Below are 144,179 nucleotides of genomic sequence, written 5' to 3' on the forward strand. Positions count from 1 at the left end.
AATGTCTTTAAGTTATTTAACCAGAGATGCTCAAAATTTTTCACTACAGAACTTTTCCCTTGAACTACCTCATAACATGGTTCATTCTGCTCTCTGGAGGAGATTCTACATAACTCTTCCCAATGTCTTCTCTCAAGCATGATGGTATTTCCTTTTAATTATGTCTCTCTCTCCCTCTTTTTTTTTTTTTTTTTTTCTTTATGTGATGTGATTGACCTTTAGGACGAGGGCTAGGACCAACTGATCGTGTTGTCGGCACACCTCAGCCAGGGCTCAGTAAATGACTGCCAGAGACACACAAATGACCAATTAGGATATGAAAAAGTGCTGAACACCACTGATCATCAGGGAAGTGCAAGTTAAAACCACAATGAGATATTGTCTTACGCAAGTTAGAATGGCTATTATCAAAAAAGCAAGAAATAAATGCTAACAAGAATGTGCCCATTGGTGGGCATGTAGATAGCACAGCCAATTATAGAGAATAGTATAGAGATTCCTCAAAAACCTGAAAATAGAACTACTAGATAACCTAACAATTTCACTCCTGAGTATATATCCACAAGGAAAGGAAACCAGCATATCAAAGACACACCTGTACACCTTTGTTTACTGCAGTACTATTTCTAGTATCCAAGATATGAAATCAACTGAGGTGTTCATCCGCAGAGGAGTGGATAAAGAAAATGTGATATATATATATATATACATATATATATATAATGGAATATTATTCATCCATAAAAAGGAATGAAATCCTGTCATTTGCAGCAAAATGAGTGAAATTGGAGGAAATTACCTTAAGTGAAATAAACCAGACACAAAGACAAATATCGCATGTTCTCACTTATATGCAGAAGCTAAAAATATTGATCTCAGTTTGGCGTGGTGGCACATGCCTGTAATCCCAGTGACTCAGAAGGCCAAGAGAGAAGAATTGGAAGTTCAAGGGCAGCCTCAGGTAGTAAGCAAGACTCTAAGTAACTCAGAGAGACTCCTTCAAAATAAAATATAAGAAGGACTGGGGATGTGGCTCAGTGGATGAGTGCCCCTGGTTTCAATCTCTAGTACCAAAAAACAAGAACAAAACAAAAAAATATATCAAGTAGTAGAATATTGATTACTAGAGACTAGGAAGGGGAGGAGGGAGTGGGTATAGAGGGAGACTGGTTAACAGGTATCAAAATACAGATAGATGTAATAAACTCTAATTTCTACAGCACAGTAGGGTGACTGTAGTTTATCAGAATCTATGTATTTTTATGAAAAACTGGAAAAGAGGAGTATGAAGTTCTTGACAAAGAGATGCTAAGGAGATGGAAATGCTAATTATCCTGATTTATTCAGTACACATTACATACAGGTATTGAGTTATCATACTATACCCCATAAATTATAATTATTATATGTCAATTAAAAAGAAAAATTAAGAAAAAAAATGCCAAGGAAATGGAGCTGAGCCTTGGATGCTAAGGTTGTGAATGGGGTTTTCCTTTCCATCTGCTAAACTTTCAGGTATCTGTCAAACAGTAGAAACCACACAATTTCCTTGTAGCTAGACTATTTGAGGAGATCATCTGATGGGATGGGACACTTCTGCTCTGGGAATTCCCTTCTGGTTGGGATAGAGTTGTCCATCAACAGGGAGAATTGGGTTATCTTTTGAGCCCTGTGTTTCAGGGTTCAATCTCCTATTTTTGGTGAATGGAAATTGAGTTGGAAGTCAGCTGTGGGGCAAGAAGCATGGTGTGGCTGCCAGTTAAAAATCAGGCCAAGATAGTGACTGGGTTCTTCTTCTTTTCTTACTAGAGCTTTGGAGTTACACATAGTAGTTGGGTTCATCCCAACAAACTCATATGTGCATGGAAATCTATTTCAGTTCATAAAACTTCTGTTCTTCTTTCCCCCTTTTCCCTCCAGTCCTCCCTCTCCTCTCCCTTTCTCCTTCCTCAACTTTACTAGACTTCCCTTTGCTCATCTATAAATTCGTATTTGATTGATTCTTTGTGTAATCTTGTCCTATTGTTCCCCTTTCCTTTAATTTACTCTAGCTTCCACATATGACAGAAAATATTCAAACTTAATTTCTAAGTTTGGCTAATTTTACTTAGTTTGATATTCTCCATTTCCATCCATTTACCAGAAAATGTCACAATTTCAGTATTTTTAATGGCTGAGTAGACTTCCAGTGTGTGTGTGTGTGTGTGTGTGTGTGTAACAATTTCTTAATCCATTTATCTATTGATGGGCATTAGGGTTGATTCCATAATTTAACTATTGTGAATTGTGCTGCTAAAAACATTGAGGTGGCTGTATTGCTGTAGTAATGCCAATTTTAGATCTTTTGGGAAAATACCCAGGAGTGGGATAGCTATGTCATTTGGAGGTTCCCTCCCTAGTTTTTTGAGGAATCTCCATTCTGCTTTCCAGAGATATTGTACTAGTGACTAGGTTCTTCTAAACGTATTTCTGAAAAATTTAAGTAATAAAATATGGTATATGATAACAGCATGAGAATTAGATTTAGTTTTCCTACATTTTCTGATTCAACAGAAAATCATTAAGGGTACATGTAAGCTTATAGAAAATGTTTTTACAAAACTGTTGGAAAAGTATTACTCCTTACTTTCTCCCCCCCTCCCCGCCCCCCGCAACTCTTAGAATTGAGAGCTTTAATTTTTACTCAGGCCTGTCCATGTCCTGAGAAAATCCTAACCAATCCTACACCTGTAGGGACAGGCTCTTCGCCAGTTGGCTAAATCTGGAATCAGTCTGCAGCAGAGTCTGATGTGTAGATCCTGAGCAGTATGTGAACAGGTGGGGAGAAAAGCCCTAACTCTGTGCACCTGTGTCAGTGTTTTCTGGTATCCACACCCAGAAAAGGAAGGGCTAGACCCAGAGGGAAGGGCTGCCACAAACCACTTAAGAGGATGGTCAGCCATCAATCAAATTTCACATTTAGCAGGGTCTTGGAGAATCAGGTTTGTATGAAGTTCAGCATAACCATCAGAAGAAGGGGCTGAGAATAGGAGGGGTTTGTTAGTGCTGTTCCACCAGGCCTGGGAGAGTGACTCCTTTTACTTTCTCGTTGTTATTGGGGTGAGCTTCTTCCTGCCTCTACCCTACAGTGATAAATTTGGTGTTTCTTGCACTTCTTCCTGCCCTTACCATCTTCCAGTCTCAAAGGGTAAAGAGACTGGTCTACTCAGAGCATTTTACCAGAATGGCTCCTACCTTTTCCATAAAATTCACTAAGGTCTTTGTTATAAAAAGGAAAATTCTTGGACCTTATCCCTATCATTTCTGATGCTGGGTGTTGCCCTGGGATTTGTATTTTTAACCAGCCCTGTAGGCAAGCTGCACACAGGGCTCCATATAGAGGTACCATCTTCCCGTTGTTCACTCTTATTGACTCATTCCCTAGTCTGTAAATACACTCAAACCTTCTCCATAAAAGAGAACCCTCTCAACCCCTGTTCTCTGTATTCCTTTATAGACAAGATCTCCTGAAAAAATAAACCTTGCTTGTTGTTTGTGTCTTCACCCATTTCCTCTTCTCTTCTCTGCAATTCAGTGTTTGTTCCAACAGTCCACATATACTCTTATTGCCCTTAAAACAAACAAAGTTCATCAATCAACCCAAACCCAAACTAACAAAGCCCGCCCACCCTTGCATGACAGCGGGCCACCTGTTCATGTATGGCTCTGTTCTGCTCCCCACCGTTTGCTGCCTTATAGTCCCGGCTTTCTTATAGTTTCTGGACTTGTAGAGTTCTTTTTCTGCCTCAGGGCTTTTGTAGTGCTGCTGTCTGTAGCCCAGTGTCATAACACTGCTTCCACCCCACAAGTTGTTATTTCACATTCTTAAGGTTTCAGTATCCATACTAGAGAAAAATCTTGCCTGCCTGCCTAATTTGAGAAAAAGCCCCCTATTGGTCTCCCTTTTATATCTCCTATTATTTTCCTTCAGAGCATATTTTCTAATTTATGCATTTTTTACTTGCTTATCTCACTAATGAATTTCAAAAGGCTGGTGACTTTATTAGTGTAGTTTGTCATCAAACCAACCTCAGTTTCTGGAATACACTGGATGGTTTATATGTAGAAGAAGTGAATCAAAGAAGCTGTTTTGTCAGAGATCACCCACGACCCCCTGACTTCCGGATTCTGCACCCAAAGGCATAACTGGGTGGGTGAGTAATCTCAACAAGGACAAGGTCAGCAGAAAGTCTGTGACTCAGCATTTGCCCCAGGTATCCTCAGATCCCTCAGGAACAAAACCAAACACCCAGCACCTCCATGACTGTGGCTGATCCTGATGCTAGAGGGGCCTTAGGGAGTTTTGTTTTTTTATGATTTTTCTCTTAAAAAAAAAAATCAAAAGCCTAGTGTTTTCCTCTGTGCAGAAAGATGTTACTGCTGATGTTACTGTGTGATTACAGGATAATCTCAATAAATCTCCTGAGACCTTTCCTTTGTTGGTTTTTGCAGAGCGAATGAAATAAAGGGAGGGCTAAGTCATCCACTTCCTGTGTAGCACTGTGATATTCAGGGTTCCCTTAGAAACGAAGGTTTCCAGGGCTTTGCCTCTCAGCATCTCTGCATGCACCCTCCTGACTCCTGAGTGCAGTGCCCATAATGTTCCCATCTAAGCCACATTTTACTCTCCTTCTTTGGAGACGTAAATCTGCTAGCAATAAAAATATCCAACCGGGTAATATGTATGCAGTGTACATTGCTAGTGTTCCTAATTGCCGTTAAATGGTGATGGGACCTAACTGGTGTTTCGAAAAGAGCCCTTAAAAAGGCTTTTTCCCCGCTAAAGCTGGTGCCTGCTCAAAAGCCTAAAGCATGCTCTTAGGCATGCACCCTTGGTGAAAACTTCAACGGATCCTTAGATCCCCTTCAAGATGTTTTCTTAGCAGATGAGACACTCTGGGCAGAGAGTCTGCACATTTTATCATTTCTTTGGTTATTTAAGAATGTCTTTCTGGGCTGGGGATATAGCTCAGTTGGTAGAGTGCTTGCCTCACAAGCACAAGGCCCTGGGTTCTAATCCCTAGCACCACAAAAAAAAAAAAAAAAAAAAAAAAAAAAGACTGTCTTTCTAAAAATTAATAATGCTATTTATTCAGAATATGCAGGGGATACATGGATCTGCAAGATCATATTTTAATCACTTTGCTGTTTTACAGTGATAACATATTAATAACTCAGCATTGAATCAGTGTTACACTTGGGGTGGTTGATACAAGGGTTATAGAGCACAGGGAATAGCAGATATATTTGTGCAGTAACATAGAAAACTCCCAGAAAGGAGGATTCAGATTCCCTGAATCTTGAGGGAATGGGGAGAAGTGAGAGAAGAGGTAAAGAAGGTATCTCTGCTAGGGAAAGCGGGTGGGGAGACAATGCCCTGGAGGAGGGGTTGCAGACTGGAGAACAACAGCAGCCAGACAGTCTGTTCTTCTTCACGCAGGAATGAAGCAGAGCTGGTATGAGGGCGGCAGAGATTGAATTCTGTTAGCAATTGGGGTGGTCTCAAGGTTGTTGGGGTCAACCAGAGATTTAAGATGAAAGTACTTTAAAATGGTGGTCAGAAATAAAAATAGCTCCATGCAGGCCAGGCCCTCTCTCACACACATCTGTTTTTCTGATGATAAAGGCATGGAGTAGTCACTTTTTCTTAAAGTTGCTGCTCTCATCCATAAAGTGTCCTGGGTTCATCGTCTCTGTGTTGGGGAATTCATTGTTATCACATAGCACTGATGTCAGTGATATCAACATGGCTATTTCCACATGGTTGGGTTAGTCACAGCAATGACCCCACTTCTCAGTCTAAGAATGTCTAGAAATGAAACCAAAATAAGAAATAAAATTATTGCAAAGGAGGAAAGCAAAAGACCACTATTCTTTAATAGAAAGGCTAGAAAACCAATGAGAATCACTTCTCCGCATACAGAGAAGAGATAGCGATAAAAGAAGTACTTAAAAATCTAATTCTGGTTATTCACTATATGCTTACTTGAATGTGCTTATTCATAGCATCCTGTGATGCTGAAGAGATGAAACAGCTTCAGGTTTATGCAAGTTGACTCTTATTATATTGTTGCTGCTTCTTAGAATTTCCAGCATCATTGCCAACTTTATGTAGCTTCTTCATATAACTTAACTGATTATTTGAAGTGAATATTTCTTGATGTTATGACTTAATAGATCAGGTAATTAGGATAGGGAGGATGAAGAAGTCATTCATAAGTGTACTAAGCATCTACTACTCTGTATTAGGCTTTGCGTTAGATGCTCAAGTTCAAATGATGAAGACCCAGTGGCACCTCAAGGGACATCCCAGGAAGTGTGTGCTGATATTCCCAGGTTTGGCAGTAGGAACAGAAAGAGGATCCACAGAGAAGAGCAGATTTGGGAAGGAAGTGTTGAGTTCAGGCTTGGATACTAAGGACTTGAATTTTCAAATAACTATCCACATGGCAATGTCCCATAAACAACCAAAATAAAGAAATGGAGCAGAGGCAGAGGCAGAGACAGAAGCTAGAGTCTATGTCAGGGACTCAGAAGTGAGGTCTAACGTGGTCCCTGAAGTTCTACAAATTGAGGAGTTTGCTAAGGAAATTCAAAGGGAAAGGAAATTACTGAGACTAGGAGCAAGGAGAGAATGCATAAATTGGAATCTGTAGGAAGAAATAAAGTAATTGAGGATATGGAACTAAAGTCATTAGAAAAGCTAGAAAGCCAGGAAATGTCCAAGAAACAAGGCCAGGGAGAATTCCTCAAAGTGGATAGGCACAGTGACAAGTGTAGTAGCAGCTTAGGCAGAAAGGCCAGAAAATGGTTTTGATATGTGAGAGATGCTGGGGACAATTGTTCGTCAGAGCAATGGAGGTTACCTGCCAAGGACTAAGGAGTCAAGAGTGTGAGAGGGATGGAGGATGGCTGTCTGGAGGACACTGTTCCGGAGGCATTGGATGGTGGACATAAGGGGAGAAGATGGGAGAAAGTGAGAGGTTGGTCCTGTTGGGATACAAATGGAGATTGGATTCCCGAACAAAGTAACAGGAGATAAGAGGGGGGAATGGTAAGACAAGAGATGAGACGCAGAGAAGGGAAAGTGGAGGAAGCTTTCCTTGAATGTCTTTGATTAACAAAACTGGGAAGCTGGGAGAGGGTGACACATGTTTGGAACCATCCCTTCAGACGATGCCCAAGAAAATCAAGAAGAGAAGAACAAAGCCGAGTACTGTGCAGTTGCTCTGAGGGCCAAATTGCACTTTGCATGAATTTTGAGAATTAAAATAGCAAAATTTCTCCAGAAATTCTTGGACAAGAAAAGGCGGTAGGTTGGAAAGCCTTCAATGGAGATTCTGATTGCAGGTGGAAGAAGGCCCGCCCATTTCAAGGGTGCACAGTATGCCCCATTGCCCTTATCTGCTTGGCTGCTTTGCTTGTGGGCAGGCAGGGTTGGTAACCAGAGTCATCTGAGAGAAGGCCAGACTCCTGGTGGTGGTTTCCTTGGAATGCCTAGGTTTCTCTTGCTCTATACCAATATCCACACTGCAGAGAAGGGTGTTGCCCTAATTATGGGATAAGAATTGAGTAAACCATACCCATAATATCTGTCAATGCTAATAAACCACCAAATGTATAAAGGTGATTAATGATCACAATACTACCCCACTGATGATCTAGTCTTGCACCATAATTATACATAAAAAGCCGCCAGTCTAACCTGTTTAGACTCCTGAAGAATTTAAATGACCCAAGGGGAGAGCTGTGCTTTTTTCATGTCCTGGAAGTCATATACACCCCTCCTGTCCACTGTTCAATTATAATTAATCATAAAGATGTGACTGAATGCTCAGAGTTTTTCCTTCTGTTTCTTCCTGCTGCCAGGGAAAGAGTCAGTGGCCTCTAAAAGACCTGTAAGAGCAGCTCTGTTGCCTTTGCTGTGTGTAGCATCAGCTTCAAATCCTTATTACTCAATCCTGCTTTCCTGCAGCCTTGGCTTTCCTTCATCTGTTCTTTCCTTTTTCTTTTGGCTTGCCAAATTTGGGCTTAGTCAGTGCCGTGGTGTTAACGCTGCAGCTCATAATGAGCCAACTCACGCTGACTCAGAACCACAGAGCCGGATCAGCACTGTATCAAGAACCAGAGACAAAAGCAGGGGCGGAGACAGGGGCCAGGTAGCTTCCTGGAGTGCTGCTCTTTGTTCAAACATCTTACAGATGCCTGAGGAGAGAGGGCAGAGACAATCTGAGAGGTGATGAACTCCCAGGAGAAAAATATTGTTTCAATAAAGAGGGAAGAGTGCAAGCTGTGTGTGTGTGTGTGTGTGTGTGTGTGTGTGTGTGTGTGTGTTCATATGCATGCATTTTTAAACAACTCTGAATGGACAAATTATTTTAATTGAAATTTTAATCAATATAATTATAGATTCACATGCAATTATAAGCACTAATACAAAGAACTCATATGTGCTTTCCCAGTTTTCTTCAATGGTGATATTTTGTAAACCTATAATATCACACCAAGATACTGATATTGATACTATTCACCATCTATTTCAGATTTCCCCAATCTGTGTGTTTGTGTATGTGTGTATTTGTGTGAGCATTTAATTATGAACAGTCTTATCACATGTAGAGTTGAATTTCCTCCACTACAATCAAGATACTACTTCATCACCACTAGAATTCCTGTGTTGCCCAGTTGTAACCACATTCATCTCTTCTCCATCCCACTGCCACCTGGAAAATGTTCTCCATTTCTAGGGTTTTGTCATTTCAAAAATATTATGTAAATTCAATCATATATTAACATTTGTGATTTCTTTCATTCAGCATAATTCTCTTGATACCCATCCAAGTCATTTTGTATATCAATAATCCATTCCTTTTAATAGCTAAGTAGTATTCCACAGCATGGATGACCCAGTTCATTTAATTACTCATCCTTTCAACCTACCTATATTGTTGTTTGGAGTGAGCTTCTTCTAGATCGCATATCAAGGAGGGTAATGTTATTCTTATCCACTCTGACAATCTCTCTTTTTATTGCTATCTTTAAACCATTTACATTGAAGATAAATATTTCTATATTGGTGTGGTAGGAGTCCTCTTCAAACAAATACAAGATGTTACAGTGTGGCTAGTATCTATGCATGGGTGACTCTGTTTGACAACGTGAGGCCTTCAGACAAAAGAAAGGTGACATGGCACACTGCACACATGTGCAACTCTGCTGACACTCAGCGAGCATGCGCCACCCTGCTGGAAAAGGCCCCCCAACCCCCCAGGTGCCTGCACAGCTCTGTTGTAAATTCCTAAAGATTTTATAGTATAGAAAGCCCACGTGAAATGTATTTTGCCATATAGGGGAGACAAAGGGGCCAATATGTAAGGAGTGAGGACTAGCAGAGGCTATATAAGGCAAAGCCCCACTGTGTTCTGGGCTTGGCATTTGGATGAGAATCTGCCAAGTGTGTGCTGGCACAAAATAAACACTAATTCCTGTTGAACACCCTGGTACCCTGTCTCTCTGTGTGCAAATCCCACAGCGTAGGTGTTTGAGTCTGCCTTTTTAATTGTTTTTGTTTTCTATTTGTTACCTGAGCAATTTTTATTTCATCTCAATTTATTTATAGTGTTTTGGAGTATACTTCTTTAAAGTTAGTGTTTGCTCTGGGTATTATAAATATGACTCATCACAGTCTACTAGCACGGACATAAATATCTTAAATATATGACTTACACAGTCTACTAGCATCAACAACTGTTATTATGTTGTACAGAGTCTCATTACCATCTATGTCTCTTTCCCTTCCCTTTTAAAAATTTCATTGCCTTGACAATCAGATAGTACTAATATTTTTTTGCCTCACTGATTTATAAATCCCCTGAAGAGGAGGGTCTATTGCATGCACCAATATTTCCGTTATTTCCCTTGTTATTCCTTTCTGATGCTTAGGCTTTCCCCTTTTTTCAGTAGCTTTTTCTTTAACAAATTACTGCAGCCAGTCTTTAATGGTATTTGCTAGGGACAAATTCTTTTAGTTTTCTTTCATCTGAGAAGGTCTTTATTTTCCTTTCATTTCTGGAGGATTGTGTTCCCAGACATAAAATTCAAGATTGAATTTTTTCCTTTCAAATACTTGAAAAATGTTGTGCTATTTTCTCCTGGTTCCCATTGTTTCAGATGAGCAATCTACTGCCATTTGAAACATTTTACTCCTACAGGTAATGTGTCATTTACCTCTACTTTCTTTCAAGGTTTTATCTTTTCGTCAACTTTCACTGGATTTCTTTGAGTTTATCCTATTCCAGTTTTACTCAGCTTTATAAAATCTGTAGACTTTTGTGTTTCATAAGAGTTTGGGGAGTTTTGAGAAGTTTACTTCTTCATGTACTCTTTCAGCCCCACTCTTCTTCTTCTGGGGTTTTAATAATAGAAACTTTATATCTTTCATCCAGTCCCATTGGTCCCCGAGACTGTTTATTTTTAGAGTCTATTTTCTCTTCATTGTTTCAACTGGTCGTTCCAATTGGACAAATTATATCATCAAATTCAGTGATTCTATCTCCTGTCATCTCCATTCTACTATTGAACCCATCCAGAGGATTGTTTCTAAAATTTCTGCCATAGTATTTTTTAGTTCTCTGATTTCCTTTGGTTCCTTTTTAGTTCTATAATTTCCTTTGGTAAATAATTTCCATTGCTTGATAATATTTTGTAAATATTTTTTATTTTTTTATTTGTTTTAAGAGAATTTGTAATTGTTGAAGCATTTATTTGACAGCTATTTAAAATCCATATCTGATAATTCCAACACTTTATTCATGTCACTGTTGATGTCAGTTGATTACCTTTTCTCACCTAAGTTGTGGTTTTCTTTAGTTTTGGCATGATGAATAATTTTTATTGTATCCTGGGCATTTTGTCTGAATTTTATTTAAATCTTTTATTTTAGCAGGCAGCCACTGTGTTTAAATTTAGTACTCAGGTCTTAGTTGACTTCTGTGGACTGTAGCTCCAAATCAGTTATATTTTGGGGCCTTTGGATTTCTTGTTTTACCTACAGGTTCTGGGGCTCCCGATCTCTGCTACTGCTGAGGGTTTGAACAGTTCTCCCCAGGTTGGGCCACCAGATATCTCTTGGAGTATGAGAGGTATCTCAGGTCAGTGGAGACAGAGGGGCTACCTGGGCTGGGTCACTTGTCTTAGTAGCATCTCTTTGCTGGTTCTATCTACCAAGAATGTGGAGGAGTCTCACCATAGTCTCCACATCTCTAGTTTGTATTTTCCCTAGATATAGATCTGTGGTTACCCAGTTTGCTATTACTGCAATAAATCCCTGAGATAAATCAACTTATAAGGAGAAAAGATCTCCTGGTCATTCATTCTGACTCAAAGTTTTAGAGGCTTCAGTCCAGGAAGAGGTGACCCTACTGCTTTGAGTCTGTGATGAGGCAGCACATCATGGTGGGGACCACATGGTGAACAAAGCTACTTACCTCATGGTTGAGGACATGGGGGAAAAAAAAAAAAGACCAGGGTCCTCAAATCCCATTCAAGGGCACACCCCAAGTCCTCCCACTAGGACCCACCTCTTAAAGTTCCACCACCTCCCAACATAGCCGTGGGCTGGCACTAAGTCTTTAACACATGGGCTTTGGGGGGACATTCCAGATACAAACTACAGCAAAACATATGTAGGTAAAACTAAGTCTAGCTATACTTGTGCAGCTGTAGCTCCAGGGCACAGCACAGAATGTATAACAGGGTGCATGTAGCAGCCCTGCTTGCTATTATTCTCCAATACCCAGAGCCCTTTGAAAACAGATTATCTGTGTGACTCATCTGGCTAATGAAATGCAAGCAAAAATGATGAGTGTCACTTACAGGTGGCAAGTTTGAGAGCCAGGAGGACCTCGCTTTGTACTCTTACCTCTGTCATTATCACTGACAATGTTTCAGACAGTAGCTGTTCAGTCAGCCCACATTCCAGAGTGAAAATGATGACATTTCAGAGCACAGCCCCTGTAGATCTTGGAGGACACATTATGTGAGTGGGCAGGAACTTTGTATGGGAATTGTGGAGATCTGGGGTATTGTTTGTTACTACAGTGTCACCTAATTTACCTACCTTGCAGTGAATTTTGCTTAAAGAATTGAGTGCAGAGGCAAATTCTGATGTCCCTAGAGGGTACTAGAAATGCATAAAAACATTTTTCTTAAAAATTACATTCGTTAAGGACTGGGGATGTAACTCAGTGGCAGAGTGCTTACCTAGCTTGTACAAGACCCCAGATTTGATCCCCAGAACTGCAAAATAAAAATAAAAAAGTTGTATTCTTTAAGCATTTGATTGTGTTTCCTAGTCATACATAACAACTGAGAGTTTTACTCTAGGGAAATAAGATACCACACATCTGGTTCAACAGCACCCATCTATGAAGACATTCGTGGTAGAAGTGCTTTTTGTTTTAGGAGAATTGTGGGGTTGGGGATATTTTCAGTCGTTAGAGAAAACTTCCCTTCTGTCTCTACCCCCAGGATAGATTCTAGCTCTAAAAATTATTGACTTGGTCACTCTGTATGTATCCACAAATTGTTGCTGCTTACTGCATGTGTGCTTCTTTGTGCATTCTTCTGGGAAATTTCTGTCTCTATCTTATAGCCTTGTATCTGCATGGTCCATTAATGGGATCAGCTTAACTTGAACCAAAGGACAAGCACAGCTTCTGGGTACCAAGAAGACCACAGGCAGGGAAACTGGGTGCCATTCTAGAGGAAGGAAAGCAGGTTTCCTCTGAGAATGCTTAGGTAAACCCACAGCATTTGTATTATTGCTTATTATTGCTAGATGGTGTTTCTTAGATTAAGCCGGCTTTGGCACTTCCTCCCTTGATCTGAATGTAATTTATTATTAAGGAAAAGATCTCCTGGTTACTTTTAAATTGTGAAGAAGGGATCTGTGTACTTTTTTAAAACCATATTGAATTGGTGAAAGTGAAATCATTTTAAAATGAAATGAAAATAGCACATGCATCCCTGAGTCAGAGAACCACAGGAACCTCTGTCCAGTTAAACCCCTGGGACGAATTTTCCTTCCCCCTGGCTATTTTCTGTTGAAGACCCTGGTAGTATCTGGTCTGTTATCCTTTCTCTTTTTCTAGCTGTATTCTGCAGCTATCTGCTTTCTATTACTATCTACTTTCTATTCTTGAGTATTTCATCTCCCCTAAGTCTAGAAATGGAATCAATTCCTTCCTATGCATCTACTGGTCCTTTTCTGATGTTCTGATCAAGGGATACTGTAGACTTTTTTATGTTAAGAATTTTACTATAGCATGGATGTTCTTCAAAACTACTGCACAGAAAGACAAAGGGAGAGGGGATCAGACCACTGCCATTAAATACTATGTTCTTACTTAGTTTCAACAGTTGTTCTTAAATAAACCCTCCTCAGATTACTATGAGATTTTGGTTAATTTCAAGATTTTTTAAATAATTGATGGTAACAATTTTTTGCCAGCATGCTTGTTGCTGTGATTGAGATGTGAATTTATAGAGTTCATTGGTCTACCATTTCAGTAGTAAATTTTTAATAAAAATTATAAAGGAACATAATCACAAAAACAATGCATTTTATTTAACAAACATTTGTTGAATGGCTAGTATTTCATAGGCACTTGGCTAGGTACTGACAATCCAAGTGGAAAGAAATACAACTTGCTTTCCAAAAGTTCAGCATTCGCAACAGAGGTGGACATGTACATGGTATGGGTGAGCAGAAGGAGGAACCAAGGTTTTCTGTCAAGAATAAAGAAAGGCTAAGTATCCGGGGAATAGAGATAAGGGGCTGAAATATCCACTTCTATTTACATTTGCATTTTGACAAAGACAGAGAATAAGAACTGTTAGAACACTGTGGGAAAACTTACGTATTGAACTTTATCTCAATTTTTAAATTTTCCATTTATTTATCTTTATTTCAGTCTAGAAGATAATAGAAGGAGCAAAGGGAAATCATAGAGAAAAATTTACCAAAAATGAAATGAAAAATTACTTAGAGGGATTTAACAACAAATTTGACTGATAGGAGAAAGAATTAATGAACTTGAAAATACGAGATTATCCCAGTCTGAGAAACAGAAAGATAAAAGAAGGAGGAAAAATAAACAGAATCATAAAGACCTGTGGGACACCATTAAGCATACCAACCTGCCCATAATGGAAGTCTAAGAATGAGAGGAGAAAAAAGGGTAGAAAAGAATATTCAAAGAAATAATGGCCAAACATATTCCAATTTTGATAAAAAGAATTTATGTACATATCTAAGGATATCAAATTAGATAAACTGAAGTAAATCTACAAATCTGTATATAGTAGCCAAGCTGTTGAAAGATAAACAGAGATCTTGAAGAGAGAGAAAAATGATTCCTCACATACAAGTGATCCTCAATAAGATTAACAGCCAACTTTCCACAAGAAACCATGGAGATGACAAGGCAGCAAAAGGACATATTTAGAGTGATGAAAGCAAAACAATATTAATCAAGAATTCTAAGTGCAACAAAGTTATCCTTTAAATATGAAGGATAAATTAATGCATCCGTAGATTAAAGTCTAAGCCCTGAAGACCTACCCTCCAAGAGATATTAAAGGAAAACGTTTAAGCTGAAATTAAGAGACACTTGGTGATAATTCAAATCCACATTAATTTATAATACTTTATCTAGTTTAAAATACAACTTTATAATGTAATAATTGTAAAACTATGCTAATGAGCTTATAGTGTATAAACATGTAAGCTGTATGATAAGAATACACAAAGAAAGGGAGAATGAAGCTATTTTGGAATAAAGCTTCTGCACACTATTGAAATTAAGTTGATTTAATCTGAATTAGATTGTTTTATCATATTATTAACCACTCAAAAATATGCTGTAAAGGGAATAACAAAGAAATAAAAATGGCATGCTGGAAAATGTGTGCTTATAAAGGCAGATATTAATGTAAAAGTAGAAAAACAAAAAAAAACCATAAAATGCATAGAAAATAAATAGCAAAATGGCAGACATAAATCTTACTTTATCAGTAATTGCATTAAATGTAAATGAGTTAAGCACACCAAGAAAAAATTAGAGACCGGTTGAAGAAATAAAAAAAAAATCCACTTCTGTCTATAAGAGACACTCTGGATTAAGACCTAATGGGTTGAAAGTAAAGGGATGGGAAAAAATGCAATGCAAACATTTGTCAAAATAGAGCTGGAACCTGCCTAGTGGCACATGGTCATCTCAGCTACTTGGGAGTCTGAGAAAGGAGGATTCCTAGGACCAGTCAGGACAACTTAGTAAGACCCTGTCTCAAAATTAAAAATAAAAGGATTGGGGATGTATATCAGTGGTACAGTGCCCTGGTTCTAATCCTTAGTACCATTAAATAAATAAACAAAAGAACTTGATTGTCTATACTAGCATCAGGAAGAACAGACTCTAAGATAAAACTTGTTACTATAGACAAAGGATAATGCCAAAGTGGCAATCCCTCAGGAAGACCCAACAATCACAAGTATATATGTACCTTAAAAGGAAACCTAAAAATGCATGAAGAAAAAAATTTATAAAGAAAGAAGTAGATAATTAAGCAATAGCTGGAGACTTAATATTCAACTTTCAGTAATGGAGCAACTAGGACAAATATTGATAAGGAAATAGAACATTTCAACAACACTATGAAACAAATAAACTTAATCGATAAACCATTAGTGAGACTGAGAGAGAAATAAATTCTTAAGTTTTAATGTTAGAAACTAACTCACAGAAATAAATATTAAGAAACTTCTATAACAACTGCTAAGACAACAAATTAGATAACCTAGATAAAATGAACTAATCCTTAGAAGATAAAAATTGCCAAAACTGACTTAGAAACAGAAAATGTGTATAGATCCACTAAAACTAAATAAATTGAATTAATCATTTAAAAATCCCAGGCAGATGGTTTTATTGGCAAATACTACCAAATATGGAAGGAATATCAATCTTTCACATACTCTTCCAAAAAATACAAGAGAAGGGAACGTCCCCACTCAATCTACAAGGACAGTATTTTTATCTTGATATTAAAGCCAAACAAAAGTATCTTAAGGAAACTATAGACCAATATCCATTACAAATATTGACACAAAAATTCTGGGTAAAATACTAGCATTTCAGATCCAGAGCATATACAAAGGATGACCTATTGTGACCAATTGGGATTTTGCCAAGGATGTAATGTTTTAACATTCAAAAATCAACCAAAACAATGTAGCATTCTAATAAAGGACACACACACACACACACACACACACACACACACACACATACGCATGCAAGTGCAAGTGCCTGCACAATAATTTGTATTGATACTGAGAAAGCATTTGACAAAATTCAAGAGCCTTTTTTTGAAAACAAAACAAAATCAAAAGGCACTCAAAAACAAGAAATAGAACGCAAGTTCCTGTCCCTAAAAGGGGATCCATAAAAAATTCACAGATATCATATTTAGTGGTGAAAGACTGAATGTTTTCCACCGAAGAGCATGAATGAAATAGGAATATTTACTCTATTTCTAATTATTTATTTATTTTGTGGTGGTACTGGGGATTGAACACAGGGCCTCGTGCATGCTAGGCAAGTGCTCAACCCGAGTTACATCCCCAGCTTTCTCACTATTTCTATTCATCATTGTATTGGAGGTCTTAGCTTGGGAAAATAGGTAAGAAAAAGAAAAGTGCACCCAGAGTATTCAGGAAGAAATAAAACCACTTCTATTTAAGATGACATGAAAATCCTTAGAAATATAGAAAAGGAACAAAAACTATTAGAACTATCCAGCAACTTCGCAGGATACCAAGTCAATCAATTGTATGTCTAGGCACTAGCAATGAAGAAAGTGAGAATGAGATTAAGAAAACAAAAGAATAGTTAGGAATATATTTAGCCAAAGAAGTTTGCAAGTTCAAGACTTGTATACTAAAAAGTTACAAAACATCATTGAAAGAATTAAAGGATTAAATAAATAAATAAAGAAATACCCATGTTCATGGATTGGAAGACTCAACATTGCTAAGACAGCAGCATTCCCAAATTGATCCAAAGATTCAATGCAACCTCTTATCAAAATCCTAACAGCTTTTGTTTTTACTGCAGAAATAAATAAGCTTTTATTAAATTCATATGAAAATCCAAAGGACTTAGAATGACCAGAACAATTTTGAAAAAGAAAAAAAAGTCAAAAACTTAAACTTCCTAATTTCAAAATGTTCTACAAAGCTAAGTAATCAAGACAGTGTGACATTGGCTATAAAGATAGACATACAAATTAATGGAATAGAATTGAGAGTCCAGAAATAAACCCTTATATTCATGGTCAATTACTTTTTAACAAGCATGCCAAGACAATTAAAAGGTGAAAGAAAAGTCTTTAAGCAAATTGTGCAGGAACAACTGGATATGTACATGCAAAATAAAGTTGAACTCCCACAATATACCATGCACGAAATTAGCTAAAACATGGTTCCTAGAACTAAATGAAAGGACTAATAATAACCAGAAGAATTATAGGCACAAATATTCATGACCTTGATAATGGTTTCCTTTTTTTTTTCCCTTTCTTTTTTTTTTTTTTTTCCAGCCTCAGTTTGTTCTCAGAGCAACAAGCATGGCATGGGGTTTGGGGGCTTCAGCCTTGGAGACAAGGCAGGGTTGCAGGTCTGTCTTCTTGGCCTGGGAATATTTGGGATCCCCCAGCTGGGCCATCCAGATTATTTTTCTGGAATCACCAGCTCTCTCCTCTCTCCTCAGTGGACAGGAGAGTGGGTGGGAGGGCAGCTTCACCCAGCAGGAGACACCATCTCTTCTCCATGGGACACCCAGCCCTTCTCCTGGGCAGGACCCCCAGGGCCACACAGGCATGTCTAGAACTTCATGTCCACAGGGCGAATGTTGCCCGTTTTGTGCTCTCTGACCCACAGCTCTGTTTTTGGCTGGGTCCATTTTCGAAGCAGTTGGTCCATAGGCTCAACTGTGCTTTGGTTGAACATGTCCGTCTCGTGCCGCAGCTGTGTGTACTGGCACAAATGTTGCCAGATCATCTCCACCCTCTCCACTTCCAGTCGCTCCAGCTCCAAAGTGGTAGTCACCATCTCTTCAAACCACTTAGACTGGGCCTGATTGTAGAGGTCCACACAGTACATGAGGTCATCACCAGCCTGTGTGGACTTCCTCCATGCCTTCTTGATATCCTCCTTCGTCTTATTGCTCAGCTTGATCTCCAGCTGCTGGGTCTTCATCTCCAGGTCTCTCTGCTGCTCTGTGAGGGCTTTCTGGGCCTTCTCCATTGACACATAGTGGCTGGTGAGTTGCTTGTGGAGGTCAGCGATATGGTGGTCACACCTTTTCATGTCTTTCTTGAAGTTCTCTTGAAAGTTTATTAGGGGCTTCTCTACCTCGCTCTGAAGCTTGGCAGAGAACTTGAGATGAACTTCTGCTTCATCTGCAGATGAAGGCTCTTCTTCACCTGAGCCCATGCTTCTCCCAGGGAGTCTTCCTCCTGTGCAACCAAGGAGTTCTGAGAGAGCTTAGCCAAGTTCTTTGCATATTCTTCTTCAATCAACTCCCTTGGACGAATTCAGACATTTCTTTCTGCATTTGTTTGTCCTTCAGTTGCTTTTGGAGCAGCAGTTCGAACCCCACCACGGTGCCATTGCCTTGAGGGTCTTTCTTTTTCTTTTCTTTTCTTTTTTTTTCTTTGAGGGTCTTTCTTATCAGCCCAGAAGTAGTCACAGTAGCTCCACTCAGTTGGCTTCAGCAGCTGCTGTTCAGGCATTGTGTCTGGGTGAGGGAACGTCACGCAATTTATTATCTTCTCTGTGTGGTCTCCTTTATTTTCAAAATTATATGTTTTGTCTTCATTGCCTGAAGTTCTGTCTTCCAAGTGGTCTCTTTCTATTGAATTTTTATTTTGATTTATTGATTCCTTCATTTCAAAGGTTTCTTCTAGATTTCTTCTCAGGATCTTTATCTCTTTATTTAAGTTATCTTCCTTCTCCCAAAACATAGCTCTGATTTCACTCTTTATATCCTCCTTAAAGTCGTGAAGGAGTCTTTTTTTAATTTATTTTTATTTATTTTTCTTATTTTTTATTTTTTTACTTTTATTTATTTATTTATTTTTTATTGTAAACAAATGGGATACATGTTGTTTCTCTGTACATGGAGTCAAGGCATACCATTTGTGTAATCATAAATTTACATAGGGTAATGTTGTTTGATTCATTCTGTTATTTTTTTCCCTTCCCCCCCACCCCCACCCCACTTTTCCCTCTATACAGTCCTTCCTTCCTCCATTCTTGTCATCCTCCTTAACCCTAACCCTAAACCTAAACTTAACCCTAACACTAACCCCTCCCACCCCCCATTATATGTCCTCATCCGCTTATCAGCGAGATCATTCATCCTTTGGTTTTTTGAGATTGGCTTATCTCACTTAGCATGATATTCTCCAATTTCATCCATTTGCCTGCAAATGCCATAATTTTATCATTCTTTATGGCGAGTAATATTCCATTGTGTATATATATATATATATATGTATATATATATATATATATATATATATCACAGTTTCTTTATCCATTCATCAATGAAACGACATCTAGGTTGGTTCCACAATCTGGCTATGGTGAATTGAGCAGCAATGAACATTGATATGGCTGCATCTCTGTAGTATGTTGATTTTAAGTCCTTTGGGTACAGGCCAAGGAGTGGGATAGCTGGGTCAAATGGTGGTTCCATTCCAAGCTTTCTGAAGAATCTCCATACTGCTTTCCAGAGTGGCTGCACTAATTTGCAACCCCACCAGCAATGTAGGAGTGTACCTTTTTCCCCACATCCTCCCCAACACGTATTGTTGCTTGTATTCTTGATAATCGCCATTCTAATTGGGGTGAGATGGAATCTTAGGGTAGTTTTGATTTGCATTTCTCTTATTACTAGAGATGTTGAACATTTTTTCATATATCTGTTGATTGCTTGTAGATCTTCTTCTGTGAAGTGTCTGTTCATTTCCTTAGCCCATTTGTTGATTGGATTATTTGTATTCTTCGTGTAGAGTTTTTTGAGTTCTTTATAGATTCTGGAAATTAGTGCTCTATCTGAAGTATGAGTGGCAAAGATATTCTCCCACTCTGTAGGCTCTCTCTTCGCATTACTGATAGTTTCCTTTACTGAGAGAAAGCTTTTTAGTTTGAATCTATCCCAGTTGTTGATTCTTGCTTTTATTTCTTGTGCTATGGGAGTCCTGTTAAGGAAGTCTGATCCTAAGCCAACAAGTTGAAGATTTGGACCTACTTTTTCTTCTATAAGATGCAGGGTCTCTGGTCTGATTCCGAGGTCCTTGATCCATTTTGAGTTGAGTTTTGTGCAGGGTGAGAGATAGGGGTTTAATTTCATTCTGTTGCATATGGATTTCCAGTTTTCCCAGCACTGTTTGTTAATGAGGCTATCTTTTCTCCATTGCATATTTTTGGCCCCTTTGTCTAGTATGAGAAAATTGTATTTATTTGGGTTTATGTCCATGTCCTCTATTCTGTACCATTGATCTACCTGTCTATTTTGGTACCAATACCATGCCAGTTTTTGTTACTATTGCTTTGTAGTAGAGTTGAAGATCTGGTTTTGTGATACCCCCTGCTTCGCTCTTTCTGCTGAGGATTGCTTTAGCTATTCTGGGTTTCTTATTCTTCCAGATGAATTTCATAATTGGTTGCTCTATTTCTGTAAGGTACATCATTGGGATTTTAATTGGAATTGCATTGAATCTGTATAGCACTTTTGGTAGTATGACCATTTTGACAATATTAATTCTTCCTATTCAAGAACATGGGAGATCTTTCCATCTTCTAAGGTTTTCTTTAATTTCTTTCTTTAGTGTTCTGTAGTTCTCATTGTAGAGGTGTTTCACCTCTTTCGTGAGATTGATTCCCAATTATTTTATTTTTTTCGATGCTATTGTGAATGGGGTAGTTTTCCTAACTTCTCCTTTCTGAAGATTCATCACTTATGTATAAAAATGCATTGGATTTATGAGCATTGATCTTGTAACCTGCTACTTAACTGAATTCACTTATGAGTTGTAAAAGTTTTCTGGTGGAATTTCCAGGTTCCTCTAAATATATAATCATGTCATCAGCAAACAGGGATAGTTTGAGTTCTTCTTTTCCTATTCGTATCCCTTTAATTTCTTTGGTTTGTCTAATTGCTCTGGCTAAATTTTCAAGGACTATGTTGAATAGAACTGGTGAAAGAGGGCATCCCTGCCTTGTTCCAGTTTTTAGGGCGAATGCTTTCAGGTTTTCACCATTCAAAATGATATTGGCCATGGGCTTAGTGTAGATGGCCTTTACAATGTTAAGGAATGTTCCCACTATCCCTATTTTTTCTAGTATTTTGAGCATGAAGGGATGCTGTATTTTATCGAATGCTTTTTCTACATCTATCGAAATAATCATGTGATTCTTAACTTTAAGTCTGTTGATATGGTGAATGACATTTATTGATTTCCGGATGTTGAACCAACCTTGCATCTCTGGGATAAAACCCACTTGATCGTGGTGCACTATCTTTTTAATATATTTTTGTATGCAATTTGCTAAAATTTTGTTGAGAATTTTTGCGTCGATGTTCATTAAGGATGTTGGTCTGAAATTTTCTTTCCTCGATGTGTCTCTGTCTGGTTTAGGTATCAGGGTAATATTGGCTTCATAGAATGAGTTGGGGAGGGTTCCCTCCTCTTCTGTTTCATGGAATACTTTGAGGAGTATTGGAATGAGCTCGTGAAGGAGTCTTACTAAGTAAATTCTGAACTCCTCTTCTTACATTTCTTCTACTGGTTTGTCAATGGAGTCTATAATTGGATCATCCTTGTTTGTTTGGAATGCTTTATTCCCCCTTTTTTTTTTTTTTCCATTTTGTTAGTGTGTCTTCCCATCTAGCTGTGGGGATCTGAGGCAGTACAGTTTCTACCCGTAGGCTTATAGTGTCCCTGAAGGTTTCCAGTACCTCATAAATCTGGGTTTCAATTTCCATAGCTGTGCCACACTCCAGTACCAAGAAGACTCCTGGATTGCAGACGATGGATAAACTCCTGATAATGGTTTCTTAGGTGTAACAACAAAAGCACAAACAGCCAAAAAATCTAAATTGGACTTGAACAAAGTAAAAACTTACCTAGTAAGAAACTTGTGTCCAGAACATACATAAGGAAACTTATGACTCAACAAGAAAACAAATAACCAATTTTTAAAAAATGGGGAACAGATTTGCATACACATTTATTCAAAGAAGATGTACAAATTACCAATAAGCACATTAAATGATTCTTGATGTTATTAGTCATTATAAGGATATGCAAATCAAATCCACAATGAGAAAACTCTGCCCCCACTTGTTTGGCTAAAATTTTTAAAAAGTAAACATTAACAAGTATTGAAAAGGAAATTGGAATCCTCAATGAATAAAATGTAGTCCAGATGATGGAATATTAATTAGTGCTAAAACAAAATGAGCTATCAAGCCATGAAAAGATATGAAGGAAACTTAAATGCATACTACGAAGTGAAAGCAGATTATCTAAAAGTCTTCATATTTTATGATTCTAAGTATATGGCATTCTAGAAAAAGGAAGACTACAGATATAGTAAAAAGGAGACTGGATGGGAGAGAGGGATGAGTAAGTGGAGCACAGAGGATACCTAGGGCAGTGAAAGTATTCTGTATGATATTATGTTGGTATACACATATCATTACAGGTCTATCAAAACTCATAGAATGTACAGCAGAAAGAGAGTTCTACATCATCTGTGGACTTCAGGTGATAGTAATGTGTCAATATAGGTTAATAGATTATAACAAAGGTAGCACTCTGTGGGGGTCGGGGAGGCTGCTGATAGAAAGGGAGGCTGTGCATGTGTAGGGACAGAAGGTATATGAGAACTCTCTGTACTTTCCTCCTGATTTTGATCTGAACATGAAACTGCTCTAAAAAAAGTTTATTAACTAAAAGATAAAGAAAATCTAAATAGAGAGAAAGGCTGAGAACATGGTGCCTTCTTGCTTCCTTTCGTATGCTACATATAAAGATGGCTTAGCGTGTTCCATTCCTGTGCCATCCATAGCCTTTACAACTGGCTACTATGGGAGTAAGATGATAATGACTGTATGAACACTCCACTCTCCCATTAATTCTTCAATCAACCAGTAGTCATTGAGCATCCATTAACGTGCCCGTGATGCCTTGAAGCTACGGAATGGAAAATAAGTGCTCTTTACAGTTCCTTTCTTGCCTGACTCACAAGAACTTGACCAGCTTGAGGTCACTTTGCAGCTATTAGTGAATATTTTTTATTATTTCTACAGCTGTTATGTTTTGGATCTGGAACATCCCACCAGATCTCATGTGCCAAAAGCATAATCCCCAATGCCATGAGGTTCAGAGGTAGGGTTTTTAGGCAACAGTGGGATCACAAGGTTCTGACTTCACCAGTGGGTTAATCCAGCAAATGGATAAAACTTGTTTGATAACTGAATGAACTACGAGGAGGTACGAGCTAGGTGGAGGAAGTTTATCTTCTCCCCAGCTTCTGTCTCTGTCTCTCCTCCTCCTCCTCCTCCTCCTCCTCCTCCTCCTCCTCTCCTCTTCCTCTTCCTCCTCCTCCTTCTCTTTGCTGCCAAGAGCTAACAGTTTCCTTCTGCCATGATGTTCTGCCTCATCTCAGGCCCACAGTAATGGAGCTGCGCAACTTTGGACTGAATCCTTTGAAACCATGAGCCAAAATAAATCTTTCCTACTTTAAGTTGTTTTGGTCAGGTATTTTGATCACAGAAAAGAAAAGCTAACTAACCCAGAAATTAACTCAACAATCAAGTGAAATTAGAATGATACTTGATGAACTAGTAATTATTTGGCATAGACAATACGTGTGAAAAGGTTTGGTGCAGGAGGAAAGATAGATTTGATGTTTACCAAGTGATGAATGGACATATTGTAGTATATCCACACTTTAGAACATTACTTAATACCAAGGAATAAGCTATTAACTCACACAACAGATGAATCTCAAAAAAAAAAAAAAAGCTGAACCAAAGAAACCAGACATGAAAGACTATTTGACTAATATTTCATGTGTACAACATTCCATGTAGGCAAACCTAATCAACAATGACAGAACAATCAAGGGTGCCTGAGAGATGATGGGGGTCAACTGCAAAGGGTGATGATGGATATAATCTATATCTTGATTGAAGGGTAGTTACACTGGAATATCCATTTACCAAAACTATTCAAACTGTCTATATAAAGTGGGTGTTTATTTTATATAAATTGTACCCCCATAAGTCGACTTCAAAAGCTCACTAATACAGTTATGAAGATCATAGTCTAAGAAACAAAATGGTTGTGTTAAAAATAAAAGTTAAAAAGAAAAAAATTTTTCTTTTGCTGAGAAGTTTTTTAGTTTGAGTCCATCCCATTTATTGATACTTGATTTAACTTCTTGCGCTTTCGGGGTCTTGTTAAGGAAGTTAGATACTAGGCAGACGTGGTAAAGATTTGGGCCTACTTTTACTTCTGGTAGTTTCAGGGTCTCTGTTCTAGTGTCTAAGTCTTTGATCCAGTTTGAGTTGGGTTTTGTGCAAGGTGAGAGGTAAAGGTTTAATTTCATTTTGTTACACGTGACTTTCCATTTTTCCCAGCACCATTTGTTGAAGAGGCTATCTTTTCTCTAGTGAATGTTTTTGCCACCTTTGTCTAGTATGAGATAATTGTATGTGGGTTTGTCTCTGTGTCTTCTATTCTGTACCATTGATCCACGTGTCTGTTTTGGTGCCAATATCATGGTGGTTTTATTACATAGTTTTGTAGTATAGTTTGAGGTCTGGTACTGTGATGCCTCCTGCTTCCCTTTTCTTGCTAAGGATTGTTTTGGCTATTCTGAGTCTCTTATTTTTCCAAATGAATTTCAGGATTGCTTTTTCTAGTTCTATGAAGAATGTCATTTGGATTCTAATAGGAATTGCATTAAATTTGTATAACGTTTTTGGTAGTATAGCCATTTTGACAATATTAATTCTACCTATCCAGGAGCATGGGAGGTCTTTCCATCTTCTAAGGTCTTCTTCAATTTCTTTCTTTAGTGTTCCATAGTTTTCATTGTACAGGTCTTTCACCTTTCGTTAGATTGATTCCCAAGTATTTTTTTTAATCTTTCATTGGATTCATTTCTAATGTGTAGGAATGAGTTTGGATTTATGAGTATTGATTTTATATCCTGGTACTATGCTGAGTTCATTTATTAGTTCTAAAAGTTTTCTGGTGGAATTTTTTTGGATCTTCTAAATATAGAATCATGTCATCAGCAAATAGTGATAATTAACAATCAATAATGTGAAGAGAGAGCCTTCAGATTGGGAGAAAATCTTTACCACATACACCTCAGATAAAATATTAATCTCTAGGATATATAAAGAACTCAAACAACACCACAAAAACAAATAACTCAATCAATAAATAAAATGGGCTAAGAAACTGAACAGACACTTCACAGAAGAAGAAATACAATCAATCAACAAATATATGAAAAAATGTTCAACATCTTTAGCAATTAGAGAAATACAAATCAAAACTATTCTAAGATTTCATCTCAATCTAATCAGAATGGCAATTATCAAGAATACAAGCAACAATAAATGTTGGTGAGGATGTGGAGGAAAAGGTACACTCATACATTGCTGTTGAGACTGCAAATTGGTGCAAACACTCTGGAAAGCAGTATGGAGATTCCTCAGAAAACTTGGAATGGAGTCACCATTTGACCCAGTTATCCCACTCCTCAGTTTATACCCAAAGGACTTAAAATCAGCATACTACAGTGACACAGCCACATCAATATTTATAGCAGCTCCACTCACAATAGCTAAACTATGGAACCAGCCTAGGTGCCTTTCAACAGATGAGTGGATAAAGAAAATGTGATATATACATATACACACGTGCGCGCGCGCGCAGACACACACACGATGGAATACTACTGAGCTTTAAAGAATGAAATTCTGGCATTTGCTAGTATATGGATGGAGTTAGAAAATATGCTAAGCAAACTAAGCCAAACCCAAAAAACAAAAGGCCAAATGTTTTCTCTGATACGTGGATGATAATTCACCATAAGTGGGGGGTGACTAGGAAAGAATAGGGTTACTCTATATTAGGTAGGGGGAGTGAAAGGAGGGGAAGGGGTATGGGCATAGGAAGGATAGTAGAGTGAAACAGACACAATTACCTCATAACCTATGTGATTCTACAATATGTACAATCAGAAAAATGAGAAATTACATTCCATTTATGTATGATCTATCAAAATGTATAAATGCATTCTACTGTCATGTATAACTAATTAGAACAAATAAAAAAATTAACAACAACAAAATTTCATTTGGGCTGGAAACCCCTGAGAAGATCCAAAGGGGAGAGATCAGAAGCAGCTTGTAACAAGGCCCCATATTCAGACAATTCTCTGCTTTTACCATCTTAAATTTCTTTTTACTTCTGAACAACAATTGCTATGTTTTCATTTTGCACTGGGCCTCAGAGATTTTAAGGTGCCTCCTCTCCTAAAAATACACATTTGTAGGGGTCCTGTTAGGTTTAGAAATCATAATTGCTATCACTTATTGTGCCTTTTCAAGTGCCAAGATTCACAAATGCAAATATTAGCTCCTAACCCACATAAAGGAGAAGAAAACCAAGACTCAGCAAGGCTGTCTGAGCTTAACTAGCATGTGGGAAAGTCAAGGTTCAAATCCAAGCTTACTTTTTTTTTTTTTCTTGACTTATTATTTTCAGGTTTTTACATCAATTCATACTCTGATTTTATTTTAGTTTCGAGAGGAAAGTAGCCCACCCTTGTGAATGGTTTTACTCCAGAAGTTTCCAAGCATTCTCAGTTCACAGCACCCTTAATGACTGAGCAATTTTTCTTTCACAATGCTTGTAAGTCACAAGAAGTACTTAGTAATTCTGTTTATGAGGCGAATCAAGTCCAAACACTGCAATAAGTATGTCTTGACAACTTAGTAGCTGATTAAAAAACGGTATGTACAAACTGAAAGAAAAAAATCACGTTTTAATTTTATTCCTAACCATAATTTTTTATTCATGGTATGTGGATGCAGCATTGGACATCATGATATTTAAAACCTCAAAATGAGATTAAGTGTATTCCTTTTTCTCCAACATCTATCTCAACAATCACCAAACCTCCCAGCTTTGCAATGATACGATGTTTTGAAAAGAAAAAAAGCAACCTAGTATTAAAACTGACTTATATCAAGCTAGCTGCCCCTGAGGTGACTTACCTACAGTCACCTCAGGGGCAATGTTTCCCTCAAAATTTTAAAAATATCCAGGTGGCGCTGTAAGTGCTCTGAGGTGCCTGCCCTAGCACATGGTCTGTTCATGCAAAACAACACCCCCTTGCTAGTGGAGAGCGCTCAGTCCTTTTCCCTCTGCATGATGATGTTAGGTAAGCAGAAAATTGTAGATAGGAAGATCGAAGGGGGAAAAAGGGACTGAAAATAGAATAATAGTTTTAAAAAGAAGCACAATACATTTTTTTCTTTCTTGTCCCCCTCCCCAGCGGGAGAGGTGCTGGGGTTGGAACAGCAGGGCTGTGGATGCTAGGCAAGCACTCGGTCACTGAGCTACACCCTCCTCGCCTAAGAAATATGTTTTTATATGCAGCACCACTAGAATTAGCTTCTCTCTTACTAGGAATTTGATATCAAAATACGATTACAACTGACATAAATTATGTTATCTATCTGACTTTTCTCTCACTTCTAAATTAAGTGTAATCCCAAGTGGAGAGAGAGCCACAGTTATCCAAATAAACAGAAAGCTAGAATTGTACCAAAATGTTCACAAGTGTAATAAGTTTCAAGAAATAGGTGGTGGTTAAACAGTTGTTAGTGACCAAATGGTTCCTTTGTCTTTCTCCTTTCAAGAAGGTTAGTATGTAGAAAGCTGAAACCGTATTCAACCACTCAAGTCTACTTTAATTCAGCATATAACAGGAATAATTCTCTTTACTGTTTCTGATAAAGACACAACACAAAGCAATTGTTAGTTATAATTTGCAATTAATAACATGTTTTTGGTGGGATGTTGGTTGATTTTCCCTAGAACCGTTTAGGTAGGTGGGATTTTATTTTTGTCTTATTTCTATGATACTTCCAGAGGGGTGGTTTACTTGGTTTTTCATGAGAGGACAAAAAAGATTTTTTTCATCTCATTTCATTGGTTCTTTTTCCTTTGAAACATCGGCTTCTATGTGCTTATTTAAAAAAATAAAATAAAATAAGAGGCTACTGCCATCTATTGGATGAAATGTGAGTCCTACTCAGTCATGTAGTCCCTCTAAACATCCAAATGTCTGGCCTTTCTTTTAACTGCACAACTTGTATTTTAAAACTAATATTCTGCCTTTGATTTATGTACATGGTTCCTGGTTTCCATCTCCAGAACTTGGTTAATTTTGGCAATGTTTTCTGTGGTGATAGGGTACTTTCTCTTCAGAAGTTAAATTCTTTCTGTTGGAGAGATCTGGTGAGGTTTTTGCTTTCTCAGGAAGTCTTACAGAACGAGGTAGGTATGTGGGGAGGGTAGGTATGTGGGGTATGTGACTGCATGTGAGTACGTTTAAGAGCAATCATATTTTTAAGAACAATTTAATTTTGGCACAGAGTGGTAGAGAATCTCCATTTAATTAAAAGGCAGAGAAATCAAAGTTCTGTTACTAAATCATTTTGAGGCCAGTAATTTTATTTCTGTGGGTTTGGTTTCCTCAGCCTTAAGATGAAATGGCTGGACTAGAAATAAGAAAATCTCTCGTTTCTCTAAAAGTCTCTCTGAGGAGTTGTATTTGAAGAATAGTGGTTGTAATAGCAAATAGAAATTTAAGGAAAAGCATGAAAGAAGAATCAATCTACAAATACATTGGAATCTATCTTACTCCGCTGCCCTTTCTCTCTTCCTCAGTTCTTATTTTCCTAGTTTTTAAGGTATTTTGATGGCTAACAATCCCCCATAACACCCCTCCCCACAGTGTCTATGGAGTGGCCATTGTCTCTCTCTTCTTTATTTTTCAGTGTTGGGGAAGGAACCTGGGACCTTGTCCTGAGTCACATCCCAGGCGGCTCTTACCACTGTTGGTCAGTTTTTTTCTTAGTCTTCCCCTCCTCATTTGGCCCCTTGGGTCTCATATTTCTCTGCCCATTCTTTGATTCTGCAACACAAAATTCCAAGACCCAGTCTTGGAGAAACAGCCTCTTTTCCGAGGGGAGTAGATAGCAGGCAAGGAAGCTGAAACAGGCAGAACACATCTTGTATCTGTTTGTATCTTTAGTTGTGGGGAGTCAGAAGACTGGGAAGGTGGGAGGGGGAGAAACACACACACTGGGGATCTCCCTTGCAGCATGGAGAGCATTTAGACAGATTCATACAACAACTACAGTGCCTACAACTAAAGTGGTTGAGGAGTGGATGAGAGAACACATTCCTTGGATTCAAGATATTTGAAAATGGCTTTTTTTTTTTTTTTCCTTCTTCCTAAAGAATATCCTTGGGATCATTATTGAACTCATGCTCATTTACTTTCTTGAAATTTGACATTCACAAAACCTGGAGTTCATTTACTTCTTTTTCTTCTCTCCTTCTGTCAGTTACTACATTCACTTACATCAGATTGGAGAAGGTGAGTTTCCAGACGAGGTGAGTTCTCCCGAGGAGTGACCTCAAGGTGGTTCTAGAATTGTAGGCTAGTTAGGCTAGTTCTCCTGGCCCCTGTGGCTGTCATGTTCTTTTCCCTACTTCCTCTCTTAGGTATGGTGATATTTGCTATGCAGGAAGGGAGCATAGCAGCCTTCTGGTGAGCAAACTTTCAAGGAAATGAAAAATAGTTTCTTCTTACAAAGCTCTGGAGAGCTTCTTAGACCTGTCTGTTTCCAGTTCTGTCAGGGCAGAGAGAGTCTAGAGGGCTCCAGAAAGCTGGGATAAAGGAAATGGACCAGAAGTGGCCCCACCTGGGGCCTGCAGGGGAGAAGGTCTGCTGGAGAAAGATCCTGTTTTTCTTTGTTGGAGAGTAACAGCCAGTTTTGCAGTCAGTGATAATGATTCATTTCCTTAGTTGAGGTTTGGGAGGATTAGAGATGGAATTTGAAAAAGTCATTTCTATATCTGGAGATGAAGGAACTCTGAGTGATCAGCTTGTACTGTTTGCAGTTTTGTCATCTTTGGTAATATCACTGTCTTAGTCAGCTCAGGCTGCTCTAACAGAATACCATGGACTTGATGGCTTATCAACAGCAGACATTTCTTTCTCACAGTTCTGGAGGCTGAAAATCTAAGATCTAGGTGCCAGCATGTTCAGGCATGGGGTGGACTCTCTTTTGGGTTGCGAACAACAGACTTCTCATTGTATATTCACACGGGGACCCTGTTTTATAGGGGTACTATTCCATCATGTGAGCTTTGCCCTGATGACTTAGTCACCTTCCAAAAAGACCCACCTTTTGATGGAAACCTTAGGGTTTCAACATATGAATTTTTTAGAGGTATAAACATTCAGCCCATAGTATTCCTCAATGACACTGCATTGAAAAAAAGGGAAAGGGGAGCTGTCATATTAAAAAATAAACTACATGAACAAAACCTCATGCCCCAATGTCCTAAGATTGAATGCAAGGCAGTATATGTCTATAAGTAGTGCATGTGAGGTTGTATATGTATGTGTATGAGTGTGCATCTCCTATGATTTTTCTGAGCATTCATACATTTTGGGAAGGGATACTAGGGATTGAACCAGGGATTTGTGCTTGGTAGGTACGAGCTTTTCCACTGAGTTACACCTCAGTTCCCAAACATACATATTTTAAAGGACATAATAAATCCATGATCAATGTTTACAATGTCAGCTGACTAGATCTAGTGTGTGTCTTGAACCACTAACTGGTTGTGGAGGTAGGGAATTATCTGGATAGCCTGATATGTCAAAGATGTCCTCCCCAGGTTTGCTTTGGAAGGGATGAATATTTGTTGAACAATTTGACAGTATAAGGCATGAACCTGCCAAGAGTGGAGTCCATCTACTCAATCATTTTGCTTCTATTAGTGCTAAAGATCCTTGCGGCTCACAGTCCCCAGGCCAGAGAACATGCTGTTAGTATGAATGCTTACCCAGCTCCTTCTTGGTATGCATAGCTGCAATGTCTAATTCTCAGCTCTGTGCTCTTGTTTCTAGAATGTCCTATACTAATGGAGCTATTGTTGAGGACTGGTCCATGGACGGAGTCACCTCCCTTTGCTTCTGCATAACAAGCCAATCCTGAGACAGTCTTGGACATTTTGGACCTAAGGCACCAGTGCAATCTGTTAAGACCTTATGTGCCATAATTGTCTGTAAAGTACATGGCATGAAGGAAGAGACAGAGCCCAGTGACTGGCATTGGAGGGCCATAGCTGGGTGGTCCTAACTTCTGGGCACCAAAGGGGTGTGGAGCCATCTTCCCATTTACAGAGTTATGCGATTATGGCATACCTTGGCAGGAGATAGGGAACAACCCTGGGTATTCAGGGTTGCATTTAAAACACTGTTCTGGGATGGATTTTAGAATAATAATAAAAGACAAAAGGAGGTAGAGCTTTCAGCATTAAATAGGGACTTTGACTTGAAGGCGGTAGGATATTTCATCGCAGGGTTCCCACCCCACTCCCGGCCCCCTTCATGCTAGGAACCCAATCTAGGACCTCTTCATACTACATTTTTTTTTTTCAAAACTGCAATTAGTTAGGTTTTTGTACTGAAATTGTCTACTACAATTGACTTTGAGTTTACCAGAAGTCTGTATTTTCCTCTTTTGATTAGATCTGGGGACCACTGGGAAGAACTACTTAGCGTTTTAGTTGTCACCAGCAACTCTCAGTTAACTACCACCTGGCATGTTTACATTGCTCTTGGTTAAAATGGAAACCATGGCATGAAAGAAGTTCACCGTTTGAATGGTGATAGCTGGCACTAATGGTGCCCTTCCTCTGGATCATACTGTGTATTGCATACACCCTGTGGGTTATTGTATTCATTCCCCATGCAACTCACAGGGCAGGGATTCTCATCACTATTATAAGAAGGGAAACTTAGACCCAGAGAAGATCATATAATAGAACCAGGCTTGGTCTCGGGGACTCTGACCCCAAAGCCTTGATTTATGATGAGGAGCTCTGTTTCTTCCCAGGAGTTTTGGTGAGCAGCTTGGTGTAGTGATTTCTTTCTATGGTGAGTGAGAATTCCTATCTTATGTTGACAAACCACGAAGAGGATTGTGAGCTGAAGTTCTCCAAGGAAGCCACATCTCTACTGAAGCTGCTGCAGACTGGCTGATTAAAACATCATGATTGTGGAGAGATGGAACATTGCAGATCAAGAAACAAAATTATGTTGGGCTATCTTTAGTTCCTTTAAATAGCCATTTACTACCAACTTCTGTATCTGACCTAACATCATTGTGACTACTAGGCAAAAGTTTTGGAATGTTTTGTTAAGTTTAGCAGATTTCTGGTTTCTACCAACCCTAAAGCAAATAATGTTATAACACCTGAAACCTATAGAAGAGATTCCCCTGCTCTGCTATGGCCCTTCTACCATCAGACCTCATCAATGTATTTGGTAAATGCACTGGTTTATGACTTTGATGTTGTTGTTGTTGTTGTTGTTCTGTGACTATAAAAATATATGTGACCTTTTCTAGGGCACATTATTCAGGATTACCTGAATCCATATTCCCAGGCCTTGATCACTCATATTTGACTCAGAATAAACCCTTTTATTTCCAGCAAGAGCTTTGTGTGTGTGTGTGTGTGTGTCTGTGTGTGTGTGTCTGTGTGTGTGTGTGTATATGTGTGTGTGTGTGTGTTGACAGGTCCCACATTTATTTGGCAGCCATAACTATAGACATAGTCCCTACCCTCATGAAGTTTATAGACTTACTAGTCTAATGACAGGGATACAGCGATGTAAAACAAATAGTTATTAATCAGTTACTGTTGTTCCAAAATGATATTGCTTTATTATATCATTATAATCAGTCTATTTGTATGCTTATAAATTGAATATATTACCCTGTTTTCTGAGAGAAAACTCAAAGAGAGAATACTTCATTAATTTATCCATCATCCATCCTTTCAGCAAATAAATATTTGGTAATTTTAGCTGAATACTTTTGCTAAAGAGTGAAGGACATACAAAGATATTAAAAAGCAGGAATGGTTTCTTCCCCCAAGGCTCTTCATGTCTAGGAGAACTTCTACATAAAGAGTTACTAGATGAAAGAAATGAGGTAAGTGCTGGGAAGAGTAAGAGTTTACAAGAGAGTGAGCTTCACTGTGAGTCACAGAAGTATTGATGAATTGACTGGACTTTGAAAGGGGAAAGAGAATGGTAGAGAGGGCACTGCAGATGGACAAAGGGACATTACTGGGGAAGCTTAAACACTCCCTTCCACAGGCAACTTAGGCTCAAGTCAGGAGGCAGCAGCTTTTAGCACTTTTAGAACTGCAATTTCATGACATGTGGTCTGTGGTAAAGGGTGCCATTTAGGGTAAGGCAGATCTTGGCTATCATTCTAGCCCCTGCTTTTGTTGTTATTGTTTGTTTGTTTTGTTTTTTACTTGTGTTCACTTGGTCAGTTGCTCTGTGAACCTCAGTTTTCCACATGAAAACTGAAGTAAATCATGCTTGCCTTGCAGTCTTGTTTGGAGAACTCAGTCCAATCACATGTGCAGAGCATCCATGGGGGCCTGACTAGTGGGCAGATAATTCTGGTAGTCTTCCTGTGAGGTGCCTGGGGATGACTCAAGGGATGTCCATAGGCATGCTACAAAAAGAGGGACAGATCTGAGGGACCAGGAAGAATGGACAGAACCTGAAACCCAAAAGGAAATGTGATTGTAGGTTAATGAGGCTGAGGAATAAGATGTGAACAAAAGGAATTCTGGCTGTACCCAGACTAGGAATATTGTCCCTGTAGGACTCTGCACCTGAGGCAGTCCCTCTGTGGAGCCAGACTTTTCCTTTCAAGCCACAGCAAATTCTAGGAGTGCCTGTTTTCATACAAGGTTCAAATGGCTGATGCCAGATTTGCAACCAGAGGCACAAAGGTTTTCAGTTTTCCTTAGGGCTTGAACTGCACAGCTTCACTTGGCTTCCTCTTATGCAGCAAGGTTGGCCAAGAAAACTATCCTTTGTTTGCTTTGAATGGGAGGCACACTGTTGTGTGGCACATGGCATTTACTGCCCTCTACTCCTGAGGTGCTGAGCTTCATTTCTGCTCCCAGTGATGGTGGGTGTGAGGTGGGGAAAAGGGTCCTTAGCAGGCAGGCAGGTTTTTCCACATTTGGACAGTAATCCTGGGCTTCAGCCTCAAACAGTTTTTTTTTTTGTTTGTTTGTTTTTGTTTTGTTTTGTTTCAATACTCGATGGCATTTACAACCATACAAGAGAAACAGAAAACAACAATATTAATTCATCATTGCTGAACTGAGATGAGATTGATGTTTTAAGCATTTTCCCTTAGGGAAACCAAGCAGAAATCTACCAAGTGAGAAAATGTATCAGAAGGGAAGATGATTAGTTAAAAAGTTAAAATAGGCTAGTGAACCTAATAAAGGAAGAACTGTTATAATTATTGTTGTAGTGTCTTAATCGAATTGTACAATTTTCCAGAATAACACTTTTGTAGTCATCAAGCATGAGCCCCTATTCCAGGGTCTCAGAAGTGCCATCGGGTGTCCCTTGTGAAAAGAAGACTGAGATGAAATTGAGAAGGTTCAATGAGATTCATGCTTCTGAACTGTACACCCTGTAATGGCTTTGCATTCGTACCAGCAGATGTCACTGTTTACATATAAAATGGAAATAGCCACCAAAAGATTTTTTTTTTTTCTTATTCTAAAACAAGACAAATTTGTTCATATATATTTGTATATATTTTTTTCATAAATCCTTACCGTGTGGTCAGTTTTATTCTGGAAAAGAATTATATTGCTAATTCCTTTAAAGAAGAATTACTCAAGAAATCAAATCTATTTGGAAATCAGATCAAACCAAGGAATGTTTATGTAGCACCACTTCCTGGGCCTTAAAATGGTGATCCAAACAAAAAGTAGGAATAAATTTAAAGGTGATTGGGGATAATTTTTTTCCTTAGTCCTACAATACTGTGAGAATATTGAGATAAGTGTAAAAGGGTCCATTATGTGTATGACACACAGCAGATTCTCAATAAATATCTCATTCTCATCTCTTAAAAAATTTCTTATACAAAGGGAAAAATGCACATTTAGTATATTATGCTATACAGTTGGATTCCATTTTAAAAATAATTATTGAACACCTGGTATTTGTATGAAACCAGCTTATGCGACTTGAGACATCTAAAAACAGATGAAGATCTGTCCTCCAGGGTCTTAAAACCTCTTTTGGGGAGATAAGACTTAAATAATGCAGAAATTTAAGATGTTGGAAGTCAAATACTAAAATCAAAAATGAATTCATACTACTTCAGGAAAATGGGAGGTCAGCTAGGCTGGAACAAAAAGAAGGCTTGTAAGAAGCCCCAAGATAGAAAGGGCAAATTCATTTGTCTGACAACTGAAAGATGGAAAGTTTGTGTTACGTTTTGTCTTGTTTTTTGCTGAAAGAGTAAGCAGAAAGAGTACAAAAAAAAAAAAAAAAGACAAAGAATTATTTTTGGAGGATCCATTTGATGGAGTTGTGAAACATGAAATTATGGGGAATGTTATAGAATTTGGGAGTGAGGATGTGAACTCCAATGATAACTGAGAGTAAGATCACCCTCCCCCCCCCGCAGAGGTCATAAAGAAAGAACAGAGGTACCAGCTTATTAACTGGTAAAGTCATATTTTCTTGACTTCTTGGCCCAACATCAAGACACAAGGATTGACTCATGGTCAGATAATGAAGCAGAAGTTTAAATTCAGGGATGTTTCCAGAAACTCTAGGACATATGGATGCTGCAAGTATACAAAAAGAGGGTGACAGGAATCTCATGAACTTGGGTGATATCAATGATGTTGCCCTTGATAAAAATGGAAAACCTGAGGAGGACGGTAACTTGGATGGAAAGATGTTCAGTACAACGTGGTCATTTGTTGAAACTGACCAGAGTCAGTCTGGCAGAGACATGGAAGCACTGGAGGTTGAGAAACTGGAAGCTTGACCAGAGTTGGCAGGGTTTGAAACTGTGTTTAGAAGCCATTGACTCAGAAGTGGAAACAACAGAGAGGAGAGGTTGTAGTAGTAAAGATTCCTGCCTTAAGAAATCAGTTCATTTCATTAAATCACATAATGCCATCTGATTACCATTGTGGTGGAGGTGGGAGGTGAGGCCTATAAGAGGTGACTGTTTTTGAGAGATTGCATGGGACTGGATTAGTTTTGCAAGAGTGGGTTCTTATAAAGGAAACCTAGCCCCTCTTGCTTGTCTCTCTTCCTGATGTACCCAATTGTTCTTCCAATTTTCCACCATGTTCTGACACTACAATGGGTCCTAACCAGGGCAACCACCTACTCTTGGATTTCCAACCTGTAGAACCACAAGATAAATAAAATTCTTCCCTTCATAAATTACTCCAACTTGGATATTCTGTTATAGCATCAGAAAATGAACAAAAACAATAACAGCTAAGTAATATTCAGTTAAGAAAATAACTAGAAAACTCTCCTTAGTGCAGTGTGCTCTTAAGACAAATTTCTGTTGATTCTGCATCTTTGTTGCATTCACATTATGGGAATGGTATCTAGAAGCCTTCAGCCTGTTCCTTTCTGCCCATCCCAGGTGCTATAGTTTGGATCTAATATGTCTCCCTGGGGACTGGGGATGTAGCTCAGTGGTAGAGTCTTGCCTAGCATGCATGAAGCCCTGGGTTCAATCCTCATCAACATGAAAAATAAATAAAATGTTCCCCAAAGACCCATGTGATGAAGATTTGGACCCCCATCCTTGGCACCTTTGGGAAGTAATGGAAACTTTAAGAGGTAGGGCCTAGTGGGAGAAAGTCACATCACTGGGGGAGTGCCCTTGAAGGGGACATGGGGACCGTGACTTCTTTCTCTCTTTTTCACTTTCTGGCTGTCATGAAGTGAGCAGGTTTGCTCTACCACATGCTTTCTGCCATGTTGGTCTGCCTTGCCACAGTGCCAAAACAACAGGCCAAATGACCATGGACTGAAACCACTGAAACTATAAGCCAAAATAAATCTTTACTCCTTATAAGTTGTTTATCTCAGTATTTTGTCACCATGCTAGAAAGCTAAGACACAGGTTTAGCCATAATTACTTGGGACCTTCAAATGTCCTTCTACCAATCAGCAAACCATCATACTTCCTCACCCCTTCAGATCTCTGTGAAAGCAACTTATTATGTAATGTGGAAGGTCCTGTTTTTAATATGAATGCACTTCCTGAATCCTATGGAGGGAGAGAAATGTGGCCAGTAATTCAAAGCAGGTACAACCATTTCCATAACACCTTGTCTTTCATTTTCTACTGACTCACTCTCTGAGCCTGACAAGCTCCTGAATACATCCATGCCTTAGTTTGCTCAATGCAGAGGAGGTGAATGATGCCTACCTCTCAGGGTGGAATAAAGATTGTAGGAGTAATGTGTGTGGAGCCCATTGAGGGTGCACAGTTAGTAGACATGTTGGCACCATTATGTGTGTGGGTTTTTCCCCCCATGTTGGGTGGACATAGGGAGAGAACTGCTGTTAGTGGGACCACAGTGCCAGTGATAGAATCCCAGAGTAAATCTTCTTCGTTTGGCATAATTGATGAAAATGAAGATTACGTTTGACCAGAGAAAAGGAATTTATGGACATGAATGTTGCAGCTCTGATCACTTTGTATATGAGTGTGTGGTAAGAGACAGCACTTCCTTTGTTTAAAATCCTGTATGCTTAATTAGCATTCAGAGAAAGGTTGTGGAATCATCCAGGCCCACTGCAAACAAGAAATCGGGTGCCAGCAAGGCCAACGTTGTTATGAGAATGTTGAGCTATTAATCATAAAATAGCAAAACAGAGCACTTTTATTTATAGCAAACTGTTGCTAAGCAGATAATAAAGACCCCTTTCAGAGCGTGAGTTTTTTGTTTTTTCTTTCCATAGAAAAGAACTTGGCTTATACACCAGTTTTTCAGATGAAATAAAAACCCCATGCACGCAGGAGGCTTTAGCACTTGGGGGGTTTTAGACCAAGGTCTTTGGTACTGGCCAGCCCCTGTAGGATGGGGAGCATCATGTGAATCAGTGAGGTGCTTCTGCCTCACTTTAACAGCATACTGGGTGTAGGAAGCCCCGTTAGATTAGAAATGAGTTGTTAGCCCTAAGATAGCCCAAATGACCTCTTATGCCTTCCTGGGTTTCCCAGGTCACCTCCTGCTATGCTGGCAGGACTAGGAGCCTTTCTGTGGCCATCACTCACACTTCCCTTTTCTGGGTCCTCTAGAGATGAATGCTGCCTCCTTTAAGGAAGCGTGCAGGAGTGTACAGGCAACAAAGGTCCACTTTGCTCAGTCTCTACTGGAATGATCTCCAAGCTTTTTTCAAAACCGAAGGGTTGAGCTTTTGCAGTTTCTGGATAAAGCAGCCAATTAAATATTTATTGCCTCGACCAGCACAATCAAACTCTTAGGTCCAGCGAGTGGCGAAGGGGGATTGGAAAATAAAGATTCACAGATACAGATTTTGAAGATTAAGCTGGGATCAGGTGGAGCTCTGTTGTCTGATGGAGATACAGATCTAAAGAGTTATGCCAGCTATCTTTATTTATATATGTCTCATTATCAGGTTAAAGACTATGCAACCATTATTCTTTGTATTCAGGAAAGTTACAGAAACTAGGACATCTGTGTAGCTTTTCCACAGTTGCAATCCACAGTTGCAAACTGCAATGTTTGGAGCTTTATGTAGCTCTCAAGAAAGTCCATTGTTTAAAGTTGCTGTAAAGTGGGCAGGAACCAGAGAAGCAGAGCTGGTGAAACAGTGTGGTTGTCTAGCATAAGAATTCCTTCCTTCCCAGGAGCTGTGTGTCTGAGATCAAGGTTGGAACTGATAGGACCCTTGCACAGAGCTTCCTCCTGCAGGGCATTGCCACAGCAGCTTAGCATCCTCTGCTGTTACACAGAAATATTCCCAGGCACCAGGCATGCCACAGCCATGAGCTCATCAGAGACCCCCAATCTCAGTTACTACTCTCGCATCCTCTGCCACTGCTCTCCACAATGAAATTTGTGAATGACTTTATGTATATATTTGGACCTGTACTACTTTAGCAGATAGAAGATATGGTAGGTAGAAAAATAGCCCCCTAAAAGGTAGCTACATCTTGATTCTTGAAACCCATATGTATTGTCTTTGTTTGGAAAAAAGGACCTTTGCAGTTGTGACTAAGTTAAGGATTTTAAGAAGGGAAGATTTTCCTGGATTATATAGTGCACCCTAAATGCAGTTGCATGTATTCTTCTAACAGGGAAGCATAGGCTGAATGTGTCCCCCACCCAATTCATGTTGAAACCTAACTCCCAAGGTGATGGTATTAGAAGGTGGAGCATTTGAGAGGTATTTAGGTCATGACAGTGGAGTCCTCATGAATGATGTCAGTGCCCTTTTTAAAGAACCCTCAGAGGGCAGAGGGCTAGGGGTTTAGGTTCATGGTAGAGTACTTGCTTGGCTTGAAAAAGAGAAGGTCTCAGAGAGCTGCCTTGCCCCTCATACCACATGAGGGGACACACACACACACACACACACACACACACACACCTCAACACACACCAAAATATGCTGGCACATTTATCTTAGACTTCCTAGACTCCAGAACTGTGAGACATAAATTTCTGTTGTTTCTAACCTTCTTGGTTTTGATATTTTCTCATAGTAGCCTAAATGGACTGTCAGAGATTGGAATGATATAGCCACAAGCCAAAGATTGACAAAGTCACCAGAAAGATTAGGCAAGAAATAGATTCTCCCCAAGAATCTCCAAATGTAGCATGATATGCTGACACTCTGATTAAGCCCTAGTGAAACAGATTTCATAATTCTGGCCTTCAGAACTGTGAGGAATACATTTCTGTTGTTGTTAGCCACCAAATGTGTGGTAATTCATTCAAATATGTGGTAATTCAAATATTAGGTAATTCATAGGAAACTAATACAGAAAGCACAGCTATTTCCTACTCAGACTCAAAACAAACAAACTCTACTTGGTCCTAAAATTTTAGAATAGCAAGCATAAGATGATCCAGTCCTACACAGACATTACTGGGTGATAACTACATTCTATTCACATCTATTTACAAAGAAAATAATCTTGTAAAATTATCATTATGAAAGTAAAATACATTCAGTGTAGAACATACAGGCCAAATTGTCTAGCAAAATATAAAATTAAAGGTTCTGTTCACTTTGGCTCCCCAGAAGTCAGTCCTTCAACTGTTTCTTATACTTTCTTCTTTAAATTATTATGAGCAGAAGGACATATACATCTCTCCATTTTTATACAAACTGGATCTTTCATTCATACTACCCAGTTCTTTTTCTTATTCATTTTAAAACAGGAAAGCAGGGATCTTGCTATGTTGCCCATAGATGATCTCAAACTCCTGGGTTCAAGAGATCCTCCTACCTTGGTAGCTGGGACTACAAGCACATGCCATCAGGACTGGTTTGATAGTTTCTTATTAATACATGGATATTTCCTGATTCATTCTCAACAATTGTTCTAAACTGCTCACTGTGTGGCTATATCACAATTTGTTTAATGAATCCCAAACGGTCAACTAGTAAAGGTAAATGAAATATGTTTTAGTGTAGAGGGCAAATTGTACTGGTGGTGATGTGATAGGTAGAATTAGAAATTTGCATGCGTGAATATGGCTCCATGTGGACAATGTGAGCCAAAGCTCACGGGGGAGGGTGAGGTGTGTGTGTGTGTGTGTGTGTGTGTGTGTGTGTGTGTGTGTGTCTTTATCAAAAGATCTAGCTAGAAGAAGATTGAAGAGCCGTGGAGTTTTTCTAAGCTCAAGATGAAATGTTGGGCAGAGGTGACTGATAAGGCTGGTTTTCTTTGGTGCCCAGGAGAACAGACACATGTCTCCCAGGGTGAGATGAAGAGGACTCCTCACCCCTTCACCCTATGTGGCACATGGGAACAGCTTCTTCTTCTAGGACTGTTGCCAGGCAGAGATAATTATTGGTGCACCTACGCATTGCCGTTGACCCTGGGAAGAGAGTGAGTGGGCTGTTTTGTTCTTTCTGTTCCCACCCTGGAGCTGAGCCCCTCCTGAGCCCTTGGTGCTGCACCTGTGGGGAGGGCACAGCTGCCAATGGCAGCACCGAGGTAATTACGGGAAGAATATGCTAATAAGCAGATGCCCGTGATTAACTTGCCTTTTCTGTTGCCTGTCAAACCCAAGCTGCATGTGTTGGAAAAGATAATTAAATTGGAATCAGATGCCTGCAGTAAATATTTTATTCAGAACCTTACAGGACAATAAAGGAAGTTGACTGTGACGTTCTCACACTCAAATTCCCACCTTTGTCTGAGGCCTGGGCCAGACTAAGGGCTTGAGCTCAGAGACTGCTCAATTGAGCTTCTCATTAAACAATCAGTGGTGTGTGTGTGGGACTTATTAGCTTATTAATGCTACAATAATGCTTATTTGTTCCCTTATGAGTAGAATTTGATTTGGAAGGTGTGGAATCCAGAGCAACTCTCCCCTCCAGCCCAACCTGTCTCTGAGCATCCCTTTGAACATTGTATTTTCACATCCCCTTTGAGGTTTCCTTTGCATATCCCCTTGTGCATCTCTGTTGTGCATCCCGTTTACTTCCTACACACCCTTTGACTCTGAGGGGATTTGGGGCCCTAGCCTCCTCCTTCATAGGGGCTGTTCTCATGCACCATCATGGTACTGAAGCTCAGTGACTAGATACACATTTTGTCTTCTCTCCTGGGCAATTCTGACTTATTCTGGAAAGTGAGAGTTGTGATGGTAACTTGGGAATGCTAAGTGCCCAGGAGAACACCTGTCTGATTCCTTTTCCTCATGTGAAACATTAGCCCTGTTGCATTTTATAGAATGGGACAGTGAAGAGTGCTTAAGAGGCAAGTGGATATTCCTTTTAGGACCAAATGGTAGTTTTTTTAAAAAAGAATTTATATTAGGAAAAGATTTGTAATGACCATCCAGTATGCCCTATCATGTCTCTCCCCACCACCCCCACCCCAGGCACCAAATCTGCTCCCCTCCTCATGCCTACAGCCCAGGGAGGGATGAGCAACTGGCCTAATCACTTATCCATTAGCAGAAGAGAAAGGAGGTTCAGAAAGGGAGACTCACAGGAGAGACCTGACCTATCAGACACAGAATCAGGATGTGCCTATGTCCACTTCATGTTCTTCTTGTTCTCTAGGCATGTTAAGATCACAGAAATTTTTTCTGCATATGTAAGAGATGGGTGACTCCTATGTTCCATTTTAATTTATAATTAGGTACATCAAAGTAAATGTTTTCTGCACAGTAAAGGAAACAATTAACAGAATGAAAAGACACCTACAGAATGAAATATTTGCAAATGAATATGTGATAGGGGCTTAATTTCCAAAATACATTAGAAGCTCCTAAACTTTAATAGCTACAAAACAAAACAACAACAACAAAAAAACAAAACCCAAACAACAACAAAAAGAAAGAAAGAAAAACAAAAACCCAAACTGGCTTAAAAAAAAAAAAGTTCAAAAGACTCGAATACACATTTCTCCAAAAATGACATACAAATGGCCAACAGATATATGGAAAGATGATCAACTTCACTAATCATCAGGGAAATGCAAATCAAAAACACAATGAGATGGCACCTCAAACCTGTTAGGATGGCTATTAAGAGAAAAACAAAGAATAGCAGGTATTGGCAAAGGTGTGAAGAAAAGGGAACCTTTGTGCACTGTTAGTATGAACATAAAATGATGCAGTTGGTGTGGAAAACAGTATGAAGTGTTCTCAAAAAATTAAAAATAAAACTAACAGTCCCACTTCTGGGTACACATTCAAACAAATTGAAATAAGCATCTTGAAGAGACACCTGTACTCCTGTATTTGTCATAGCATTATTCACACTATTCAAGACATGGAAATTAAGGTAAATGTCCATCAACACATGAATGAAGAAAATGTGGTATGTCTATACAATGGAATATTATTAGCCTTAAAAAGAAGGAAATTCTACCATTTGCAACAAAATTGAGGAAACCGGAAGACATTATCCTAAATTAAATAGTCATAAAAGGACAAAAATACATGATTCTTCTTTATATAAAGTATCTAAAATACTTTATTTGAAGGTATTTTAAATATAGAAGCAAACAATAGAAAGGTGGTTACCAGGTGGTGTGAAGAGGAGGATATGGAGATTAATTTTTCAGTGAATATAAAGTTACAACTATACAAGATAAGTTTCAGAGATCAGCTATACAATATCATACCTATAGTTTATAATAAGATATTGAATACTGAAAATTTTGTTAAAAGAGTAAATCTCATGTTGTGTTCTAACCACAAATTAAAAAAAAAATCCAAAGGGATACAAGGAAATTTTTAGAAGTGATGGATATATTTATTACCTGGATTAATCTACTTAAGTGAAGAAATAATAATTAATAATTAGGGATTGGGAGAAGGGGTTTTTGTCCACCAACTCCTTCTACACATTACTCTATTAAGCAAAGAGTGGATGTATTTGATTATAAACTTCTTTAGTCCTAAAATCTCCCCATTTCTTATGCTTCCAGGTTATTGTATTTAATATAACACAAAATTCAAATACTCAAATATTCAATTGAATAAATCCACAAATTAGTGAATTCAACAAAGATTTTATGAGTAATATCATTTGCCTGGCAGTCTTCTTGGTGCTGAGTTTGCAGGGCTACATAGCACAGCTGGGCTCTCTGCTACGCTGCTGCAATTTACTACAAACAGAAAATAAACCAAATTTGAGCAGACCTGGGATTGCTGCTGTGTCTCCCATCAGTGATGCTGGGACCTCCTCAGAGTGGGCTCTTTAGAGGTGAATAACACAGAGCTTTGTCTGGGGAAGTTGTTATTCAACTTTGATGTCCAATAGAACTTTCTCTTGTGTATCCTAAACATTTACAAATCTCAGCTAATAGAGTCCTTGTGTTTTAGTTCCCTGGACAAACCCTATGACTTCTTTATGTATCTTGAACATTTAATTGGAGACACACTGTGACCTCTTTCAAAGGCATGTAATCAGTATCCCTTTTCAAATGGCACCTTTTTGCAGTTTGCCGATGTATTATTCAAAGTACACCTCCCACCTTCTTGACTGTGCCCCCGCTGATGTCCACTAGGCCTGAAAGCCTTTATCCAATCTCTCATATATGAAGCAAAACCTGTGTTTGAGCAGAGAGGAGCCAGCTCTCCCCTCTGACTTAGGTACTATTCTTTTCTGCCTTCCACACAGTTCTTATAAACAGCACAGGTTTGCTCTCAAAATCCTGAGATTTTGGAGTAAATAAGGAGATGTTCTCTTTTCTTCCACAATCTTAGTTTTGCTTGTCTCCATTAAAAACAAAAACAAAGACAAAAACAAAAACAAAAACCCTCCTTAGAAAAAAGAAAAAGGAAAAACAGTCTCCCCACCACCCCGGAAGTGAATGTGCTGAGGAAGCAAGAGGGTTAAAAGCTGCCTTGGGGTGAAATACAAGAGCTATGACCAGAGCCCAGTCTGGGTGGGCTCTGGGACAGCCCCAACTGGCAGCCATGTGTGGTGTGGGATGGGGAGACTTCAGGAGCACAGCCGGTGGGAGATGAGTTCAATCAACATGGTTGTGTTACTCAGCTTTCCATTGCAGTGGAAAAATACATGAGAAAATAACTTAAAAGGAAGAAAAGTTTTTTATTGTTTATTTTGGTTTGGTTTTTTGTTTCAGAGGCTTCAGTCTGTGTTGCTTGGCCCCAATGCTTTTGGGCCTGTGGCAACACAGTACATCAGGGCAGAAGTGCAGGATGGAAGAAAATGATTTACCTCTTGGCAACCTGGAAGTAAAGAGAGAGAGACAAGAAGGGACCAGGATCCTCAAACCCCTTTCCAAGGCACACCCCCAATGACCTAACTTCCTTCCAGTAGGCCCCACCTCCTAAAGGTTCCACCACCTCCCAGTAACATCATGGGTTGCGGACTAAGATTTCAGCACATGGGTCTTTGGGGGACATTCAAGATCCAAACTATAGCGATGGGAAAAGGGAGTTGTCAGTGACTGAAGACATCTTGGATACATCTCTTCTTATAAGTGGTAGGGTGATCAGAGATCCTGGTTTGCTACAGGTTATATATTCTGCCTCCAAGGGCAGGACCAATTTACTAAATATCAAATGGGGAAATGTCAAATGTGGTAAATATTATCCCTGCAAAATTTTTGAACTATTTGAACACTTGCATAAAGTGAGCAAAACACCATGTTGACAAGGACCACCTCCTTGGATCTTTAGTGAGGCTTCTCTGAGCCCCCCTCCTCTCATCCCCTCCTGTGTTTTCTTTGTTTTTTTTGTTTTTTTTTTTGTTGTTGTTGTTGTTGTTTGTTTAACTAGACCATGTCCTTGGTCCTTTCCTTGGTCTGCCTAACCCAGTGTTACCAAGAAATTCTTCCAAGTCAGTTTAGTGAGAGTCCTCCCACCTTTGATATCTAATCAAGTCCCTCTTCCTTCCCCCCACTTGACACTTAGCCAGTTTTCTCTTATTAATTGTCCATTCTTTCCCTCTCCCTGGTCATCAACTATAAATTTCTGCTTATTCTTGTTGTGTTCAGAGTTGAGTTCAAGTTCTCTTCCTATAGCTCATATGCAATAAACTGTTGCTGAGAAAAGGGAACTTGTGCACACTCTTGGTGGAAATGTAAGTTAGTACAGTCATTGTGAAAAAGAGTATAGCGGTTACTCAAAACATTAGCAGTAGAATTACCATATGATGTAGGAGTGCCACCACTGAGTGTACATCCAAAGGGTATAAAATCAGTACGTGGAAGAGACATCTGCACGCCCATGTTCACTGCAGCACTATTCACAATAGCCAAGAAATGGAAGCAACTTTAGTGTTCATCAGCTGATAAGTGGAGAGAACTGAAGATCATTGTGTTAAGTGAAATAAGCCAGGCACAGAAAGACAAATATGACATGATCTTACTCATTTGTGAAATCTACAAAATTGGATATCATAGAAGTTGAGAGTAGAATGGTGGTTACCAGGGAGAGTGTGGGGGTGAGAGTTGGGGAAAGTTTGATCAGTAGTACTAAGTTATAGTTTGATAGGAGTAATAAGTGCTGGCATACCGTTGCACAGTAGGATGGCTATAGATAACAATTATGTTTTGCATGTCTGAAAAAGCTAGAACAAAGGATTTTGAACATCTTCACCATAAATAAATGATGAATATTCAAGAAGATAGATATGTTTAACCTGGTTTAAACATTATGCAATGTATACACATATACACAATGTAAACATCATGCATGTTACCTCATTAATGTATACAATTTTTATGTACTGGTTTAAAATAAATTTAATTTAAAAAATTATTTCTGTCTTAGTAAATGTCAGAATTTCTCTTTAACCTGGCCTAGGACATAACACTAGAGGCCACATTAATGTAAGACCTTTGGTGGCTTTAAAGACAAAAGTCTTAGATATAATTCCTTACCACAGTGTTTTAGCTTTGTTAGTAAGCCTCTGTTTTCTTGTCTGAAAAATGGAAACAATATTTCCAAGGATTTTAAGGGATCTAACAATTTACCATATTTGTAGACTAACAAGTCAGTCTGCCACAGTTTCATAAATGCTGGAAGAAGACCTCTGACCCCTGGGCTGGATTCAAAGGACATTATCTCATGGCAATAGTATCCCCAGTGTCAGTCTTCCAGTCAGTTCCCCCAACCCCACAGCCCACAGGGCAAAAGACAGGCAAACTTATTTCCTGATATCAAAGATTTGAGTTTCCCCAGCTCCTCTATAATTCAGCTCATTTGATGTGTAGTTACCTCTTTGCCCTAAATGGAAATATTTTATTTTCCTAAACATTAAACATAATCACTGTACCTCTATCTTTCAATACTGTTTGCTACATAAAAACCCTTGAAAGTGACCAACAAAGGCAGTCAGTTCCTTTGCTTTCAGACCATGCAAAAATCCAAAGGACACTGGAAGAAATATTAGACAACTTTTATAAACTTCAAAATGTTTTTGTGAAATTGTTTATTTTCTTTCAGGGAAGGAGAGATAAAGGCTCACATAGTGTCTGGAACATGTTGAGTACTGAATAAAAGTTAGTTTCCACTTTAAAAGAAAAATTCACAATGACAGAAGTCTCTTCCAGTTGGCTGATCCTGTCATATATCTTTCCACCTACACTTTTCATCAAATTTCAGTGATCTCTGGCCAATGTCTAAAATGCCAATGTTTTTAACTGCTTTTCCTTCCTTTGTGTCCTTGTTCGCCAAAAAATCAAGAAGTCCCAGAAAAATAGCTATAAAGGATGTTAGGGAGTTCTGTGCTGCCAGCTTCATTTCCCAGGATAAAGTTGATGAAATTTTCTGTAATTCTAACAGCTTTTCAGATTGTGGAAGATTAAATTCCACATACTTGGGCCAGTAATAGCTTCAAAAACACTCAGTTCCCGAGTTGCTTCCTAGTTTATTTTTGGCCTCAATCTTACTTTAGAAATACAGACTTAAGTATTTTAAAAAATGAAATGAATAAAGAGGTTGGATTTGCTCATAAGAATACAAAGTAAGGGGTTTGTTGGGAAACACATTTGGAGTAGAAATTTACCTTATTATATTCCATTGCATTTTAGTGTTGTGTCCAGGGGATCACATAGAGAAGACTAGAGGATGTTAGTAAAAACTTTCATTTGTAAAGAATGTTTCTCTTCCAGCTCAGGTTTTCCAATTCCACACAAGCAGAAACTTGGGGCCTTGGACAGGAAATACCAACAACTTATCCATATCTCAATTCTTAGAAAAGACTAGTGAAGATTTTAGAGATTCCTCTTCTTCCTCCTCCTCCTCCTCCTCCTCCTACCCCTCCCTTCTCCTCTCTCTCCCCCTTCCTCTCCCTTCTCCTCCTCCTTCTATCCCTTCTCCTCCTTCTCCTCCTGATCTAACCAAGGGCCAAATGCATGCTACGTATGTACTCTACTACTGAGCTACATTCCCAGCCCTAGTGAAGATTTATTTTATTTTTTAAAATCTCTTCAAATAAATGGTTTCCAGTATAGAATAGTATACCGGCAACCCCTGCTCTCTTAGAATCAAGAAATTTTACAGACCATCTCCATAGGTAGTTAGTTCAAAAGAGACTTTTAAAATGTCCTCTGCTGAATTTTATGCATAAAACACAGGCACTTCTGAAGGAAAAACAGAAATAGCCACAGTTTCTACTCTTTTAGAAACTGATAATTAAGGACAAAAAAACAAAGCAAAACAAACAAACAAAACCCAACCATGTAGAATAGAATCAGATAGGCCAGTACAAACTAGGGAGACAAGAAATTGTTGCAGACAGGGAGGTCTCAGGCAGAGCAACAGAGGTGGAAAGACTACCAGAAGGATTATATCCACTATAAATCTGAAAATACCTAAAAGAGTAACTGGACAGATCAGAGTAGACTGAAGGAAAGGGATTTCTGGACCAGGCAAATGGTTTAAAGGGACAGACTCCTGTTAGTGGAGCATATATGATTTAAGGGATAGTCTTCCAACTGCATAACTTCCGAGGTGGGATTGAAAGAAAAAGGGAAGGAAGAAATATCTTTTGACACTAGTGAAATGGAAAGGAAACAAAGGGGAAACATTTGGGTTTTTTCAAATCAAATGCACTGTAAAATCTAGGATCTCTCTGATAAACGGATGATGGGGGTGGGAGGGGGACAAGAATGGAGGAAAGAGGGACTATATAGAGGGATAAGATGGGAGGGAGGAGTGGAGGGGAAGGAAAAAAATAACAGAATGAGTCAAAAACTATTACCCTAGGTAAATGTATGATTACACAAATGGTATGCCTCTACTTCATGTACAAACAGAGAAACAAGATGTATCCCATTTGCTTACAATGAAAATAAATTTTAAAAAAATCTAAGGGCACAAATATCTTCTGTTACCACTGAAACAGACACAAAGGAATAAAACAAAAACTATTAAAATACTTTGTCTCTGCTAGACAGAAAAGGGTGATGTAAAACTAGGAATCATTTAAAATATCTTAATATCACAAAACTGAATAAAAGGATAATTAATTTGCAGAAAATCATGAAATGGATTTTTATACAAATTCAGAAAAGAATCATAAAGCAGAAGAAAACTGAATTTACACTCCAAACAGTTGTATATACTCAAATAAGTGTTTTTTGGGATGTGATAAACCACCCTGAAATAGAAACTCAAAATCTAAGAACAGAAATGGACAATAAACAAGGAAAAAATTTAAAAAGTTGCCTCAGGAAGGCAACAAGGGAGAAACATAATATTATCTCAGGAAGGAAAACCAAATTAAGAAGGGCCAAAAAGGGGCTCTCTTCACGGGGCGATCCAAGATGGCGGCCTAGAGGGAGACTGCACCCCCGGTCGCTCCAGAACCCAGGAGTTAAGAAGGGGAGGCATTGAGAGACTCGGACTGAAGTGGAGCCACGGGTGAGTCTGCCCACTGGGTAAAGCTCGGCCCGGGTGGCAGGCCCAGATAGAGGTGGCTTATCGGAGCCGGGCAGGGCAGCTAGAGTCATCCACAGGCAGTCCTGCGCACTCCGGCGGTGGGCCCCGCCCACACAGCCAGCTTCTCCAGGTTCTCGGAACGGAACTGGCCCGCTAGTGAGAGCCTGTCTGAACAGAGCATGCTCCGAGTCCCGGAGCCCCTGCAGTGCAGTGTACTCCTGCAAAGAACCAGCGGAGAGCCTCGATCTGCAGTCAGCCTCAGGGATAAGGGCAGGGCAGCAGGAGACCTCTTCAGGCGGCACTGCCCACTCTGGCTGCGGGCTCTCTTCACGGGGCGATCCAAGATGGCGGCCTAGAGGGAGACTGTACCCCCGGTCGCTCCAGAACCCAGGAGTTAAGAAGGGGAGGCATTGAGAGACTCGGACTGAAGTGGAGCCACGGGTGAGTCTGCCCACTGGGTAAAGCTCAGCCCGGGTGGCAGGCCCAGATAGAGGTGGCTTAGCAGAGCCGGGCAGGGCAGCTTGAGTCTTCCCAAGGTAGTCTTCCACACTCCGGCAGTGGGCTCTTCCCACACGGCCAGCTGCACGGTGCAGGCCCACAGTGAGAGCATTTCCGCACAGAGCCAGTTCCAAAACGTGGAACCAGTAGGGGGCTAGGGGCAGTATTCTTCGAATGAGCTGCTTTATCAGATTCCTCCAAGACATCAGGCTACTGAAGGCTGGGAGGTGATACACTGGAAATCTACTGGGACACTATAAGCCAATAGTGGAAAACTGCAATATCTCAGGGTCCCACTGACAACTGACCATTATGAGAAAACAAGGGAAGAAAATGTCCCAAACAAACCTAGATACTACATCAATAAAACCCAATGACAGCAGAGCAGAAGAAATGTCAGAAAGGGAGTTCAGAATGTACGTAATTAAAACGATCAGGGAAGCTAATGAGGAGATGAAAGAGCAAATGCAGGCATTGAAGGAGGAGATGAAAGAGCAAATGCAGGCATTAAATGATCGCACCAATCAACAGTTAAAAGACCAAATACGGGAAGCAAGAGATCATTTCAATAAAGAGTTAGAGATACTGAAAAAAAACCAAACTGAAATCCTTGAAATGAAGGAAACAATAAACCAAGTTAAAAACTCCATAGAAAGCATAACCAATAGGATAGAACACCTGGAAGACAGAACCTCAGACATTGAAGACAAAATATTTAACCTTGAAAACAAAGTGGAACAAACAGAGAAGATGGTAAGAAATCATGAACAGAATCTCCAAGAACTATGGGATATCATGAAAAGGCCAAATTTGAGAATTATTGGGATTGAGGAAGGCTTAGAGAAACAAACCAAAGGAATGAACAATCTATTCAATGAAATAATAACAGAAAATTTCCCAAATCTGAAGAACGAAATGGAAAACCAAGTACAAGAGGCTTATAGAACTCCAAACATACAAAATTACAACAGACCCACACCAAGGCACATTATTATGAAAATACCTAACATACAAAATAAAGACAGAATTTTAAAGGCCGCGAGAGAAAAGAATCAAATTACATTCAGAGGGAAACCAATAAGAATATCAGCAGATTTTTCAATCCAGACCCTAAAAGCTAGAAGGGCCTGGAACAACATATACCAAGCCCTGAAAGAAAATGGATGCCAACCAAGAATCTTATACCCAGCAAAACTTACCTTCAAATTTGATGATGAAATAAGATCCTTCCATGATAAACAAAAGCTAAAGGAATTTACAAAAAGAAAGCCAGCATTACAGAACATTCTCAGCAAAATATTCCATGAGGAAGAGATGAAAAACAACGATGCAAATCAGCAACAGGAGGCGCTAGCCTAAAGGAATAGCCAAATAAAGGAGAAACCAAATCATGTCGAAAACAAATATGAGTCAATTGACTGGAAATACAAATCATATCACAATAATAACCCTGAATGTTAATGGCCTGAATTCATCAATCAAAAGACACAGACTGGCAGATTGGATTAAAAAGAAAAATCCAACAATATGCTGCCTGCAAGAGACACATCTCATAGAAAGAGACACCCATAGACTAAAGGTGAAAGGATGGGGAAAAACATACCATGCACACGGACACAGCAAAAAAGCTGGAGTATCCATCCTCATCTCAGATAATGTGGACTTCAAACCAAAACTAGTCAGAAGGGATAAAGAAGGACATTACATGCTGCTTAAGGGAAGCATAAATCAGCAAGACATAACAATCATAAATATCTATGCCCCGAACATTGGCTCATCCACGTACGTCAAACAAATCCTTCTCAATTCCAGAAATCAAATAGACCACAACACAATAATACTAGGCGATTTTAACACACCTCTCTCACCACTGGATAGATCGTCCAAACAAAAATTGAATAAAGAAACTATAGATCTCAACAACACAATCAGCAATTTAGACTTAACGGACATATATAGAATATACCATCCAACAAAGAATGAATACACTTTCTTCTCAGCAGCACATGGATCCTTCTCTAAAATAGACCATATTTTATGCCACAAAGCTACTGTTAGTAAATACAAGAAGATAGAGATACTACCTTGTACTCTATCAGATCATAATGGATTGAAATTAGAAATAAATGACAGAATAAAAAACAGAAACTTCTCCAATACCTGGAGACTAAATAATACACTATTATATGATGAATGGATAACAGAAGACATCAGGAGGGAAATAAAAAAATTCTTAGAAGTAAACGAGAACAAAGACACATCATATCAAAATCTCTGGGACACTATGAAAGCAGTACTTAGAGGAAGATTTATTTCATGGGGTGCATTCAAAAAAAGAAGTAGAAATCAACAAATAAACGAGTTAACACTACAGCTCAAAGCACTAGAAAAAGAAGAGCAGACCAATACCAAAAGTAGTAGAAGACAGGAAATAGTTAAAATCAAAGCCGAAATCAACGAAATCGAAACAAAAGAAACAATCGGAAAAATTAATAAAATAAATAGTTGGTTCTTTGAAAAAATAAATAAAATTGATAAACCCTTAGCCACACTAACAAAGAGAAAGAGGGAGAAAACTCAAATTACTAAAATTCGGAATGAACAAGGAAACATCACAACAGACACGAGTGAAATACAAAACATAATTAGAAGCTATTTCGAAAATCTATACTCCAACAAAACAGAAAACCTTGAAGACATCAACAAATTTCTAGAGATATATGAACTACCTAAACTGAACGAGGAGGACATACACAACTTAAATAAACCAATTTCAAGCAATGAAATAGAAGAGGTCATCAAAAGCCTACCAACAAAGAAAAGTCCAGGACCAGATGGGTTCTCAGCCGAGTTCTATAAAACCTTTAAAGAAGAGCTCATTCCAATACTCCTCAAACTATTCCATGAAATAGAAGAGGAGGGAACCCTACCAAACTCGTTCTATGAAGCCAATATCACCCTGATACCTAAACCAGACAGAGACACATCAAGGAAAGAAAATTTCAGACCAATATCCTTAATGAACATCGATGCAAAAATTCTCAACAAAATTTTAGCAAATCGCATACAAATATATATTAAAAAGATAGTGCACCACGATCAAGTGGGTTTTATCCCAGGGATGCAAGGTTGGTTCAACATTCGGAAATCAATAAATGTCATTCACCATATCAACAGACTTAAAGTTAAGAATCACATGATTATTTCAATAGATGCAGAAAAAGCATTTGATAAAATACAGCATCCCTTCATGCTCAAAACACTAGAAAAAATTGGGGTAATGGGAACATTCCTAAACATTATAAAGGCCATCTACGCTAAGCCCATGGCTAATATCATTCTAAATGGTGAAAAACTGAAAGCGTTCCCCCTAAAAACTGGAACAAGGCAGGGATGCCCTCTTTCACCGCTTCTATTCAACATCGTCCTTGAGACTCTAGCCAGAGCAATCAGACAAACCAAAGAAATTAAAGGGATACGAATAGGAAAAGAAGAACTCAAACTATCCCTGTTCGCTGATGACATGATTATATATTTAGAGGAACCTGGAAATTCCACCAGAAAACTTTTAGAACTCATAAGTGAATTCAGTAAAGTAGCAGGTTACAAGATCAATGCTCATAAATCCAATGCATTTTTATACATAAGTGATGAATCTTCAGAAAGAGAAATTAGGAAAACTACTCCATTCACAATAGCATCGAAAAAAATAAAATACTTGGGAATCAATCTCACAAAAGAGGTGAAAGACCTCTACAATGAGAACTACAGAACACTAAAGAAAGAAATTCAAGAAAACCTTAGAAGATGGAAAGATCTCCCATGTTCCTGGATAGGCAGAATTAATATCGTCAAAATGGCTATACTACCTAAAGTTCTATACAGATTCAATGCAATTCCAATTAAAATCCCAATGATGTACCTCGCAGAAATAGAGCAAGCAATTATGAAATTCATCTGGAAGAATAAAAAACCTAGAATAGCTAAAGCAATCCTCAGTAGCAAGAGCGAAGCAGGGGGTATTGCAATACCAGATCTTCAACTCTACTACAAAGCAATAGTAACAAAAACGGCATGGTATTGGTACCAAATAGACAGGTAGATCAATGGTACAGAATAGAGGACATGGACACAAACCCAAATAAATACAATTTTCTCATACTAGACAAAGGTTCCAACAATATGCAATGGAGAAAAGATAGCCTCTTCAACAAATGGTGCTGGGAAAACTGGAAAACTATATGCAATAGAATGAAACTAAACCCCTATCTCTCACCCTACACAAAACTCAACTCAAAATGGATCAAGGACCTCGGAATCAGACCAGAGACCCTGCATCTTATAGAAGAAAAAGTAGGTCCAAATCTTCAACTTGTTGGCTCAGGATCAGATTTCCTTAACAGGACTCCCATAGCACAAGAAATAAAGCAAGAATCAACAACTGGGATAGATTCAAACTAAAAAGCTTTCTCTCAGCAAAGGAAACTATCAGCAATGTGAAGAGAGAGCCTACAGAGTGGGAGAATATCTTTGCCAACCATACCTCAGATAGAGCGCTAATTTCCAGAATATATAAAGAACTCAAAAAACTCTACACGAAGAATACAAATAATCCAATCAACAAATGGGCTAAGGAAATGAACAGACACTTCACAGAAGAAGATGTACAAGTAATCACCAGATATATGAAAAAATGTTCAACATCCCTAGTAATAAGGGAAATGCAAATCAAAACCACCCTAAGATTTCATCTCACCCCAATTAGAATGGCGATTATCAAGAATACAAGCAACAATAGGTGTTGGCGAGGATGTGGTGAAAAAGGAACACTCATACATTGCTGGTGGGGTTGCAAATTAGTGCAACCACTCTGGAAAGCAGTGTGGAGATTCCTCAGAAAGCTTGGAATGGAAACACCATTTGACCCAGCTATCCCACTCCTTGGCCTATACCCAAAGGACTTAAAATCAGCATACTACAGAGATACAGCCACATCAATGTTCATAGCTGCTCAGTTCACTAGCCAGATTGTGGAACCAACCTAGATGCCCTTCAGTTGATGAATGGATAAAGAAACTGTGGCATATTTATACAATGGAATATTACCCCGCAATGAAGAATGATAAAATTATGGCATTTGTAGGCAAATGGTCGAAATTGGAGAATATCATGCTAAGTGAGATAAGCCAATCTCAAAAAACTAAAGGACAAATGATCTCGCTGATAAGCGGATGAGGACATATAATGGGGGGTGGGAGGGGCTAGCATTAGGTTTAGGGTTAGGTTTAGAGTTAGGCTAAGGAGAGCAGTAAGAATGAAGGAAAGAAGGACTGTGTAGAGGGAAAAGAGGGGTGGGAGGGGTGGGAGGGGTGGGAGGGGTGGGGGGGAGGGGAAAAATATAATAAACATCATTACCCTATGTAAACGTAAAAAAATAAGTAAATAAAAAAAAAAAAGAAAAAAAAAAAAAAAAAAAAGAAGGGCCAAAAAGAAAAAAAAAAAAAAAAAAAAAAAAAGAAGTGCCCAAGTGAGCTGAGATTCAAACACAAATTTAAAAAGGGGTGCCAGAGAAAGGCATGAAGACAACCTGCTGAATAAAAATGACATAGAGAACTAAAACAGGTGGGAGAGAAGGTAGCAGAAGTGGAAGGTAGTCAAGAGGAATAATTTTCCTGTGGTTGAAGTTTCTCATAAGAAAAACACGTCAGCCGGGTGTGATGGTGCACTCCTGTAGTCCCAGCAATTCAGGAGGTTGAGGCAGGAGGATTGCAAATTCAAGGTCAGCCTCAATGTAGTGAGGCCCTAAGCAACTTAGCATGACCTTGTCTCAAAAAAAAAAAAAAAAAAAAAAAAAAAATACAAAGGGCTAGGGATGTGACTCAGTGGTTAAGCACCCCTGGGTTCAATCCCTGGTACCAAAAAAACAAAAAAAAGAAAGAAAGAAAAAAGAAAAACACATCAATAAAGCAGAACTAATATGAAAAGCACTGGTTCCAGAATTAGAAAAAGACCCAAATCTACCCATTGAAAGGACTACCTGGAAAAATTTATCCGTAATGATCTACCATGAGGCAGTTCCTAGTAAGACTGTTTTCAAGGACAATGACAAATCTTGAAGCACTGCAGATAAAAGGGACAAATAACTTTACAGGGCATGAGTTAGACTGGGAACAGAACTTTCAAAACCAACATGCAAAGCAAGTCCTCAATGGACCAATATTTCTTAAAAAGTTCATGAAAGAAAAGGATTCTCTACCTCTCTAGGCCTACTCTAATTAATTGGAACACTGCTAGGATAGAAAGCTGTCTTTTCTTCCCTATTTGTTTTATTATTTTATCAGCATGGATTCACGACTATTTTATTGATTAAAAAATCTGGTAATTTATTACTTTGTTGCTCAAGTTATTCCACCTTTGGCAGTTACAGACTTTTTCAGGTTAGCTCTTGGGTTTTAAGATTTTTAAGTAGAAGAGTTTTTCCATTTTTTTTTTTTAAGTAAAGTTTAGTTTTTTTATATTGTGATCAGAATCTGTGTTGTTTGAAATATTACTTTATTAAAATTACTCTTCTTTTTTGGTAACATAACCCTTGGAATGATATTCTATTTATATGGTATTCAAAAAAAGGAAAAGAATGCAGGAAAGAGAAGAGATGGATGGCTTCCAGGGGTTAGAGTAGGGTGAGGGCCTAAACACAGCAGGGCAGTATAAGAGGACTTTAAGGGGTGTTAGAATTTTTCTGTGTCCTGTCTGGTGGTTACAAGAACCTACGTATCTGTACAAACTCACTGAAATATAATCCTGAATTTTACTGTGTGTAAGTGAATTTTACTGTGTGTAAGTTAAACCATTTTTTTTTATTGTAAACAAATGGGATACATGTTGTTTCTGTTTGTACATGGAGTAAAGGCGTACCATTTGTGTAATCATAAATTTACACAGGGTAATGTTGTTTGATTCATTCTGTTATTTTTTCCCTTCCCCCCCACCCCTCCCACCCCTCTTTTCCCTCTGTATAGTCCTTCCTTCCTCCATTCTTGCCCCCCTTCCTAACCCTAACCCTAACCCTAACCCTAACACTAACCCCTCCCACCCCCCATTATGTGTCATCATCTGCTTATCAGCAAACCATTTAAAAAAAAAAATCACCCTGACAGACTCAGGCAAGACGCCAGTCATTCACTGCTTCCCATGGCTCCTGTATCCCCTGGGGGATTGGTTGCTATATCTATATATCATCCAATGACCACCCATCATTACTTAATTGTTTTATTTAAATCATCCAGTTCCTTTCCAAGTGGATTATATAACATCCCTGAATTCATCGGTTTGGTATGCTAGTTATATTTAAGCAAAAACCTAACAAACAAAATCTGACCAGAAATGATATCAGGAAAGAGTGATAGACCATTGACTCTTGAAAGGATCTTTAAAGATAATCTAGTTCAACTCATTTTTTGAATTACGTGTGCGAGGGCTGGACCATCTCTGCCAAGCAGTGCTAAAGAAAGCTCATGCTTTTTTTTTTTTTATTATTGTATACAAATGGAATACATGTTGTTTCTCTATTTGTACATAGAGTCAAGGCATACCATTTGTGTAATCATACGTTTACATAGGGCAATGATGTTTGATTATTTTTTTCCCTTCCCCCCCACCCCTCCCACCCCTCTTTTCCCTCTATACAGTCCTTCTTTCATTCATTCTTACCGCTCTCCTTATCCCTAACCCTAAACCTAACCCTAAACCTAATGCTAACCCCTCCCACCCCCCATTATATGTCCTCATCCGCTTATCAGCGAGATCATTTGTCCTTTAGTTTTTTTGAGATTGGCTTATCTCACTTAGCATGATATTCTCCAATTTCATCCATTTGCCTGCAAAAGTCATAATTTTATCATTCTTCATTGAGGAGTAATATTCCATTGTATATATATGCCACAGTTTCTTTATCCATTCATCAACTGAAGGGCATCTAGGTTGGTTCCACAATCTGGCTATGGTGAATTGAGCAGCAATGAACATTGATGTGGCTGTATCTCTGTAGTATGCTGATTTTAAGTCCTTTGGGTATAGGCCAAGGAGTGGGATAGCTGGGTCAAATGGTGTTTCCATTCCAAGCTTTCTGAAGAATCTCCATACTGCTTTCCAGAGTGGCTGCACTAATTTGCAACCCCACCAGCAATGTATGAGTATTCCTTTTTCACCACATCCTCTCCAACACCTATTGTTGCTTGTGTTCTTGATAATTGCCATTCTAATTGGGGTGAGATGAAATCTTAGGGTAGTTTTGATTTGCATTTCCCTTATTACTAGGGATGTTGAACATTTTTTCATATATCTGTTGATTACTTGTAGATCTTCTTCTGTGAAGTGTCTGTTCATTTCCTTAGCCCATTTGTTGATTGGATTATTTGTATTCTTGGTGTAGAGTTTTTTGAGTTCTTTATATATTCTGGAAATTAGCGCTCTATCTGAAGTATGGTTGGCAAAGATATTCTCCCACTCTGTAGGCTCTCTCTTCACATTGCTGATAGTTTCCTTTGCTGAGAGAAAGCTTTTTAGTTTGAATCTATCCCAGTTGTTGATTCTTGCTTTTATTTCTTGTGCTATGGGAGTCCTGTTAAGGAAATCTGATCCTGAGCCAACAAGTTGAAGATTTGGACCTACTTTTTCTTCTATAAGATGCAGGGTCTCTGGTCTGATTCCGAGGTCCTTGATCCATTTTGAGTTGAGTTTTGTGTAGGGTGAGAGATAGGGGTTTAGTTTCATTCTATTGCATATAGTTTTCCAGTTTTCCCAGCACCATTTGTTGAAGAGGCTATCTTTTCTCCATTGCATATTGTTGGAACCTTTGTCTAGTATGAGAAAATTGTATTTATTTGGGTTTGTGTCCATGTCCTCTATAAAAAAAAAAAGAAAGAAAGAATCATAGAGTTAGAAAACTAATGATTTTAATAGAACAAATGGGAGAGTAAAAATCAGCCTAGATATATGTTACCAAAAAAGAAGCACCAAATTGGGTCTGCATGATTATATAAACACATAAAACATACATGAATATATAATCTATAAAAAAGCATTTTGTAGAATAGTCATGAGCAAATGAAAAGAATATTAGAGACTAGCTTAAAGAATTAAGGTTTGGATAGAAATCTATTTATAGCGATTCTAAAATCAGGCATACTTCTCAGAAAATTAAAGAGATTCTTTAATTTCTAGTATTATTTTATCATAATTAAGAACTTTTTTTGTAAGAATATAAGGTAAAGAAACTGACAAATATTTTGATTCTTTAATTATAACCTTATCCTCTGAACAAAACTCACATGGACTCTACTATCATATTGACTTAATTTATATGTTAACAATAAAAGATAGTTTTCAGTAGGGTAAAATGCTTTTGTCAAAAGTTCTTGACAAATAAGAGTCACGGTTTCCATTACCATATAAATATACTTAGCATTTTGAACACTGAAAGAAAAAAAAAAAAAAGAAAGCTCATGCTCAGTGGTTCAGAGGCAGTAGTGACTGATTAGCACATTCTGCTTGGGCTAAGAACTTTTTGGAGATGGAGACAAAACGTGGCTTACTACTGATTCCCTGCTAATGATTTCAGTGCCTGGCAGCAAGCAAGTGCTCAGAAACTTATTAGTTTATTGGAAAGGTATATAAGTATCTCTATGGAGAAAGAGATACATTAATTGTGCTGGGGCCCTTATTGTTCCTTTGGAACATCTCTATTTTGATCCTACATTGATTAGGTTGAGGGTGCCTTATGGTCATTTTTGCTTGTTTGAAGTAGAACTGTCACGGTCCTGCTCACCACTAAGAACCACAGTGAAAAAAGCTGCCTTCAATTCTGGTGGCAATGTGGAAAATTGATAGGGGAGGTTGTTAAGTGGTTCTAGTTCTGGCAGCAATATGAGAAAGAAACTGTTTAGAAAAAAAGAGGAAAGTCAAGGGAAATTGAACAATCTCTTTCTGTCTTCACTTAGATGGTAAATCACCTTATCCATTTCAATGAAAATTTATCTTTATGCTGATTTGACAGGAAAATAAACTAACCATGCATTTATAATTAAAGCAGTAAGTAGAACTCTATGGTAGCTTTGTGTGTACATGGATGGGAGTAAAGAAAAAGTATAACTTGACCCATAGGCAACTGTCCTGGTGGACTCATAATATGAAAGATGTATCCTACCATACATCAGCGCCTATGAACTCGCATATTCCTCTATTGAATGGTAATTTCTTTCCTTTATTTGAAAATGTATGTTTAATGCCTCAAGTTGTTATCCTGTTTTTATGTAGGCTTGGCTCAAGCCCTGGGAAGCATGGAGCTCATACAATCTTGTTATCCTCATTTGCAAAAAGAATAGAAAGTTAAGAAGACAAAATTAGGAACAAAAGAAAATTGTTTTTAGAATGAGAAAATAAATCTTAACAAATTAGAATTTTTTAGAAACTGAAAAATACCACAAAATCCAGGAAAACATTTTTTTTGTTTGTTTTTTGCGGTGCTGGGAATCGAACCCAGGGACTTGTGCTTGCAATGAAAGCACTCTACCAACTGAGCTATCTCCCCAGCCCCCAGGAAAACATTTTATTAGCTGCTTGCCATGTCTATATCATACTTGTTTCCCACATTTTGAATAGATGCTCTTTGATCAGTTTTGCAATGCTGCTTGCATAGAGAGATTGGAATAATTTCAGTCTTTCTTCTGACCGATGCACATTTTTATTTATTATTGATAGTTGGGATTTTTAACACATGTAGCCCCCACATACAGTGGAGCTATTTGCAATACTGATTGAAAAGAAACCTACAGATATAAGAATTCTATAAACACTACTTTGTGCAATTCCCATCAAAAAAGAAAAACAGAACCACCCAGTTTATGATCCTTATAAAGTATGTTTCTGAGAGAAAGAGAGAGAAAGAGAGATTCTTTTTTTGACTATTGCCTGTGATAGCTGCCTCCTGGGCTTATGACTCTCAAGTCTGATGATTAGGTCTGAACATTCACTGCCCACACATTTCTGCTTCTGGGAACAGTGGAACCTCTTTCTGTCATGAATATTTTCTGGCTATAGCTAGCATAGTTTCATTTCAGTAGTTAAAATGTCCAGTCCTGTGTGGTCCATCTAGGTTAGCGCTCACACCTGCTTGAGACTTGGAGGGCCTTAATGGGCAGAGGCCCATCTCCTCTTTTGTAAGCTTTCATTTCTGACCTTTTGGGGTTGGTGTTGGGGCAAATGGAAAAGGCACACCATTTGTCCAATTACTATCAAAAAAGAAAAACCAAACCATTCAGTTTATAATCCTTATAAAGTGTGTTTCAGAGAGAGAGAGAGAGACAGAGAGACAGAGAGAGGGAGGGAGGGAGAAGGGCCTATTTTGAGTATTGCCTGTGATGGCTGCTTCCTGACTTATAATAACTGGTTGCTGCAGTTATCATGTTTTGGGTGTGGGCCTTCCAGGTGACTAAGGTGCTTTGCAGAGTTGCTCATGGGCGGTATTTTGGAGCACCCCCACAGCACCTCGTAATATGAGAATATGCTTCCTTAAGCTGACCACTTTCCACGTTTTCTTCTAGGCTTCACAGCAATCTCCTCTACCCTTCTCTTCTGGGTCATTTTACCCCTCTAGGTGGCCTACTTGGGCAAAGGGTTCTCTAAGTGGCTTTAGGTCAGTTCCTTCTGCAAGTCCCAAGACTGGTCCCAGTGAAAGGTTCACACTGCAGGAGCAGAGCTACCCCCACTGAAACATCAATCTCTCTTTTTCTGCTTTCACTCCCACACTTGCTCTTGCTATGTAGTCTCAGGCCTCTGAAGTGTCTCTTTGCTTTCAGACTCCACAAGACATGCACCTTTTTATGTTCTTCTTGATGTACCTCTTGCTTGGCATAAAGTCGGGGAGATGAAATTCCTTCCTGCTGCCATGGGGTGGAGAGAGACCTCTTAGTATCTGCACAGGAAAGCATTCATTCTCCCTTCAGTTGCACAGATTATAGTGTGGGGAATGGGAGAGGATTCCTGTTGGCAGAACTGGTTTTAGCAGCATTAGAGCTTTGGAACTTCAGTGTAGGTTATAGGGTTTTTTTTGCCATATTCTGTTTTCTTCAGGTAAAATCAAAACACATTCCCTCCCAATTTAACCCCATATTACAGCAACATATATCTCCATCCATTTTTTTTCTTTTTCTCAATCAAGCTTGTATCAACCATTGCAGGTCTTACACCTCTGACCTTCACTCCCAATATGCCCATAGAGAACATTTCCCCGCTTTGGCCAATCTAATTGCTCTTTTGGTTGTCCTCATTGCTTAGGAACGTGGCCTGACCCATCTATTGTCAGATTTCCATCCAGTTCTGGCCTGACACCACGTGTGCTGTGTCACTCCTTCCCAGTATGTCTATGGAAGTTTCCTATGTCATACAATTATTAAACATCAACAGTTTTCTTTGCAGTCACTCAAAGGGGCATATTTGGAGGTGATGGTGAAGGTGGTAGTATTGGTGGCACAGATGTTGGTGATTGTGGTAGTATTTGAGGTACTGATGGTGCCAGAGGTAGTAGAAGAGGTGAAGGTGATTGGGGTGGACATTGTGGAGATGGTGGAGTTGATAAGGGGATGGTGGAAGTGGTGGTGGAGGTAGAGGTAAAAGTGGAGGTGGTGGTAGAGGACATTGTGGAGGTGGTAGAGTTGATTGATGTGTCATCCTTAAAGCAAAGGAGGACAGTAAAGCACCATGTCCCTGAATGCCCCCTTTCTGTTCCAAAAACCTCACCAAGTTAAGGGAAAAATGAGAACAAGTCTGGGTGGGAAAGTCCAAATACATATTATCTTAAAGGACAATGACTTTCTCTTCTGCACACTGAAAACTAGGACAATTTAGTGTTATCCGTAGAAAGCTACTTTCTTGCATGTACACCAGGACAGTGGCTCCTCGGTAAGCTAGTGAGACAAGCAAACTAAGCAAGCTAATGCTGATGATGTCACTGCTTCTGCAACCTAATGTATAAAACCACTCTCGGAGTGGGGGCGGGCATGAAACTGAGGGCATTGTGGAAAGGATGTATCACTCATCTGGTCGGCTGCCACTGGACAAAACACCATGAGGAAGAGGAGGCACTGCTTGGAAAGCATTGTGAAGGATGGAGGTATGCTCTGTTCAGCTTGTTGACATTGAACTCTTCTTGGAGCAGTCTTTGATCTCCTGTAAGCTTTCTCCAATAAGCAATGTCTTCCATGCTGTCTCTGGGCACTTTCTTTGGCTTGTCTGCAACCTACCCTACTACCCTGGCACAACTGGGCTGTGGATGAGACAATGGGGGATTGGTGGAGGTGGCAATGGTGGTGGTGGAGGTAGAGGTGGAGGTGGCAGGTGGTTGTGGGCATTATGGAGGTCGAGGTGGTGGAGTTGATAGGGGTGGTAGAGGTGGTGGCAGTGGTGGTGGTGGAGGTGGAGGTGGTAGTGATGGACATTGTTGAGGTGGAGGTGGTAGAGTTGATAAGGGGATGGTGGAAGTAATGATGGTAGAAGAAGAGGTGAAGGTGGAGATGGAGGTAGTGGTGGAGAAGAGGTGGTGGAGGTCAGGGAGGTGAAACTGATGCATCTGTGGCAGAACAGACATAAAGCAATGTCTCTTCTATGCTCCAGGAAACGAACTTCCACTGAATACAATCTCCCTGAGGTTGAGGTAACAGCAAAAGCAATTAAAAACTGAATTATATGAAAAAGGGTGAGCAGACAACACAAATAGGAGAAGACCCAGGTTTAAATCTAAAAGAGATCTTAGATGCAGAAAATAGAGAGATATTTTAAGAACTCATTGAAACACAGTCCTGAGCAGAGTAAATGAAAACTAATTCATACCTAGATACATTGCAGTGAATTTTCAGAACTTCAAAAATGAAGAGAAAGTTGGGTACAGTGCAGTACACCTTTAATTCCAGCTACTCGGGTGTCTGAGAAAGGAGAATCACAAGTTTGAGGCCAGTCTCAGCAAGTTAGCAAGACCCTGTCTCAAAACAAAAAAATTTAAAGGGCTTGGGATGTAGCTCAGTGGTGGAGTACCCTTGGGTTTAATTCTCTGTACTGGAAAAAAAAAAAAATCTTAAAGGCCATTGAGATAAATGACAGATTGGGAAAAGAAGTAGGAGGGCTGGTGGTCCTGGAATTGTAACTGACAGCAGATTGGCAACTAAACATTCCAGAAGAAAATAAGGAAAACTAACTGGTGAGTACATAAACATTTCCAGGCACACACAGGGGTTCTGAAAATATCAGCACTAGTCACGGATCCTCATCTGAATATAAAAAATAACTAAGGTTTGAACTTTGGAAAAAAGGAAAATAACCCCAAAGCGAAGAATGAGATAAAGAAAACAATGAAGAAGAAAATTCCATGAACCAGTTGACAAACCTAAATTAGTATTAATTATAAATAGAAGCATTAATAACTGATCTGGGTGGACTACAAAAAGGTGATGGAACTAAAACATTGGGAAACAAAAAATACAGAAGACAAGAAGTTACAAGGAAACTTATTTTGAGAGTCATATATTCTACAGAGAGACCTTTAGCTTTCAATGATGTTAAATAATCATGTTAAACATTTAAGAATGACCTCTCAAAGAATGTAAGTAGAATGCATATCTGCAAACCAGTTGGAAAAATTTAGGAACAAAGAAAAATTTTCAAAAATTAGAAAGCAGGAAAGGAGGCGGGAAAGGAAGCAAGATAACTCATGGTCAATCAAGCACAGGAACGAGATGGTGGAAATCACTCCAGGTAGGCTGGAGGAAGGGCAGCTCCTATGGCCAGAGAAGGTGTAGGTTGGGGAGACCACTTTCCTACAGCACCTCTTTAGCTCCCTTTCAGCCTTACAGAGTGAGCTAGAAACCTCACAGACAGAGGCAGGGAAGTAAAAGTGGCCTGGCTGACACAACAATTAGCAGAATCATTGATCTACCTGTGCTGGATCCAACTCCTACCTCCATTCAACACAAGTCATTCTTTCTCTAAGTTCTTGTTCTTATTTCCAAACCAGTGCAATGTGCCTTTGTTGTTGCTGGGCCTCTGCAGCTCTTCAGGGTTTAGTATGTTTCTGATCCGTGGTCAGCTTACATGGTTGTAACAGTCAAGCAGCCATGACCCTAGAGTGAGGCATATGTTTGCATTTTTGAGAAGAAACAAGTTACACACAACATACTTCGACAGTTTGTTTTCTACTAAATCTGTGCTCCAGGTGCTTCCCTATGGGTTGTGCCACCCATGAAGTTTCAGAAATAAATGTGTGGCCTCCCAATTAAATGTGGATGAAAAGGAAAGGATGATAGGATCTGTGGTGCTTGCAAGAAAAATGAATTCCTTTCTGCTCACATTTTCATGTGGCTATAGAATTTTAAATTGGCCTCTTAAAACCCACGAACTCCATAACCCAGATATGGCACAGCCTACTCCTATTTTAGGAAGCTATTTGAAACCTGTTCCATCAAAGGGAGTGAAAGGGCTTGATGGATAAGCCTTCTGCTTTCTCTCTGTGCCCATTTCATGCTACCCATTTGTTTCCTTGCTTTGAAAAGAAAGTCAAACAGAAGGCAGGAATAAGTGGCCTCTCCACCTGACCTTCTTTTCTTACATTGCAAAAAGATGATTCTTGCTGGCCTGGAGTTAGAAGAAAAGAAACCTGCAGCCTTTAGTGAAAAAAGTCTGGGCTCCTGGGGAGAGGCTGCGGCTGCATTTAAAGAGACAGCCTTGACAAACCTCAGTAGGTTCTGAGTGATCTGGGACTGACTGATGTAGGAATGTACAGAAGGCACATGGTATTTGGGGTGCTCGGTATTTGTGCACTGGAGGGTGCTTTACTTTACATGTCAGCTCCCCCTGGGCATTTCCATATGAGCTGTATTGGCATTGCCCATGCTCCCTCCAGACACCAGGACTCAGCTACCTGCTTTGTCCTCAGATACTTGTTCCTTATAGATGTGTCCCTCAATACCTTAAATGCCTTTCTACAGACCATCTTCTTTTTCTGTAGTAAGGACATTTAAAACTTTTTTTTTTTTCTTTTCCATAATGTTATAGTTTGGATCTTAAATGTCCCCTGAAGGCCTATGTATTAAGGGCTTAGTTCTCAACTTGGTACTGTTGCGAGGTGGTGGAACCTTTAAAAGGTGGGATCTAGTAGGAGGTCTTTTTAGCTATTGGGGAGTACACTTGAAGGGGAAAGTGGGACCCAAGCCCCTTCCTCTTCCTCTCTCACTTATTCCCAGCCATGGGGTAAACGATTTTGCTGTGCCATGTGCTCCCCAACATGATGAACTGCCTCACTGTAGATCCAAAAGCAGTAGTCCAACTGACCATGGACTGAAACCTCCAAAACTATGAGTCAAAATAACCCTTTTCTCTTTATAAGTTGATTAGCTCAGGTATTTGTTACAGCAATGGAAAACTGACTAACACACATGAAAATTACTACGATAGGTACTCTTAATATTATTGGTCAGTTTAGTATGCTGACCTATTTTTTTTTTAAGATAATTTTTTTTTTTTTTTTCCTTGAGACAAAGTATCACTATGCAGCCCAGGCTAAATTTGAACTCCTGGGCTCTAGTGATCCTCCTGCCTCAGAGCCTCCTGAGTAGCTGGGACTACAGACATGTTCCACCACATCAATTTGGGTGACTATTTTTGAGTTCCCACTATGCACCTAACACAACTGAGAGGCTGCCTTTAAGGTGCCGCTTTGCATATCTGGAAGCTGATGTGGAATACAGGACTGTCCCAGTCCACACTTAACTGAGTCTGCATTTCATAAGATGATTTTAAATTTAAGGGCACTCTGATCTCCACTGAATTTTCTTCTAAGGAAGAAATCCATCAGAAGTAAAACATTTGAATACTGCCCACAAACTTTCAGTTTTCCCTCAGTCTTTATTTTTAAAAGGAGCTTGAGATCCTTGAACTTTGTTTTTTGTTTGTTTGTTTGTTTTTGATTTGTGGTCTTGCTCCCTGCTGTTAGAAGACACTGGCAGTAGGCACTTTGCTCACATATTGGTCAATTAGTTCCCCATCCTCCACTGTACGCCCCTAATTTCCCTAAGGCAATCATGCCATTAGCCACAACACAGTCAACAGGAAACAATGCCAGGCCATTAGGTGGAGAGGATGAGCAGGAAGCACCTCAGCACAGAGAGCTGTGGACACTGCTCTTGCCTTCATTTCCCTGCAGGAAAGAGCAGATGTAACTGATGAAGCAGGCTGTGCGTTAAAAGGTGTGTCAGCTGCCTGGAGTCCACCATGGTCTTCACCTTTTATAACTGACTGTGTCGTCTGAGCATGCAGTGTGTATTGAAGAGGACTCATTTTTTTCTTCAAGATTAGAATACTTTAAAGGAAATCTGCTGGCTCCGTTGCCGGCAAGAAAAGCACATTCTTTTCCATGTAGTTCCCCGATTCTCTTTTGAACACCAAAATAGAACAGGTGAGGCAAAGATGAATAGTTGTCTTAACCTAAGTCCAGAACAAAGTACTAAAGCCTCAGAATTAAGCAACCAATAGTACAACGACCAGAATCTCACCCTTAATGATTCTTTATAGAGCTTGGCAGGGAGCAGATACCTCGAATTACATGTGATGTGTGTACTACTGAAATGCTGTTTTCTAAAATTAATATTTACAATTATATTGTTTTGCAAATGGGATGCTTACTATTGAAGGAACCTTATGACGAGATCTCTGAATAAGGCAATAAATCCTTTTGGCTTATTTAAAAGTAAAATCAATATAATAGAATTACAGAAGGTGCCAACAATGAAAAAAACTAATCATATTTAATCTCCAAACTCATATATGACTCAGTTATGATCTTTTTTAGTTTTTATATGCAAGGCATATATGTTTTACTTAATTGAAATTACAAAATCAAAATAGCATCAGATTCTTGTCTCTCCCACCCTATATGAGAGCTTATTTTCCACTTTTAAAAATTATTGTATATTTAACTTACTTCTGATTTTTTACTATGATAGTAAATGTGATGAATGTTTGAGTTTATCTACTGCCACCCACATATGATGTCTTCTGGTTAGTAAGAATGGCCTCTTTTTGAACCTTTCACTTTGGTGTCTTCTAAAAGAAATTGGCACAAATCAGGTACCTTTTTTGTGGAGGAAGATTTTCTGAAATCAAAGTATGATAGTCAAGACATGAAACATTGTACTTGTTACTGAATACAAGCAGAAATATCTTTTATGGGCAAATTGAGGCCTAACTACTGATCCTCTGTCCTATAGGATCCTCAAGCAGAAAAAAAAAAAAAAAAAAATCCCTAAATTCTTCAATCCAACAGGGTTTGTTAGCAGGGCACTAAGTTAGCAGGGGTTTGTGTGCCAGGCACTGTGATGGGTACTTCATTAACATTTTCCTATAGAGGGTAGCCCATCAAAAATGGAAAGATAGCATTCTAGACCTTCTTATAAGATAGTTATTTTCTGGAGGTAATGAAGGGAGTTTTCTGTTACTGTAAGAAAGTACCTGAGACAATCAACTTTAAAAGAGGAAGGTTTATTTTGGTTCACATCTTTGGAGGTTTCAGTTCATATTTGGTTGGCCCTGTTGCTTTTGAGACTGTGGCAATACAACACATCATGATCACAGTACATGGCAGAGGAAGCTGCTCACCTCATATTTTGCTTTTGTCTTTAGATCTGTAATCTACCTGGACTTAATTTTTTCAAATGGTTTTATAATTGATCCAATGCCACTTAGCTAAAATACTTTTTTCTCCCACTCTTTGATATACCAACTTTTCAAAAACAAAGTGTTAAGGTAAGCTTTGGCATTTTTCTAGCTGTAATATTATGATGCATGTATTTTGGCTTTCATCCAGGGTTCCTGACTTATAACTCCCAAGGCAGACCTCGAAACTAGAATCTCTTCCCCCAAGGTATGTCATAGACACTAATCTTCCCCTACTATTATATGGTCATAAGTTCTCTATCTCTTTTTAAAGTCATAAGACCCTGTGCAAAACGTAAGACCCTCCTCAATTCCAAAATGGTCCTGCCCCATATCCATGAGGAAGGAGTATGAAGAATTTAGACGGACAGGACTTGCTGGGTTTCCACAACAGTCAGGCCTATGTAATGAAGCCTCTGTGAAAATCCAAAAGGACTGAGTTCAGAGAGCTTCCATACAGATGAAAATGTGGAGGTTCCTAGAGGGTGGTGCCCCCAGAGAGTTCCATGTCCCTTCCCATATGCTCTGCCCTAAGCAATTCTTTATCTGTATCCTTTCTAATATTTTTTACAATAAACTAATGAATGTAAATATTTCCTGGAGTTTTGTGAGCTGCTTAAACATGTTAATTGAACCCAAAGAGGGGGGTGTAGGAACTTGGATTATAGCTGGTTGCTCAGAAGCACAAGTAAAGCAATCTGGGACTTGTGACTGACATCTGAGGATTGGGGTAAGCTGAGCCCATAACATGTGGGATCTGACACTAACTCCAGATAAATAGTGTCAGGATTGAATTAAATTGGAGGACACCTGACTGGTGTCCACTGCAGAATTGGTCGTTTGCTAGTGAGGAGAAATTCCCATGCTGTTTGAGGTCACAAAAGCCTGCAGTTCTGATTGTTGTGGTGCGAGAGCTGAAGAAACAGTTTGTTTTTCCTATAGACTAGACTCTCACTTTCACTTGTCATTAATCTATTTCTCTATCCTTGGAACAATATCATGCTGTCTGAGATACTGCAGCTTTATAGTTAGTCATGATATAGGGAAGAGGAAATTCTCGTTCTTTTTTTCTTTTTATTTTTTTATTTCTCCAGACTGCATTTTGATTAATTGTACACAAATGGGGTACAACTTTTCATTTCTATGGTTGTACACAATGTAAATTCACACCATTTTGCAATCATATGTGTACATAGGGCAATGATGTCTGTCTCGTTCCACCATCTTTCATACCCTCACCTCTCCCCCATCTCATTTCCCTCTACATAATCTAAAGTTTTTCCATTCTTCTCTTACCCCTACTCCCCACCCCCATTATGTATCATCATTCATTTATCAGAGAAAACATTTGGCATTTGGTTTTTTTGGTTTATTTCACTTAGCATGTTATTCTCCAATTCCATTCATTTGCCTGCAAATGCCATGATTTTATTCTTCTTTTTGACTGAATAATATTCCATTGTGTATTTATACCACAGTTTCTTTATCCATTCATCTCTTGAAGGGCATCTAGGTTGGTTCCAAAATCTAGCTATTGTGAATTGAGCTGCTATAAACATTGATGTGACTGTGTTACTGTAGTGTGCTGATTTTAAGTCCTTTGGATATAAACCGAATCCTTGTTGTTTCTTAACAGTGCCTTGAATATTCTTGATCCTTTGAATTTCCATGTAAATCTGAGGATTATTATATGATTATTAGCATTCTTCAAAGAACTTGCTTGGATTTTTTTGATATCCCAGAGATCAGCTTAGGGAGAACTTATATTTTAACATTATTGCATTTTTAAATCTAAAATTGGGAAAAAAGGTGTAAATGTCAATGATATGTAAAATATTACAATTCTAATCACTAAAATAAGAGAAATCCTGGATTTACATATGAAGTTATGACACCCTATATTGATTTCATATACTTATGTTGTGAATTCATATGAATGAATTTACATAAGACCCTCTTGAGTCACTGGGATTACAGATGTGCACCAACACACCTGGCTTGAGGGATTGGTTTTTGAGGACTTTTTTCCCTCTTGCAGTGAATCCCAGGAAAAGTATTCTGAAAATTCTGGCATAAGAGGTGATTTTCAGTTTTCCAATAGGTGGTTTCCCAGTGGTTGGTGTCTAGAAGGAGAAGTCAATAAACATTTATTGATCTGACTTGATTTGTATAAAAGGGAGCATGTTAGTCAACTTTTCATTGCTGTGACCAAAATACCTGACAAGAACAACTCAGTGAAAGAAAAGTTTATTTCGGATCACAGTTTCAGAGATCCAGTCCAAGGTCAGCTTGCTTCATTGCTCTGGGCCCCAGGTGAGGCAAAACATCATGGCAGAAGGACACAGCAGAGGAGCACTACTCTGCTCAGAGCAACTGGGAAGCACAGAGAAGGGAAGGGGAAGGGACTGCAGGGCAGACTTTACCCTTTCAGGGCACATCCCCAGTGACCCACCTCCTCCAGCCATGCCCTACCTGCCTACAGTTACCACCTAGAATAAACTAATTAGGTCATAGCTAATCATCTCTGAACATTCCTGCATTAACACAGGAGCTTTTGGGGGACATCTCATATCCAAACCATAGAGTAGAGCAAAAAAATTGTCTATTTGACATTTAAATTGGACACAAATAGAAAACGTAAAGCATTAAAACACCTGTGTAAAGTCATACATCCAACGTAGATCAATTACTTGAGCATCTAAATCCATCTCAGAGGTGAAAGTCTTAGTAAAGAATAAAATTTCTTTATGTTGGTTATTAGTACAGTCTCTCTCTCTCTCTCTTTTTTTTTCTCTCTGCCCTCCCTCCTTCCTTTAATCAAGAATTTGGTCTCATGAGTAGCTCTGACCCAGTCCACAGCAACTAATTCAAAGAATGAATCTTCCTCTCTGCACAGAGAAGCAGGACGAAGAGGTAGGACTGGAGTGAGTCTGCTCACATGGGTTTTCAACATACTTTCCACATCAACTTCGGCAAGCAAGCATATAAATAATTCAGACTGCATGTTCCACCAGGGCAGAGAGGAGTCTTTGTCTGGTGGTAAGAAAAAAAAAAATCAAGATGATCTCTCTTTCCAAATTCTCTGAGTTTTGCACGAAGTAGATAAGTAATAGTGGTGGTTTTAGACCAAAATTAGTTTGTGATGAAGAGCAAAAGTTGATTAATCTTTTTTTTTCTTTTGCAGTACTGGGGAATGAACTCAGGGCCTTGTGCTTGCAAGGCAAGCACTCTACCAGCTGAGCTATCTCAGCTTAAGCTGAGCTTAATCATTTTTAAGAAAGAAGGAAAAAATGTTAAACACAGTTTAGACCCATGGATTCTTTATTTTCTTTTCTATTTTCACCACTAATTGCACCAAGTTGGGCAGACCATTCTGTTTCCCCAATGCCTGAGTTGAAATAGGAGCAGGAGAACAGGTCCACTCTTTCTTTCATTCTTTCTCTCAACACATATTAATTGTACATGCTAATGTGATTCAGTGAGAGATTTCCATACATGCAGACAGTGTGCATTGATCATTTCCAACCTGCCTTTTTCCACCCTTCCTCCCACTCCCCAATCCCTACTAATCAGTATTCTATATTCAGGTCGACTCTTTTTAGCTTCCATGTATGACAGAGTTCTTGTCTTTCTGTCTGACTTATTTCACTTCACATAATGCTCTCCGATTCCAACCATTTTGCAGCAAATGTCAATAATTCATGCTTCTTTATGACTGAATAATACTCCATTATATATATAATTATATATATATATATATATATATATATATATATATATAATTTCCTATATTCATTCATCTATTGATGGACACCTAGACTGATTTTCATATCTTGGCTATTGTGAATACAGCCATGAAAAACATGGATGTGCAGGTATACTGAATTCATTTCCTTTGGATATATACTAAGGATTGGACAATCATATGGTAGTTCTATTTTCAGTTTTCTGAGGAACCTTCTAATTTACACTGTACTAATTTACATTCCCACCAACAGTGAAAAAGAGTTCTTTTTTGAGGGAGGGAGGGAGAGAGAGAGAGAGAGAGAGAGAAAGAAAGAGAAAGAGAGAAAGAGAGATTCTTTCTGAATTTATTTTAAGAGGGTAGTGCTCTAATGTGTTTGAAAGAAATTGTGTTTTTGTTTTGGTTTGTTTTTGCAGATCCTGGTGCCTTTGTCTGTGCCCCTTGAGTTTTGCCAGATCCTCAGATCTATTCGGTCTGCAGGCTGCATTGCTTTATCAGAGATGGCCTACTTCTAAGATCTAGGCTGTGAGCCCAAGATTTGCTAAATGTATCGAGAGGAAAGAGTCTCATTCCTCTTCTCTGTTTCATTTTGGGTCAGACTGTAAGTAGCATCTAGGTCAGAGAGGACACATTTGTCCACTGTATTGCTAGCCTGTGAACAGAGATGAGGGACCCTCTCTGCTCACAGTGCAAGCGGATATTCCCAGTAGCCCATCTGTCCATGGGTTTTTCCCTCAGCCTTCTCCATGACTTTCACTTGCCTCCTCCCATCAGATTTCAACTTCTCATTGGCCAACCAATGCCTTTTCACCTCTCTACCTCTTGTTCATCTTCCTGTAAGGTTCTCCATCTTCAGTCGCCCTCCCCTTCCTTGATTCTGGTGTTCTTTCCTCACTCTTCTTCCGCAGGGCCCTTCTCTTTAATTTCCTGTTATTGTTATTTTCCCTCTTTGATCTTTCTCTATGTTTATGCTTTAGAACTGCTGTTATCATTCATGATCTTAAAAGAGATGTAGAATCTCAGAATAAGCAGATGTCTCTAAAGCCAGCTAAGTAGCCTCTACTTAGTGCTCGTGGACAGGAACCAAATGGTTGCTCACCCCAGGCAAGTACCAGGAAGACAGGAAATATAATACATCATGGTGGTGGGACGAGAATATAACTCAGTGGGGAGAGTGTTGTTTACCATGCACAAGGCCCTGGGTTCAACCCACAGCACCACGAATAACAACAAACAACAACAACAACAACGACAACAACAAAAACAATAACAAAGCCATAGATGTGATCTTGGCCCATGCCCTTATTTATAATTTCCTCACCAAATATTGATTTGGGGTCTGCTTATTTCAGATACCAAGCATTAGGGTTATATAAATGAACATGATGCTGTTGTTTTTAAGGATGTAAAGTTTGTCCAGGTAATCCTCATGCATTTACATAAAGAACAACAGGTAAGGGGCTTAACATTGGCATATGCAGTCATCAAATAATTTAAGCAAATGTCCAGTGATTTGATCATTAACACAAGGAACAAGAAACTGCTCGATGCAGTAAAGATTTGCAATTAAATTAGGACAGACAAGATCTGGGTGTGATCCCAACTGAATCATATCCTCACACCAGTGATCTGAGGCCACCTTCAGAAACCTACATAGAATTCTTTGAATGACTTTCTATAATGAGCTAAACCAGAGCCTGTAAGTCATTAAATGCATTTATATGATATAAACTGTATCTATCTTTTGAAAGAGGGATAGAAATAGGATAAGAAGTGAGCCTAGGTCCTGCTATCCATCCAGAAAAAAGTATCTTTTAAAACAAATTTATTAGTTTGTTAGACAAGTTAAGCAAATATTATAATCACATCAGGTACTCATTCTGCCTTTACTAAAGAATATAAGATTAATGATGTTTCTCAAAGAAATTAGCAGAATGTCTCTGTGGAATTACACATTTTATTTAGAATCCAGAAAGTTATTGTATTCTGCTGTGTCATAATAAATTCCCTTCAGCTATACATTCCAGGTTTCACATAGCGCAAATGATGATTAAAACTACTTTTTTTTTTTTTTTTTTAGCAGTATGGTGATCCTCAGAAGACTTGGAATGAACCACATTTGACCCAGTTATCCCCCTCCTCAGTTTTATCCAAAGGACTTAAAATCAGCATTCTACAGTGACAGAGCCACATCGATGTTTACAGCAGCTCAATTCACAATAGCTAAGCTATGGAGCCAATCTAGATGCCCTTCAACAGATAAATGGATAGAGAAAATGTGGTACATATACACAATGGACTATTACTTGGCCATGAAGAAGAATGACTTTACGACATTTTTTGGTAAATGGATGGATCTGGAGATGATCATACTAAATGAAATAAGCCAATTCCATTAAAACCAAAGGTGGGAATATTCTCTCTGATATGCAGATGCTACACACAGTAAGTAGGAGGGGAAGAGAAGAATAGAAGTTCAGTGGATTAGATAAAGGGGAATGAAAGGGAGGGGGGGATGAGAATATGAAAGACAGTAGAATGAATTGAACCTAACTTTTTTGTGTTCATATAAACTCCACATCATGTAAACAACCCCAAGAATGGTCTTCTACTTAGAATATGTATATATAATTTGTGTGATATGTCAAAATACACTCTACTGTCATGTGTCTCTAAAAAGAATACATTTTAAAGCAAAAAGCTGTTTTTTTCATTTTATTGGTTCTTTTTAGTTACATAATTAATTTTGGTATAATTATAAAAGCATGGAGTATAATTTGTTCTAACATACATGCACTTTTCCAATGTGACATATTAAGATTCTATAAGCATTTATAGTGCCTGCCTGCTGTCAAATATGTGGTTAGCAAATGTTTGTGTATGGTTGACTCTACCTGGTAAGTCCAGTTAATTTAAAATTGAATCATTTTCTTGTAATGCCGATTAAACTCCCCCTGTGCACCATGCACCTGATTTTCATAGCTCACTATTCATAGGCCAATGAGTCACCCTCTTCCCACCCTCATGCTGTTATTCCATAGTTGTCAGAGGGCATCTACAGGTCCACACAATGATTCACTGGGAAGGTGAGGGACACCAAAGAATGGGGAGAGAACAGAATGGGAGAACAAAGTTGGAAGAAAACAATAATGAACAGTTACTACCAAAAAATGTCTTAGCGTTGGTGGTGCAGCTTGGTGGTAGATAGCATGATTAGTAAGCTTGAGGTCCTGGGTTCAAGTTCCTGTATCCCCCCAAAAATCTGCAAAAATTCTGTAAGGTCAGTGAATCAAATATTGACACTCTATTTAAAATTAAGTGTTAATTTGTTTTAAGTCTCCCGTGGAAAGCACAGGAAACATAGACCAGGGATAACGAATTTTGAAGGATTTCAAGACAAATCCCAACAGAACCTGGTGGAGTAGATGTAAAAATTTGAAGGAAGAGGAAGATGAAGATTTAAAGAAGTTTAAGTCAGCAGAAGCAGAAAAGGAGATGAGAATTAAAGTATTTCATTAAATATTTAATGAAAGACTAAGTCCTAACAGCAGTGTTTCCTGTGTTTACTCATTTTAAACCAATATAATGAATGTGCGCCCACTCATGCAGTTGGATTCAGCATTGATGAAATGTCTGAGCTATTCAGCACTCTGTCAAGTTCCAGCAAAGAGGGGAAACACTCTTTTTTGCACTCATTCACTTAATTTCTTATAGGGAGGTCTGGAGGAAGAAGGAATAAAAACCAAATGATACTCTTAGCTAGTTGCTTTGCTTGTTGTCTCAATTAATCTGTTAGCATAAACCCATGAGCTATTTTGTAGTCAGTATTATTGACTGACATTAAGCTATACACATTTCAACCTCACAATTTTGTGAGGGCTAATGAAAGACAACCCTAGTCAAGATTATAAAGATAGCCATCACCTACAACTAATTTCTTCATGTTCCTTGTAACCTCTTCCTGCCCCCTTCAGGCAGCTATTTCCCAGGAGGAATAGCTTTCTGTCACTCTAAATTGGTTTGTCTTTTGTAGAATTTCACATAAATGGGCTCAACATCACTTTTTATTATTTATTTTTTTATTCAGTTTTAAACTACTCTGAGATTTATCACCTTGTTCCTGTACCAGTAGTACATTTTGTTGATGAGTAGTATTCCGCTGTATGGAAGCACAACGATTTGTTTATCCTTTCACTTCTTCGTGGACATTGTGGGTTGTTTTCCAGTTTAGGGTGATACAAATCAGCTGCTTATGAAGGTTTGTATAAGTCCTCGTGTGAGCATATGCTTTTGTTTCCCTGGATAAATGCCTAGGAGTTGGATTGCTGGGTCATATGGCTGGTGCATGCATAAGTTCTTAAGAAACAGCCAAGATGTTTCCAAAATGATTGCTTTGTGTTTTCATTCCAATCATCAATGTATGGAGATTGGAATCAAGGATTCACATCCTTGCTCATACTCGTTATGGGGGGCTCCTTCATCCTGTACCATTCTAGTGGGCATGCAGTGGTATTTCATTGTGGCTTTATTTGTATTTCCATAATGGCTCATGAGGTTGACCATTTCCATGTGACCATTGGCCACTTGTGTATCTTCTTTGTTGAAATATCTGCTCAATTATTTTGCTCATTTTTATTTGTGTCATTTGTATTAAATTGTAACAGTTCTTTACATATTATAAATTCAAATTTTGTTTAATATAAGTTTTGCCAAGACTTAGTTTATCTTTTCATTGCTCTAACTCTGCCTTTAAGAGTTAAAGTGTTTTTGCTTTGAATAAATTCAATTTATTTTTTTTTCTGTTTGTACTTTGAACTTTAGTATTGTATCTAGTAAATCTTTAATCCCGTCACTAAAATATTCTTAGTTTTTCCTTCAAGAAGGCTTATAGCTGGAATCATATTTGGTCAAAGATACATTTTGAGTTAATCTTTGTGTATGTTATAGTAATAACCAAAGTTCATTTTTTATTTTGATGTCTATTTGTTTCAGCACCATAGTTGAAAGACTTATCTTTCCCTATTGAGTTACCTTGGCTCTTTGTCTATCATCTCAATCAAACTGGTGACTTCCATTTCTGGAATGATGGAGTAGATGTACATTTTTATCTTTCTCTTGAAAGCACAGCTTAAAACATAGGAAAAATGGAATTGTGGTGAGTTCCCTGGGCTTTATTTTTGCCTCAAAAATCTCAGATTAGAAAATGGAGATGCTGGCACCTCAGAAAACACTAATGAATGCAGACAAAAAGCCTTGGAATAAACTTTCTTTCTAGCCAAAGGGAGAGGAAAGCAGGCAACCCTTAACAGACCAAAAACTAACACTTTATCACCAACATGCTACATTAAAAGCTGAGGCTCTACCTTACCCATACTAGCAAATACAGAATGTACAGTCTAGAATTCAACATCTGTATCCAAATCCAACCCCTCCAACCTTAGCAGGATGGTTGTCAGAGATGACCAATAGGAAGCCGGCCCTCTAGTTCCCCGGCAGGGTCATGGAGACCATGTGGGAACCTAGACTTCTGTTTTCCCTCCATTGGTTTGGTGTGCTTGGGATTGAACTCAGGGCTTGTGCATGCTAGGCAAGGACTCTACACTGAGCTATATCCCCAGCCTATTCACTAGGTTTGATAAGGCAGCTTTCACCCTTTCTCACTAAGATGGTGTCTTAGGAAGTCTACAGAAGAGTTGAAACTCACCATGGCCCAGTGGCATTAAGGCCATGCTCACATCATTTCAAAGGAGGTCACATGAAGAGTAATGCCCCACTCCCTCCCATGCGTATATACCACTGGAGGCCTGGGGGACTCCCACCCACACTGAGCAGAAAGAATCAGCCCTTAGGTGTCAATAGAGTCAAATAGCAAACCTGGATATTTCACACAGCTGACGGTAAAAAGGCAACACTCACCCTCTCCTGCCAGAGTGGTGTGCATGGAAAGTAGTTAGGAAGTTTTAATAAGATATACATTTGGTTAATAATAAGAAAAATATCCAATTATACTAAAAAATCAAAGCACTCATTATATCAGGAAATAGGAAGACCCCAGTAGCAAAATGAAGAGGAGAGAGAAAAGGTCAGTAAGCTCAAGGATGGGCTAAGAGAAAATACCCAAACTTCGGACATCAGACCTAGAAACAGACTTAAGGCTAGATATTTTTTCAGTGCTGGAGTTGCACCCAGGTCCTTCAGGCTTGCTAGGTAAGCCCTCTACCACTGAGCAACATGATAAGTTTGGGAAACAAATTTAAAATAACAGAGCCTCAGAAACGTGTGGGAGTATAGGGGGGAAATCTAATTTTCAGGTCATTGAGTCTCAGAAGAAGAGAGTAAGGATAGGAAAACGAAAAGATTAGGGAAGACTTAGTGGCTGAAAATTTTGTAAATGGAAAACCCATAAACTTACAGTAAACTTGTAGTAAAATTAGACCTTAAGTAGGATAAACCCAAAGAAATCCACGTAAGGACATGTTCATTTTTACACAATAATAACTAAGTAAGAAAAAAAGTCTCAAAAGCAGCCTGCATTGATAGGTAGGGGGAAAAACAAATAGAATGACAGCAAATGTCATGTCAGCAAACTTGGAGTCCAGGGGAAGGTGGCACAACAGTTTTCTAGTACTGAAAGAAAAGAATTGTCAACCCAGAATCATATGTCCAATAACAGTATTCTTCAAAATGAAGGAAAAAGTATTCTCATATGAAGAATAAGAGAATGGACTGCTAACAGCCAGGACCTAACCTAAAAGAATGGTTAAAGGAACTTCTTGTAGTGGAAAGAAAATGATCAATGAAGAATGTAAGAGACTGAGGAAGGATAAGTGAAGTAGGAAAAGAGTAAAAATATGAGTTAATCCAATGGATTATTCCCTCCTTTTTTCCTCTTGTGTTTCTAAATAATATTTGATGGTTGAAGCAAATTATTGCAAAATGTTAATGTAGGTTCTTGATGTATTAGAGAACTATTTTTTATATCATAAATGGAGAGAGGGTAATGTGACAAAAAGAAGGAAGAATTCTTTATTTCATGTGAACTGGTAAAATGTTGCTGCCAATATGTGGTGATAAGTTATGTGTGTGTGATACCTAGAGCCATTTTTAAAATTATACAAAGAAGCACACTGGAAACACTGATGACAAATAAAATCGAGTTCCTAAAATTGTCCAAGGAACTCACTGAAAACCAGGAAAAACAAAACAGAAATAATAAAACAAAGAGACATATAGAAAACAAAATGGCAAGGTAAGCCTTGATACATCAAAAATGACTTAAGTAGAAAATGATCTAAACACCATCAATTCAAGGAAAGAGACAGGTTAGTTGTACTGAAAAAGAATCACAAATGTGCGTTTTATAGGGAATGCCCTTCAGGTACAACAATATAGGTAAGTTGGAATGAAAGGTTGTAAAAAATGTCTATTGATGTAAGCATCAAGCAAAGGAAATCAAGAGTAGACACATTAGTAGCAGATGACGAATTCACACACACACACACACACACACACACACACACACTAAAGAATATTACCAAAGACAGAAAAGAATATTACATAATGAGAGGGACAAATGCACTGAGGACAGAAATCCTAAATGCGTATACACCAAACAATGGAGCTGAAAATCTGCAGTGCAAAAAGTAATAAAACTGAAAGGAGAAGTAGACAATCCCACACTTATATTCAGACACTTCAGTATCACCCTCCTTAACACCTGAGAAAAGGTAGACAGAAAATCCTCAAGAGTACAGAAAATCTCAACAAGTCATAAACTGATAGGACCTAAACCAATGTTTGTAGAACAATGAAGAACAGCAGAATTGCATTATTTTACACATACACGAGATGGTACTAAAATAATCATATTCTGCATGAGAAAACAAACCTCAGCGATTTAAAAAAATTGAAATCACAGAATGTGTTTCTGACCACACATAGAGAAACTGGAAACCAAATTAACAGAGAGATAATGAGAAAATCTCAAAACCAAACAACATATTCCTTAATATTCCATGGAATAAAAGAAGAATCTCAAGGGAAATAAAAAATACATTGAGCTGAATGAAAATGAAAATAAAACATAAAACATTTGTGGAACACAGTTACAGCAGCAAGAGGAGGGAAAAATATAGCTCCAAATACTTAAATTAGAGAAGAGGAAATAATCTCCAATCAGTAATCTAAATTCCCCTCCCAAGAGATCAGGAAATAGCCTGTAATCCCAGGTAATTGACTAAGGAAGAAGACCACACGTTCACGACCAAAGCTGGCAATTTAGTGGAGATTCCTGCCTCAAATTAAAAAGGGCTGAGAATGTAACTCAATGGTAGAGCTCTCCCACCCTTTCTCAGGGGGTTAACGTCCAGTATTACCACCCCTTCCAAAAAAAGAAAGAAAGAATGTAAAAGAAGAAGCAGTCAGAAATAGAAGAGCAAATAAGCCCTAAGAAAGAAGAAATAAACAGTGAAGATAAGAGCAAAAAGTCAATACAATTGAAAATTTAATATTATAAATAAAATCAATTAACACAAAAACTGGTCCTTTGGAAAAAATCACTAAAATTTGCACATATATACAAGACAGGAAAAATGGAGGATTCCAATTACTAATGTCAGGAATTTAACAAGAGACTTCACTAAAAATACTGAAGACATTAAAAGACATTATGTACTACAAACTCTACATACATAAATTTTTATAACTTTGATGAAATGAATCATGTAAAAATCTCCACAACTCACCCAAATTGAAAAGATGATTTCAGTAGCCTTATCACAAGTGAGGAAATTAAATTCATGATTTAAAATATCTAAAAAGAAATTTCTAAGCCCAGATGGTTTCACTGGAGAAATATATTGAATCCTGAATAAATAAATAATAAATAATACCAGTTTTAAATAATCTTTTTTGGAAAATCTATCAACTCAACTAGTATAACATTGCTATGAAAATCAAAGATAGTGCAAGAAGAAAACCATAGACAAATGTTCTTTATGAATACAGATATAAAAATCTCCTACAATTAGCAAACATAATCCAGCAATATGTAAAAGCAATTGCACACTGAGACCAAGAGGAATTTATTTCAGTGATGCAAAGCAGGGTCAATATTTGAAAATATTCATATTAATAACTTAAAAAAAATTGCATGATCATAATAACTGATGCAGAAAAAGCATTTTAATGTTAATTTTTATGTAATCTTCATAAATGTAGGAATAAAGAAAAAACTTTCCCAACTTAATAAAAAGCATTTACAAAAGCTTTACAGCTAATATCATGATATGGTGAAGATTCAAGACTCTCATCCTAAGACAGAGACTAGCAAAGATGTTACAATCATCCCTGCTATTCCACACAGTACTGGGTGTTCTAATCAACACAATAACAGAAATAAGAAATAAAAAGCATATGCGTCAGAAAGAATAAACTATCCCAATGCAGAAGACATTAGGTAGTACATTTCAAAAAGTATACAAAAGCTAGGCATAAGAAGTAGGGTTCAGCAAAGTCATAAAATACAAAATCAACATGCAAAAATTAATCATATTTCTATACACTAACTGAGAACACATGGAATCCAAAACGAAAATTAAAAAGCTGTTAACATTCAGTCAAGGGCTGAGATTGTAGCTCAGTTGTGGAACATTTTCCTGCACATGTGAGGCACTAGATTTGATCTTCAGCAACACATAAAAATAAATACATAAAATAAAGGTTTAAAAAATTCAACCAAATAAGTGAGAAATATATAACTGTAAATCTGACAGTGTAGTCTTATATGCTGAGGACTCCAAATTCTGATGAAAGATTTGAAATAAGGACTTAAAAATCAGCATACTACAGAGATACAGCCACATCAATGTTCATAGCTGCTCAATTCACAATAGTCAGATGATGGAACCAACCTAGATGTCCTTCAATTGATGAATGGATAAAGAAAAGTGGTATATATATATAATGGAATATGACTCAGCCATAAAGAATGATAAAATTATGGCATTTGCAGGCAAATGGATGAAATTGGAGATATCATGTTAAGTGAGATAAGCCAATCTCAAAAACCAAAGGACAAATGATATCGCTAATAAGTGGATGATGACACATAATGGGGGTTGGGAGGATTAGTGTTAGGGTTAGAGCTAGGGTTAGGGAGGGGGACAAGAATGGAGGAAGGAAGGACTGTATAGAGGGAAAGAGGAGTGGGAGGGGTGGAAGGAAGGTAAAACATAACAGAATGAATCAAACAACATTACCCTATGTAAATTTATGATTACACAATGGTATGCCTTTACACTATGTACAAACAGAGAAACAACATGTATCCCATTTGTTTGAAATAAATAAAAAAAAAGATCTATTCCATGTTTGTGGGTTGAACGTTTAAGAGGTAGGGCTGGTGGGAGGCAATTTCACCCTTGGAAGAAATTAATGCAGTACTCATGGGACCCCCAAAAGAAGGTTGTTGTAAAAAGAGGACATGTGGACCCTGAATCTCTCCTCTATCTCATCATGGAATCTCTTTTGCATGCAGTTCCACCATGATCCTATCTGCCATGTTGCAACATAGATAGAAGACCCATGCAGAGGCTCACAAAAGTAGTCATCTCAAGACTTTCATCCTTCAAAACTCTGAGTTAAATTAACCTGTTTTCTTTATGAAGTACCTTGCCTCCAGTATTTTGAAAGAACAACAGAAAAAAGACTAACACAACAAGGTAAATGGAGTAAAGAATATCTTACACAGTTGCATCATGTCCGTAGTCCTAGGACTTTATGGAATGTAGAACTTAAATGCAATGCATTAGGATATGCGGTAGAAGAAATTTCTAAGCAGCAAAACATTCAGGCTGCTGTGTGGGCTACTTTAATAGCTTACAGTGAACGAGAGAGCAAAGAGATGAGTTAAAGATAGAATATATAATTAAAAGGGAAACAGAATGAAAAGATTTGGAAAATTCTCAACCTGGCCATATGGTAGAGAATGAAAGGACATTTTCAGGAGAGGAAATCAAGGGTATACTGAGGGACATCTGCCAAGAAGATTAGTATGAATAGAAAGGATCATGAAAACAATGGGAAAAGACCCCAAGGGCATTTTAGGATCTTTCAGGCTGTCCCTTTCATCACAGATCCGAGCTTTAGGAGGGCAGAATGGTTTCAGGGGCTGGGCTGTGGGCACCCTCCCTGGGCTCACTGCCTAGGACTGCCTCCTGTATCTGCTCCTCAGCACTCCTCATGCACTACAGTTATGGCTCAAGTAGCCTCAGGTGTAACTCAACTTCCGCTCTGGAGGGCACAAGCCATAAACCTTTGTGGCACCTACTTGGGGTTAATTACATGGCCCTCAGAATACAAGATCTGGGGCCATGACCTTCTTCACCTAAATTTCAAAAAATATGTCATAGGCGTGATCTAGAGGTCCAGACAGAGACCTGACTCAGTGGCAGAGTCACAGCTAAGAGCTTCTACTAGGGCATGCTGAGCAAAACTGGGGTCAGAGCCAGAGGTGACCACAGAGAGTCCTAGGTAATGCCTGGAAGAGTTACGGAGCAGGACCTCTACTAAAATCTCAGAATTATAGAGCTACCAGAGGTGCAGTGCCAGCATGGGAGAGCTGCAGACATAAGAGTTCAACCTGAGATAGCTGCAACATGGGCTGAGCATAGCAAAACAGAGGGCAGGGCTGCCCACGGCCATAGAGCCCCACCCCACACCTACATGCACTGGATTTGGGACTGAAGTCCAAAGAGGTTATTCTTCAGTTTAGACTTAACGTGTTTCCTGGTATGTTTTGGACTAAAAATGAGAACTATTACTCCTTTCTTCTTGCTTATTTCCCATTTTTGGAAAGGGAATTCATATGTCTGTCCTACCATTGTATTTTGGAAGTAGACGACTTGTTTTGATTTCACATGCCCATGACTGAAGTGAATTTGCTACAGAATGATTCATGCCATTTATTCCAGAGAAATGGAGGCTTATGTCTGCCTGCACGTGTACACACACACACACACGCAGACACACACACACACACACTGCACTTAAATTGTTAATAGCAGCATTATTCATAATAGACCAAACTGGAAATAGCAAGTGTTCCTCACAGGTGAAAGGCTAAATAATCTGGAGGAAATACATACCATAGAATACCACTCAACAATAACATTAATGAACTACTGATGCAATAGCTTGGATGGATGCCAGGGGAACTATGCTGAATGGGGAAAAAGCCAATATCAAAAGGTTACATACTCTATAACATTATTGAAATTATAAGATTGATAGAGATGGGAAAGAGATTGGTAGTGGGAGGTAGCACAAGGATACCTTGTGGTATTAGAAGAGTTTTGCATCTTCACTGTCACAGTGGTTACAAAAATCTACTGTGTTCTTCTCTTTTAAGTCCACAATTCTGTATTCTCTCATCCGTCTGCCACTCTGACTCTGTTCTGACCAAATTAACAGAGTCTGAACCAAGTCTGAGTCCTGAAGGATCAGGTACAGAAAAAGCATGGAATTAGGAACATTTCACTGTGTGCAAGGAACAGGAGGTACAGAAGAACAGCCTGGAAAAAGGCTATTTCTACAGAACTCTAGTAAAAAACTTCAAGAAGCAATTTGATATAATCAGATGTTTTACATCTTTCTGATAAATGTTTAAGGAGATAGATATGTTACCCTGTTTAAATATCATACATGTATACATTTATGGAAACATAATGTTTTTATGTATCAGCTAAAAATAAATTTAATTGAAAAATTACATATAACAATGACTCTGGTTTCAAATAATAAGTCTTCTAACAGACTTTCAAAATGCTGTTCAAATTTCTTTCACTCAACAAAATCCAGTCTTCCGGAAATGAGTGACTGAGCGGGACTTAATCACCTGTGACCCTTCATAATGTCATCTGTAAATGCTGATGGAAGGAATGTGTTCAGAAGGTCCAGGTTTTTCCTCCCCCTGCTTCTTCACAAGTGACCTGCAGGGGGCTTTTCACACCACAGGATTTGGATAGTTAGTTTAAAGGTATTGAAAGCAAACCATTTTTGTAATTCTTTCAATCCACTTATTATGAGTCAATATTTGCAGAAGGATTATTCTTCTTAGACCAAGTTCTCATTCTAGTGTTTTCAATTATGGGAAAATCAATGGTCCAGGAACTTTGTAAAGCAAAATTTCTTTCTGTAGGTTACTGGAGAAAACTAGTAGAAAGGAAAATGTCCAAAGCAAGCTTGTGTGAAGTCCGAGGGCTTTTTGGATCAGTATAAACAAAATGCAGTGGGTATTTCGAAGAGTTCTTTTTTTTTTTTAACCAAACTGAATGAAAGACCAGACTACAGAGAGTTACACTATACTTCTGGAAAGTCTGTGTAACACACTTTGAATGCACCCACGTTATATCCTACTACCAACGTATTGAAGAAAGTGCTACCACCAGGACAACCACATTAGAGGTCTAGGAAAGTCATTTCATGAAACTTCTAGGTAGGAATGAGGTAGTGGGAAAGGCTACATCACTGGCTTCCTTATTTCCATTTATACTAATGGTTATACCTCCTAGTTCTTGCCAGACATTTATAGCTATAAGTAATCCATACTTAAGCCTCTGTATCATTGGGTGGAAATTGGGGAAGGGTTAGAGGTAGAAGGATTTTACCCCAGATTAGAGCTCATTATCAACTTGCAACCTATTGGTTGGAATGTTTTCCCAGTAGGATTAGTCTTCCTAAAACTGCCATTTAGAGAGACAGATGACCTGACTCCCGCCTGGTCATCTCAGCAGAGTCACATTTTCCTGATAAGCATACATGAGGCCCCAACTTACTTTCATGGTCCCCCCACCAGCTGCTGATTTCCCTGAACAGAGCTGCCTCTTTGTCACCTGCTATGGCACTTGGCACAATGGCTTATGGGCACTCTGGTGACTATATTTCTAGCATTTCCATAGCTTCAGAGCCTGAGACCTGGGAAGCCACCCAGGGTTCCACGTTTGGGTTAATGATCTATTGTTGTGACCTTGAAATTCTTAAAAGTTTTTGAGTAAGGGGTCCTGAGTTTTTATCTTGCGCTGGGCTCCATGAATCATGTAACCAGCTTGAATAGATAACTCGCAGTCTGTGTTTTTCTGCCACTGAGGTGTGTCTTTTGTTGACAGGATTTCAGCCCACACTCTGGCTCTCGCCACCTACCACTCTGGATAGCAGTGATCCCTTCTCCTGTCTTTGCTTTTACCCTTTAAACTTCTGGAGAATGGAAAATAGGGATGCTTTTACCATTTTATCTCCAAATTCCAGTCAGAGTCTTTCATACAGTCTGGCATCAATAAATAGCTTAGCGTATGAATGAAGATTCCTTAGTATCTTTATCTGCAAACTTTCACCATCCTGGATTCTAAAACTGTATGCACACATGTGCACACACACAGACACACACACACACACACACACATACACAATTTCCTTTATCTTCTAGCTATTTTGAGCGAGTGTTTAGAAAAACAACACGAAATAAAATAAAAAATCCTTTGACTTTTTCATTCATAAAATCACTGATTAGGTAGTACAATATTTCCAAGTGACTTTAGAGTGCATTAGGCACCTTTATTTTACTCATCTCCTTAAATTTGACTGGATTGCTAATAAATTTCAGTTTCTACAACAAAGTACCTATTAAAAGGAGTCTTGAGAAGGGTTCCAGAGATTGGGAACAAGCTGATCTGAGTTAGGGGAGGGTTCCCTGCAAAGAGCAGTAAAAGGGTCCTGGGAAGGGCAATGGATGCTACTCCTAGTGAAGGGTGCCTCTGGGTAGTTTCAAGTGACCCCCACTTGTATGAGTGAGGATGGTAGGAGTCATGAAAAGAAAAGAAAAAAAAAAAAGAAACCTAAGGTCTCTGACTTAGGGAGGGCAAGACTATCCTGGGGAAGGCAGAGCATTTGTGAAACTGCCTGGGCCTGGTAGAATCACAGAGCAGGGTGGACTTGCTCCCTGGTCTTACCTGGCAAGCCCTTCCTCTTCCTGTCATTTATTCTGTTAAAACCATTTTAAGGTAAGAATGAGGATGGATAATATTGACCTTTTAGGTAAATTTTACTTTTTCATAGGAGCCAGAAGACTGTGTCTAAAATCGGGTTTCAGAAGGGTAGGTAGGCTGAAGAAGGAGAGTTCTTTGGACAGAGAGTGTTATGGTCCCTTGGGGGTGTTGCTGAGGTGCCCTGTCTCTGGAGCACATCTGTAGACACCTGATACAGCTGCACCACACTGGGGACACCAAGTAGAGGAACAATAGCGCACTGCCAATGAGCAGGAAGTGCAGAGGCCTCCCTAGGCAGTGCTTGGAGGGCACCTGCAGGAGGCCAGGGATTACTCACCCCCTGCAGCCTGGGTTTTGCTGCTGGGAAGAATGGAGGAAGAGAACCCTACTTCCTGGCCTGCAGGCTGTCTACAGTAAGGAACCCTGTGGACAGAGGGAGCCGGTGAATCACCCTTGGTTTGGGGACTCTTTGTTGAGGAATAAACCTTGTCAATTACTGGAAACTGGAAACCTGGAGGCCTGGGGTTTTGCAAGTCTAACAATTTCCTCCTTTGAGAAGGAGCAAAATTCCTCCAAAAAAGTCTAATCAACAGACAAAAGCAGCCACCTTCTGATCTCTGAGAGGTGCTAATGACAATTTTTCACAGTTCAGAGCACCCCAGAAAGGCAATGAAATCTAAACATCAGGTTTACTAGATGTAGAGTGAGAAGAATAAAATGTAAGAAGTGATCACCCTGGACTTCCATTTAGGGAGTGTGGGTCCTGCCCTGGCCTGTGAGGGGTGAGGGGTTGGAGTGCAGGAGCAACTTTCCTTTAGAATGTCTCTTAGGGCATCCCAGGATGTGTTCGGATTTGGTGTAATTTCTGGAAAAGGGGCTGTCTGAGAGCATAGTTCCCTGGATAGCCACAGCAGAGGGATGTGTGTTTCTTAAAGAAAGCTAGAACGAGGATTGCAGGTATTTTTACAGTTCCCTAACTTTATGGGATTGAGTGGCTTTTTCACATTAGTGATTCCAAGCTGAGACTGATTCTACAAAGTGACAACAACTAGACCACCTGTAAAAATGAACCTTTGAGCTGGGCACAGTGGCACATGCCTATAATCCCAGTGACTAGGGAGGCAGAGGCAAGAGAATTGCAAGTTCAAGGATGGCCTTAGCAACTTAGGAACACCCTGTCTCAAAATTTAAAAAATGAAAGTGACTGGGGATATAGATAGTGGTAATGTGCCCCTAGGTTCAATACATTCCCACGAAAGTAACTTTGTCTCACAACCTAAAGAAATCTGCCAAGGAAACCAGACCATCTATAATAACTTCAAAGTGAACTTGTTGCAAGTCAGACACACCAGAACACAGACTGCTACATCTAGTGACAATCTAAGAAATTAAACAATAACTTCAGTAACAATCAGCCTAAATTGGCCAGGACATGATTAATAACTGAAGCTTTCCTTACCTTTTTTTTACTTGGTTTCAACTTAGAACCAGCAAGAGAAAGTCAAATATGCACCTCTAATGGGTCACATAATCCATTAGATTATTAACCCTGTTTCCAGATAGCCCACCTAAAGTTTCTCCAGGCCAATAGTTGCCAATCAGGGTGGCCTGCGGTCTTATCTTTTCTCCGTCATAAAGCTTTTTCACTCTTTTGTCTGCCTTTTCAGTCTCTGCCACGTGCAAGTGCTGGCATTTGACTCTTTTGCTACCGTGAGTTTTGAATAAATAGACTCTGTTTTCTCAATTTGTTGCATTTCATTTATTTCTGCAAACACCATAACAGAAAGGCTGGGGATACAACCATCACCATCACCTGGCGATTGGGACCATCCCCCGGAGGTCACTTACGCATCTCCATCCTCAAGTCAGTGGCCAGAACACTCCTGTCCTCAGCCCTGGGTGTGCGACAAGAATCTGAATTGCTTGGAAAGTTCGTGTCTATTTTCTGATTTTATTTGCACAACCTATAGATATATATTTAGTAAAGTGCATATTTCCCACATTGATTTTTTGTGAGGGACATAATTCTGATAGGGATAGAACAACAAAAAGCTACTTGTCCACTACATTTATTTAGCACTTACTACTCTATGCCTGTGTTTGACAGGAATACAAAGATGAATGATATCTTCATAATTTCCTCTCTTCCCCACATCTAGGGCACTCATAGGGACTTGCAGGCATATGAACAGAATGTTACATCACAGTACCCAGCTGTCTCAGCACTGTGGACAGGGAGCATGGGGAAGACTGGGGGAGTCCCTGAAGGTTTCTCCTAAGGAGTGACATTTGTGTGAGATTGCAGAGGATGCGTGGGAATGTGGCAGGTGGGAAAAGAAGAAAAGGGTTTTGAGAAATGAAATTTGGCATTCATAAAACCAGTGTCTTTCTCAAAAAACAGTATCTTGTACTTAAATGAGCTTACGAATAAATATTCTAAATGGTAGACTCAGGAAGGTGGGAAGATCTGTGGCTTAACGCATCCCAGGACAAAGGGCTTTTCTTTGCCAGACCTTACTCCTCTGGAGACCCATGATGGAAAGACAGCTGTGGGCTCAGGGATTCTAGGATATTTCAATCCTCCCCTGAATGGAGAAGACTGAAGGGGGTATGAAAGCCAGCAATGGTCTTTAGAAGCAGGTTTCAGATAAAGTGAGCAAAGGAGAGATTTGGGAAACTGAGGAAGCAGAGATGGGGCCTTAGAGCTGAATCAAGGAGACTCATGAAATGGTTATGGTAGACAGTAGACACCTGTGGCATCACTATAACAAAATACCTGAGAAAAACAACTTAAAGAAAGAAAATTTTATTTTGGATCATGGTTTCAGAGGTTTCAGTCCCCAGTCACTTGGCCTTGTCACTGTGGGTTCGTGGTAAGGCAGATCATCATGGAGGGGAGGGTGTGGTAGAACAAAGCTGCTCACCTTATGGTGACCAGGAAACATGAGGAGGGACTGGGGACAAAATATAGTCCCTTAGGACATGCCCCCAGGACCCATTCCCTCCAACTAGGTCCCACTTCATGCTATTTACATTACTTCCTCGTAGTTCATTCAGCTAGGATCAATCCGTTATTGAAATCAGAGCCCTCATGATTCAACCACTTCCCCAAACTCCACCTCTGAACATTGTTGTGCTGAGGACCAAGCTTTTGGCACTTGAGCCATTGGGAGACATTCCAGATCCAAACTGCAATACCACCACTACCGCAGGCCCTCAGAGATTCCCTCAAACACTGACTTAAGTTGAGGTCAGATGTAACCCCTTTTGGTTTATTAGTTTGGGGATTGCTGGAGTATGAGGATGCTTCCCTTAGGACTTGAGTTTCATATTAGAATCCCCCACCCCTTCTTCTAGGTTCCTCAGTTCTTAGCTTGGGCAGTTGTCCAGGCCTTGAAGTCAAGTAACTTGGCACGAACAGGCAAAGATCACCCAGAAAGCCCAATCTGGAAATGCAGGATACTGGGGGAGAGGGTCATGGTTGCCTCAGAGGTCTATGCTGACTCTCAGCTGTTGGGATGAAGAGGCAGCACCTGGTTACTTCCACACCTGAGTGGATTGCCCTTGGATTGCATGTATAGTTTTACATTTATTCATCCAATCCATATTTGGCTCATCAATCATTTGAACTGACTCAGCAAACATTTATGGAGCCTTTGTTATTATGAGCTTAATACTGGGTGCTAAATCATAGGCATACCAATCAGATTAGTGATTTATCAATCAGATTAGTGATTTATTATTAGGACACCTGTTCTATTATAGTTGGAATTAATAATTTTCAACAGCAGAAGGGTGAGGGGATAGGTGTCACAGGAGGGGGTTTTCCACCACCTCTCCTCACCAGGTGTGACTTTCTGCTACTGACTAGGGAATATGTCATGTTCCTCAAGCAGATTGGAGAGGAAGACAAGTTAAGAAACACTGATGCAGGTACTAAGGCCAAGAAATTAAAATATTTATGAGGAAGCATAAGACCAAAATATATATTCAAGACATACTATAAACAGGCTAGGTTAAGACTTTCTAAAGTTCCGGAAAACAGGGGTCTTTCCAAGGACTCCTCAGACATGTGTGGGCTCAGGGTTATGAGCAAGGGCTATGTGAACCATGAGCATGGAAGTTTAGTCATGGGCCATCACCTCTACCCACAGAAGTCAAGGACAGGTTCATAAAATAGCATAAAAAGGTCACTTCCAGCTCCATTAGCCTATGATTCCAGCTCCCTGGCTCCTGGAATCACTGGTTGCTCCCAAATCCCCTGTCCTCTATGACTGCCACCCATACCTCCTCCCCTGAGTCACAAAGTGTGCTATCCATGTCTCTACTGTCTTGGCTGTGTCCAGACTCCTCCAAGGGATTACCCACCCTTCCACTCCACCTTAGTTCATCTCTTGGGTCCATTGCCAGCAGTTTGGGCTTCCTATTCCTTCTGAGCTCTTCCTATAGCCCATAGGAAGTGTGGTGAAAGCCACCCGCTGCTTGGAAAAAAGAATTCAAAGGCAGAGGGATTTTAGAATAGAGCACCTTCCCACCTAGTCATCGCTGGCTCCTTTTTCCCTGAATCATTTCAGATTCCCTTCCAACTGGAAGTGTGTGCTGCCAAAGGCAGTGAGGGTTCTGCTTCACACCACAAGAAGGACATTGGGAACACAATGATCCTGCAGTCTCAGGAGACACTTCAGCACTGGGAGGCTGCCCAACCTGCAGAAAAGGCTCTGTCCAACTGCTGCATGCTGCATTTTCCAAGTCTAGATAAGAACGTGCCTCTCTAACAGGGACAGAGAGGTCTGCAATGTTGCCACCCAAATATGTGTATTAAAAATGCAAGCAGGATTGGTGCCCACACATTCTGCACACCATGTATCATGTGTGCGGCATCCACATGATACCTAGGTTGTGTGTTGAGATCTAGACTGATGTCCAATAGGTAGGATTTAGCATGAACAAGGAAATCTGCCTGACCCTTATTTCTTTTAAGTGTCATCTAACCTAAAGAACTATTCACATTTATCGATTTAGGAAAAAATCCCCAAAGCAACAGTCCCCAGTACACAGGGAAGTTTTCTGTGACCTCCCTCAAAACAGATAAAGCAGGTACCACAATGTATTGAGTTTTCAGAAAATAAAATGTGACCAACCTGAGATTATATCCTTCTTACTTCCTATTCTTCCCCTGTTCTCTTCCTAATGGGCTGGGAAATGTAGTGAAAAGTTATCCCCTACTTGGAAAAAAGAATGATCTTAGGATCGTTTATTTTACATATTATTATTTTGGGCTCCAGGGCCTTGAGCACACAAAGCACACCCTCTACCACTGAAGTGTACTCCCAGCCCTTACATTTTTGATGCTAGAATATTCTTCTCCCAATTAAATGATGATGACCATAAATAGTCTTTTTTTTTTTTTTTTTTTTTTTTTTTTTTTTTTTTTTGCGGTGCTGGGGATCGAACCCAGAGCCTTGTACTTACAAGGCAAGCACTCTACCAACTGAACTATCTCCCCAGCTCTCATAAATAGTATTTTTAAAAAATTAAGTTCTTATTGGCCAAATAAAAAGAATATCTCTCCTTCAAGTTTTTCATTTGCTGCTTTGTGAAAGTCTGGGAACCACTAATCTGACAGGTGAAATTCCATCTTGTGGTAATATATTTAGGGTTTGTATCATGTAGTTATGGAGACCAGGGAAGAGTTGATGATGTTCAATGAGTGCAGAGAGGCAGCTTTTTCACTAGACCTTCCTTCATCAATGTGCATTCCTTTCATTGTTGCTATTAGTGGAGGTAAGATACTGTCTTATTTTACTTACATGTGTATAATTATTATCTACATCAGTCTGCCACCTCCTTTCCTTCAGATATGCTCATGTCTTCACTGTGCAGATATCTAGTGGCTGGAAAGATAGATAGTATTAACTGAAACTAGAATCTGTGGGCATAGAGGCATTTCCAAAGTCAAGGTGAGCGACAGGGAAAGAAGGAGAAAGAAGACTGAGGGAGGGAGGGAGGAACCACACACTTCTGGTCCTAGAGAAAGTTCTCCAGGCATTTGTAGAGAAAACTGCAGGTCACAGCCACAGAGCAAACACAGGGATGGGGGCACCTACTGCATCTAGCACACCAGGTATTGCCTAAGTGAAGTTAAGGGACTCATAGAGGGCTGACCCTCACTGAACAGAGGCTGCCCAAAGAAATAAAATTTTCATATACCAAGCAGAAAGAGGGCAATGGTATCTTCCACAGGTAGTAAAGAAGCGGTATTTTGAACTGCAAAGGGTGCTCATTTACAGGTTTTTGAGAATAGTCCTTCAAGATGCACAGGAGGTAAAGGAAGGTCAGAGCTCTTGTTTAGTTAGTACTTGCTATGTGCAGAACTCAAAAACTACAGTGATCCTGAAAAAACAGATACTGAAAAGAATTGGAAACTGTTTGCTGTCTTCAGAAGAAGAAACATTTTGAAAAGAGAAGAGCTTTTGACAAAAGGAGTAGTTTAAGGGAGTAAGAAGTCACCCGGATCCATTACCTTGGAGGTGAGAACTGATGTCAGCACCTCACATACAACACCAGGTGGAATAGCTTTGGGGAAAACAAAATATTTTCAATTTACCAAAATGATCACACTGAAGAAGAAAAACAATTTACTTGGATAACTTCAGCAGGTTTTTAATTTTTATGAAATCATAGAACCCTACCATTTTAGTCCATAGCAAATTTCCTTACATTTTGGATTCTATGGAAGTGTTATCCTTAGATTCTAGTTTAGTTAGGACACTAATCCTCCATATTTATATGGACTTTTAAGTTGCATCTGCCATAAGCCCTTTGATTTACCTCTTGGAAGGCCTGCCTTATCTTGTCTCTGCAGTCCTGGGTGAATTTTCCATTTCCTAGTTAGACAATAGAACTTTATTTTACTGATAGAATGAAACACAATATTTGAGAATATCTTACATGTTTAAAAAGCTAATAAATGAGAATATAAAAATGTTACAAATACTTCAGAAGTTAGTCTGGCAATTTCTTTCAACATTAAACATATTTTATCCTATGATACAGTAATCATTCTCCTTAGTTCTTACCCAAATGAGTTGAAAACTTGTATCTACACAAAAATGTGCACAGGATATCTATAGTGGTTTTATGTATAATGCCAAAACTTGGAAGCAACAAAGATGTCCTCCAGTAGGTGAATGGGTAAATGAAGTTTAGTACATCCAGATAATGGAATATTACTTACCACTAAAAAGAAATGAGCTATTAAGTCATGAAAAGACATAGAGAAAACTTAAATGCATCTCACTAAATGAAAGAAGCCATCCTGAAAAGGCTAAAATAGGATTCCAACTATGTGACATTCTGGAAAACACAAGACTATGGAGACAATAAAAGATCAGCAATTGCCAGGGAATAGAAGGAGGGGAAAATAAATGGGTAGAGAATGGAAGATATTTCCTGTAAAACTTATATGTAAGTACATGTCACTATGCAGTTTCAAAATTCACTAAATATACAAAGGCCAAGGTTGAAAACTGATGTAGACTATGGACTTTGCACAATAACAAAGTATCAGTGTTTGTTAATCAGTTGTAACAAATGTACCAAGCTTGGTTCAGGGGTTTTGATACTGGGGAGATTGTGCATGTGTGGGGCCAGAGTGTAAGTTAAATCTCTGTACCTTTTGCTTAATTCTGTTGTGAACATAAAACTGTACTAAAAACTGAAGTCTAGAATGGCGATTATCAAGAATACAAGCAACAACAGGTGTTGGCGAGGATGTGGGTAGAAAGGTACACTCATACATTGCTGGTGGGGCTGCAAATTAGTGCAGTCACTCTGGAAAGCAGTGTGGAGACTCCTTAGAAAACTTGGAATGGAACCACCATTTGACCCAGCTATCCCACTCCTTGGCCTATACCCAAAGGACTTAAAATCAGCATATTACAGAGATACAGCCACATCAATGTTCATAGCTGCTCAGTTCACAATAGCCAGATTGTGGAACCAACCTAGATGTCCTTCAATTGATGAATGGATAAAGAAACTGTGGTATATATATATACAATGGAATATTACTCAGCCATAAAGAATGATAAAATTATGGCATTGGAGAATATCATGCTAAGTGAGATAAGTCAATCTCAAAAAAACCAAAGGACGAATGATATCGCTAATAAGTGGATGATGACACATAATGGGGGGTGAGAGGGGTTAGTGTTAGGGTTAGAGTTAGGGTTAGGGAGCGGGGCAAGAATGGAGGAAGGAAGGACTGTATAGAGGGAAAAGAGGGGTGGGAGGGGTGGGGGGGAAGGGAAAAAATAACAGAATGAATCAAACAACATTACTCTATGTAAATTTATGATTACACAAATGGTATGCCTTTACGTCATGTACAAACAGAGAAACAACATGTATCCCATTTGTTTACAATAAAAACAAAAACAAAAACAAAAACAAAACTGAAGTCTATGCCAGGCACAGAGGTGCACACCTACAATCCTGGAAGCTCTATAGGCCGAGGCAGGAAGATCGCAAATTCAAGTCCAGCCTCAGAATCTAACAAGGCCCTAAGCAACTTAGCAAGATCCTAACAACAAAGTGAAAAGTGGGGAGGGGGGAAAGGGGAAAAATGGCAGAATGAATCAAACAACATTGCCCTGTGTAAATTTATGATTACACTAATGGTATGCCTTTACTCCATGTACAGAGAATCAAAATGTATCCCATTTGTTTACAATAAAAATAAAATAAAATAAAATAGATACTATAGAAAAAAAAATGACTGGGAATGTAGCTCAGCAGTATAGCATCCCCTTTATTTACCAAAGAATGTAAAATAATGAAGTAAATCTCAAGTCTATTAATTTTAAAATACTAATAAAATGTGGTATTCATTGATAATCACTGCTTTATCTCCAAGACAAGGAAATGGACTCAGGAACAGAAAGACTGCAGAGTTGTTGCCAGAATCACATCCACAAATGAGGGTGTGCTATGTGCCTATGTGGTTCCAGCAACAATCCTAGGGAGGGACTGACATTAGAGACGTTTAGTTGGGTTGTGCTCAAATTTAATAAACTGCAAACTAGGCTCCATCTCAGTGTGCCTGATTCAAGAGCAACCCTGGAATCACTATCCTCAGCATTGTGCTTTGTGAATGGACCATTTACATTTCTTGGAACGTGGCCCGACCCACACCAGGGTCATGCTGCACAGCCTATTGACCACCTCACTTGACCTGAGAATAGCAGTGTCCTGGTTGGAAGCTACTAACCAGGCTTCACAGGTCACTTTTAGGCTGATTCTGGCATTTTATTTACAACCCTTACCTTCTCAACCCAGTAGGATGTCACTAAAGTGATGCAGGGAGAGCGAAAAATCCTACAATAGCAGGATTAAATTTTCTTTTAATTTTTATATTTTGCAGTGCTGAGAATTAAATCCAGGCCTTGCACATGCCAGGCAAGTGCTCTACCTTTGAACAACACCCCCAGTCCATGAATAGCAAGTTTTCATTATGATACCATGGGGCTCAGCTTAATATCCCTTGTCTGTGGTTTATCCACAAAAAGTTCGTATGTTAATCACAGACCCAATTTAGTCTACAAAATTATAATTTTAAAAAAGTCTTCTTTTAATCTCTTTTAAAAAGATTAATATGAAATCAGATATGAAGCAGACATCAGAAACCCCATATCCATAATACCAAAATATCACTAAATTGACAGAAGATTAGTAAGGGAATTGTGGAGGTGGAAAATTTCATTTATTGAATAACCTCCTCCCCTCCACACTCTTTGTCTCTGTACTTAGCAGTAAAAGGAGGAATAAGAAAAATGCCTTTCTGAAAGCTTTCTTCTAATTCTATTGCATTAGTCAGGGTTCTTTGGAGAAATAGAACCAATAGGGAAGAGATGATAGATGATAGATAAATAGTTAGATAGATAGGTAGATGATAAATAGATACTGTAAGGAGTTGGCCTTCATGATTATGAAGACTCAGATGGCTAATGATCTGCTGTCTATAAACTGGAAATCTGGGAAAGCAGGGGGTGTAATTCATCCTTGCTTAAGAACCATGTCATCCGTGTCTGAGGGCAAGAGAAGATGGATGGTCCAGCCTAAGCAGAGGGAGCAAATTCACCCTTCCTTTATCTTTCTGTTCTACTCAGGCCCTCAACACTGGATGATACACATCTTCACTGGTGTGGGCGGATCTTCTTTATAAACTTGGCTTACCAAATTAAATACTGATCTCTTCCAGAAACACCCCCACAGATACACCCAGAAATAATGTTTTACCAGCCATCTGGACTTTTCTTGGTCCAGTCAAGATGACACATAAAATTAACCACCACAGCTATTTTCCAGGATTTAAGGGAATTTTGGGGAATTCCAACTAAGACATCTGGAATACAAGTAATCCAGAGCAAGAGATAGTCATCATGATTTTTTTCTTGATTTAAATTTTTTTTTTTTTGCTGATTTTAACATTCATTAGGAATTCTTGAACTGCAACTAATGATTGCATAGGATGGTTGTGTATAAGTCCGCTACATATAACTCTTTTAAAAACTGTGTGTTCTGTTTATGATATTTAAGCAAAAAAGAAATGAGAAGTGACAATCCTTAGGACCTAGTCTGCATAAAATGCAGTACACAAATATTATAACTTATGAGATGCAGCTGAAGAAACACTCAGAGGAAAATGTTCCTAAACACTTATATCAATATAAAGAAAGGTTACTAATGAATCAGGCAACTGACTCAAGAAATTAAGGTAGCATGGTGAAAAAGTTCTGTCTTCATCTGAAGATAGCGTCATCATGTTAATGGGAAATCTGCAAAGCAGCTGGGGATAGTCAAATCAGGAATAGAACAAGTTTATCTCTTATGACTGTTACTTACTGTTTGACATTGCTCTGGAAATAGTAAACTGAGCAACTGTACCAAAAGGAGAGATAAGAAGTAAGAGTTATAAAACAGGGAAAGAAAGTTATTTGTATGTATTGTGTTATTATTTACATGTGACATGATTTGTGAGAAAACCAACAGAACTAAATTTAAAAATGACCTATAATATGAGCCTTTAGTTTGGTGTCTGAATAAATAAATTACCATGCAGAAATCTAATATAAAACAAGAATAAGTGAGATGATATAAAAGATAGAATATTCTTTATAATAGTTTTAAATAGAATAAAGCAAGTGGAAACAATATTAACCAGAAAATTGCAACAACTATATGAAGGAAAGTTTTAAAAAGAAAAGGTTTACCAATTCACTGCATGGAAGGACACACATTATAAAATAGCAAATTTTCCCTAAGTCACTATTAGTAGGATCTTATCAACAATTATCATAAAACTAATTCAAAAGTTTACATTGGGAACAAAGGAAGAATGGATTTAAAGTGTGTTAAAAACTATAAAGAGGGAATAGCTTAAGTCAACATTTATTTAAAGATGGTTTGATTTAAAGCAAGAATATGATCTAATGGAACATAAATAAATAGGTAGATAAATGGAATAGAATATCCTGATTATGTCATTAAGATGAAATGAATGGAAAAGAAATACAGATTTTTAAAAGTGCAGCTCGGATAGCCGGGGAGAAATCTAGAAACAAGTTTGGATTAATATGTTATGCTTTGTGGAAAAATGAACTGAAACTTTACAAATGAAAAGGCAAAACATAAGTTTACAAAAGAAAAAATAAGAGACCTTATTTAATATCTCAATCTGAAGACTACCTTCTTGGGGATACTGAAAGCCAAGAAACCAAAACCCACAACACAGGAAGAAAGAAAGGGAGGGAGGGAAGAGAGGAAGGAAGGAAGGAAGGAAAAACCAAGTACAGCTTTATGGATAAAAATTACCTTAGACAGTATTCAAAGGTAAATAGCAGCTGAAAACTTAGTTTTAATTCATAGCACAGAGGAAAGTTTCTTAATATCAATAAGAACTATATAAATAGAAAAACATAACACATACCAATGGAGTGTTAAAAGAAAAAGAAACTCTTTTACACAGAAAGACTACAAGATACCACTTTTCTTTGATGGAATTTGTAGTCAGTTTGGTGACTCACCACATTTATGACTTTGCACTTTGTGAAAATGACATGCTCATAGGAGTGTAGATTGCTTCCTTGTGCAGGGAAAATTGGCAATGTACACATTGTGAAGCTCAACCTCAAAGATTTTAGCCTGCAGAGGAACTTGCACACATGTGAAATTACATTCACTGTCAGTCCTTGAAGCATTTTTGTAGTAGCAAACTATTAAGAATATTCTTTAAATTCTCATTGCTATGGTTTGAATAAATGTCCCCCAAAGGCACATGTTCTAAAAGTTTGGTCTTCAGCCTATGGCCCTATTGGAAGTGGTGGAACCTTAGTGGCAGGAAGTTAGTTCAATGGAATATGCTCTTAAAGGGGATATTGGGACACCAGCCTGATTCTCTTTCTCTCTTTGCTTTCTGATCACCATGAGGTGATTTATTTCCTCTGCCATATGCTCCCAGTATGATGAGCTGCCTTGCCGCAGACCTACTGACCATGGACCAAAACCTCCAAAACTGAGTCAAAAATAAGCCTTTCTTCCTTACAAGTTGATTATCTCAGGTATTTTGTCACAGTGATGGAAAGCTGATTAACATATCCATCCACTGGCACCCAGACAAATATGGAACCTCCATAGAATAAAAACCTATAGCGTGTATTAAAAAGGATGGAATGATGTTTATGAATGGATTTGACACAATCATCATGATATTTTGAAGAGGAAAAAGTATGGTAAAGTATATGTGCATACTTTTACTCACCATATGAGTAAAGCAAATAATTTAAAAACACTGTAGATTAATGTTTATCCACAACTATCCCTGGTGACATGACACAAGAAACTGGTTATATTAATTTTCTAAAATTTTCATTAATGTAGCAACACAACGGATGATTTAGACCACAAAAATTTATTTTCTCACAATTCTGGAGGCTGCAAATCTGAGATACAATTGTCATCAGAGTTGGTTCCTTTTCAGTTTCTCCCTGTGTCTTCACAGGGTCTTCTCTGTCTCTGTGGTTGAATTATACCCTTTCATGAAGACAAAAAATAATATTGGATTAAAGTCCACTCTAATGACCTCACTTAAGTTGATCACCTCTGTAATGACCCTATTTCTAAATACTTGGTGTTAGAATTACAACATCTTTTGGGGAAGGACACAATTTAGCCCACAACACAGGAAGGAGTAGAACTGATGGTCAGAACTGTGTGGAAACTTATTTAGCAATCTTAACCTTTCTGCACATACTGCTGACTTAAAAATTAGATATAGTCTTCCCAGCTTATTCATGGTTTCACTTTCCATAGTTTCAGTTACTTGCGGTCAATCAAGGTCCAAAAATACTAAGTCGAATATTCAAAAAATAAATAATTCATGAGTTTTAAATTGTGTTCCACTTTGAATGACATTACGATATCCCATGCTGTCCCACTCTGTCCTGCCTGGGATATGAATCATCCCTTTGTCCAGCATATTCATGGTATATGCTAGTTACCCATTAGTCACTTAGTAGCCCTCTAAGTTATCAAGTGACTGTCACAGTGCTTCTATTCAAGTGAACTTTATTTTACTTAGTAAAGGCTCTGAAGCATAAAAGTAGTAATGCTGGCAATTTGCATATGCCAAAGAGAAGCCATAAAGTGCTTCCTTTAATTATCATCTTGTACCATCACAAGAAGGGTGAGTACAGCACAATAATGTAATTTGGGAGAGACTGTATTCACAAAACTTTTATTATAGTATAGTTTTACAATCATTCTATTTTTATTAGTTTTGTTGTTAATCTCTTACTAAGCCTAATTTATAAATTAATCTTGATCATAGGTATATATGTACAGGAAAAAACAGTGTACATAGGGTTTAGTACTATTCCATGGTTTCAGAAGTCCACCAGGGGTCTTGGAACTTGAAGGGGGACTATTGTAAAACAAGTTTTAAACAGCAGAAACAAAGAATGAGAGTGGAGAAGTGGGCAAATAACTTGGTGAGGAAAATATTGGGTATTTGAGGTCAAAACAACAGTGGAAGGACATGGTTTGGAAAGATTCTCACCTTCGGGAAGGTAAGGAGAAGAGAGTAGTGTTGGTGAAGAGAGAAAAGAGGACTGTGGGTAGGCCCTGACAAATGAAGAGTCTGAGAGCACCTAATGCTCATCTGTCCTTCAGGGTCACTTGGTGACATGTGTTGAGCCCTGCATTCATGCCTAGTAATCTGTCCCAGTGCCAGCCCCACCCCTGAGACTTTTCTGAACATGGCATGGGGACATGGTTTAGCATTTTGTCATCATTCAGGAGAATGTCAGAAAGTGGGGAGAGCACTGTGATGTGGGACCCCAATGTGTTATGCTTCCTGTTCTCTGGGCACTGCACTAATGCTTATGTAGGACTAAACGTTAATGTCAGATCATAAATTCCCAGGGCAAAGGGGAAAAAACAGAACAGAGCACCTGTATGAATCCTTTTCTGGATGCTTTTCCAGCAACCCTTTCCTTTTCCTTCCTTCCGTGAGCATTATATTATTTTTGTGGTTTGCTCTTCAGCTGAAAGGAGCAACAACAACAACAACATACAACAACAACAGAAACCCCTCGGCTGTTGCTACCACTTGTTTTGGATTCTGCAGGTCTTGTGCTACTGCTTTGTTGCCTGATGTACCTGCTGGTGTCAGGCAAGGAAACCACTGTCTGTTCTGTGACTGGAGACAGATGTTCCTCCCAGGAGCCACTGTTCATTTCATTGTTATGGAAGGACAGCAGAAATTTGTGTCCAGCAGCCAACAAGTGACTCCATTAACTATCTTCAAAGTCTCCATGAAAACAATAGTTGCAATCAGAACATTGATTTTTCTGGTAATGGCAAAAGTGAAAAGGAAAAAAAAATCCAGGAATATGCATTGAGCTGTGGACTGAAATGCATTTAGGTAATCTATAGGACAAAACTTTAGAAATAAGTTTCAATCAATTAAAATATGTTTCTTGATTGCTGATTGGTAGATATTGAAATAAGTATTGAAATGGGCTATAACTGAAAAAGTGGATTATAAAGCAGGTGGAGTTTTTGTCCTTAAGGAACCTCTTCTGGTAGGGAGGAGACATGACAGGTGCAATGAGTTCAAATCCAGAGCATGATGCTACTTTTGGAAAACTCAGCTTCTCCCCCTATCTGAGGGCTCAGGTGGTGCAAGGTCTCAGGACTTGGTGGTTAGATACCCACTCTGGGTTCTGCCAAGACACTCTCATTTTCCATCTCTGACAGTGGTTCATGAGGTTGCCACTCATTTTTTCTGGTTCTCCTGGTCCCCGAATTGAAGCATCTCCCAGGATGTCAGTGCCTTTCTCATGGGCACAGCAGGTACTTGGTGTGCCCAGCCTCAGGGGCTCATTTCCTGCTTCCAAGAAGGTGTGAGTGTGGTGTCTATCCAGAGTCCTTTAGCTCACCATAGTTATTCCTACACAAAAAGTCGGTTGTTTGAAGGATCCCCTCAAGGTCTCCACCAACAGGGTGGTTTTATATTCTCCTGAAAGACTTTCCCAAGTCCAATAGGCCCCCAATGGCCTCCCACACCACAGGTTCTGCTTAAGAAGCAGCAGTGTGGACTGCTTCCTCTCCAGAAGCTCCACAGCATTTTCTCTTATATCTGTCACTGGTCTTTGTCATCTGAGTGTATAGCAACTGGCCTCTCCTTGCAGAAGTTCCTGTGAGTTCTTTCAGTGGTGGTCTCAGGGGAAATAACTGGTTTTCCTAAGATAAAACAAGAAGAAGGGACTGGAGTATAGTTCAGTGATAGAGTGTTTCCCTAGATGTACAAGACCTTGGATTTGATCCCAATGCTGCCAAAAGGAAGGAGGAGTCAGGGGGAGAAAGTTTGTATATTTCACAAGTCTGCCCTCTGGACCCTTTCTTTTCACTTTCTAATCTGATCCTGAGTTCCAAGGGCAGGACCTCCCAGGATGCGCTTCGTTGCTTATTACTTCCCTGTCCTAAGTATCAGAACATTTTATTGAAGAGAGGAGTCCAGGGAGCACCTCCTGAGCAATGGGCATGGATCTGACATAAAAAGATTGAGTGATAGAGTCATACAAATGGAGGGGGAGAGTTTTCTGCAAAAGGTAGCACAAAATGCAGAGTATGGTGTTATTACCTGCATTATTTCATATAAATATGTATTAACTGGTTTATGGTCTGACTCCCAGCTAGACTGTTTATCCAAGGAATGTAATGGGTGAGTTTTGTTCACTTTCCATTCCACAGCACCTGTAACAGTGCCCAGCATAGCCCAGGCTTGTCCATAAATATGAACTGGAAGGTTTTCATCACCCACATCAGGTTCTTCTCAGCTATGATGGCTAAGAACACATTTAGGTATAGTTATCCTAAAGACAGGCAGCACATTCTAGCTTTGGGGTGGCTTCACTTTCTTTCCTCAACCAGGCCTAGGTGTGTGTGACTGGCAACCCCTTGCTCCAGGAGCTTGGAGAGCAAAGTTCTGACCTCTGTGCTTTGGTATGCCTGTCATGGGCTTTGAAAAAAATCCCTAATTGGACAAGTAGTCTAAGATTCTCATCAGGGAAGGAGCGTATGGACTGCGGTGATGTGCTGACACTGTCTCTGATACGCTTCTGGTGAGGATTAACCATTTTGTGTGTATATGCATGTGTGAAGCAGCAGGTTGATTTTTTAAAAAAAAGATCTTTACTTTCTTGGGTTTCACTTTATTTTTAAAAAAAAGACTTTGGAGGGCTAGTGTTGTAGACCCAGGGTTCAATCATCAGCACCAAAAAAAAAAAAAAAAAAAAAAAAAAAAAAAAAGACAGGAAACTTCATAGTCAAAAAATTCTTCCCTTTCCATTTTAGTATAATGAAGACAAGAATCTCTGATGGTGCATCATCCATTCTGGCCCTTATCATTGGTTTAAGTCTGCCTTTTCCTTATTGCAACAGGAGTCAAGGCCTCTGTAGTAGGAGAGAGAGATGGAATGTAACTTCAAATACAGCAAGGACTGCTGGGAGTTTTAGTCAACAGGCAGGGTGAAGGGATCAATGGATGGAAAGTTACTAAAAAGAATTGGATTAAATACTATGAGTGGGAGATCCTTGCTGAAACTGGATTCAGCAAGCCAAGGACAAGCCTAGTTTAAATGAGGACTTCAAGTTGCTGGCTAAAGTTTAGTCAAGGAGGGAATTTTTGTCATAATTCAGTTACAAGACTGGTATGCCAGAAACAGCTCATGTGGAATCAAATTCAGCAAGTCTGAAAGGAATTGGGTTATGTGACCATGGAAAGAGACAGAAGAAAGAAGGCTGCACAGATGAAGGGTGTTGGGAGAGAGACTGCCATCTATCCAAGCCCAGAGTGTCTTAACAGGGACTTGAACTTTAGCCTGAAGACACAAAAGACAGATTAGCTGACTGTACTTTAACATGGAAATGGTTTCATTTTATTTGACTGGGCTATCAAATTCTGGGTTATCAGAAACTTGTAAAAGATGGAATCACTCCTGTCAAATCCAGACAAAATTACAGCTAGGAAATAATTCAAGAAGAGAACTTATACCTGCCTGTCTAAGGTAAGTACTGTCTTAAGGACTTGCTTAAAATCCTACAAGAAATTTCTTTGCGTTCGACATGCACCCCATGCTTTGCACATCTCCCTTGAATACAAGCAGATCACTGTAACAAATCTTATCTTTAACTTTCTTTAAGATTGCAGCAATTCAGACAAGATGCTCTTGACAGAACACTTGCCCAGCAACAGCACCTCCACCAATGAGCTGACACCAATTCCTGCCTCAGGTCTCCAAGACCAATGAACTCTGTATCCAAGCAGCATACGTGAATTTCTCCCTTTATGCTAATAAAACCTTCCCCTGCCTCAATCTCCTTAGATACACACGGAGTTTACTATGGCATACGTACTCCCACTGCAGGGCTATTCCTGAATAAATTTAATCAGTATTCTGAGACTCTCTATTTGTTATTTGGTTTGCTAGATGTAAAGGAATCACTGTGCATCAGGTGCGAATGTGATTGGTGACTCTAAGGAGGACCATCAGAAGCCCGTGTATTCCTGAGTGGTATGTCAGCTCCATAAGAATACAGATACGTGCATGCTTATTCTGCTTGCATGACCCATCTGCTGGGGTTTTTTCAGAATTCAGGGAGGATGAGGGCACCCAGACTGTGTTCTGCAGGAGAGAGTGCTCACACACAACCAGCGTGGGGACAGTCAAAATTATTGGGGAATTAAAATGACAATATTGGAGACAAAAGAGTCATTTTCATGATCCAAAATTCTTTTCCATCCTCACTATATCATGTGCTATTTTGAGAGCACATCACAGAAACTTACTGATTTTTAAGTTAGGTTTCCACTGTGTACATAAATTTTTGAAGCTAGGTAGAAAGAAAAGAAATATGTGGGACTTCCAAAAGTGGCTTCTAGAAGCATGCTTCTGTTCCATGCATCTTAGATCAGAGGGGAGCCTGACTTTGGAGAGTCCCAACAAATCAGATCTGGGCACTCACCCGAAAATCAAACAGAAAAAGTAATGGTGAAGTAGGCAAGGAATTAATTCAGAACAGTTAAAGCAGGAAGGACTGGGGAGACCAAATGCCCTGAACCCATTGTCAGGGAGCTAACAAGAGCTTTGGAGTTAAATAGAGGGAGGAACAAAAGTAGGTGTGATGAGAAATATGCATAGTCAAGCACTCTTGGTCAAACCATGGTCTAGTTGATCATTATCAGGAATAAGAGAGTTGCTGCTACCTGGGGGAAGTTTCACCTCTTGTCACAGGATGTTAATTGATCAGACCTGTTATCCCTGGAATCCTAGAAGACTGCAGAAAAGAATGACTCAGAGAAAAGCACACTTTAAAAAGGCAAGATGTAGTTAGTTCCTTCAGGCTTAGAGCAATGACTGGAGACTTCTGGGCACCACTCTATGGGTCTAGATCAAGATGTTGTAAAAAGCTGGCAGTTGATAAGCTTCTGTTGGTTTTCATGTGCCTGCAATTCTCAAAAAATATCAATTACTTTTATCTTGGTGCCTTTAGTCTTGGGAAAATGACCAGCTTTAGATAAATACTTCTTAAATGCTTAGCATATCTACATGAAAAGTTGAGCAGGAATCTGACCCAAAGTTTAAGGTAACAAAGGAGACAGATGCAAAATGAAAGTAGGGATTCCAAGCTTTTATGGTGCTTTTGTTACCCATTTGACATGTGTAGGCCCAAGCGAAGAATTGGTGCTTTCGGCAAAAGCAGTCTTAAAGACCACATTAGCTTCCTATTGAACGTTTGCTCAGGAGCTTCCACTAGATAGTGTCTTGGTTGGATCCAACAGCCATTCTAGGAGGATGCAGAATCTGGAGTCTTGGACCCTGAGGCCCTTGCACAAACCTGAACACTTACATGCATTTGTAGAAGATGAATAAGGTTTCTAGGTGACTTTTGAGTTTCACATACCATTTAGGAGAATAGAGAGGTTCAACCCACTCAGTGGACATTTTATCTTCATCAAGGACCTCAAAATCATTATTTAGAAAGTTCAATTTCTTGGCTCACACAAAGGATATTTTGAAGAGCAATTGAAACTCTTGAGAACATGGCTTTGGCAGCATTCAGAGAGACTAGTAAGTGACTGATTAGGGGATCCAGCTTATATTTCTGAAGCTCAGGGGCCTGCTGCCAGGACTCTTATTTAAAATATGCCTCAGAATAGGCCAATGTGGGCACCAGTAAGACCCATCTCAGAATACTTTGGGAGGAAAAAAAAAACATATTTTCATGGCCAAGGCTGTACATTTCTGGAAGCTAAGTTTCTATTTGAAACTTGTCACTGTGACCTGCAGACTGAGCTGATTTGTAGCTGCTGCCAGTTGCACAGTATCTAAGTTTTTCTCCCTGCTTAGGATCCAAAAATGAATGTCCAGCTGAGTGCTTAGCATATTGATAGATTTCCTCACCTTTGAATGAAAATGGTAACAATTGCTCCAGTTAAAATGTAAGATCATTTTGGTTGTGTCAGATAAACATTATAGGAGACCATTGTTTTGGACTAGGCTCCAAAAGACAAATGGAGTTACCACATTACAGTTCCACAGCAACAAATGAAACCAATTGTTATCTGACCTTCATGAGATATCAGGAGAGAGGACATAGTGAAATTTCCCAAGCATACCAGTTTCAATCAGTATGAAAATAAAGTTCCTTCTGCCTTAATTCTTACACACACAAAAAGATAACCTGAAGTAGACTGATAGTAACCAGTCAGGTGTTTTCTTATTGTTCTGTCTCCCTGTCCTCACCTTGACTTTGAATTGATCAATTCACTCTTTGTTTTTTTCTTTCTTTCTTCAGCCCCTCTTGTCTATAAAACCAACCTCTTCCACTCAGATCATCAAAACGTTTATCCTATATTATGGAATGAAATATTATCTAATTGTAGAATCAAAAGTAAAGTCAATGAATAGGGTATGGCTCAGTGGTAGAGCATGTTCTTAGCATGCATGGGGCCCTGGGTTTGATCCCAGCACTGCAAAACACAAAGCAAATCCAATTAAAAATTTTAAACTGTGTTGTAATTTTTTCCTTTGACAATTGAAAAAAAAAAAAAAAAACCCATCAATTCAAATTCTGGCTGCCTAAACTGTAATGGGGACTGGTTTGAGTAATAATCTGGAGGTAAAACAGAGCCATAGGCATTCTTAGCACCTATCAAAATCTCCTTTCCAGGCATGTACCCTCTTGGAGTCAGAAATGTTTTAGTACTGACAGCAAAAGTGCTATGTGCTACTTTTGGGAGAACTTGCAAAAGCCAGGAGTGAATCTCCATGTTTTCTTCACAATGCCGGAGGAAGGGGAAAGTGTTGACCAAAGAGTACGAAGTTTTGATTACACAGAAAGAAAAAGTTTTTGAGTTCTATTCATGATGACTATAGTTAAAAATATTACATATTTCAAAATCACTATAAGAGGAAACTTCAGGAATCACATGTTGATGCGGGTGCCACAGGATCAAGACACTCTGAAACACTGAGCCACCTCTGGAGGACCATTGTCCTGGAGTGTAACCCAGGCCCATAACCCATTATGTGAGTGAGAAATAAACTTCTGCCCGTTGGCACAGATTGTGGTTTGGGATTACCACATATTCCTACCTATCCAGACTGGTATAGACATTTTTCATTTTTCAGGGTAGGTTGGTTCAGTGACTTACCAATGTCACCGTAGACTCAGGTTCTTTCTGTCCTTCTGCCCTCCCAAACATGGCAAAATGGCTCCTGATGTTTTAGAATTTCAAATCTGGAGCTACAATATCTTGAAATTGTCCAACAGCCCTCCTTCTGTCTCCAGAGGAAGTCCAAGGAGTTCCCAGAGAAGGGAACCTCAACTCAGGACAAGTGGGGTTCTTGACAAATATTGCTGAAATGAATTTAAGGACATGTCAGTTAGAGGTACAGATGGAGATTTATTTAGGAAAACAGAGACACATTCAAGGGAGAATGTGGGCCATCTCAAAACTGAGAGATGCTGTGGGGGTTCTTTTAAAGGAAAACTGGTGAGATGTGAGCATGGAAATTATGTGGAGATGTTACCAGTCTGATGATTTCAGGATGGTTTATGGGAATCCCGTAATTCTCTGGTAATTTAGTATCCTTAGGTTGACGTATTCTCCATTATCTGATCAGTAGATAGTGTTGGGAAGAACCCTATATTTTAGATTCTGGGAAAGTACCCTGTAGTATGAAGTTTGGAATCTCCTTTTACTCAATGTATTTTTTAAAATACATATATTAGTGGACTAATTAACCACAAACAGGGTAATTTTCATAACTGGGTAGATTTCCAGTAACTTCAAGATTGTGAGTAAAGATTTTGTAGATTTTCCAGAAATTTGGAAGTGACAGACCTAGGAGAGGAAGCTGTCTTGGAAGGAAAAGTACGCAGAACTTCAAGATAAACCTTTTTGGATTAAAGTTATAGATTCCTTGTCCTTCCTTTTGTCTCCCTTCTACGTTTTATTTCCTCTGTCCTACCTCATTTCCATCACATTGGCCCAAATTATGTTGAATACTGATCCCTGAGCCCAGATTGTTGTCCAGGAAATGCTATAGTTCTAGATAAAGGGTCAATTACCACACAGCAGGGCTGGGTTTGGGGACACATAATCATGTTAGACTGATCAAAGCTGGTCTGGAAGCTGGGGACAGGGCTGTTGTGCCTTGGAGCACATGGGAGAATCAGGGGAGGGTGGGAGTTTAGAAGGCATGTGAAGCAATGTCGAGTTTGGGGTGAGCAAGTCCTGGTCTGGATTTAGCTCAAGGTCTTTCTGACTCCCTTGTAGTTTGGCAAAAGTTTCATTTTTCTCAAGGATAATGAAGAAGGGAACTTCTGGGCTCACAGTAAAGAGTGGACCTTCAAAACCCAGAATAAGGTAAGCAAAAAAGAGAAACTTAGATGTGGAATCTAGAAATCCTGAACTCATAGACGTAGAGAGTAAAGTGGTGATTATCAGGGGCTGGGGTGTTGGTGAGGGGTGGGGCTGGGAGGTGTTGGTCTAAGGGTACGAAAGTGTTGGTTAGACAGGAAGAATAAGTGTTTGAGATCTATTGCAAGGCACAGTGAGTATAGTTAATAATAATGTATCATATATTTCAAAATTGCTAGAGTAAATATCAAATATCTCACCACACACAAGAAAAATGATACGTTGAGGTGATTAATATTAATTAGCTTAATTTAATCATTCCACATTGTATACACATATAAAAACATTACACTGTACCACATAAATATGAATAATTATTTCTTGTCAGTTAAAAATATAGTGACATATGCCTTTAGTCACAGCTTCTAAGGAGACTATAGCTGGAGGATGGCTTGAGCCCAGAATTTCAAGGCCAGCCCAGTAAACATAGTAAGACCCTGTCTTGAAAAACAAAAAAGTTGAAAACAAAATGAACAAATGAAAAAAAGAAACAAAGAACAAAGACTTTCTGAAGTCCATCAAAAATTAGAAAAACAAGATTATGAAGATATACTTAGTACTGTGTTTTCTTCTAGGATCTTGAAGCTTAGCTTTCTCATTTTGGTATATTATCTAACTCAAATTAATTTTTATCTATAGTGTGAGAAAGGAATTAAGGTGTATTTTCCTCATGCAGATATCCAGCTGCTCCATTTATTACATAGATTGTTTGTAAGAAGATATCCTGAATAACAGCTGCATCTTTGTGGCAAATCACATATGAATCTTTTTCTGGATCCTGTATTGTATTCCACTGTTCGCTTTGTCTATACCTTCTCTAATACCACTCGGTCTGAACCACTGTGAGGATTCTCAAGAATTTTGCTTTTTTTATCTTTAAGAGTTTTTTCTAGGTACTTTGCATTTCCATACACATTTTTAAATCAGTTTATCAAGTTCATCTCTCAAAAAACAAAAGCAGTGCTTAGATTTTTTTTGAATGTATCATGCAACACGAAGAGGTTAGCTGGCACCCTGGAGATCTGGGTAAGACTTATAGTTTAACTCCAGGGGATTGTGCTGGCAGAATTCCTTCTTGCTCAGGGGAGGTATTATGGTTTGGATCTGGAATGTTCCTGAAAGTCTCCTGTGTTCAGAGGTAGGGGTTTTAGGAAATAATTGGATCATGAGGGCTGTAACCTCATCAGTGGATTAATTCATTTGATGGATTAATCATTTTAATGGACTATTGGGAAGAGATGGAAACTGTAGGCAGGTGGAGCATCGTTAAAGGAAGTAGGTCACTGGCATTTAAGTATTGTTAATTATGTCATGGTATTTAAGTTATGGGATAACTCAATGTGGCCTTGGGGACTGTATCTTTTCCCTGGCCCCTTCATCTCCTCTCTCTGCTTTCTGGCTTCTGTGAGCTGAGCAGCTTTCTTCCACCAAGCCCTTCTGCTATGATGTTCTTCTGCCTCACTTCAGGCCCAAAGCAATGGAACCAGGCAACTATGGATTGAAAACTATGAAACTCTGAGTCAAAATAAATCTTTCCTCCTTTCAGTTGTTCATGTCAGGTATTACGGTCATAGTGATGAAAAGCTGACTATCACAGAAGACCAGTCATTTCTTTATTAAGCCCTTTCTACTGATTGGATGAGGCCAACTCACATATGGAGGATAACCCACTTTACTTAAAGTCTACAAATTTAAATGCTAATCTCACCAAAAACAAAACAAAACAAAAAACCTTCAAATAAATATTCAGACGAATATTTGACCAAATACCTGAGCACCGTGATCCAACCAGGCTGATATGTAAAATTTGTCATCACAAGTTCAGCTGTTACCAACTTAGCACCCTTACAAATTTCCTGAAGCTACACTTAGTCCCCAAAGACAATTACCAGGCCATACTTTCATCTAACATAATCTAGCCATTCTACATTTAACCAAAAATACATAAACCCTTTCCCCCAGAAGAGTATGCAAAGTCCTTTAGTGATGCTTACTCTTCTTAATATTCCATAACTCAAATGCCATGACATATAATTAACAATACTTAAATGCTATGATACGAATCAATAATCTTCTCTTACATGATAAGAGACTAAGAGAATAGGCAAAGATATTTGCTACATATGTAAATATAGTCATAACAAAAGAAAGAAGAATTAGTCATGACAATTACAATCTTGGTTTCTGTAACAGGTCACATGGATCAGAGATGTCATTTTAAACGATCTTTTTCCACTACTCATTCTCTTTTCTCTCAGCAAGCACCTCAGCTAGTTGTGATTTTTCACCTTCTGGGGTGACCTGACCTTGTGTCAGGTTAATTTCTGCAATGTCTGGGTCATTGGTAGCCCTGCATGGATCATCTGCTGACTTTAGTCATACGGGCATGGTAGCACTAACATGCTGTTAGTCACCTTCCATCACTTTGAAAAAAGGCCTGACATAATCAGCTTAAAAAGAGGCAAGTTTTTGTTTTGGTTCCTAGCTTCAGATATTTCAGTCTGTGATCACTTTGGGCCTGTGGCAACCCAGTATAGCATGGTAGAATCACATGGCAGAGGAGACTTCTCCCCCCATAGTGGCAGGACAGCAAAGAAGGTGACAGAAACAGGCTGGAGTCCCACTATCCCCTTCATGGTCACAGCCCCAGTGACCTAACTTCCTCCCACTAGGCTCCACTTCCTAAGTTTCCATTATATGAATTGAGTGTGTTTTAGGAAGATATTCTGCTTTGAGTTAGGGTTATACCTCAATAGTAGAGCATTTTCCTAGCATGCCTGAGGCCCTGGCTTGGTACGCAGGACCACACACACAAAAAAAAAATCCACTGGTCTACTTTTGTACTTTGAATGTTTCTTTTACTCATGCACAATTTTGTAAAATTATTTACTGGTCACTTCCATCACACATTTCATTATACAATATATCAAAAATTACATTTATTAATAGTACCACCAATTTATTTAGAAACAGTCTTAAGTATTGGAAAGCATGGTGGCAATATAAATTTTTCAAAACCCAGGAGAACATGAACTTTATCATTTGCAGCAGTGACAAAACATTAGCTAAATATTGTCACTCATCTCTCTTAAACCAGACTGACTTCATTCATTTTCAAGAAGAGCCTGTTGTAGAGGAAGGAACACTTTCCCTCTGACCTCTGAGGGTTTGATAATTAATTTGTGAAATAAATGACAGCAGTCAGGTTAATAGGGGAAAGATTATCCACGCTAATTGTAAGCAAGAGGTTCAACCAGGAAAGATCTACTTCATTCACAGAAAAGGAGAGTGGAAGTCAATGCCACACCCAGACCGACAAGAAGGACATGTGTGCAGAGAAAACTGAATACCCCGAAAGCCCTAGAAAGTTATATATCCTCTTCATAGAGAAAAGTAGAGATGGATTGTAGCTAGGGAAGAACAAATAATTTTTGAGAAAAATGGGTGGGTCCTCAGAAGAATAGATGGCTCTACAACAAAGTTTTGTTTTGGAAACAAAAAGTTGTAAACTAGTTAAGCAAAGAAAGTACAACTAGAGGGGTTAGATTTTTTTTTTTTTTGGCAGATTGATATAAATTTTGCAATCAACATGTCAAATTCCACAAAAATGTCCTTTTGGAACTTTGACTGGATTTGCATTTATTTTATCCATCGAGTAGTTTTGGAAGAGATAAAATCTTTATATTTTTCTATTTTAAAATTCCTAAGTATGTTATTTCTCTATATAAATAATTTTAAATGTTTCTCAATGCATTTTGAATTCTTTTCATAGTATTTTAAAAACACATTTTATCAAATTTATTACCAAAACTTACCATTTTGTGACTTTGCTGATAATGGCAGTTTTGTAAAGTATTTTAAAATTATTTGTTGCTTATATATAAAGAGATTTTTGTATTTTAACTAAATATACAACAATCTTTTTAAACTGCTACATGAATTCTAATATTTCACCCTCAAATTCTTTTTCCATACTTATTTTTCATTCTTATTATCTATATTTAAAAATTTTTATTTACTTATTTCTAATTCTATTTTTGATATGTCTTTCTTGCTGGCTAGCACTTTCAATAAAATGTTAAATAGAAGAGATGATAACAACCACCTTTATTTTTTATTCTCAATTTCAAACAGAAAACTTTCCAGGTATCAACAATAAATATTATTGTGTTGTGTTCTATTTGAAAGAGTGAAGTAGGAGTTATCACAATACCAGATCTTAAACTATACTATAGAGCAATAGTAACAAAAATGGCATGGTTTTGGCACCAAAATAGACAGGTAGACCAATGGTACAGAATAGAAGACACAGAGACAAACCCACATAAGTATAATTATCTCATACTAAACAAGGGAGCCAAAAACATACAATGGAGAAAAGATAGCCGCTTCAACAAATTTCTCTAGTAATTAAAGAAATGCAAAACAAAATCACCCTAAGATTTCATATCACTCCAATTAGAATGGCTATTATCAAGAACACAAGCAGTAATAAGTATTGGTGTGGATGCGGGGAAAAAGACACACTGGTATATTGCTGGTGTAGTTCCAAATTGGTGCAGCCACTCTGGAAAGCAGCATGAAGATTCCTCAGAAAACTCGGAATGGACTCACCATTTGACCCAGTTAGCCCACTCCTCGGTTTATACCCAAAGGATTTAAAATGAGCATATTACAGTAAAATGAGCAGCCACATCCAATGTTTATAGCAGCTTAATTCACAATAACTAGATTGTGGAACCAACCTAGAAGCCCTTCAACAGATGAATGGATAAAGAAACTGTGATATATATACACAATGCAATATTATTAGTCATAAAGAAGAATAAAACTATGACATTTACAGGTAAATGGATGGAATTGGAGAATATCATGCTATGTGAAATAAGCCAATCCCCAAAACCAAAGGCCGAATGTTTTCATTGATAAGTGTATGATGATACATAGTGGGGAGTGGTGGGAGGGTAAGAGAAGAATGGAGGAACTTTGGATTGTGTAGAGGGAAGTGGGGGGAGGCGGGAGAAGGAAAGACAGTAAAATGAGACAGATATCATTACCCTATGTACATGTATGATTACACAAATGGTGTGAATCTACATCATGTACAACCATAGAAATGAAGAGTTGTACCCCATTTGTGTACAATTAATCAAAATGCAGTCTGGAAAATAAAAATCAATTTAAAAGAAATAAAAGGCAGGTGATTAACCAAAAAAAATAATAAATATAACATTTACTGTAGTATTTTCAATAAATTTTTATCAGGCTAAGTTCCTATTTCTTACTTGATAGAGGTTTGTAATCATAAATAGACATTGGGTTTTAACAAATAATACCCCATTCTATTGAGATGATTAGATATTTTATCCATCAAATTATAGTGATAATAGGTGTTATATTTATTAATTTTATAATGTTTAAAGCAAACGTCTTCCTGGCACAAGACCAACTTGGTAATTATCTATTTTCCCTTCTATGTATTTTTGGATTGTTTTTGTTATAATTTTGTCTAATAATTCATATAGATGTTCAAGTTACATTGACCTATAATTTCCCTATCAAATTTTGGTATCAAGGTTAGATTATCAACTTAAATGACTTCCTAAGTACACACTCTCTTACCACTCACTCTAATATTTTCTATATGATTGGGAGAAGAATTCAAATTGAGGCCTGAAAATTTCTTTATGGGATGCTTTTTATTTCTGATTTAATTTCTTTAATACTTATAGGATGGCTCAAGTTTAACATGTTTCTTTGTCCTTACATTCCTATAAATTGTCAGTTAAATCTAAAATCTTGATCAGATTCAAGTTCAAGTGTTGGCAAGAATACTTCACGGGTGGAATTGTACACTTGCATCAGGAGGCACAAAGTGTTTAGTCCCTCTTATCACAATGACAGCAGCCACTGGCAATGCTTTCCGTATCTCTCAATTCATTGGGAGTTATATTTTGCCTTCTTCCCATACTAAATGGAATATTTATAAAAAGAAGAGAAAAACTTCTCATCTACTCTCTGGTTACCCTCACATACAGTTTGGAAAAGAAAGGTAGAAAAAAAAAGCTTTCATTCTTTCCCTTTATCCCAGCACAGTGAATTAGTCTCCTAACACCAACCAAATGAGACCAGGTTTTTGTTGTTATTTTTATTAATTTATGGATTAAACACATGCAATGTGTTTTAGTCTGTGGCATGTTTACCCTTACTAATGCTATACTTGTCCCATCTCACACAGTGGGAACATCTTTAAGTTAACTCCTGAGACCTTCTGACATGACATCTTAGGAGTCCCATGTTTTGCTTTGGAATTTTAGGAATTATTTTTATTTAGATTTGTCTTGTAATTGTAAAATGATGTTTTTTTTTAAAAAAAGCATAATAGACCAAATTGTCATGAGTTTGAAAAGAAAATTATAATCATGTTACCAACGAAATTGTTAAACCCTCCTAAGCTAGTGCTGACAGGTTTGCACATTTCCAAGCACAACATGGTACAAAAATTGTTAAAGTTACAGTTGAGGCAGATACTGCAGATTAGGAGGCTGCAGAAGAATTAAAAACAAAGAGTCTCTTGTGCGTTGAACAGGAAAAGGAGCGTGTGAAAGAGCAGGTTTTTGACATGGATGAGATTGACCTGTTATATACAGATGTTAGCAAATGAATCTGCAAGCCACAAATGGTCTCTAAAGTTCATAACTTGAAATCATTCAAAGACCATTGCAATTTAAAAAAAAATAAAAACATTAAATAAGGTGCTTTTAAACAGAAAACATGCAAAAAACAAAGTTATATTATGATTGGTTGATGAAAATGATGTGACCAGAGGCTAACAGATACCTTATGCCATATTTCCCTAGGAGCAATGGTTTAGTATTTACTAATTCAAAGTTCTCAGTTTCTTTCTTTTTTTTTTTTTTCAAAGTTCTCAGTTTCTTTACACAACATGACTACCATGAATAACAAGAACAAGAAGACTGGTTGATTGACTATCTAATCTGACTTAGATGAACAATGATGTACAACAAACCTTTCTTTTTCCTTTAACAAAACCTCTCAAAGCTCACTCCCTAGTAGTATTCCTTTAAATAGCAGTACAGTTATCCAGCTTGTGGATGTACCATAATCTATTGTATCAATCAGCTTTCTGTTGCCATAATGAAATACCCAATATAATTATTTTATAAAGAGGAAAAGTTTATTTTTGGCTCATGGTTGTAGAAGTTCCAGTCTATGATAGATTGGTCCCATTGTTTGGGCCTGTGGAGAAGATGGCACATTATGCCAGGAGTGCATAGCAGAGCAAAACTGCTCACCTCATGGCCAAGAAACAAAAAAGAGTGAGGGGGATGATCAGGGCCCCACAATCCTCTTTGAGGATGCAACCCGAAAGACCTAAGGTCCTTCTGCACAGCCTGGTCTCTCAAAGATTCCACCACCTCCCAATGGTGCCATCAGCTGAGGACCACACCTTCAACACATGAATTTTGGGGTACATTTAAGATTCAAACCATAATGGTCACACAGATGACTCAAAGCCAGGATGCAAGTTTAGACAGGGGACATTTGTGTCCATTTCGCCCTGACCCTGAGGCTGTTGGCGTATAGGCTTCTAGTTTAGTGCAAGTGCAGTTTGCTAGCAGCTGCACGTCAGGAGACCTGGACATTTGACTGTGATTCCTGCTAACCTGATTTTAGTTTTCCTGCTGTTTCTTTGTTTACAGAGGAAATCCTCAGGGCAAAATTAGCTCTGAGACTTTAGCTTAGTTTTTCTGGATCTTGTTCAATGCGTGGTCTGATGATTCTTCATTTTCTTGTTAGCTCTTTGATGCTTTTAAGATGATACATTTTAACATCATCCAAATATATTCATTTTTCTCTCAGCGCAGAAGTTGGTCTGAATGACTCAGTCTGCTGCTACTGGAACCATTTGTTACTTTTATAGCTGGGGGAAAAATTAAAAAGAGTCATCTGTGCTTATTTGGGAGATCAGTGTCAGTTTTGACTTATGGATACTGAACCAAGAAAAATATCATGTTAGCATTTTTATCCTTTGTGAACATAATAATATTCTTTCTAATAACATCAGTCTGAGCACCTTAGAAGCAAAAGCCTCTATGAGTGGCATAGAATGTTCCAAAAGCAATTACAGGTAATGGACTATGATTCGTAGGGAGGTGTTATGAATCTTTTTAGAGACACCCTTCCAACGCACTGAAGCCTCATTACCCCAAATTGGGGGAGAGGCTGCAGAAGTCTTGTAGACTCCCAGAATTTGGAATGCAATCAAGCAACAGATATCCAAATAGGTCCCTGCTTCAACAAAATTAGACATGCGTTATCCTAAATGTTCCTATTCTTCTCAAGTACTCACCTCCATGTTCTGGCCCAACCCTGCTAACCATCAAAGAGTGGAAGTTGGCATCCAGATGAGCCCACGCATCTGCTGCTGCCTCTAATATAGAGGTGCTGAAAGGTACAGCAGTGGAGGAATCAACACATAAAAGAATGAACAATGAATGGACAAACCCACGACCACTTATTTCTAAATTGGAGCTTGATTAGGAGCCCAGTTCTCTATTTCCAAAGAATTGTGAACTAACTGGCCACCAGATAATATTCAAGACAATTTAAATGACTGTGAATGCAATTTTTCATGTGTTCAATTATGTTCATCATTTTCTACATCAAGAGATACTGAAATTCTAAATAATAAAATCAGGTAGAGGATCTCTGCAGAAAGCCCTTTTGTCCACTTCATTTGTTGCTGGGACAAGTAAAGGGTCAAGAGAGTTCAGTATGGATGCAGAACCAGGCTGTGAGGAGAGCTGAAAACAGTAAACAGAAGTAGTCGCTTGGGGAGAGGGAAAGAGTGAGAACAGAGCTGACATGAACCCTGAATGGTGTGGTACCCATCTGTCTTCAGTTGCAGGAAACATGGGGCTGAGCTGCAGATGCGTGTTCTAGAAATCACTTTCCCAGTCATCCATGGTTGTCAGCAAGGCTGAGGGGAATATGGATGACCAGGGAGTTGAGTAACGTAAGAACATTTAGAATAACGCATGTCTAATTCTGTTGCAGCAGGGACCCATCAGGCTCTTGTGACGGATTTCACATGGCAGGAATAGTGGCATGTATGTGGCCCTGTGGTTGCGTGGTCTGTGAACAGGACCTCCTTCCGGGACTCCAGTTGCTGTCCACTAGGGCACAGGGTGGCAATAGAATGTGCATGGAAACCGCAGGGGAAGGCTGGAAGAATGCTCACCAGGGCAAAGGCGATGGGGATCCTCCTGGTGTCAAGTGATTTGAGCTGTAGTCTCCCCATTCTTTTCAGTCCCCAAGGGCTGGCTTGATGATTTCGGCTGTTAATCGCCAATCCCTGCTTTATCATAATGGTATTCTGAGACATAGCTCTGCAGGACATCACGGAGAGCTCTGTCTAAAGTGTCCCAGAGCCCAGATTCCTAGATCAGGTCCAGATTGAATGACTCATCTTTTTGGCAGAGACAGGTTGAACTGGCATATTTGTTCACCAGAGTACACCTTCCTGTCTTTTCCTGTGAGGTTTCTCCAGCACCAGTGCCTTGGGAAGACCATTGGGAAGGACTGGCTGACAGTGCCCCTTGTTCCTGCTCTATTTTTCAACAATGACCTCTGAAACATCAACTGGCAATGGGATTCCACTGATTCTAGATAAGAGGATTTTTGTGAAGCTATTATCTTACTCATTAACTACTGATTGCCATCCATCATTCCTCCTGCTCCTCTTCTGTTTCCTCCTCCTCCTCCTCCTTCCTCTCCTTTACCTTCTTTTCCTTTCTTTACTCTCAGATTTTAGTTTTCTCTCCTTTTTTGTACCCCATTTTATTATCAACATCAAAGATCAAAATCTCCTCCGACTTCTGGCACAACTTTGGAAAAGCATAAAAACCTTAAAGAAAATTAAGGAGGCAAGGGAGACTGGTCAAATTTCTGATTTGCTATGCTTCCTATTGCCTTGATTGAGAAGGTGCCTGGCACAGTATGGACGTGTATCCTATGCCCTCAAAGCCAGCGTGATTTTTTTCCTAAGAGAGCATAACTGGGCCAGTGTCTAAAATTTCCCACTTTTTTTTTTCCTGGTTAATAAAATCTCTGTATCTGGCAACTTTGATGAATGATTTTGTCATCTACTATATTGATTATTATTCACTGTCCGTCTGCCTGCACTCTTCCAGGCAGACCTGTCCCACTTTGGAAATGTTTACATAGGTATTAATGAGGATTGTGCAAGGGGTTGCAGAGATGACAATCGTGGCACCTGAGCTACTTCATAGGTTCTATTTACTTGAAAAAGAAAAGGTAACCTTAACTATAATTTATTTATCTATAGAAATTTAGAAATTTCACCATATTTTACTTACTTTCCTTAAACGTTGTGATTACCTTAAAAAATTAAACAGAATTATCATGTGAGGCAGCGATTCCACTTCTTGGTGTAGTATGCCTAAATTCCAAGCAAGGACATGAACAGGTATACCCATGGTTAGCAGCACTATTCTCAAAAAAACCACAAGGCGAACCCAAGTGTCCATCAACGGAGGGATGGATAAAAAAAAAAAATGTAGCATATTCCTACAATGAAATATTATTCAGCCTTAAAAAGGAGTGAAATTTTGTCACATGCCACACCATGAATGAAACTTAAAAACGTTGTGCTAAATGAAATAAGCCAGTAACAAAAGAATAAATACTATGTGATTCCACTCATATGAGGTACAAACAGTGGTTAAATCCATAGGGACATAGAATAGAATGGTGGTTGCCGGGGGCTAGGAAAGTGGGGACAGGGCATTACTGTTTAATGGATAGAGTTCTGGAGATGGAGGGAGTTCTGGAGATGGCTGGTGGTGATGTGAATCATACCTAACGCTTCTGAAGCGTACACTTAAAAGTGGTTAGAATGGTAAATGTTATTATATCTTACCACAGGAATGAAAAGTGACTAATCTGGCCATGTATAAATTAATCTGTGTTCTACCCACAGTTCAAGAATTTGCTCCAGGAAGGAATGGCACAGATCCTTCAGGAGGGTTTGACGGCTACTTGTAGTCTCTCTGGCTTACATTTGTCCATAGATTTGCATTTTTATACATACACGAGTTTATCTGCATCACCTTAAAAGAGCTGCTGTATTGTTTTGCTTCTGTCACAAACCAGTCTGACTTGTTATTGTTAAAACATCCTTGTCTTAAATTGGGTTTTTATACCTTAGAGGAAAATAGTCTCACATGCCTTAGTACTTATTGCAACATCAGAATAAAAGGGTGAGTTTTGCGTTGAATTTGATTTTACTTCTTCAAGTAATCTTAGAAGGTATCACTATGGAAAGAAAGGGCACAGCAGAGGTTTCTGAAAATGTTTTCAGTTTAGGGTTGATTATAAAGGAATCAAGAACTGAAGAGCTACACTGAAGCTCCTAGATTCTTCGAACACAAAAACATCTTCAAGTACATGTCATTAGCATAATTAATTGTGCTGCCATTTATGGATTGCTTAGTGATGTAATTTTTTTCAGTTGATTTTTGGTTTATTCTTTTTTTGATTTTTTAAAATTCATTTTAGTTAGTTATACATGACAGTAGATGCACTTTGATACACCATATATAATGGAGTATAATTTCTCATCTTCTGGTTATACATGATGAAGAATCCTACTGGTGATATAGTTATATTTGTACATAGGGTAATAATGTCTGATTCATTCTAATATCCTTCCTTTCCTATACCCACTCTGCTACTTTCACTCCCCTCTACCTATTAAAAAGTAACTCTATTCTTCCTTACCCTTCCCCCGCACCCCGATTGTGAATTAGCATCCATATATCAGAGAAAACATTTGACCTTTGATTTTTGGCAATTGGCTTATTTCACATAGCATGATATTCTCCAACTCCATCCATTTACCAGCAAATGCCATAATTTCATTCTTCTTTAAGGCTGAGTAATGAGTAATATTTCATCATGTTTGAGTGTGTGTGTGTATATATGTATATATATATTATATATATATATATAATATTCCATCGTGTGTGTGTGTGTGTGTGTGTGTGTGTGTGAATATATCTCCTTTCATCTGTTTTTGAAGGGCACCTAGGTTGGTTCCATAGTTTAGCAATTATGAATTGAGCTTCTATAAACATTGATGTGGCTGCATTACTATAATATGCTGATTTTAACTCTTTTAGGTATAAACTGAGAAGTGAGATAGCTGGACAAATGCTGGTTCCATTCCAAGTTTTCTGAGGAATCTCCATACCGCTTTCCATAATGGTTGCATCAATTTACAGTCCCACCAGCAATGTATGAGTGTACCTTTTCTCCCCACCTCCTTTCCAACATTTATTGTTGTTCATATTCTTGATAATTGCCATTCTGACCTGGGTGAGATGAAATCTTAGAGTTGTTTTGGTTTGCATTTCTCTAGTTACTAAAGATGTTGAACATTTTTTCTTATATTTGTTGATTGATTGACAGGTAAAGGTTTAAATTCATTTTCTTACATATGGCTTTCCATTTTTCCCAGCACCATTTGTTGGAGAGGCTATTTTTTTCTCCAGTGAATGTTTTTGGCACCTTTGTCTAGTATGTATGTATGTGGATTTGTCTCTGTGTCTTCTATTCTGTACCATTGGTCTACATGTCTGTTTTGGGGCCAATACCATGCTGTTTTTATTACAATAGCTCTGTAGTATAGTCTGAGGTCTGATATTGTGATGCCTCCTGCTTCCCTTTTTTCGCTAAGGATTGTTTTGGCTCTTCTGGGTTTTTAATTTTTCCAAATGAATTTCATGATTGCTTTTTCTAGTTCTATGAAGAATGTCATAGGAATTTTAATTGAAATTGCATTAAATCTGTATAATGCTTTTGGTAGTATGACCATTTTTTTTTCTAAACTATCAGCACCTATATACACAATCTACCTTTTCTCCTGTTAATCATGGATGAATTGTCCTTTCTTCTATTAATATTGTCCATTTTGACAATATTAATTCTGCCTATCCAGGAGCATGGGAGATCTTTCCATCTTCTAAGGTCTTCTTCAATTTCTTTCTTTAGTGTTCTGTAGTTTTCATCATACCTCTTTTGTTACATCAATTTTCAAGTATTTTATTTTAATTTTTTTGAGGCTATTGTGAATGGGGTAGTTTTCCTAATTTCTCTTACAGTTAGATTGATCACTGATGTACAGGAATGGATGTTGATTTTATAACCTGAGTTTCTGGTGGAATTTTTTGAATCTTCTAAATATAGAACCATGTTATCAGCAAATAGTGATTGTTTGAGTTCTTCTTTTCCTATTCATATCCCTTCAATTTCTTTCTCCTGTCTAATTACTCTGGCCAGAGTTTCCAGGACTATGTTGAATAGAAGTGGTGAAAGAGGGCACCCTTGTCTTGTTCCAGTTTTTACAGGGAATGCTTTCAATTTTTCTCCATGTAGTATGATGTTGACCTTGGGTTTAACATACATAGCTTTTATGACATTGAATTATGCTCCTACTATTCCTAGTTTTTCTAGTGTTTTGAACATGAAGTTGTGCTGTATCTTGTCAAATGCTTTTTCTGCATCTATTGAGATGATCATATGATTCTTGTTTTTAAGTCTATTGATATGATGAATTGCATTTATTGATTTCCATAACCAACCTTACATGCCTGGAATGAACCCCACTTGATCATGATGCACTATCTTTTTTTTTTTTTGCACTATCTTTTTAATATGTTTTTGTATGTGATTTGCTAGAATTTTATTGAGAATTTTGTGTCTCTGTTCATCAGGGATATTGGTTTGAAGTTTTCTTTCCTTGATGTATCTTTGTCTGGTTTTGGTATCAGGTTGATATTAGCCTCAAAGAATGAGTTTGGAAGGGTTCCTGCCCACTAGCAGGGAATATACCCCACCTGAAGGCCACCACCCCTAGAGAGACAGCTTCTTTGTGTATCACTACATTATCAAGTTCCTCCAAGACTTCAGGTTACAGAAGGCTAGGAGGTGAGTTATTGGAAATCTACAGGGACACTATGAGCCAATAGAGGAAATCTGCAATATCTCAGCATTCCACTGATACCTGACCAATATGAGAAAACAAGGGAAGAAAATGTCCCAAACAAATCTAGATGTTACATAAGTAAAATCCAATGACAGCATGGCAAAAGAAATGTCAGAAAGGGAGTTCAGAATGTACATAATTAAAATGATCAGGGAAGCAAACAATGAGATGAAAGAGTAATTGCAGGCATTGAATGATCTCACCAATCGACAGTTAAAAGAGCAAATACAGGAAGCAAAAGATCATTTCAATAAAGAGTTAGAGATATTGAAAAAAAAGCCAAACAGAAATCCTTGAAATGAAGGAAACAATAAACCAAACTAAAAACTCCATAGAAAGCATAACCAATAGGATAGAACACCTGGAAGACAGAACCTGAGATATTGAAGACAAAATATTTAATCTTGAAAACAAAGTTGACCAAACAGAGAAGATGGTAATAAATCATGAACAGAATCTACAAGAATTATGGGATATCATGAAAAGGCCAAATTTAAGAATTATTGGGATTGAGGAAGGCTTAGAGAAACCAAAGGAATGAACAATCCATTCAATGAAATAATATCAGAAAATTTCCCAAATCTGGAAGGATTCCCTCCTTTTCCATTCATGGAATACTTTGAGGAGTATTGGTGTTAATTCTTTTCTGAAGGTCTTTTAGAACTTGTCTAAGAATCCATCTAGTACTGGGATTTTCTTGGTTGGTAGGTTTTTGATGACATTTTCTATTTCATTGCTTCTAATTGATCTGTTTAAATCATGTATGTCTTCCTGATTCAGTTTGGGTAGATCATATGTCTCTACAAATTTTTTGATGTCTTCAAGGTATTCTATTTTATTGGAGTATAAATTTTCAAAAGAGTTTCTAATTATCTTCTGAATTTCAGTAATGTCCATCATGATATTTCCTTTCTCATCAGGAATTTTAATTATTTGAGTTTTCTCTCTCTTTCTCTTCATTAACGTGGTTAGGGTTTATCAATTTTAATGATTTCTTTCAAAGAACCAACTTTCTGTTTTGTCAAATTTTGCAATTGTTTCTTTTGTTTCAATTTCATTGATATCATCTCTGATTTTAATTATTTTCTGTCTTCCGTTGCTTTTGGTGTTGATTTGTTCTTTTTCTAGGACTTTCAGATGTAATGTTAGGTCATTTACTTGTTGACTTTTTATTCTTTTAATGTATGAGCTCAATGCAATGAACTTTCCTCTTGGCACAGCCTTATAGTGTCCCTGAATTTTTGATATGCTTTATCGGTATTCTCATTTACCTCTAGTATTTTTTTATTTCCTCCCTGATTTCTTCTTTTATCCATTCATCATTCAATAGCATGTTATTTAGCCTCCAGGTGTTGGAGTAGCTTCTACTTTTTATTTTATCATTTATTTCTAGTTTCATTCTGTTATGATCTGATATAATGCACAGTAGTATTTCTGTTTTCTTGGATTTGCTGGGAGTTACTTTATGGCATAAGATATGGTCTATTTTAGAGAAGGATCCATGTGCTGCTGAGAAGAAAGTGTATTCATTCACTGATGAATGAAATATTCTATATATATCTGTTAAGTCTAAATTATTGTTTGTATTATTTAGTTCTATAGTTTCTTTTTTTAGTTTTTGTTTGGAAAATCTATCCAGTAGTGAGAGAGGTGTGTTAAAGTCACTCAGTATCATTGTGTTGTGGTCTATTTTATTCCTGAAGTTGCAAAGGGTTTGTTTGATGTATGTAGATGCTCCATTGTTTGGGGCATAAATATTTCTGATTGTTAAGTCTCGTTGATATATGAATCCTTTAAGCAGTATGAAAAGTCCTTCTTTGTCCCTTCTAATTAACTTTGGCTTGAAGTCCACATTATACTCCTGCTTGTTTATGCAGTCCATGTGAGTGATATGTTTTTTCCCATTTTTTTTGCCTTCAGTCTGTGGATATTCAAGAGGCAGGTCCCTTGGAGACAGCATATTTTGGGGTCTTTCTTTTTAATCCAATCTGCTATCTATGTCTTCTGTTTGATGAACTTATGCAATTAACAATCAGGGTTTATATTGAGATGTAATTTGTGTTCCTGGTCATTTGGTTTATTTCTGGTTTTAAATTTGACTTAAATTTCTCCTTCAATTGACTCTTTTTTACGATTGTTCTTCTCTTTGCTGGTTTTCACTTTTTTTTTTTTTTCCACTTCATCCTCATGGAATTTTTTTTTATTAAAATTTTTTAAATATATTTACAGACTGCATTTTGATTTGTTGTACACAAATGGGGTACAACTTTTCATTTCTATGGTTGTACACAATGTAGATTCACGGCATTCATGTAATCCATACATTGCTGGTGGAGTTGCAAATTGGTGCAGCCTCTTTGGAAAGCAGTATGGAGATTCCTCAGAAAACTTGGAACTTGGAATGTACCATTTGACCCAGTTATCCCATTCCTCGGTTTATACACAAAGGACTTAAAATCAGCATACGACAGTGATGCAGCCTCATGAAATATTTTGCTAATAATGCTCTGTAGTGCAGGCTTTCTAGTGGTGAATTCTTTGAACTTTTGTTTATTATGGAATGGTTTTATTTCACCTTCAAATGTGAAACTTAATTTTGCTGGTTATAAAATTCTTGGTTGGCATCCATTTTCTTTAAGTGCTTAAAATAAATATGTTCCAGGACCTCTTAGCTTTGAGGGTCTAAGTTGAGAAATCATTAGATCTGAATTGGTTTTCCCCCATACGTAATTTGATTTTTTTTTTTTTTGTCTCACAGTCTTTAATATTTTATCTTTATTCTGTGTTAGTCATTCTCATTACAATGTGTCTTGGTGTGGGTTTGCTCTAATTTTGAACATTTGGGTTCTCTAAGCCTCTTGTATTTGATTTTCCATTTCATCCTTTAGTTTTGGGAAATTTTCTGATATTATGTCATTGAAAAGATTGTGCATTCCTTTGGTTTGTATCTCTGCTTCTTCATCTATTCTGATAACTCTTAAATTTGTTTTTTTTCATGTTATCCCATAATTCTTGGAAATTCTGATCTTGGATTCTTACCATCTTCTCTGCATGGTCAACTTTATTCTCAATATTAAATATTTTGTCTTCATTGCTTGAGGTTCTATCTTCCAAGTGGTCCAGTCTGTTGGTGATTTTTCTATTGAATTTCTAATTTGTCTTACTGATCCCTTCATTTCAAGGATTTCTGTTTGTTTTTTTCACAATCTATTACTGTTTATTGAAGTGATCTTTCACTTCCTGTGTTTTTTCTTTTATTTCACTCCTTATACTATCCTTTACTTCACAGATCTGTTTAATTATGTACATTCCAAACTCCTTTGACATTTCTTCCACCATCTATTAGTAGACTGTCATTGGAGCATCTTGGCTTGTTTGGGGTGTCTTATTCCCCTGTTTTTTCATGCTGTTTATGTTTTCCCACTTGAAGTATGAATCTAAAGCAGCACAAATTCTATCCTGCAGAACTACAGTGTCCCCAAAGATCCCTAGCACCCCACCTTCAAGAGGGAAAACCAACATCAACAGCACCCAATGCAAAAACACCCAGTCCCCAAATCACTAGATCTTATCAAGATTTCCACAGTTTTCTTGCAACAAACAGAAACAAGTTCAATTACTGTTCATGCTGTACATAGCAGATTTGCTAAAAGGATTCACCTTTCCAAATGCTGGACAAAGAGAGAACAGAAGTGGTGCAGGATATGATGTTCAGGAGGGAGGAGGAAAGAAACAAAAATCTATAGTAAGAGTGGAAGAGGAATTGTCAGAACTGACCATTAGTGTGAGAAAAGATTGAGAATCCAGAAAAACGACAAGTGAAAGAAAAACATACACAATAAAAAATTAAAAATATAAGAATACACAGCAAAACTGCAAAATACCATCCATACACCACAGTCCTCAACAATCTGATGCATGAAAAATACCAGGTCCCCAAAATAGTAAAAATGCTAGAGAAGAGAAAAAATTTTTTAAAACAAAAACAATAATATAACAAACAAAACAACAAAACAAAACCTCAGTGGAAAACTGAATAACTGTTTCAGAGTTTAACATTTTTCAGTCCTGTCTGATTCTTTATGGGATTGTCAGGCCCAGACCGGCCCACTCAGACCCAGTCACTATCCCACCACTCCGGGTTTCAGATACCCCAGGATTGGTGACGGTGCAGTCCCAAGATCTCAATAATGTTCCAATTTGCAGAGAGATCACCAGGGATACACTCACATAGAGGAGTGACCCTGAAAAGAAGCTGCAAGATGGCAGTCACAGTACTCCCAACAGGAAGACTCTGTAGGCACCCTGGAGGTGGACCTCTGGGCGGTAGCAACAGCAGGTCAGCAGCTGCTGGCGGCAGGTCCTCGGAGGCAGCACCCAGAGAACCGGTTGGCGGCAGCAGCACTTGTGCTACCGGCACCTGGAGAGAAGACTGGGTGATGGTAAGAGCAGTGTCCAGGCAGCAGTGTAGACAGCAGCCTTGCCTGGAAAGAAGTGCGCCTAGAGACAGTAGCAGCAGCGTCGGGGCGGGCAGCAGAGTAGGCAGTAACCCTGCCAAGGAAAAGACCTCTGGGTGCCTGCAGCAGCCGCACCAGGAGAAAAGGCCTCTGGGTATCAGTAGTTGTGGTGTGGCAGGGTAGCAGTGTTGGCCGAAGCCGGTGGTGATGTGATTTATAGATACTGCTGACACCCAGCAAAGATGGAAGAAAGAAGAACCCTTCGATAAGGTTACAGTATGACTTCATGGTATTTCTAGAACCATCGAACACAGTGGGTATGGTTTTCAAGCTTGGGAAATCTTTTAGAGTCAAGATAACCATACTTGATTAAAATGTTCGTACTTAATCTAACCGAAACTTTTGGTTTACAGGAGACATAGGGGAGAGAGCACCAAGTTAAACGATAACACAAATTATATCACCATGCAAATCCAGAACATGGGCCTTTTGTTTCATGAGACACTTGTGAGACAAAAATTGAGACAAGAAAGACAGACCACCCATGGGCAGCCAGGAAGTTGTTGATACACACACACACACACACAAATATATGTGTGTGTGTGTATTCAGACATTAGGAAATCAATGTTAATTTTCTTACGTATGATTATGCTATTGTATCATAGGGTGGATGTTTTTATTCTAGGAGATGTACGCTGAAGCAGGAGAGTCTCATAATGTGGTAGGATAGAGAAAACAAGGGCAGGTAGAAAGGAGACAAACAGGGAAGAAAAAAGGGGTGTAGCATTAAATCTAAAGACTGCATGAGAACCCTCGCCTTCACCTCCAGACCTGTTTTAGCTCCAAGCCTAAATTCTTAAAAGGTCCAATAAATCTAAGAGTACTCTAAGTCTATTTAATTGGTACCTATATATCTTATTAGCTTACACAATGTATTTTTAAACTAATTAAAAGAAGCTTAGAGAAACATATTGTTAAAAATCCATGATATTGGTACAGTCTAAGGTCTACCTATTAACTAGATAACTTCAGTCTAAAGATTCTAAAAGAGGAGGATCCAAGATGGCAGACTAGAGGGAAGCTGCATTCCTTGTTGCTCTGTAACTCTTGTTTCAAGCAGAGGATATCTATTTCTTGGTGAGGCAGTTTTTGCTACTTATCAATTCCCTGGTGTTTACCCCATTTGTCTGCTGTGATGACCTGCAGTCTGCCAGCATATCGACGCCTTTTTTGAGTGCAGATTGCTCACTGTCAGGCGCCTATCATCTGCCACTTGCCTGCCTCTGGCCGGTCCATTGCCTGCCTTACACCTATCCATCACCCAACACATGAGGTTCACCTCCCAATCGTCCGACAACAGTCAGCAAACTGATTGCCGACCACCAGTGGAGCACCAGCTGCCTGCTGTTGCCTGGAAGTTCTCTGTCATAGTACCTGCAGGTTGATTACACGTGGCTGCCACCATTTTGAGACAACAGTCAGGCCCCATAGGACCCCTGACCGGAGAGACTGAGCCCCGTCTCCAGGATCCCTCAGCCCGACCAATCACTCCCTACCTCTGGGGCCCTCACATTGACTGACTGCTCCCTGCCGCCAGGACCCCCAGACCAACTGACTGCGCCCTATCACCGGGACTCCAGCCCAACTGATTGAACCTGGCCTCCAGGATCCCACAACCACACCAAACACACCCGACCTCCAGGACCCCTGCCTGACCAACCGCATCCTGCCTCCAGGACCTCCTGCTGACCACATCCACACCCTGAGCTGCAGCTCCCCATTTGCCAACACATTTCGAAGCCAGAGTGGCCATCTCGGATAATCCTGGAAGCCACAGCTCCGATCTTTAGGTGGGGCAAATCCCATCCTGAGACACCTGCTGGAGGCTTGAAGCTCATTGTCAGGTATCTCTCATGCATCAAGCTACTGAACACTGGGAGGTTTCATTACTACATGACTGTTATACTGTAGATTTTCTTTTTTCTCCTTATTGGAAAAATTTAGGTTTTTATTTCTTTACTTTTCTTGCTCTCTTTTCCTTTTGTTTACCTGTTCCCTCAGAGTCTCTTTCTCCCTTTTTTGCATGCTAACATCCAATTTATTTTGATTACACTCTCACCCTTTCTATTATCTAGAACTTCTGTATATTCTTTTCTTATTCCATTAACAGCCACATTCTACATCCCTCTGCATCCTCTTTGTCCTCCATTAGAAACTGCAGACCTTATTGCAAATCTGTTTGTTTTATTGAAGATAATATTTGAACTCATTCTGTTTATTATGACAATTTTGTTATTGTCCTCATAGGGACTATTTGGTCTAGGATTGCATAGTGTCTGAATTGGGTACTGCTAATATTGATCTCCCCTTAAAGAAAGGGTTTTGGAAACCTATAAGGCCACTATAAGCCTATAGGGGAAAATCTGTAATACCCCAGATCTGCACTGCTAGAGGGGAAGATACATGAGCAACATGAAAAAACAAGGGAAGAAAATGATCCAAACAAATCTAGATTCTATATTAATAGAATCCAATGACAGTATGTTAGAAGAAATGTCAGAAAAGGACTTCAGATTATACATGATTAAGATGATCACGAAGCAAAGGATGAGATAAGAGAGCAAATGAATGATAATACCAATAAACTGAAAGAGCAAGTGCAGGAAGCAAAAGATCATTTCAATAAAGAGATAGAGATTCTAAAAAAAAAAAAAAAAAAAAAAAAAAAAAAAAAAAAAAAAAAACCAAATGGAAATCCTTGAAATGAAGGAAACAATAAACCAAATAAAAAACTCAATGGAAAGCATCACTAAAAGACTAGACCACTTGGAAGACAGAACCTCAGACAATGAAGACAAAATATTTAATCTTGAAAATAAAGTTGCCCAAACAGAGAAGATGGTAAGAAATCATGAACAGAATCTCCAAGAACTATGGGACATCATGAAAAGACCAAATTTAAGAATTATTGGGATTGAGGAAGGCACAGAGATATAAACCAAAGGAATGAACAATCTATCCAATGAAATAATATTAGAAAATTCCCCAAGCCTGAAGAATGAAATGGAAAATCAAATACAAGAGGCTTACAGAACACCAAATGCACAAAATCACAACAGATCCACACCAAGGCACATTATAATGAAAATGCCTAACATTCAAAATAAAGATAGGATTTTGAAGGCCGCGAGAGAAATGCATCAGATTACATATAGGGGGAAACCAATACGGATAGCAGCCGACTTCTCCACCCGGACTCTAAAAGCTAGAAAGTCTTGGAACAACATATTTCAAGCTCTGAAAGAACATGGTTGCCAACCAAGAATCCTATACCCAGCAAAACTAACCTTCAGATTTGAAGATGAATCCTTCCATGATAAACAAAATTTAAAAGAATTTACAAATAGAAAGCCTGCATTTTGTTTTGTTCTTGACAAAATATTCCATGAGGAGGAAATTAAAAACAACAATGTAGGTCAGCAAAGGGAGGAACTACCTTAGAGAAAAACCACTCAAAGGAGAAACCAAGCCAACTTAAAAACCAAAACTAAGCCAAATGACTGGGAATACAAATCATATCTCAATAATAACCCTGAACGTTAATGGCCTAAACTCATCAATCAAAAGACATAGACTGGCACAATGGATTAAAAAGAAAGACCCAAAAATATGCTACCTGCAAGAGACTCATCTCATAGAAAAAGACATCCACAGACTAAAGGTGAAAGGATGGGAAAAAAACCTACCATGCACATGGACTCAGTAAAAAAGTGGGGGTTTCCATTCTTATATCAGAAAAAGTGGACTTCGAGCCAAAGTTAGTCAGACGGGGTAAAGAAGGACATTTTCACACTGCTTAAGGGAAGCATAAATCAGGAAGACATAACGATAGTAAATATTTATGCCCCAAACAATGGTGCATCCCTGTACATCAAACAAATCCTTCTTAATTTCAAGAATCACATAGACCACAACACAATAATTCTGGGTGACTTTAATGCACCATTGTCACCACTAGATAGATCTTCCAAACAAAAACCAACCAAAGAAACCATAGAACTCAATAACACAATCAATAACCTAGACTTAATAGACATATATAGAATATTCCATCCATCAACGAGCAGATTCACTTTCTTCTCAGCAGCATGTGGAACCTTCTCGAAAATAGACCATATGTTATGCCACAAAGCAGCCCTTAGGAAATGCAAAAAAATAGAGATACTGCCTTGTGTTCTATCAGATCATAATGGAATGAAATTAGAAATCAATGACAAAATAAAAAACAGAAATTACTCCAACACCTGGAGACTAAATAATATGCTATTGAATGAAACATAGATAACAGAAAACATCAGAGAGGAGATAAAAAAATTCTTAGAGGTCAATGAGAATGACGATACAACATATCAAAATCTCTGGGACACTATGAAAGCAGTACTAAGAGGAAAATTCATTGCATGGAGCGCATTCCAGAAAAGAATGAAAAGTCAACAACTAAATGACCTAACATTACAGCTCAAAGCCCTAGAAAATGAAGAACAGAATTACAGCAAAAGTAGTAGAAGACAGGAAATAATTAAAATCAGAGCTGAAATCAATGAAATTGAAACAAAAGAAACAATAGAAAAAATTGACAAAACAAAAAGTTGGTTCTTTGAGAAAGTAAACAAAATAGACAAACCCTTAGCCACACTAACAAAGAGAAGGAGAGAGAGAATTCAAATTAGTAAAATTTGTGATGAAAAAGGAAATATCATGACAGACACCACTGAGATACATAACATAATGAGAAGCTACTTCAAAAATTTGTATTCCAACAAAATAGAAACTACCAAAGACATTGACAAATTTCTAGAGACATATGCTCCTCCCAAACTGAACCAGGAAGACACAATTTAAACAGATCAATATCGAAAAATGAATTAGAAGAAGCCATTAAGAACCTACCATCCAAGAAAAACCCAGGACCAGATGGATTCTCAACCGAGTTCTACAAGACCTTCAAAGAAGAACTCATTCCAATACTTCTCAAAGTATTCCAGGAAATAGAAAATGAGTGTATCCACAAACTCATTCTATGAAGATAATTTCACCTTCATACCCAAACCAGCCAAAGACACACCAAGGAAAGAAAATTTTAGACCAATATCCTTGATGAATATAGATGCAAAGATCCTTAACAAAATATTGGCAAACCGTATCCAAAAACATATTAAGAAAATTGTGCACCACGATCAAGTGGGGTTCATCCCTGGAATGCAAGGATGGTTTAACATCCGTAAATCAATAGATGTAATCCATCATGTCAATAGACTTAATGATAAGAATCATATGGTTATTTCAATTGACACAGAAAAAGCATTCAACAAAATACAACACCCCTTCATGCTCAGCACACTAGAAAAAATAGGGATAGTAGGAACATACCTGAACATTGTAAAGGCTATTTATGCTAAGCCCATGGCCAACATCATTCTTAATGGAGAAAAACTGAAACCATTCCCTTTAAAAATGGGAACAAGCCAGGCATGTCCTCTTTCACCACTTCTATTCAACATTGTCCTTGAAACTCTAGCCAGAGCCATTAGGCAGATTAAAGAAATTAAAGGGATACGAATAGGAAAAGAGGAACTTAAGCTGTCACTATTTGCTGATGACATGATTCCATATTTAGAGGATCCAAAAAACTCCTCCAGAAAACTTCTAGACCTCATCAATGAATCAGCAAAATAGCAGGCTATAAAATCAACACGCATAAATCTAAAGCATTTTTATATGCAAGTGACAGAACAGCTGAAAGGGAAATGAGGAAAACAACTCCATTTGCAATAGCTTCAAAAAAAATAAAATACTGGGGAATCAATCTAATCAAACAGGTAAAAGATCTCTACAATGAAAACTACAAAACATTGAAGAAAGAAATTGAGGAAGACCTTAGAAGATGGAAAGATCTCCCATGTTCTTGGATAGGCAAAATGGCCATACTACCAAAAGTGCTATACAGATTCAATGCAATCCCAATTAAAATTCCAATGATGTACCTTACAGAAATAGAACAAGCAATCATGAAATTCATCTGGAAGAATACAAAACCCAGAATAGCTAAAGCAATCCTTAACAGGAAGAATGAAGCAGGGGGTATCACAATACCAGAACTTCAACTATACTACAAAGCAATAGTAACAAAAACGGCATGGTATTGGCACCAAAATAGACAGGTAGATCAATGGTACAGAATAGAGGACACGGACACCAACCCAAATAAATACAATTATCTCATACTAGACAAAGGTGCCAAAAATATGCAATGGAGAAAAGATAGTCTCTTCAACAAATGGAAAAACTGGGAAAACTGGAAAACTATATGCAACAGAATGAAACTAAACCCCTATCTCTCACCCTGCACAAAAATCAACTCACAATGGATCAAGGACCTTGAAATCAGACCAGAGACCGTGCATCTTATAGAAGAAACAGTAGGTCCAAATCTTCACCTTGTTGACTTAGGATCAGACTTCCTTAACAGGATTCCCATAGCACAAGAAATAAAAGCAAGAATCAATAACTGGGATAGATTCAAACTAAATAGCTTTCTCTCAGCAAAGGAAACTATCAGCAATGCGAAGAGAGAACCTACAGAGTGGGAGAAAATCTTTGCTACTCATACTTCAGATAGAGCACTAATTTCCAGAATATATAAAGAACTCAAAAAACTACACCAAGAATACAAATAACCCAATCAACAAAAGGTCTAAGGATATGAACGGATGCTTCACAGAAGAAGATCTACAAGCAATCAACAAACATGTGAAAAAATGTTCACCATCTTTAGTAATAAGAGAAATGCAAATCAAAACTACACTAAGATTCCATCTCACCCCAATTTAGAATGGCGATTATCAAGAATACAAGCAACAAAAGGTGTTGGAGAGGATGTGGGGAAAAAGGTACACTCATACATTGCTGGTGGGGATGCAAATTAGTGTAACCACTCTGGAAAGCGGTGTGGAGATTCCTTAGAAAACTTGGAATGGACCCACCATTTGACCCAGTTATCCCACTCCTCAGCCTATACCCAAAGGACTTAAAATCAGCATACTACAGAGATACAGCCACATAAATGTTCATAGCTGCTCAATTCACAATAGCCAGACTGTGGAACCAACCTAGATGTCCTTCAATTGATGAATGGATAAAGAAACTGTGTTTTATATATATATATATATATATATATATATATATATATATATATATACACACAATGGAATATTACTCAGCTATATAGAATAATAAAATGATGGCATTTGCAGGCAAATGGATGAAATTGGAGAATATCATGCTAAGTGAGATAAGCCAATCTCAGAAATCCAAAAGGTGAATGATCTCACTGATAAGCGGATGATGACACATAAGGGGGTTAAGAGGGGTGCAAGAATGGAGGAAGGAGGGACTGTATAGAGGGAAAAGAGGGGTGGGAGGGGTTCGGGGGAAGGAAAAATAACAGAATGAATCAAACATCATTACTCTATGTAAATGCATGATTATGCAAATGGTGTGCTGTTACTCCATGTACAATCAGAAACAACATGTATCCCATTTGTTTACAATAAAAATAAATTAAAATAAAAAAGTCTAAAGCACAGCAAATAAATAAATAAATAAAACCTGCTCATAAAAAAAAAAAAAAAAAAAAGGATTCTAAAAGAACCGGACCCCTGTGACCCCACTCTATTCCACCATCAAAAGAATCAAGTTCATTAAATCAATGCCACTCCATGTGCCCATCATGCACACTGCTTGCAAAGTTTCCTCTAACACAGAAGCCTGAGATCTCAAAGCAACTCACACTCTTGAGAACCTGTACACTCTCTCCCTTTAAACATGTATCCTGCTTTAGTGTTTGCTTTCCAGAATAATTCCCTGCTTGTGTCTTTTTTGAAACATCCTGAAATTTCTCTCTGTGGTGTCAGTCATCAGCAAACTACTATAACACAGTCACATCAATGTTTATAGCAGTTCAGTTCACAATAGCTAGATTGTGGAACCAACCCAGATGCCCGTCAACAGATGAATGGATAAAGAAACTCTGGTATATATACACAATGGAATATGATTCAGCCATAGAGGAGAATAATATTATGACATTTGCAAATAAATGGATGGAATTGGAGAATATCATGCTAAGTGAAATAAGCCAAGCTCGAAAAACCAAAAGCCGAATGTTTTCCTTGAGAAGTGGAGAATGATATATAATAGGGATGGGAGTGAGGAATGAGAGAATAATGGGGGAACTTTAGAATATGTAGAAGGAAATGAGAGGGAGGGGGTATGAAAAATGGTGGAATGAGACAGACATCATTACCCTATGTACATGTATAATTACACGAATGGTATGAATCTACATTGTGTACAACCATAGAAATGAAATGATGTACCCTATTTGTGTACAATGAATCAAAATGCAGTCTTAAAAATTAAAAGCTAAATAAAAATTAAAAAAAAAAAGAATCTGTCAGAGCCAGATTGGGGCTCCCTTCTGCTCTTTAGGGACTTCACCCGGCAACAATGATATCTGCAACTCACTTTCTAATGATTTTTTAAAAAAATGTAATGGTTAAAAGAATTCTTCAGCCTCCTGAAGAATTTGTTTGCTGAAATAAAAAGGAACATTGTGAAAAGAAATTTAACTTGAGCAAGAGAGGTGAAGCTCACAAGCAAGCTCCAACATGAACTGAACCTCAGCATGAAATTTGGAATATGGAAAGTTGGGTGCTACTCACATTGTCCTTTGTCTCCATGTCTGGATAGGAGACTATGGGAAAAAGCCCTGTCATCAAAATCTGTAGAAGACTCTGAGCATCCACCATTGCAAAGGAAGAGAACCAACATTGGGCACTGCTCAGCAGGAGGGCTGTGTCTCTGTCTTCCTGTACTTGGGGCTGAGCTGAAGCAGTCCCCGTTGCTGTTGTTGGGGTCCTTTTACATATTTCAAGCTTGTGCTTTAAATAACTTTACCACAAACTTCTAATATGAAAAAAAATGCAACTGGCAGAATACCAATAAAAAAAGGATAAAAATATTTTCAAAGTGCAAGCTTGATTCTTTAAGAAACATATTGCATCTTTAAGCAATATGGTATGCGTTCCTTCTGCCCTGCTCTGGATTTCTACCTTGCTTCTTTGACCTGACCACCTTTTTAATGCCTCCACCCTATTTCAGTTCTCTCCAACTTTCTATAGGACAGGCCTATAGCCTCTTCTCTACCCCCCTGCCCTTCCTCTCATTCATCTACTCCATCAATTCCAGAGCAATATTTCTAAGATGCAATGCCAATCGTGTGTCTTCTAATTTTTTTCAACTTTGTTGAGACATAATTGGTTTACCAAAACTGCACGTAATTGATTTATACAATTTGGTGAGTTTGGATAAATTCTATCAATCATGCTACCATCACCACTACCCAGATAGTAAATATCTCCATCAACCCCCAAATTTCCTTAAGTTCCTTTGTTTTCGTTTTGTTTGTTTTTATTTTCGTGGCAAGAACACAAGGTTTTCCCTCTTAACAAATGTTTAAGTACATAATACCTTGTTGTTAATTCTAAGCACTGTTTTATAACTTTTTTCTGGAACTTACTGATCTTGTGTATACTCATTAAACAATTCCTCATATCCTCCTTCCCTCATCCCTCAGTAACCACTATTGCATTGTCTACTTCTGTACCTTTGACTATTTTGACTGCTTTCTGTAAGAGGAATCATACAGGATCTGTTTTCTGTGTCTGACTTATTTCAGGTAGCCACATGTCTTCCAGGACCATCTATGGTAAATTGTAAGATGGTCTTCCTTCATAACTCTGGATAATATCCCATTGTATGGATAGGCCACATTTTCTTTATCCATTAATCTATTGATAGACATTTGAATTGTTTCCATATCTTGTCTATTGTGAATAGTGCTGCAGTGAACAAGAGAGTACAGATATCTCTTTGAAATACTGATTTCAATTTTTGGGGGGATATATATTCAGGAATGGATTCCTGGATGTTTAATATGATGAAGAACTTTTATAAGGTTTTCTATATTGATTGTACCATTTTACATTATTATCAACAATATATGTAGGTTTCAGTTTCTCTATACCCTTGCAAATACTTGTTATTATTTTTAAATTAGTATCCATCCTGATAGGTGTGAGGAGATATGTCTTTGTGGTTTTGATTTGCAATTTCCTGATGATTAGTGATGTTGAGTATCTTTTTATGAATGTTTTGACCATTTATATATATATATTTTTTGAGAGATGTCTATTAAAGTTCTTTGGGCATTTTTAACCAGTTTGCTTGTTTGTTTTGATATTGAGCTTTAGGTGCTCTTTACATATTTGGGGAGTTAATCCCTTATCAGATATACGGTTTGCAAATATTTTCTCCTATTCCATAAGTTTTCTCTTCACTCTGTTGATTCTGTCCTTTGCTGTGTAAAAGCTTTTTAGTTTGATGTAGCACCATTTATCCACTTTTTTCTTTTCTTGTCAGTGCTTTCAGTTTCATATCCAAAAAATTATTGCCCAGAACAATATTGAGAGGTTTTTCCCTCAGAAGATCTTTGCCACCTACTTCTCAGATATAACATTAATATCCAGAATATATAAAGAACTCAAAAATTTGACACCAAAAAAACAAATAACCCAATTAATAAATGGGCAAAAGGACTAAACAGATACGTCTCAACAAAAGAAATGCAATTGAGCAAAAGATATATGGAAAAAATGTTCAACATCTCTAGCATTCAGGGAAATGAAAATCGAAACTACATTGAGATTTCATCTTGCTCCTATCAGAATGGCAATTATCAAAAATCCAAATAATTATAAGTGTTGGTAAAGATGTGGGGAAAAAAGGTATACTCAATGATACACTGTTGGTGAGACTGCAAATTAGTGCAATCACTATTGAAGCAGTATGGAGATTTCTCAAAAAACTAGGAATGGAACCACCATATGATTTGGCTATCCCACTCTTGGGTGTATATCAAAAAATCGAAAATCAGCATACTATAGTGTCACAGCCACATCGATGTTTATAGAAGCACAATTCACAATTGCCAAGCTATGGAACCAACCAAGGTGCCCTTCAACAGAAGAATGAATAAAGAAAATGTGGGATATATTTAAATCTTTGATTCATTTTGAGTTTATTTGTGTGCGTGTGGTATAAGAAAAGGATACACTTTCATTCCTTTGAATGCGGATTTCCAGTTTTCCTACACTATTATTGGAGAAACTATACCTTCTGTCATTGTGTATTCTTGGCACTATTATTGAAGATCATTTGGCTATATAGATTTGGGTTTATTTCTGGTCTCTCCTGTTTTCTTGGTCTCTACATCTATTTTTATGCTTGTACCATAACATGCTGTTTTGATTACTATAGCTTTGTAATGTATTTTGAAATCAGGAAGTGTGATGTCTCTAGTTTTGTTCTTCTTGTTCAAAATTGTTTTGGCTCTTTGGTGTCTTTTTCAGTTTCATATAAATTTTATGATTTTTTTTCCTATTTCTATAAAAATGTCTTTGAGATTTTTGTATGTATTACAATGAATTTGCATATGACTTTGGGTAATAAGAACATTGTAACAATATTAATTCTTTCATCAATGAACATGAAATACCTTTTTTTATTGTAAATAAATGGGATACATGTTGTTTCTCTGTTTGTACATGGAGTAAAGGCATACCAATTGTGTAATCATAAATTTACATAGGGTAATGTTGTTTGATTCATTCTGTTATTTTTTCCCTTCTCCCCCACCCCTCCCACCCCTCTTTTCCCTCTATACAGTCCTTCCTTCCTCCATTCTTGCCCCCCTCCCTAACCCTAACTCTAACCCTAACACTAACTCCTCCCATGCCCCATTATGTGTCATCATCCACTTATCAGTGAGATCATTCTTCCTTTGGTTTTTTGAGATTGGCTTATCTCACTTAGCATGATATTCTCCAATTTCATCCATTTGCCTGCAAATGCCATAATTTTATCATTCTTTATGGTGGATTAATATTCCATTGTATATATATGCCACAGTTTCTTCATCCATTCATCAATTGAAGGGCATCTAGGTTGGTTCCACACTCTGGCTATTGTGAATTGATCAGCTATGAACATTGATGTGGCTGTATCTCTGTAGTATGCTGATTATAAGTCCTTTGGGTATAGGCCAAGGAGTGGGCTAGCTGGGTCAAATGGTGGTTCCATTCCAAGTTTTCTAAGGAATCTCCACACTGCTTTCCAGAGTGGTTGCACTAATTTGCAGCCCCACCAGCAATGTATGAGTGTACCTTTCTCCCCACATCCTCGCCAACACCTGTTGTTGCTTGTATTCTTGATAATCGCCATTCTAATTGGGGTGAGATGGAATCTTAGGGTGGTTTTGATTTGCATTTCTCTTATTACTAAAGATGGTGAACATTTTTTCACATGTTTGTTGATTGCTTGTAGGTCTTCTTCTGTGAAGTATCTGTTCATTTCCTTAGCCCATTTGTCGATTGGGTTATTTGTATTCTTGGTGTTGAGTTTTTTGAGTTCTTTATATATTCTGGAAATTAGTGCTCTATCTGAAGTTTGAGTGGCAAAGATTTTCTCCCACTCTGTAGGCTCTTTCTTCGCATTGCTGATACTTTCCTTTGCTGAGAGAAAGCTTTTTAGTTTGAATCTATCCCAGTTATTGATTCTTGCTTTTATTTCTTGTGCTATGGGAGTCCTGTTGAGGAAGTGTGGTCCTAAGCCGACATGTTGAAGATCTGGACCTACTTTTTCTTCTGTAATCTGGAGAGTCTCTGGTCTGATTCCGAGGTCCTTAATCCATTTTGAGTTTAGTTTCGTGCACGGTGAGAGATATGGGTTTAGTTTCATTCTGTTGCATATGGATTTCCAATTTTCCCAGCACCATTTGTTGAAGAGAAATACCTTTTTGTTTATTTGTTTTGCTATAATTTCTTTCATCAGTATTTTAGACTTTTTAGTGTACAAGTCTTTCATCTCTTGTTAGGTTTACTGTTAAGTATTTTACTTCTGTGTGTGTGCTATTATGAATGGGATCCTTTTCTTAATTTCCTTTTTAGATAGTTGTTGGTGTATAGAAATTAAACTGACTTTTGTATGTTGGTTTTGTATCTTGCAACTTTACTGAATTAGTTTATTAGTTCTAACAATTTGGATGAATTCTTTAGGGTTTTCTATGTATAAGATCATGTCATCTGCAAAAGAGATGATTTAACATCTTCCTTTCCAACCTGAATGTCTTTAATTTCTTTTTCTTGTTTTTCTTATGCTTTTTAATACAGTTTTTCTCAGCTTTCAGAAAAAAAACTGCATTAAAAGGTCTTGCAGAACTTCATCCTTCCAGAGCGGTTCTGGAGATACTTCTCAGTAGTGTTTTCCTTGATACTTCTCTGTAGACAACCTCCCACTCGCTCCAGAACCTTCTGCACTTTCACCCTTTACTTTCTTGTTTGTAACTCTCACCCACCAGGCTTTATTCCTTAGGCATCAGAATTTTGTCTTTTTTCACAAAGGAAAGGAATGTGTCCCACAGTGACTTAGTAACAGATGTAGGAACATAATTAATAGCATTTTTTCCTTCTTATGAATATTTATGATAGCACATTTTGACCTGTGTTATTGGAACTTTCCACTAAATCCCTTAGAAAGGATTTGCTTTCCAAAGCAGCAAGACTGATGCACACACAGGAGCGTAAACGCAGACTTTGGACCTGGAGGATTCTGTGTATAAGGCTAATCAGATCAACACAGCAATTCATTAAAGTATGTGATTGACTAATGGAAAAATATATCAAAAATGAAGGAAATTTTGATTCTTGTTGTTCTTCCCATTCAGTGTGAAGTTTACCCTGAGGTATGATGAATAGTTTGATGTGTTTGGGAGGACTGATTGCACTCATCTCATCCCAAAACTGCTCTCAGTAATGTCACACTGTGACTTGAAGTTGGTCATGATAGGAGGATTTACACCATGGAAATTGGCGAGTGCTCCAAATCTGAGTGGGTTTTTCAGAGAGCCAATAGTTAAACATGTGTCAGTCTACTGCCAGTTAATACAGTATGTGGCAGATCATGGCCTGCCTTGATCTGCCTTATTACATTATGGATGGAATGAGTAGAAACTTTGGAGAGTGAAAGGGCACACCTTTAATGAGTATACCAGAACCACATGTCTAGATCAGAACTCCAATGGGCAAATCAAGATGTATGGTCACTCTCATTTGAACTCTTTGCCAGGTTTAAAATTTTATTCCCAAACACAATTTTCTTTTGGCAGCACAGTATTCCTTTATTTGTAAATAAGGAAATTTTTTTTATTATTGACTGTTTACAGATTTTTTTTCTTAATACAAATATTTTAATAAATGTGTAGTAGGATTAATTCCTAAATAGTAGGATTATTTCTAGGACAGGGGGTAGAAACATTATTAGAACTCTAAATACCCATTGCCAAATTGCTCACCCAGAAAGTTATACACTTTTACAATCTCCTGTTAGCCCAGTTCACCAGAACTTTTCCCCATACTTGGAATTAGGAGAGAAAGAACATTTGCCAACCATTTCCAGCTCCTGTCTATACTGGCTCCACTTTCTAATTAAGCTGATTATATTCGTAGAACTCAACAAGCTCTGCTCTCTCTGTCCTTCACAAGCTCCCTGGCTTCTGCTATTACCTCCACACACAGGTTCTCCCTGATCCCTCTTATACAGATCCTGACCATTCTGACTTTAGGAGCTAAGCCCAAGGACATGATTAAAGAGGTGCACAAAGATGTATTCTTCAGTATGTTTATTTATAATAATGACCACTTGGAAACAACCTGACATGCTCAAAATTAGGGATTAAATTATGGATCTTCTTATGATGGAATTGTAGGTACTTATTGATAAAGACAGTATAGACATGATTGTACACATGGAATGATGTTTACAAAATAATAAAAAGAAAAAAACATGTTAAATAGAATATTAAGATATAATCTCTGTGTATTTGACCC

At 38.4% G+C, this 144,179-nt stretch overlaps 1 protein-coding gene across 1 annotated transcript; it reads right to left on the reverse strand.

The window, feature by feature from the left end:
- Positions 1 to 17,983: 17,983 nt before the first annotated feature.
- LOC124976342 (growth arrest-specific protein 7-like) lies at positions 17,984 to 63,083 on the reverse strand. The gene is given in 5 exon segments (XM_047539271.1): positions 17,984 to 18,565; positions 18,568 to 18,689; positions 18,692 to 18,791; positions 18,832 to 18,947; positions 62,951 to 63,083. Coding segments are annotated over 5 exon segments (1,053 nt in total).
- Between the last annotated feature and the right edge of the window lie 81,096 nt (positions 63,084 to 144,179).

This window comes from Sciurus carolinensis, chromosome 2, assembly GCF_902686445.1.
Source record: "Sciurus carolinensis chromosome 2, mSciCar1.2, whole genome shotgun sequence".
Classification (NCBI taxonomy): domain Eukaryota; kingdom Metazoa; phylum Chordata; class Mammalia; order Rodentia; family Sciuridae; genus Sciurus; species Sciurus carolinensis.